This window comes from Arachis stenosperma, chromosome 9 (assembly GCF_014773155.1).
Source record: "Arachis stenosperma cultivar V10309 chromosome 9, arast.V10309.gnm1.PFL2, whole genome shotgun sequence".
NCBI lineage: Eukaryota > Viridiplantae > Streptophyta > Magnoliopsida > Fabales > Fabaceae > Arachis > Arachis stenosperma.
The window spans coordinates 160,113,159-160,255,701 of NC_080385.1; the positions used below are offsets into that span (position 1 = coordinate 160,113,159).

The 142,543-nt window shown below is 33.4% G+C and overlaps 14 protein-coding genes and 1 long non-coding RNA gene across 19 annotated transcripts; 8 read left to right on the forward strand and 7 right to left on the reverse strand.

Moving 5' to 3' along the window:
* Nucleotides 1-10,114: 10,114 nt before the first annotated feature.
* On the reverse strand, nt 10,115-10,607 carry LOC130950327 (uncharacterized). Its single transcript, XM_057878834.1, has 2 exons — nt 10,228-10,607; nt 10,115-10,130 (listed from the first exon to the last, which is right to left on the reverse strand). The coding sequence occupies exons 1-2, from the start codon at nt 10,605-10,607 to the stop codon at nt 10,115-10,117; spliced, it is 396 nt and encodes a 131-aa protein (XP_057734817.1).
* A 3,216-nt stretch (nt 10,608-13,823) lies between these two features.
* On the forward strand, nt 13,824-20,257 carry LOC130950618 (2-isopropylmalate synthase 2, chloroplastic-like). The gene is made up of 12 exons (XM_057879171.1): nt 13,824-14,684; nt 14,965-15,178; nt 15,263-15,343; nt 15,517-15,606; nt 15,707-15,793; nt 16,475-16,575; nt 17,444-17,477; nt 17,564-17,638; nt 17,920-18,003; nt 18,883-19,017; nt 19,402-19,547; nt 19,782-20,257. Exons 1-12 carry the CDS (start codon nt 14,002-14,004, stop codon nt 19,921-19,923), a joined length of 1,872 nt encoding a protein of 623 aa, XP_057735154.1. The 5' UTR covers nt 13,824-14,001; the 3' UTR covers nt 19,924-20,257.
* Nucleotides 20,258-32,024: 11,767 nt separating this feature from the next.
* On the forward strand, nt 32,025-36,435 carry LOC130951293 (uncharacterized). Its single transcript, XM_057879946.1, has 10 exons — nt 32,025-32,468; nt 32,569-32,647; nt 32,790-32,884; nt 33,192-33,296; nt 33,410-33,489; nt 34,515-34,605; nt 34,698-34,805; nt 35,081-35,167; nt 35,698-35,766; nt 35,916-36,435. The coding sequence occupies exons 1-10, from the start codon at nt 32,220-32,222 to the stop codon at nt 36,045-36,047; spliced, it is 1,095 nt and encodes a 364-aa protein (XP_057735929.1). The 5' UTR covers nt 32,025-32,219; the 3' UTR covers nt 36,048-36,435.
* Nucleotides 36,436-38,822: 2,387 nt separating this feature from the next.
* On the forward strand, nt 38,823-42,974 carry LOC130951294 (PTI1-like tyrosine-protein kinase 3). The gene is made up of 9 exons (XM_057879947.1): nt 38,823-39,056; nt 39,310-39,343; nt 40,014-40,197; nt 40,329-40,582; nt 40,684-40,810; nt 40,888-41,161; nt 42,176-42,308; nt 42,418-42,504; nt 42,600-42,974. The coding sequence occupies exons 3-9, from the start codon at nt 40,104-40,106 to the stop codon at nt 42,720-42,722; spliced, it is 1,092 nt and encodes a 363-aa protein (XP_057735930.1). The 5' UTR covers nt 38,823-39,056; nt 39,310-39,343; nt 40,014-40,103; the 3' UTR covers nt 42,723-42,974.
* A 4,570-nt stretch (nt 42,975-47,544) lies between these two features.
* Nucleotides 47,545-51,420, forward strand: LOC130947647 (uncharacterized). The gene is made up of 4 exons (XM_057876353.1): nt 47,545-48,423; nt 49,761-49,986; nt 50,347-50,524; nt 50,687-51,420. Exons 1-4 carry the CDS (start codon nt 47,649-47,651, stop codon nt 51,251-51,253), a joined length of 1,746 nt encoding a protein of 581 aa, XP_057732336.1. The 5' UTR covers nt 47,545-47,648; the 3' UTR covers nt 51,254-51,420.
* A 609-nt stretch (nt 51,421-52,029) lies between these two features.
* Nucleotides 52,030-55,722, forward strand: LOC130947766 (uncharacterized). Its single transcript, XM_057876467.1, has 7 exons — nt 52,030-52,927; nt 53,340-53,395; nt 53,720-53,829; nt 53,945-54,104; nt 54,466-54,558; nt 54,710-54,841; nt 55,264-55,722. Exons 1-7 carry the CDS (start codon nt 52,150-52,152, stop codon nt 55,309-55,311), a joined length of 1,377 nt encoding a protein of 458 aa, XP_057732450.1. The 5' UTR covers nt 52,030-52,149; the 3' UTR covers nt 55,312-55,722.
* Nucleotides 55,723-56,766: 1,044 nt separating this feature from the next.
* Nucleotides 56,767-63,663, forward strand: LOC130950693 (CMP-sialic acid transporter 3-like). Of its 2 annotated transcripts, none has more exons than XM_057879251.1 (16): nt 56,767-57,072; nt 57,343-57,549; nt 57,953-58,069; nt 58,312-58,368; nt 58,721-58,798; nt 60,009-60,053; nt 60,209-60,268; nt 60,424-60,546; nt 61,006-61,083; nt 61,548-61,617; nt 62,002-62,109; nt 62,205-62,338; nt 62,470-62,546; nt 62,728-62,773; nt 62,865-62,927; nt 63,174-63,663. In XM_057879251.1, the coding sequence occupies exons 2-15, from the start codon at nt 57,382-57,384 to the stop codon at nt 62,913-62,915; spliced, it is 1,212 nt and encodes a 403-aa protein (XP_057735234.1). In that variant the 5' UTR covers nt 56,767-57,072; nt 57,343-57,381; the 3' UTR covers nt 62,916-62,927; nt 63,174-63,663. The 2 variants fall into 2 exon arrangements, with proteins under 2 accessions (XP_057735234.1, XP_057735235.1); XM_057879252.1 differs by having other exon boundaries at nt 63,291-63,663.
* A 1,948-nt stretch (nt 63,664-65,611) lies between these two features.
* Nucleotides 65,612-67,025, reverse strand: LOC130950649 (uncharacterized). 4 transcript variants are annotated; one of them, XR_009073677.1, is made up of 4 exons: nt 66,587-67,025; nt 66,193-66,497; nt 65,986-66,046; nt 65,612-65,890 (listed from the first exon to the last, which is right to left on the reverse strand). XR_009073677.1 is itself a non-coding variant. In XM_057879205.1 (2 exons), the coding sequence occupies exons 1-2, from the start codon at nt 66,987-66,989 to the stop codon at nt 66,418-66,420; spliced, it is 483 nt and encodes a 160-aa protein (XP_057735188.1). In that variant the 5' UTR covers nt 66,990-67,025; the 3' UTR covers nt 65,612-66,417. The 4 variants fall into 4 exon arrangements, 1 of the variants encoding a protein (XP_057735188.1); XR_009073676.1 differs by having other exon boundaries at nt 65,612-66,046; XR_009073674.1 differs by having other exon boundaries at nt 65,986-66,497.
* A 22,026-nt stretch (nt 67,026-89,051) lies between these two features.
* Nucleotides 89,052-91,607, reverse strand: LOC130947620 (inositol transporter 1-like). The gene is made up of 4 exons (XM_057876331.1): nt 90,873-91,607; nt 90,686-90,793; nt 90,404-90,592; nt 89,052-89,948 (listed from the first exon to the last, which is right to left on the reverse strand). Exons 1-4 carry the CDS (start codon nt 91,428-91,430, stop codon nt 89,316-89,318), a joined length of 1,488 nt encoding a protein of 495 aa, XP_057732314.1. The 5' UTR covers nt 91,431-91,607; the 3' UTR covers nt 89,052-89,315.
* Nucleotides 91,608-102,371: 10,764 nt separating this feature from the next.
* LOC130947309 (uncharacterized) lies at nt 102,372-103,658 on the reverse strand. Its single transcript, XR_009072625.1, has 3 exons — nt 103,553-103,658; nt 103,139-103,225; nt 102,372-102,544 (listed from the first exon to the last, which is right to left on the reverse strand). It is a non-coding gene; the product is annotated as an uncharacterized LOC130947309 (long non-coding RNA).
* A 1,900-nt stretch (nt 103,659-105,558) lies between these two features.
* On the reverse strand, nt 105,559-107,737 carry LOC130948130 (inositol transporter 1-like). Its single transcript, XM_057876842.1, has 4 exons — nt 107,250-107,737; nt 106,626-107,140; nt 106,368-106,553; nt 105,559-106,278 (listed from the first exon to the last, which is right to left on the reverse strand). Exons 1-4 carry the CDS (start codon nt 107,389-107,391, stop codon nt 105,643-105,645), a joined length of 1,479 nt encoding a protein of 492 aa, XP_057732825.1. The 5' UTR covers nt 107,392-107,737; the 3' UTR covers nt 105,559-105,642.
* Nucleotides 107,738-114,964: 7,227 nt separating this feature from the next.
* On the forward strand, nt 114,965-117,464 carry LOC130950328 (inositol transporter 1-like). The gene is made up of 7 exons (XM_057878835.1): nt 114,965-115,106; nt 115,198-115,268; nt 115,560-115,574; nt 115,622-115,642; nt 115,858-116,193; nt 116,282-116,389; nt 116,631-117,464. Exons 1-7 carry the CDS (start codon nt 114,965-114,967, stop codon nt 117,462-117,464), a joined length of 1,527 nt encoding a protein of 508 aa, XP_057734818.1.
* A 3,921-nt stretch (nt 117,465-121,385) lies between these two features.
* LOC130951927 (inositol transporter 1-like) lies at nt 121,386-123,959 on the forward strand. The gene is made up of 5 exons (XM_057880677.1): nt 121,386-121,521; nt 121,613-121,683; nt 122,272-122,607; nt 122,690-122,797; nt 123,039-123,959. The coding sequence occupies exons 1-5, from the start codon at nt 121,386-121,388 to the stop codon at nt 123,870-123,872; spliced, it is 1,485 nt and encodes a 494-aa protein (XP_057736660.1). The 3' UTR covers nt 123,873-123,959.
* A 463-nt stretch (nt 123,960-124,422) lies between these two features.
* LOC130950898 (RGG repeats nuclear RNA binding protein A-like) lies at nt 124,423-127,575 on the reverse strand. Its single transcript, XM_057879498.1, has 7 exons — nt 127,142-127,575; nt 126,154-126,466; nt 126,008-126,073; nt 125,748-125,880; nt 125,384-125,539; nt 125,219-125,275; nt 124,423-124,921 (listed from the first exon to the last, which is right to left on the reverse strand). Exons 1-7 carry the CDS (start codon nt 127,317-127,319, stop codon nt 124,724-124,726), a joined length of 1,101 nt encoding a protein of 366 aa, XP_057735481.1. The 5' UTR covers nt 127,320-127,575; the 3' UTR covers nt 124,423-124,723.
* Nucleotides 127,576-129,420: 1,845 nt separating this feature from the next.
* LOC130951089 (uncharacterized) lies at nt 129,421-133,297 on the reverse strand. Its single transcript, XM_057879700.1, has 8 exons — nt 132,954-133,297; nt 132,719-132,828; nt 132,179-132,235; nt 131,794-132,093; nt 131,263-131,510; nt 130,431-130,737; nt 130,067-130,340; nt 129,421-129,969 (listed from the first exon to the last, which is right to left on the reverse strand). Exons 1-8 carry the CDS (start codon nt 133,275-133,277, stop codon nt 129,715-129,717), a joined length of 1,875 nt encoding a protein of 624 aa, XP_057735683.1. The 5' UTR covers nt 133,278-133,297; the 3' UTR covers nt 129,421-129,714.
* Between the last annotated feature and the right edge of the window lie 9,246 nt (nt 133,298-142,543).

Consider the following 142,543-nt stretch of genomic DNA (forward strand, 5'->3'; position numbering starts at 1 on the left):
ATATAACCCCCTCCCTTCTCTGTCGCACACACCCATAACCCAGTCACCACCCAGCCCCTCTCTCCCTGTCTCTGATCTCCACACAAAACCCTAGCCGCTCTCTTTCTCCCAGACCGCCAGCAGCAGCAGCCAGCGACCAGCGCTGCCATCACCGGTGAACTCTTCTCCTCAGCCAGCGTCGAGCCCCACCATCGCGATTCACTTCTCCTGGATCACTTTACCTCGTGTCACCAGGTATGCTCGTTGTTGATGTCACCACCTCTGTCTTCTTCGTCTATTGGCTACCTTGAAATCGTGTCTCCGTCAGTCTGTCCTCATCGTTGATCCCTCTCTCTCGCGCGTCAAGCCTATCTTCAATCCCCTTTGTGCCCAAGCTCACTTCCCCTCTTCCATCGCCGTCACTTGGATTCCTCCTTCGCCGCCGATCTTCAATTTACTATTGCTTGTTTTTGTACTTTTATTTGGGTTCTAATTTCTGATTCTGAGTTTGATCATTTCTGCTTAGCTTAAGTTTATGAATTTCTGAGTTTGTAAGCAGATTCCTAACCTGCTTCAGTTTTCATTTTTGGGAGTTAATTGCTGTTTTTTGGATTTGATTATGTTGATTGTTGCTTGTTTGTCTGTGTTAATTGTTGTCTTTTCATTGCTGTCTTCTGCATTTAATTTCTGTTGAGTGCTGCTATCTTCTGCTTTTTAGATTTTTTTTATTTTGTTAATTAAAAGAATTAATTAGGATTTTGTGATTCTGTTTTTGTAAGTTTTAAATTATGTTTTTGTTCTGTTTTTAATTTGTTACTGCAATTTGATTTCATAATCTGTTTGTTTGATTTCATATATTTTTGTAATTATGTTTGTTTGTTCTAAATTATGATTATGTTTGTTCCAAATTTAAATTATGATTATGTTTGCAAATTCAATGGTTAGTGGTTATTACTGTTTTGTTTGTTATTTTTTATTATTAGGTTATAAATTAAAATTTTAAATTTTAAATTTTGTTAGGATAAATTTTATTGAAATTTAAATATTTAAAATTATATATTGAATTTTTAATAATTTTATTTAATATTTAATTAAACCGGTCAAATCCCGGTTGAACCCCGGCCGAACCATTGAACTAGTGAACCAGTCACCTCACTGGTTTATTGACCGGTCCGGTTCTCGCAACCTTGACCCTACAAGCCTTACGCGTAAGTCGTAAAGCAGAGGTGCCGAGGTATTATGACCTCTAAAAATAAAATATGCACATAAATATAGTTGAAAGAATTCAAATCTAGGAGCCTTGGAGAATAAGATAAACAAAAGCAAAAATAGAAAATTATATCACACTCGTATGGATAATTGTAAAATGAATAGGTAAGATCAAAAGAAGGTTTAAAACATAATATATAAATCGGAGTTCCAAAAAACAAATATCAAGCTCTAAACTCGACCTGCGAAGCTAAGGTCAGCCAGAGTATGTAATTACACACACACAGATATATACAACTCAAAATATAACTCAAACTACAGAACAAACACCTGTTTTAGCAAGTTAACTGCTAGGAGGGACAAAATTCAAAATATACATGCAGAGATTCTATATACATATATACATAACCTAAAATAAAATATAATAGCTCAAAAGACAGTTCTTCGCTTGTAAGGATGGTCTCCAGACGCTCAATGAGGTGCCTCTCAACCTGCATCTAAAAAATAGGAGAAATATGTGTGGAATGAGAATTGGGGGTAGTTAACCGTTGCACATGATGTATGCCTGTCCTATGACTGATGAGTTTCATCTATTAGTTATATAGCCAACCCAACATGTCTTGGTAGTTAACCATTGGACAGAAAACCAAACACGGAGCAAGTGGGACAACGCCGCAACTCTTGAAATAATTTTCAGTATAAAATTATTTTAAAATCAAACCAATTCCAATATTAAATCTTTTCTAAAAACTAACCAACTCCAATAAGAAACCGTTTACAAAATTGAATCACACATCACATACCATATACACAATTCATCAATAATTCATTTAGTTCATTCCTATCTTAAGGCATTCTAGCCTAAGTTTTCACGTGACATTAAACATTAACTACGAGAAACAAAAATCATACATTCGTTGATTCCTCCCTAATGTCAAAGCACCTCAATTATCTCTGTTTCTCAAGTGTCTAAAGCCCCGAATCCTCATCGAACAAAAACCCAAACTCCACGGTTCGCTTTCTAGTCACCGATATCACCGAATTTGTCTTCGAAACATATATCTCACTCTAATTCCACATAAATACCACATAAATCAAACTAAGTTTCATAATCATTAATGGTTCACAAGAGTTAATGGCTCCTCATCTTACCAACGGAAATTCAGAAAAAGGCCTGTCAAGTCCACAAGGCTAATTTGATCCTAAAGACAAAAATCACATAATTCTTCAAAATCAACCCTCAAATTTTCGAAATTAAGGGAGAGTGGCTAAGAAAGAAATAGTGAGGAACATACCAAATTGAATAGTGGACTTTGTAGATCTCTATGCAGCGGTCGCGTGGCCGCTGACAGCTCATCAATTGGATCTCCGGATTGAAAGTTACATGGAATTGAAATGTTTAATGAGGGTTTGGGATTTTTTCAGCGTTCACTCCCTCTTCTTCAATGTATGCTCATCAATGAAGGTGAAGAAGGCTCATATAGTGGTTTTATAGGTTGGTCCTTGGATCTTGGTTCGGTTTATTTGGCTCAATTTAGAGCCAAAATCTTTAAAATTAATATCTAAATTCATATTTTAATTATTTCTACTTCATTAAGCTATAAAATTTAATTTTCTTAATTTCTTTAAATAATAATTAATTTGTTGGTTAATTATTTACTAATTACTCGAAATTTATAGTCGTTGTCGGTGCCTCGATGCGAGTTCTGAGCGATGTCCTTGCCCAGCATGGTCGTTGCCGCGGCCTCGAACCAACACCGATCGTCCTCCCTACCACGCGTCTTCAACAGCCAAGCCCGACCTGGTCTGTCACTGCACCGCTATCCTCCTCATCGCGAGTCCCCTTTGATCGCGATTGTATCTGTTTCTTTTTCAAACCATATTGAAGGAAAAAGAAATGAGGAGTTTTCTTTGAATGGTGTTTAATAATGATCAAAGGATGTTTCTTTTAGTTCGATGGATGTTTCTTTGTTTTGAGTAGATGTTTCTTCTGAGTTATATTGATGTTTTTTATTTTGGATGGATGTTTCTTCTACACCGGGGTCACGGTGCAATAGCAGCGTTGTCACGGGAATCGACAGCGATAGCGTCACTCCCTTGGCTTGTTCTTGAACTCGCGACGTGGATGTTGTCATGTCAAGAAGGAAAGGACGTGCACTTTGCATCACAGCTCTCACCGGCGGCAATAGCTATAACGGCGGATATCCAGCGACCTGAGTGGCCGAGGGTTGAGTTGATGACAAGGAATGGAGATGTGAGGGAGTATTTTTTGGTGACTCGATATGAGGGAGTATGTAGTGGAAGTTACGTTGTATGTAATCCTAATAATTCAAAATTAATCCATAATTATTCTTAATTAATGTAAAATCTTAGTTTTATATTTAATTTAATATTAACTTTTTATTCCGTTGTTTACGTTATTCATATGAGCTTCGTCTTGCTGTACTTTATCTTTTTAAATTTTCTGACTACATCAAAAAAATCTACAGAAAATTCATTAATAACATTTAAATTATTAAATATCAAAATTGTATCAATTAATTGATATTGAAAAAAATTGATAAGTATCAGATAATAAAATTTTTGAATTTTACCAACTCTATTAGCTGTTCTTTGGAAATAGAATACTATTAAAAAAATTTTTCTTCATCCCAATTAGAGATTACACCGTCATGGCTTCAATCTTTTTTGAAAAAAACCTAATTTCCAACTTGATTCTTGACTTACCTTTCTCTCATATATTAATATTTTGATCATGATCTTCATCCCATGACTCACCACATCAACTGCTCCTAGACATGCTTGGGGATAATAGGAAATGTTTTTAGTGGATCCAAATAGAAGCTGTAAAAAAGAGATACTAATGACATACATATATATACACTAACAAAAGGAAAGATGACAAAGAGAGAACTTCAGAAGGTGATAATGATGGAAACAAACAAGACGATGATTGAGAGGATGAGGGAGCCTCTATAGATTATAGTACTAATTGCGGTGTCTCCCCAAGCTGTAGGTTGCAGTTTACTAGGATAGTGAACGAGTAATTAGGATACATTTGGTTGTATTTTCACTTTTAGTATTTTTATTTAAAAGAAAATATTAAATACTAATGGTACGTATTGTTTATATTTGTGAGACAAAATTTGGCTTTCGATTGTTATTGTTGTTGTTATTATGGTCCGGTCTAATAAAGGTTAGAGGTTCAAATTACGGACTACTGATCCAACGGCTTCATGACCCATATCCGTAAAGTGACCCGTGCGTCATTTTTCTTCTCAACAAAAATCTGGACGGCTGGTAGAAGTATTCAGACGGACGGACCCAAGGAAAAGGACCCACTCGAGCACGAGATATAAAAAGGGAGGGACTTATCCCTTCCTAGAAGTATATCATTTTTACTCTAGATAGCTACTTCATCGTACGGATACTTACTTCAGCATTGAAATCTCCTTACAGGTAGTCCCACCTGTCGACCCACTGACAATCAGGATAACACCACTCATCGTAGAGCTCGCACCCAACTAATCCCTCACTGTGACGAATAACCGAACAATTTGTTTGTTTTTTTTTTCAATCTCAATAAATTAAATTTATATGCACAATATATTTTTGTCATTGTGTTAATATTTAATAATATAATTATTTATCTCACATAAATGAATTTTCTTTAAGCATGCCAGACAACCACATTTATATATGTATATTTTTTCACATTTGTATCTTCTTATATTCGTTCTTCTTTTCACGTTGGTTTTCTTTATGTTGGTTCCTCTTTTTAGCACTATAAAAATTGTCTTAATTCACTCATTTATGAGACAAACACATTTATATATATTTTCTCTTATCTTTGTGTCTTTTTGATAGCGTTTATTTTGAGGTACTGAGACAAATACTGAGAGATTGAGACTCAATATTATGTTTGTTGGTTTAAAGACTGATACTAAAATTTTTGTCTCTGTTCTCAAAATTTCAATATTTCAGTACTTCCAGAAAAGTAAGGATATGGGAGACTAAAATTTTTAGAGATGAAAATTGAAACTTTAATAATATTTTATACCTAAAATACTTTTATTTCAATTTTACCCTTCTTTGCATAAATTAAATTCGAATTTCATTCTTATTTCAATTTGCGTCTCCCACTTTACACCAAACAGAATATTGAGATTTATTTTAATCTCTATCTTTCAGTCTCAGTCTTTTCGTTTCTATCTCCCCACCAAACGCTATCTTTGTGTTTGTTCCTCTTTTTAAGCCAGTCTCTTCTTGTATTGGTTCTTCTTTCTCACACCATAAAAGTTGTCTTAATTTTCAAGGAGGAAGATTTTAGTCCTTGCAACTATTTGGATGGGATTTGAATCTTTTAAATTTTGAATTTTATTTTAAAAGGTAAAGTGTGATCTCTCACAATTTATTTCATAAGTCGAATAAAAAAATATGAAAAAAAAATATTTTTAAAGATAAAAGATCGCACTTTACTCTTCAAAATAAAAATTTAAAATTTAAAAAATCCAAATTTATTTAGATGTGACACTTAATAATATTTCTTGACACATCATCAGATAATTGTTTGTCATTTGATAACACGAGAGCTAATCTATTTATTTATTTTTTAAATGGTGAAGTCTTAATTGAAGTTTAAAAGTAATTAAGATACGTTCTCTCTTAAAAAAAAATATAGTAGAAACTAGATATAATATTTATTTATTTTTTCTTTTAAATAATTTTGTAAGGCAGTTGTTCTGTAAACTTCTTGTTATAGAGGATAAATTACGCTTGTTGACATGGTAGTGTGCCATTAGATGACTTATAGTTCAATAAGTAACAATATTTTAATTAGAACAATTTACATATCGAAATAAAATAAAATTTAAAATTATTTATTTACAATATTTGCAAAATGATTATATCTCGATTCCAAATGTAATTTATGTAAATTGCTACACATTCTGGAGATTTTAAATTCATATAATTATATGAGAAATGTTATGTAACTAATATTTTTTTGTCTTTATTTTGTATTTGAATTAATATTAACTAATTTTTTTTAGTTAAAAATATTTAATTATATTATTTATATACCAAAAATTAGTCATAAAATTAATCATTTATAAAAAATATATATTAAAATATAAAATATATATTAAAATTTATCCTATTTTATATGATATAAACTCTATTTTAAAAATTTATTTTAAATTGCTAACTTAAATTTAAAAATTTAACTCAACTATAAAAAAAGAAAAAGAAAAAGAATAATAATAAGAACAACCACATGAGAAGAATAAATTATTAAAGAAATTACTAGTTTGATTTTAACTCTAGTTTAAACAAAATAAATTTAATTTAATTTTTCTAAAATAAAAAATTAATAAAATAATAAAGTGAATAATTAATTATGATTGATTTTATAATTTTTATAAAATGTATATCATAATATCTTAATTTAAGAGTAATTAATTTTTTATTTTATTATTTTACTAATTTTTTTGTTTTAGAAGATCTCAATCAAATTAAATTATAATCACATATTGAGTTATATATGAAAAATATTAGAAAATTATTAGAATTTATTATTTTTGGTCATTATTTAATTATTAACTCAATTTTTTTAGTCCTTGAATTTAACAATTTAATAATATACTTTATCTTATATTTTTAAATATTAATAACTAATTAATAATTTAAAATAATAAATTTAGATAGCACGTAACATTCTTCTCAATATATACCAATCACATACTCTCATGTATTCTTGAATTCCGCAACAATTTGCCTATTTGTAATGGAAAAATATAGGTAGAAAATAAAAATATTAAATAATGTGAACAATGAATATATTGGATGTTCAATTTACTAGGTGTATATATAATTATTTTAATATTAAAATTTAGATAAATAATTCAGAAGTATAATATATTTTTATTTTATTGAATTAATTTTAAAATTTACTATTCATATTGTTCACAAAAGTCATTGTCTATTTAGTAAAGTCCATTTGTAATTATGACTCAGATTTTTTTTAAAGAAAAGGGAGCTAAACCTCGAAAAAAATGATAACTCTACAATATTACAGCATAAGGGACGGATTTTTTATTTTTATAAATTAAATAAATGAAATAATTATCAAAATAAATAATTTAAAAAATATTTATTGAAATAAATATTTTTTTATCTCGTTTATACTATAAACGAGATAATTTTATATGTATCTCGTTTATCGTGTAAACAAAATAAGAGCGGTGGACACAATATGTGTGTATTATATCTCGTTTACATTACACATGTATTTTTCAAAAAATAATAAAAAATATTAATAATATCAATAATCTAAATTTTTAGCATGTAATTAGTACATAAAAAGGTTAGTAGAAGATATTAAAATGGATATGTTTGATCAATTAGTAGGGGTGTTATCGGTTTGGTTTGATTCGGTTTTGGACCAAAAACCAACCGAACCGATATGTTCGGTTCCTACAGACACACAACCGTTTAGTTTGCTACTTTTACAACAACTGAACCAAACCGAACCAACAGCGATTTGGTTCGGTCAGTTTTTTCGATTTTTAATTTCTAATGAGCAAAATATGAATCACAATAATTAGAGGTTTAAAATAGTTAATAAACTAAAATAATAAGAGTAAAACATTGAAATGGTTAGGGGTTAGAAATTTTTGTTGTTAGGTTAAAGATTAAAATGGTTAAAATATTGAAATGGATGCATATGTTCGGTTCGGTTTCTATCGAGCCAACCGAAAACCGAACCGAACCGATCGGTTTTGTCAGAAAAAAATAGATTTTTTCGATTTTTAAATCGGTTGTTGTAATTTTCGGTTCGATTTGTAGTAATTTTCGGTCTGGTTCAGTAACTTACACCCCTGTCAATTAGTACTCAGAAAGAGTATATAAAAATTTTTAGATTAAATTATGATCCAATTGGATTGGTTTAAATTTGAAAAATAAAAAAATCTTCGTACGTGTTCAAAGAAAGTTCTATGATGAGAATAAATACGGTAATTGTGTCCAGTTCACGATAAATAAAACACAAAAAAGTCAATTATTAGGAGAGGTTAATAGGGATGGTGGGAGATAACCGTTTCAATTCTCTTCCTACTATTCCTATCTTTCCATTTTAATCACTTCTACCAACATTTTCATGTATTAATTTGCATACTAAAAATTTGGTTTATTGATATTATTAATATTTTTTATTATTTTCAATTTTTTTTAAATACATGTATCTCGTTTAGTAAACGAGATATACACGTGTCGCGTCCAATTATCTTATCTCGTTTACCGTGTAAACGATATACATACAAAATTATCTCGTTTACAGTGTAAACGAATAAGAGAAGTATTTGTTTTAGTAAATATTTTTTAAATTATTTATTTTGATAAATAATTATAATTATTTTATTTATTAAAATAAAAAAAAAAAAAAAACATAAGGGGATCCCTTTGACAATCATCAATCGAAATTTGCCTAGCTCTCTGGTGGGTGTGGCTATAAAATGAAATCCTGGTGGACTTTTGGATTTTTCTTTCGGCCAATATGATTATGGCTTTTGTTTTTAGACTTGGATCATTGGATGATTATGGCTTTTAAGCATTTTATATAGACCCCTAGACACATGCATGCCCGCTAACTAACTATTATGGGTTGGGCTAACATATTGAGGCTTGGTTGTGTTGAGTATATATTTAGTTCTGGTCGAGTGGTGCTTTCGTTCGGTTTGATGGGTTGGTCTAGCCCACTTCATCATCACCCATTATTTCACTACACAAAAGAGCACCACTGAAAATAAAGGGCACCACAAATTACAGAAATATTAAGCCCAAAAGCCCAAACTACTCTTCAAAGACTGACCCTTAGTATACAACCCTTGGTCTAACGAAGCCACTATCATCAATTCATCATCATGTATGCCTTACAACAAATGCACCTAAATTCAAAATTTGGCTAAATTAAATAGCGGATGAAATCTTTAAATATTATATGTGAATATAATATAAATAAATTTATAATGTTTAAAATTAAAAGGTATCCAATTCATTTAACAAAAAAAAACTAATCCTCATAGATTAAATTTAGGTTTAATTACTATGTTGGTTTTATAGTTTTGCAAAATTTTCAATTAGGTTCCTATATTTTTTTTCTTTTAATTAAGTTCTTACACCATTTTTTTTCAATTAAGTCTCTCTTAGCTTAATTTTATAGGGATCCAACTAAAAAAAATCGTTCAAGAATCCAAATAAAAAAAACTGTAGGAATCCAATTAAAAAAAATTGGTGAAAAAATTCAATTAAAAAGAAAAAAAGTACAATAACCTAATTAAAAATTTTATAAAATTATAAGACCAACAAAATAATTAAACCTTAAATTTATGTCCCACCTGACCAAAAACAGAATCCGTCCCAGAAAATAAAAAGCACATCACCTGATTCCACTCACATCCGTCCTAATTAGAAGTAGAATACAATGGTGATCATAAGATAGAGGAAGAAAAGTTGAGTTAGAATTTGACACTAATAAAAAATAGTCTTTTAAATTATATTTTTCCAATTTAAAGTGCATTTGATTTGTATTATTTTTTTATTTTTAATATTTTTTATTTTTTTGAATTTTGTGAAAAAACAGTAAAAACAAAAAATAAAATTTTATTATTTTTGTTATTTTTACTTTATCCTTCACAAAATCTAAAAATAAAAAACACCAAAAATAAAAATACAAAATAAAAACGCAAACCAAACGCATCCTTAAAAAGTAATAACTCTATAAAATACAAACTAACCTAGATTAAGAAAAAATGATGTCTATAATTTTTTCTTGTAAAATTGGACTTGGCAATGCATGGCCATAAACTATTTTTTGATAAACATCGGGAAAAAAGATGTCCAAAAAAAAGAAAATTAAACAGAGATTACTCTAGAGAGAGTAATACCTGTAGAATCAGCATGAAAACTTAAAGAAATACAAGAAGACAAATTAAAAAAAAAATATGACAACTGGACTGAAGGCTATGGCCAAAGTGAACCAACCTATCAACACAAATATTTGCTTCTCGAAACAGATGAGGAATACTCCAGCTAGTAAATCTGCTGCATCTGTTTCTGATAGATAAGACTAAAGATCGAGTAGCATGTAAGTTGATTCCCTCCTGGAGACAAAGCTGCACTGCAACAACAGAATTAGGTTCAATAATCATATGAGAACAACCAATATTCAGAGTTAGATCCAAGCCTAGCAAAATTCTCCAAAGCCCCGTTATCATCGGTGCTCCACAATCCAAATTAGCACTAAAGCAAGCCAGAAATTTTTCATCAGAGTCCTTTAGGATCCCACCACAAGCTGCTCTTCCTCCATCTAACACGGAGTCATTCGAGTCGAGCTTAATAAAAGGTGATCTTGTGGCTTTCATCTGATATGTCTTTCAATAAAATTGCCAACCTTCTTCCAACTCCAAGCTAGTCCAGACTGCGCCAAAAAATAGTCCTTCGCTAAGTGAAAGGTCAAAGACTGAATGCTATTCCCTGCTACGGCCTCACTGTTATCAAAGATCACCTTATTCCGGCGGTGCCAGAGAGAATTTATTGTGCATAAAAAAAGGGGAGGGGGCAGTGAACCCCTTTGAAGAGGAATTGAGATGATAAGTTCTCTAACAACCAAGGAAGGGGTGTTGAAATAATTACCAATTTGCAATCTGACATCAATGCTCATCCATGTTTGTCGTGCAATTCTGTAGTCTCGGATCACATGGAGCATCGATTCGGTTGCCTCACCACAAATTACACAAGACCCATCTTGAGACATATGTCTTTTGACTCTAATCTCATTAATTAATAAGACCTCATTTGCAATAAGCCAGCAAAAAGTACGCAGCTTTTGGGGAGCTCCAAGCTTCTAGATTTTCGAAAAAAACTTAGCCTTAGAGTTATCCGAAGGACTTAGGTAGAGGAAGCAAGCTGACTTGATAGTAAACGCTCCATCTGATGTCAACAGCCAGGCTAATATATCCTCTCCCATCATTGGTTTAGGTGTTTTCATCGAACTAAAAACTAGAATTCAGTCTTCGCCTAGAACCTCTGCAATTTGACTGAGATCCCACCTCTCGTCTGATATATAGTCACACGCCCGTTCCTTCAATATATTAGAAAACACCTCAGACTGAGCAAAATCCATCAGGTGGTGTACCCCTGGCATTCAATAATCTCTTCATAAATTAACACTTTTTCCGGAACCAAGTCTCCAAACTAGACTATCAACAAACTTCTTCCAAACTTGAAAGATACCTTTCCAGGCATTATATGAAGATAGATGTTTTGTGATAAGTGGCAGAGAGTCATCTCCACATCATACTTGTTGCGGACTATCTTTACCTATAGTGCATCCTTATTATGGATTAGTTTTTCAGCCAGCTTCATAAGATTCGTATTGTTCAACACCCTAGCTAGTCTGAAGCCCAAACCACCCTGATTTTTGGGAAGGCAAACTTTTTCCCAGCTCATGAGGTGGGTTTCCTTCCCGAGCTAGCATTTTTCCATAAGAAGTTCCTGCAAATTTTATCAATACTATTGCAAACACTCAAAAGAAGTTTCATGGTTTGCATGACATAGGAAGAAATAGACGCTAGTGTTGATTAGGTGAGAGTAACTCTACCTACAAGAGAAAGATTTATAGCCATTCTATCTAAAATGAACTGAAAGTCCTCCTTCTAGGAATGACCATGAAAGAGAGGGACTCCAAAGTACATTCCCAAATTGTTTGTTAGCCTCATTCCCAAAGTATCACTCGGTTATTTTTTCCTAGTGAAGCACATATTCTCAGAGAAGAAAATACAGGATTTATCATAATTGACTTTCTGATTAGAACACTTACAAAATAAATCTAGAATGTCCCATACCACCTCAACCTGCTCCATAAAAGCCTTTCCAAAGAAATCAATATCATTAGAAAAACATAGATGAGAGAGTTTCGGCCCACCTCTATTCAACACCATCAGCTCCCAAAAATTATGACTAACAGCAACAGAGATAATCTGAGACGGGTGACATGAGATCATCCTATCGAATACCTCTAGAAGGAGTGAAGGAATTGGAGGGAATACCATTCTACAAGACTTTCATCTCAACAGACGAATATCAATGAAAGATTAGGTTAAACAGATTTTCTAGTAGTCTAGCTTCAATTAAAGCATCCCTGATAGATTCTCAATTCAAATGATCATACGCTTTTTCCAAATCTATCTTAATAGGCATTGGTAGCACCTTTTTTAATCCTCATGAAATGGATGGCCTCTTGAACTATAATAATATTGTCTGCACTTTGTCTGTCACGGACAAAATTTAACTAGGAGGGACCAATTAATTTGGACGTTACCTCTTTCAACCGATGAGAAATAATATTCATAATGAGATTATAAAAAACATTACAAAGCCCAATAGGATTAAAGTGGTTAAAGGTTTATGGAGCATCAGTTTTTGGGATAAACGAGATATAAGTGCTATTCGCCACTTTAATTTCTTCATGATTATTGAAAACCCTAAAAACCTAATTTACTACTGAATTCTTTACAAATTCTCAGTTGTTCTGATAAAATATCGGGGACAGACTGTCTAGTCCCAGCACCTTCCAGGTTTCCATAGAGGACATAGAAGATTGAATTTCTTGAACAGCCACCATTCTTCCTATCTGGTTTTGTTCTACATTTGTTAGAGTAGGAAAAAGGTACGAAGCATTTAGTTTCTCACAATTCCCATCATGAAAGTACAAAGTGAGGAAATGTTGTGCTCCAATATTTTGAACTTATTGCACATCATCGACCCATTTACATTCTGCATTTTTAATTATAGTTATTCTATTCATTTTCCTCCTGGCAGATGTTGTGTTATGGAAGTAAACAGTATTTTTATCTTCATAATTAATCCACTTGCACTTAGAACATTGCTTTCAGTAGACTTCTTTTTGAATAAGTAAAGTTTTCAATTTCTTCCACGGTTAGGTTGAATGATTTTTAAGAAAAAGATTCAGCATGAAACTGCGGTGAACAAATATACCATTTAATTTCGTCAGTAACCAATTTTTTTTTAATTAGATCACCAAAAACTTTTCGATTCTAAATTATATCAACCTTTATGAAAATAGAAATATTTACCTTTAGCGATTGATCACCATCTCAACAACCCCGTAAAAAGTTATTAAAATCGTATGAACTAGAATTTGGCGCATTTAAGAATGTTTGAAAAGCATTAAAAATAGTATTTTACAATAAAATAATTATATTTAAATAACAAATCGTTTATAAGTAAAAACAATATTTAAAAAACTTACAATTATTATAAAAAAAATTTTGAAATTGCAATGATTTTACTAATTTAATTTTAAATATTAAATATTAAATATTAAACAATATAACCTCTTACACTATATCCACTCTTAGAATTATATCACTTAAACTTAACTCTTTCTTTTATATATTTCAAATATAATAAATCTAATAATTGATTATTTTAAAAAATAATTAAAATATATATTCAAATAGATCATTAATAACATTTTTGTCCAACATTTTAGTTCTCAAAAAGATTTTATTACATTAAAGTGGATATATACTGAAATAGTTAAGTGTCTAGTCACGGCCAACAAAGCAATCGCCGCCATTTCACTCTGCTAGTCGTCAAGAAGAAGAGCATATCCACAGCGATCCACAGCGAGCCACAGCCACCTTCTCCGCTTCTTCAAACAAAACACACAAACCCTCCCTCACTATACTCTCTACTACTCTATCTTCTACTCTCAGTTAGGGTTTCACTTCCATGGCCACCACTGTCTTCCGCTCCCCTATTGTCTCCCCCTGCACCTCCATTTCCACTTCCCAACCCCACCACCGCATCTTCCTCCATTTCCCTCAACGCTTCCGATTCAGCTTCACCTCACACACACCACAACATTCTCCCACCTTCGCTATTTCTTGCTCCGCCCAATCCGAATTCCCCGCTCCTCGCCGCCGCCCTCCGTACATTCCGAACCACATCCCGGACCCAAACTATGTTCGGATTTTCGACACCACCCTCCGCGACGGCGAGCAGTCCCCCGGTGCCTCCATGACGTCCAAGGAGAAGCTCGACATTGCGCGCCAGCTCGCGAGGCTCGGCGTAGACATCATCGAGGCTGGCTTCCCCGCCGCCTCCAACGAGGACTTCGAGGCCGTCAAGATGATCGCCAAGGAGGTCGGTAACGCCGTCGACGCCGACGGCTACGTTCCTGTCATCTGCGGCCTCTCCAGGTGCAACGAGAAGGACATCCGGACTGCCTGGGAGGCCGTGAAGTACGCCAAGAGGCCCAGGATCCACACGTTCATCGCCACCAGCGCCATTCACATGGAGTTCAAGCTCAGAAAAACCAAAGAGCAAGTCGTTGAGATTGCTCGCAATATGGTCAAGTTCGCTCGCAGCTTAGGATGCGAAGACGTCGAGTTCAGTCCCGAAGATGCTGGAAGGTCATATACTGTTATATTTGAATATAATGAATAGTACATGAACCTTTTGCTTGTTTCATAAGTTAGTTAATTATTCGCATTCTTAGGTTTTTCCGTGCCGTAGTGTTGCCATTAATCTTACTGATAAAGTTAAGGGTAATTACGGTGTCTCGTACTTTTGGAATCGGAGAGTATAGAATAGCTATTTATTTATTTGTTGTCTTTCGGAATTAGCTATATTTTTGCCTCTCTGGGTGTGAGTGGAGAAGTAATGTTTGATGGTTTGTCTATATGCTACCAGGTCGGATAGGGAGTTTCTTTATGAAATTTTAGGTGAAGTTATCAAGGCCGGGGCAACAACCCTAAACATACCTGATACTGTGGGCATAAATATGCCGAGCGAATTCGGAAAGTTGATTGCTGATATAAAAGCTAATACTCCTGGAGTTGAAAACGTTATTATTTCGACCCACTGCCAAAATGATCTTGGACTCTCTACTGCAAACACCATTCAGGTATACTGATGACTTCTTTACTATTTAGAGTGAGCACAGAGTAAAAATAGAATCTAGATTTTAACTGCATTTAGATGCTTTCAGGGTGCACATGCTGGTGCAAGGCAATTGGAAGTAACTATTAACGGGATCGGTGAAAGGGCTGGTAATGCCTCACTTGAAGAGGTGAGGATAATATTCTATTGTGTACTTGATGGATAACCATTATGGGAGCAGAGTCATGCATAGTTCATTTTGATAGCCGCAGTTTTTGTCTTTCTATAGACCTGAATAATAATGTTTGGAATAACTTATATTTTGGAGTATTTGGTAACTTGCTCTTTTTTTTTTCTTTCAAGGTTGTGATGGCCCTGAAATGTGGGGAACATGTCTTTGGTGGTCTTTATACTGGGATCAATGCAAAACACATCTATATGACAAGCAGGATGGTCATATATCTGAAACCAATCTTTTATTATTTCTTTTCCATTTTTAAGGCCATTACCAATTGATGATTTTTTTTAATAATAGTATATATTTTTTTTATAGGTTGAAGAGTACACTGGTTTGCAGTTACAACCACACAAAGCTCTTGTGGGAGCTAATGCCTTTGCTCATGAAAGTGGCATACACCAGGTTGGTTTGTTAATTACATATATGCATGTATATACCTACAGAATTGGACTTGAACTCAAGCATTTACCTTTGTGAAGTTTACAACTTGGCACAAAAATCCATGTTATTGCTGAATTGAATTTCACTAGTAAAAGTTCAGCTATTGCTCTAACATAATAAGTATTCGCAAGTTAATAATATTGCCTGTGTTTGGCTGTTAGCTGAAGCTATGTACCATATGGGCCAAAATTTAGAATTAGTTCCGTCAAGGGGTGAACACTTTAGGAATAGACTTTTATTGATTTCCTTCCCATAAAACAGCCAACATTCTATTCTTTCTTTTTCATTTTTTTTTTCTAGCCCTGGTTGCAGCACACTTCTTTTGCCTGTTTTAGGACGTAATGTATTTTAATTTATTTTATGGAGAATTCCAAAAACGTAACTAATTTTGCCATGAAAGAACAATAATTCCTTAAGAATGGTTGCACAAGCTAAAGTTGATATACAACCTCTTCTATTTATCACTTGGAGTGGTTTTTTCCCCTTTCTTGGTAATTTTTTTTTTTCTACCAGAGCTCCTTATTTGAAATTGTACCTCTATTTATCTGTTTTGCCAGATTAACTAGAACTTTATGCCACCTCTGTGCTGCCCTTTGATTTCAGCCCTTTTCATTTCTATTATTATTTTTAAATTATTTGTAGGATGGAATGTTAAAACATAAAGGAACATATGAAATAATATCTCCTGAGGATATTGGGTTTGAAAGGGCCAATGAAGCTGGTATTGTACTTGGCAAGCTTAGGTATTTTTTTACCTTTTCCATAACACTTATTTCTGCATGGGTTTTCACACCGTAATATCAGCATATGTATTTTGTACATATTTTTTTGAATTTATCTTCTCCCGAGTCAAATATTCCGCCTCAGTAATTACTGTCTGGATGGCAAGATGAAATGAGTTGTGCTGATAGTTTTCTGAGCAGAATAGCAGCATCATGCTTTACTTTAATAAGGATGTTAAGCTAGCTTGATCGAGTTTATCCTCTTAGGCACAGTGATGGTAACTTGAGCATATTTTGTTTACCATTATTCTTTTAAGTTGATCAATTTTTCTGCTTCTTTTATCTGAAGATTCTGAGCATGAGAATCCACTTTTCAGTTTTAGCTTTCTAGACCTTAGCAAGTTCAGTCCTATTGCTTAACATACTGGTTATTGCCTTGAGATGTAGTTTGACTTTGGCAGGGGGATATTGTGGGACCACACTCAATTATGATTCTAGCTTTATTGCTGGGAAGCTTTCTTCATGTCCATTGAGTTGCCTCCATGCATGAGGTTGATTGTAGTAATGTTAAAGTATTATATTTTCCATTTACTGTCTGCCAGTGCCAATGTAAGATTTAATCTATTAAGTAATTTAAGATAGGATTTGATGCTCCATGCATAGGCTAGCTGACATATAAGGTATAAGATGCAACCTGGTAATTGTGTCATTTGTAAGTTGATCTTTTCAATTGTATTCGCTGACATGCCTCTTTGTTCTTTCTTTGATTGTCTCACCAGTTCTGTTTCATGTTCTTATGTTCGTATGTTCTCTTGTTTTGTCAGCAACAAAAAACATGATTTCTTACTTTCTCTTTCTAACAAGCACTTACATACTTCAATTAATGCAGTGGACGCCATGCTTTGAGAAAGCGACTTGAAGAGGTATACCGATATTTGAGTTGAAAGTAAATGGTTATTTGAAGTTTTCTTCTGTTTTATGAATTATTATTATTATTTTTTCACTTCAGCTTGGTTATGAGCTTAAAGACGACCAAGTTGAGAGTTTATTTTGGCGATTCAAAGCAGTGGCCGAGCAAAAGAAGGTAACAAAAGCTAGTGATTTTCTTCCTCATCTTACCCTGCAAGTGCTACTGGTAATGAAATTCACTGGGTCTGCCTAGAATTGGCAGTCTCAACAAGTTGGGTCTAATTGTCTTGTGATGGTTGATTGTTCTGTCAAACAATTAATATGGTCGGTAATAAATGAAGCTTGTGTCTTTTATGTAGTCGATGTTTGATTGTTTTATAGTGAACAACAGCTATTCTATATCTGTTGGATGAGTGCTGGTTAACATCCTTTTGCTTTTTAACCTTTCTGTGTCAGAGAGTTACTGATGCTGACCTCCGAGCATTGGTATCAGATGAAGTTTTTCAGGCAGAGCCTATCTGGAAGCTTGGTGATTTGCAGGTATGCTTTCAAATTTTAATGCAGCTGCTTTATGGAGATGTGTTTACCATGATCACTGATACAACGACCTCCTTTCTCCTCCCATTTCCAGGACGTAACATGTGTGTCCTCTTACTGGATTAATTTATTTTTCTTTGTTGAAATACAATCTAAATTAAAGGGATTGACACATTAAGATGTGATGGGTATACTGGACTGATACAGAGAACAGAGAGTAGAAGTTGTATTTGAAAACCCAACATTTTTGTGTTTTCTTAAATGAGTTCCTTTTCTTTCATCTTTCTGTCTATGATGAAACATCATTACCATTGTTCTGTATACCGACGGGTAGACAGGTAGAGTTTATCCTTCCTGAACCTGAACATAGCCTTTTGTGGGGTTGGCTACATGGGTTCAAAGATGTCATTGCGTTGTGGCCATGCATAGGTATGCGACAAAGTTTTATGTAGGCTGTCGTGAGAGGATCATATGTTTTTAGAATAAAATGATGCTATTTTAATGCTGTGATTGTTTGTTGTTTTTCCAAGTTAGTAAAAAAAAACTTGGAAGTATGCGCTGCAAAGAATGGATAACATTTCCATACCCTTATTTTTTTGGGAGAAAAATAAAATAAAGCTATTTAGATTTTACTATTTTTGTTATTATTTGATGAACTACAAATGTAGGAAATATAGAATAAAGTTTCACCTACTATTTTCTGCTTTATCATCACGACACACACACATTGTATCAGTCTTCCAATATACACTCTTTAAGCACTCACATTTTTGTTTGTTTCTTCCCCAGCTGCCTCAATATATCTGACCATTTTATGTACAAATACAAATTATCTGATAATAACAGGACAAATATAAGCTAACCAATGTCTATCCGGTACAGGTGACTTGTGGCACTCTTGGTCTTTCAACAGCAACTGTGAAACTTATTGGTCTTGATGGTACAACACATGTTGCTTGTTCTGTGGGTACAGGACCTGTTGATTCAGCTTACAAGGCTGTTGATCTGATTGTGAAGGTTCAAAGTTGTATATATTTGTTGATTCTTTCATACTACCATTCTATCAGATCCTTTTAATTTTAGAAGTTTATTCGTCTATTATAAGTAATATATGCATTTTTTCTTGCTTGTGTGATCTAGTTTAAGGTATGTTATGGTAATTTGAAGATCACCTTTCAGGCCAAAGAATGTTTAATAAACTTATGGTCTTTTACGTTGTCCCTGGAAAGTGGTTTTCATATTAAAAGGATAATAAATTTAATTAAAGCTCATTTCTTAATTTCCAAACTGACAACCTGTTTTATTTTTTTACCTTGTCCCTGGGATGTGGTTTTCATATTTGAAAGAAGTACTTTATAATGGAAGGGCTTACATCCTTTTTCTTTTTCTAAAATAATGCAGGAACCAGTAACACTTCTTGAGTACTCAATGAATGCAGTCACAGAAGGCATTGATGCAATTGCCACTACTAGAGTTGTAATTATAGGGGACAAGAGTCGTACATCTACTCATGCTTTAACTGGGGAAACTGTCCATCGAACATTTAGGTATTGTTATTCTTCTTTCTATGTGTAAATCAAACATTTAGACTGTATCTGGACACTGTCTTTGATACAGAAATACAGAGATCATAAATATCTGTCTCTGTCTCTCCATTTCAATCTCAAAGATAAATCCAAGCTCAGCCTTATGCTTTCACTGGTAAATCCTAAAGTTGATTGATTTAATTCATCTAATTCTTTCTACTTATCCATGGACACAATGCTTTATCTCTTTAATAGTGGTAGTGGAGCTGGAATGGATGTTGTTGTGTCCAGTGTGAAAGCCTATATTGCTGCAGTAAACAAGATGCTGGGTTTCAAGGATACAGCTGCACCTGCATCTGCATCTGCATCTGCTGAAAAGGTCTCAATTTCTGCGTAGATATGAGATTTTGGATTACTGCTTCGCCATAATTTCTTGTGATTTCTTGTTAACTTGGCAGAGAACAAGAGAAATCTAGTGCAGCAATCTATAGTTGTCAAGTATTGTAGTTGTACTTAATGACTTTATTTGCAATATCGTTAATCAATACCCAAGTAGCCTTTTAGCAAGCAGTGTAATTATGTCCACAAATATGCACTCCCCTCCCCTGGAAAAAAAAAGGTTAGACTTCGGAATATTTTTCCCCGTTTCATTGTTTAGTTGGAAGATACAAGTGTGCTATACTGATACTTTTATTTAAAAAAAAAATTATTTATAATTTATCATTTATTCTTCAGGGCTTAGTCGTTAACTTGCAATTTCGGCGTCATGTTACTGGATCATTGTAACATATGATAAGTACAAAAAATAACTTAGAAGCAGATCAGCTGATATTATGAAGGTGGCAGTTGTATTTTGCTTATCAGTTTATTAGATACGAAATGGAAAAAGATTTTTGCTCACCATTTGTGCATAAACTGTCGTAATGCAATTTAACTCGAGGCATTTTATTGCAGGACAATTGCCAAGTCTAGCCGAAATACATGGTAAGTTATGATTTAAGCCAGCGTGAATAGCATAACTTCACCGCTAATTAAAAATTTTCTCCTGCGTCATTCTTTATTTTCAATTTTGATGCCCGAGTTGACTGGGTGAGTCACATTTTTAAGGGCCAAGTCAAGGTAATACAGGTAGTAACTGATCTTTTGTCGTAGTGGTGGTAGTAGTAAATTTATTCAATGCCAACGGCCATTCTTTATCAACATATCCCATGTCTTGTGAGAAGAATATCAGTACCTACTACCTAGTACACAATTATACGAGCTAGTGTGGCTTCTACCAGCATAAAATCTGTATTGAAAGGAATTTATTACGATAGTTGTTTTTGATTGGGCATGCTACTCTTTTTTTACATCTAGTAATTTTCTATAGTTGGCCAGCAATTAGGATGATACCAGATTACCAGAGATGTTCAAATTTTGTCAGGGAAACTTACCTTTGTCGTATGACTGTAAACCCAAGATGGGACCACGTGTTCCCAAGATTTGTTGGCTGGATCTCTAAGTTAGTAGGTGGGGCTCTGTTTGCTGGTATTGAAGGTATCTCTCTTTTCTAGCATTTCTTAATGTGAATAAATATGTTGAATCATGTTAAGGATGTCTTTGGTTGATTTTGAATAAGGGGAATTTTCAAGTACATACTACTAAGATCACCAAAAGATTCAATATTCAACAAAATAGATTCAAAATGAAGAAATACTATATTGGCGACGAGCGATTATCAAACAAAGAGAGATATGCTCTAAAAAGATTCTAGAAATTAGATTTTGACAACTTTTTTTTTTCAAATTTAACTTAAAAATGAAGAAGAGAGAGATCTTTTCATTTCTTAGATTTGGTGATTTTATGACTTATGGTAAGTGAATTCTTTTAGCAATTCTCCATATATTTAAAAAAAATGTATAGAAAATCAATATTTAGTTAACCAACGTTAGTCAGATTTAATGTTTAAGTTTATAATTTAGAATTAAAAATTTATAATTTCAAATTTAAAATTTAAGATAAATAAAATAATTTTAAAAAAATTAATTAACGTTGGTTAAAAAAATTACCTAACTGTTACGGTAGGTAACCGGAGATTAGCCCAATGGATGGCGTTCGACGGCCCAAGTATATAATGGAGGAGAACTCCGGGTAGGTCCGCAACTCGGGAGGCTCCGTCCGACTTGTGCTCGCGCGTGAATGGGGGGTGGTACCTGCAAAGACACTCCGATGCCTAAGTTAGCAAGGGTGTAAGCAGGTCTTAGAGAGTATTGGGCTTAGAGATACCTGAGGCGTGTCAGTGTACTTATAGTGGTGAGCCAATAACCACCGTTGGAGTAGTGCCGTATCTTTAGGATAGTAACCGTCCCATTATCTTAGGGAGGTTAAGATATGGCTTTATGAAGTGGTTAGAGAGATTTCAGGGGCGGTTACTCATTTGAATGAGTATTTATCTGCCAGCTAGTCTCGCAACCGACTTCTTCGTACTAAGTCGTGGTTGACACCGACCTCTTGAGTGGAGGTGGGTGCTTTGCTAGGCTTAATCTATTGGATCAGGCCTTTCGATTGGACCTGGGCCCTTAACATTGGGTCAGGGTATGAACAGTGCCCCTACTTGAGCCCAAGATCCTTTCAAGGCTTGGGTTCAAGTATTTAACTTGGGTTCGTAGCCGACTTTCACGGGTTTTGAAACCGACGTGATTTTCGCGACCTTTTGTTTCTGACAGTTACGTCAATTCAAGCGTCGTGTCTGTTGGGGAAGCGTTTAGGGATTGAGGGCTTTGGTAACGGTGCAATCGCATTAATGGCTGCCTCGTTTTTACCATTATGCCCCTTAATGTGTTTATAAATGCTTTCCCTCTCTTTCGTTTTTCTGTTTCTGCAAACTTTCAAACTTCTTCTTCCCTTGTTCGTGCTGCATTCTTGTGTTCGAGAATTTCTGCTCTCTCCAACCTTCGTTTCTTGGATAAAGGTTAGTTCTGCTTTTTCCATGTCATGCCTTATGTTTGCATGTTTTTGTTTTGTAAGTGGGTAGGCTGGCCTGTAGATTCCAGCCTCGTGTCTTTCCTCTTTCGGGGCCGTGTTTTTTATTTTTCTTTTTCTTTTTTCCTTTTTGTAGGTTTCTGCCACTTTTCTTTATATAAAAAATGGCTTCCGTAGACGTTCTTTCTCAGTGGGTAGATGTTACGGTTCTTGGGGAGGAACCGTTGGTTGACGCTGAGTTCATCACTCATCTTCGTACTCATCACAGGCTCTGTACTTCAGAGGAGGACGAGCCAAAATATGAATTAATAATCCCGGGTCCTGAAGACCGGGTCTGTTTTGGAAGAGAAAATGAGGAGGCCCCTCATTTTTTCTTTATGTATGAGTGCATGATCACCCGTTTGGGTGTTTTTCTTCCTTTCTCAGATTTTGAGATATCTGTTTTGCATCATTGTAATGTTGCCCCTACCCAACTTCACCCCAATTCTTGGGGTTTTTTGAAGATTTATCAGTTTATAAGCCATGCTCTGGACTTTCCGACCTCTCTAAAGATTTTCTTCTTTCTCTTCCATGTGACCAAGCCCTTTAGTAGGCTCAACAATAAACAGCAATGGGTATCCTTCCGAGCCATCCAAGGTCGGAGGATTTTCACCCTTTTTGACGAATCTTTCCACGACTTTAAAAACTTCTTTTTCAAAGTTCAAGCCGTAGAGGGTCATCATCCCTTTTTTCTGGATGAGCATTCCTCCCCCCGCTTCCCCCTTTATTGGTCGCCGCCCTCCTCTTGTGAAAAATATGGTCCCGATGACCTGGATGAGGTGGAGGCGGCCATTATAGGGGTTTTCCGAGAAGCGTGGGGGAGGTCCCCATATTTGGATACCAGAAAAATTCTTCAGGGAACACCGACTTTCGTCCAATCTCAACTAGGTAGTGTATGCATTCTTTATTTCCGAGTTGTTTCTGCCGACTTGCATTCTACCGACTTGTAACTTTTGTTAATTGTTTTCTTTTGTAGATATGGCAAAAAGGAACGCTCAGGAGGCCTACCAAAGGGTCCAGGAGGCCAAGGCGAAATCCCGGGCTAGGTCCGGGGGTGCCAGGGCGATCACCTCTCCTCCTCCTCCTCCTCCTCCTCCTAAGAACGCTGGCACTCCTTCTCAGCCCATTGTCCTTTCTTCCTCAAGTTTGCCCCGACCACCCCCTTCTGCCCAAGTTCTCTCCGAGCCCGAGAAGAAGAAGCGCAAGACTTTAGAGTCTGGCTCTTCTTCTTTTGATGGTGGGGTTAAGGCGGATGCTATGGCATTCGTCCGAAAGAACATCTATCCTTTTATCAGCATGGATGATGTTTCTGTTCGAAACCACCTCACCACCATGGCTGAGGAGAGTTTTAGGGCGGCGGGTGTTTGCGGCAAACTTTTGGACATTTTTGAGAAGGCTCCCCTTAGCTCCTTGGGTGCAACCTCGAGGGTTGAGGAGTTGGAGGGGAGACTTCGTATTTTTGAAAAACATGAGAAGGAGCTGAAGGAGGAGAGAGATGAGTTGAGGAAGGAGAGGGATCACCTGAAGGAGGAGGAGGGTAAACTACGGGCCCAGTGTACTTTGGAGGCTAATCTGAGGAAGACGGCGCAAGACAGTTACCACAGCTTATTTCAAGATATTGTGGCCGTGAGGAAGGACTTGCTGAATTCTCGGAACGCATACGCCGAGTTGGAGGACTCTATCGCCGATGGTGCCGAGGAGTCTTGGAGAGTTTTCTTGGAACAAGTCAGAGTTATTGCTCCTGACTTGGACCTTTCTCCTTTACATCCCGACAAGGTAGTTATTGATGGTGCCATCGTGGATCCTCCTGTTCCCGAGGTCATTTCCGAGTCAGACCTGAAGACTCGGGGGCAGAGGATTATTGAGTCTCCTCCTCGTCCTAAAGATGCTTCCGGTTCTTCCTCCGTTCCTCCTATTTGTCCTGGTGGTGCTTCTCCTGGTGGTGGTGATTCCTCTACTCCGATCAAAAAATGACTTCTTTATTTTTATGGCCATATGGGGGCCCGGCCTGTGGGTCCTCCCTTTTTAAACTTTATTTATCTGTTGGTGCTTGTGAACAATTTCTCTTTCTGGCCTTTTAAGGCCGTAAACAAAATATTCCAATCCATACCCTTTTTTGGATAAGGGTTTTAAGAATAAATGCCCTTTTTTGGATAAGGGTTTAAGTTACCTTGTGCGTGCACATGCTTTTCTGTTTTGGATATGTTCGATCTTTTCTGGAAAAACCTTTTGTTAGCTTGTATTGTTTTCTCAAGCCCTTTTCGTTCAAAGGTTTGTATGCAACCTTTGAACTTTTTCCAGGTTTTGATATCTCTTTTGTTATCCTTTATACTCAACTTTTGCTTTAGTGAGTTTTTATGACTTAGGTTATTTTTGCGATGCGTTTTTCCTTTACTCGGAGCTCGGTTTTCTTTTACTCGGAGCTCTTTCGAGTTCGTTTTACTCGGGTTTTCATTTCGACTTAAGAGTCGGATGATTCCTGAGTTCTTACGATCAACTCATATAACCTCTTTACGCCGACTTGTACCTCGTCGTTTTATCCTGACGACCATCTAGGTCGGTTCATGGGATTTTCACGCTTTGTCGAGCTTAAGTCGGCGCGTTTCGTAGAAAGACTTATAAAAATAAAGGAGGATATTTAAGAGAGATATAATAGATGAAAAAGATCTTTATTAATTGGGAAGGTACCTTTTTGCTACTAAGGGTCTTGATAGCCTATTTTCCCTTAGCCTCTACTATGATGCCTCGTTAAAAACCCTTCTCCAGAAAAAATCCTTTTCTTTGGGAAAAAATCGTGAAGTTGGGAAAAGAGTACATCAGGGAGTAGAGTTCGCTTCTAACTGTAGTACCTTTTCATATTACAAGCATGCCACGACCTTGGTAGCTCAGTGCCATTTAGGTCGGTTACTTTATAATAACCTTTTCCTAAGACTTCCTTGACTTTGTATGGTCCCTTCCAATTTGCGGCGAGTTTTCCTTCTCCCGATTTGTTGACTCCGATGTCATTTCTGATTAGGACCAAGTCATCTGTAGCGAATGTTCTTCGAATGACTTTTTTGTTGTACCTCGTAGTCATTCTTTGCTTTAGTGCAGCTTCTCTTATCTGGGCCCCCTCTCGGACTTCGGGGAGCAAGTCGAGCTCCTCTTTGTGCCCCTGTATATTTCCGACCTCGTCGTGGAGAATTACCCTTGGGCTTTGCTCACTGATTTCTATTGGAATCATGGCTTCTACGCCATAGACTAATCTGAAGGGCGTTTCTCCTGTGGCGGATTGGGGAGTTGTCCTATAGGCCCATAATACTTGAGGGAGCTCTTCAGCCCAAGCTCCCTTTGCTTCTTGTAGTCTTTTCTTTAATCCTGCCAGTATGACTTTGTTAGCTGCCTCGGCTTGCCCGTTGGCTTGTGGGTGTTCTACCGAGGTGAACTGGTGCTTGATTTTCAGACTGGCTACTAGATTTCTGAAAGTGGCGTCGGTGAATTGGGTTTCATTGTCTGTGGTGATGGAATAAGGTATTCCATACCTTGTGATAATGTTTTTGTAGAGGAACCTGCGACTTCTTTGAGCGGTGATAGTGGCCAATGGTTCTGCTTCTATCCACTTTGTGAAGTAATCTATTCCCACGATCAAGTATTTGACTTGCCCTGGTGCTTGGGGAAAAGGACCTAACAAATCCATTCACCATTTTGCGAAAGGCCAGGGGGAAGTTATACTGATGAGCTCTTCTGGTGGAGCCACGTGGAAATTTGCATGCATCTGGCATGGCTGGCATTTTTTCACAAAGTCTGTTGCCTCTTTCTGCAAGGTCGGCCAATAGAATCCTGCTCGGATCACTTTCCTGGCCAGCGACCTTGCTCCGAGATGGTTTCCGCAGATCCCACTATGTACCTCTTCCAGCACCTCGGTGGTTCTTGAGGTCGGCACGCACTTCAGCAATGGTGTTGATATCCCTCTTCTGTAAAGGACATTTCTCACCAAAGTATAATGTTGTGCTTCCCTTCGGATTTTTTTAGCTTCTTTCTCCTCTTTGGGGAGGATGTCGAATTTCAAGTATTCGACTAAGGGATTCATCCATCCGAGGTTTAGGCCGGCTACCTCAAGTACCTCTCCTTCCTCTTCTGTTTTTGATACCGAGGGCTCTTGGAGGGTTTCTTGAATCAGGCTTCTGTTGTTCCCTCCGGGTTTGGTACTTGCTAACTTGGACAGGGCGTCAGCTCTGCTATTTAGATCCCGAGTTATGTGCTTAACCTTGGTTTCCGCAAAGCGCCCAAGGTGTTCCAAGGTTTTTTTCAAGTATTTCTTCATATTGGGGTCCTTCGCCTGATATTCTCCACTTATTTGGGAAGTCACCACTTGTGAGTCGCTGTAGATCATCACCTTTGCAGCGCCAACTTCTTCTGCTAACTTTAATCCGGCAATCAAGGCCTCATACTCTGCCTGATTGTTTGAAGCCGAAAATTCAAATTTTAAGGAGACCTCTATCTGGGTTCCTTTTCCATCTACCAATATTATGCCTGCGCCGCTCCCCGTCTTGTTGGAGGATCCGTCTACATAGAGTTCCCATGTAGTCGGTTTTTCCTCTTGTTCACCTGCATATTCTGCAACGAAGTCGGCGAGACATTGGGCTTTAATTGCTGTCCGAGTTTCATATCTCAAATCGAACTCGGAGAGTTCTATCGCCCATTGAACCATCCTCCCTGCAACATCCGTCTTTTGAAGGATTTGCTTCATGGGCTGGTTCGTACGGACTCTTATTGTGTGAGCCTGGAAGTAAGGTCGTAGCCTTCGTGAGGCTATCACTAAGGAGTAAGCAAACTTCTCTAGTTTGTGGTACCTTAGCTCAGGACCTTGTAGAATCTTACTGGTAAAATAGACCGGGTGTTGCCCGACCTCGTCTTCTCTGATCAGGGCTGATGAGACAGCCCTGTTTGCGACGGATAGGTATAGGACGAGGTCTCTCCCCGATATTGGTCGAGTTAGTATAGGAGGTTGGCTTAAGAATTTTTTGAACTCTTGGAATGCCCCCTCACATTCCGGAGTCCATTCAAACTGGCATCCCTTCCTTAATAGGGAAAATAATGGAAGGGATTTTAGTGCCGATCCTGCCAAAAATCTGGAGAGGGCTGCAAGTCGGCCATTAAGCTGTTGAACCTCTCTCAAACAAGTCGGGCTTTTCATTTCTAGGATGGCTCTGCATTTGTCGGGATTGGCCTCAATCCCTCTTTGTGTTAGCATGAAGCCTAGAAATTTCCCCGCTTCTACTGCGAAGGCACATTTTGCGGGATTTAGTCTCATCCCATGCAACCTTATAGTGTTGAAGACTTGTGAGAGACCTTATAGTGTTGAAGACTTGTGAGAGGTCTGTTAAGAGGTCATTTTCTTGCTTGGTTTTTACTAACATGTCGTCGACGTATACCTCCATTAGGCTCCCTAGGTGGGGAGAAAACACTTTGTTCATTAGCCTTTGATACGTGGCTCCTGCATTCTTTAGTCCGAATGGCATGACCACGTAGCAATAGTTGGCTTTTGGTGTGATGAACGATGTTTTCTCCTGGTCGGGTCCATGCATCGGGATTTGGTTATATCCCGAGTAGGCATCCATAAATGATAGGTATTGGTACCCTGAGCTGGAGTCCACCAGGGTATCAATATTCGGTAGAGGATAAGGGTCCTTAGGACATGCCTTATTTAAGTCGGTATAGTCGACGCACATTCTCCATTTACCATTCTGTTTCTTGACTAGCACTACATTGGCTAGCCATGTTGGGTATTTGACCTCTCTAATGAAGCCGGCTTCCAAGAGCGCCTGTACTTGCTCTTCTACTATGGAGGCCCTCTCTGGGCCGAGCTTGCGTCTTCTTTGCTGTACAGGTCGGGACCCTGGGTAGACCGAGAGCCTATGGGACATGAGCTCGGAATCAATCCCGGGCATGTCGGACGCCTTCCAGGCGAAGAGGTCAGAATTAGCTCTTAGGAGTTCACCCAACCTTTGTTTCAGAGTTTCCCCTAGGTTGGCTCCTATGTAAGTGTTTTTTCCTTCTTCCTCTCCGACTTGTATCTCCTCGGTTTTTCCTCCCGGCTGGGGTCGTAGCTCTTCTCTAGTTCTTGCTCCACCCATCTCTATGGTGTGGACTTCTTTGCCCTTTCCTCTCAGATTTAGGCTTTTGTTATAGCACTTCCTTGCCAATTTCTGATCTCCCCTCACCGTTGCTATTCCTCCTGGAGTTGGGAATTTCATGCAGAGGTGAGGGGTTGATACCACTGCTCCAAGGCGATTAAGGGTAGTTCTGCCGATTAAGGCATTGTAGGCTGACCCTTCATCGATGACTATAAAGTCTATGCTCAGAGTCCTTGATTTTTCCCCTTTTCCAAAGGTGGTGTGGAGGGGTAAAAATCCCAGTGGCTTTATTGGCGTATCTCCTAACCCGTATAGGGTGTCGGGGTAAGCTCTCAACTCTTTTTCATCTAACCCTAGCTTGTCGAAGGCGGGCTTGAAAAGGATGTCCGCCGAGCTTCCTTGGTCTACTAGGGTTCTGTGGAGATGGGCATTAGCTAGGATCATAGTTATCACCACGGGATCATCATGCCCGGGTACTATCCCTTGCCCATCTTCTTTTGTAAATGAGATAGTGGGGAAGTCGGGTGTCTCTTCCTCGACTTGGTAGACTCTTTTGAGATGTCTTTTGCGAGAAGATTTGGTGATCCCCTCTCCCGCAAATCCTCCTGAGATCATGTGAATGTGTCTCTCAGGGGTCTGTGGTGGAGGATCTCTTCTGTCCATATCATCTCGCTTTCTCTTTCCATGGGTGTCCGACCTCTCCATGAGATATCTGTCAAGTCGACCTTCTCTAGCCAGCTTTTCAATCACATTTTTGAGGTCGTAACAGTCGTTGGTGGAGTGACCATATATTTTATGGTACTCGCAATACTCGCTGCGACTTCCCCCTTTTTTATTTTTAATAGGTCTAGGGGGTGGCAGCCTTTCAGTGTTGCAAATCTCTCTGTATACGTCCACTATAGAGGTCTTTAGAGGAGTATAAGAGTGGTACTTCCTGGGCCTCTCGAGACCGAGTTCTTCCTTCTTCTTGACTTCCCTTTCTTTCTCCCTAGAGGAGAAAGTGGGTCCAGGTCGCAAACTCAGGTCTCTTAGCTTTGCATTCTCTTCCATGTTGATGTACTTCTCGGCCCTTTCTTGTACATCACTTAGAGAAACGGTGTGTCTTTTAGATATGGACTGTGAGAAGGGGCCTTCTCTAAGTCCGTTGACTAACCCCATTATTACTGCCTCTGTGGGCAGGTCTTGGATCTCTAAACATGCCTTGTTGAACCTTTCCATATAGGCTCGTAAAGACTCTCCGACCTCCTGTTTTATTCCCAGGAGGCTCGGTGCATGTTTTACCTTATCTTTTTGGATTGAGAACCTCATCAAGAATTTCCTTGAGAGGTCTTCAAAACTAGTGATGGATCTTGGGGGAAGGCTATCGAACCACTTCATTGCTGCTTTCGATAAAGTGGTCGGGAAAGCCTTGCATCTCGTAGCGTCGGAGGCGTCAGCTAGATACATCCGACTTTTGAAGTTGCTAAGATGATGCTTTGGATCCGTAGTTCCATCATAGAGGTCCATATCAGGGCTTTTGAAGTTCCTTGGAACTTTTGCCCTCATTATGTCCTCGCTGAAAGGATCTTCTCCGCCTGGGAGTTGATCTTCTCCTTCATCGCGGGAGTTCTTGAGAGAGGATTCTAGCTGCAAGAGTTTTCTTTCTAACTCTTTTCGTCGTTCCATCTCTTCTTTAAGGTACCTTTCGGTTTCCTTTTGCCTCTCCCGCTCTTGTTCCAATTGCTCCAGGCGGCTATGGACCAATCCCATTAGTTCAGCTACGTGAGCTGGTCCGCCTTTTTCTGATTCACGCCCATCTGAGGAATTTACCTTCGGATTCTTTACTCCGGAGGTACCTTCTCTGTGTTGATCATTGTCTTGATGTTGGGCTGTGTCTTCATTGTCATTGCCCATGTCTAGATTCTCTTGCTCAGAATCTGTTTCGACATGGCCTTCTTCATGGGATCTATCTGCCATCGAGGGATGATCTCGCGAGTCCCCGGCAACGGCGCCAATGTTACGGTAGGTAACCGGAGATTAGCCCAATGGATGGCGTTCGACGGCCCAAGTATATAATGGAGGAGAACTCCGGGTAGGTCCGCAACTCGGGAGGCTCCGTCCGACTTGTGCTCGCGCGTGAATGGGGGGTGGTACCTGCAAAGACACTCCGATGCCTAAGTTAGCAAGGGTGTAAGCAGGTCTTAGAGAGTATTGGGCTTAGAGATACCTGAGGCGTGTCAGTGTACTTATAGTGGTGAGCCAATAACCACCGTTGGAGTAGTGCCGTATCTTTAGGATAGTAACCGTCCCATTATCTTAGGGAGATTAAGATATGGCTTTATGAAGTGGTTAGAGAGATTTCAGGGGCGGTTACTCATTTGAATGAGTATTTATCTGCCAGCTAGTCTCGCAACCGACTTCTTCGTACTAAGTCGTGGTTGACACCGACCTCTTGAGTGGAGGTGGGTGCTTTGCTAGGCTTAATCTATTGGATCAGGCCTTTCGATTGGACCTGGGCCCTTAACATTGGGTCAGGGTATGAACACTAACATTACTCATTTAAAAATTAAAAAATAAAAGTTGGTCTAAAGATTGGCTCTTGAATTTTTGTATATATTTTTTAAATAATTATAAAAATAATATTAAATACATTGGTCATTTCTCAACTATAAACATTTTTTATTACAAATTTTGTGCATAGTAACTAATTTCTTTGTTTTAAATAAGTGTTTTTTTTAAAAGTTAATGCATCCTAAATAAATGTCTATATAAATATGAAAAGAAAAACTTGTAGATAATATGAAAACATTTTTTCACTAATAACATGATCAAATGAAGGGGAGATAATAAACAAATGATAATTATCCACTTAGGTTGATCGAGTGACTAGTTAACTGATTTGGTTAAATAAGTGTCGAATTTAAATTTAACTTTTTTTATATAACAACCTATTAATTAATAAAAAATTATTAAATAAAAGTCAGATTCGTACCAATTTAGTTTTTGACCTATTGGGTTGGAGATAATAAACAAATGATAATAATAATAATATTTTTATAAAATTAATTCAAATTAAATTATTTATAATTATTGTTGAAACTGACGTGGAAACTCAGAAAAAGGAATTTTTCCTTATATACATGAACTTTCCAAACATATCCATCGATAGTCAGATGCGCTGTTCTGCACCAACTTAAGTGGGTGTGACTTTTGTGTATCCTTGACAGCTCTAGTTACCGGTAGAAAAACCGAACCGGAAAAGGCAAAAAAAAAAATGACGACGGTAACGAAGTTTTACACTTTTATTCGCCTAAATAAGTAAATAGTAAAAAGCAGTGAGCATAAATAATTAATAACAAAATAATGATAGGATATAAATAAGGAAATATGATATTAGATGAGAGTAAAATTAAGATTAGTACGGGGGCGTTGCTTGTAGTTTGTGGTTTGTTGAGTGAGTCATGAGTGTATGATATCATATCGGTGGTAGTGGGTGGGCCTGGCTCGCAGCTCGCAGCTCGCAGCTCGCAGAGACGCAAACACAACAAACAAAACCAACTGAAGCGAAGCCAAGTGAAAGAAGAGCAGAGAAAGTGTGATGGCAAGAGGAGCCATGGAAAACTCTTCTTCAGCTTCTGCGGACAAGATTGAAGAAGAGGTTGCCGCCGTCGTTGAAGAAGCCAAGGAGATATCCGACGCCGTTTCGTCTCACATCTCACGGAATCTTAGCGACGAGCAGCCCCTTCGCCAGCGCGTCCTCGCCCTCGACTCCAAAATCCATTCCCTTCGTTCCTCTCTCTATTCCCTTCTCTCCCACAAGCATCTCAATCCCAACCTCGCCGACAAGGTTCCTTCGCTTCTCTTCCTTTCTTTCCCCTAATTCTCAATTGCATCTGTATCTGCATGCATGCCCCTTACTTTCTGTGTTCTGTTCTTTCCTCCTGCAGCTCGATGAAGATTTGCAGCGAGCCAGGTGCATCCTCGTTGATGGTGACGCCTCTTCGCTCCTTCCTGGCCATGCTCAAGGTTGCAATCCAATTCCGATCAATTCCCGTACAATTTCGTTGCGATGATTTTTTAGTTTTCTTTAAGTGATTGAAATGGATCTGAATTTGAATTCAATCGCTGTGAGTGTGGTTATGCTAATTTATACCTGTTGGTCAATTAGGACGCTTTTTGAGGATGTTTTTGGGTCCTATCAATGTTCGTGCTTCTAGGAAGGATGTGCAGCTCAAGGTCAAAGAGGAATACAACAGTTACAGAGTATACTGCTTCTGCTCTATCTATTCTTATACAGTGTGTTAATCCCATTTCAATTGTGAAAATTCGGACTTAATCAATAGGTAACCATAAAGGGTTTCAAAATTCGGACTTAATCAGTATGCATGTCCTTGCACAGTATCATGTTGAAACGCCTGTTAGAAAAAGAAGGGGAAAATGTTGCCTTTAAATAAACATAGTTCATAGTTTATAAATATGAAATTGAGAAGCTTGTGAACCTTTACACACAAAAACACAGTAAAGAAAATTTTGTAAAACGGTATTAACATTGAAATCTTTTTTTGTTCAGGATAGAACTGCATTGCTATTCCTGCTTTTTCCTGCAATGCTTCTTGTTTTAAGATCTTGGATCTGGGATGGATGCTTGCCAGCTTTCCCGGTTCAGGTTTATCAGGTATTTGCACTTAAACCCCTTATGTTTGATGTCCTATACTCCTATTGGGAGATGTTTGATTACATGATGAAACATTTGTATACAGTCTATTATGTAGTTTGATCATTTTTCAGGCCTGGCTGCTATTCCTGTACACTGGCTTGGCATTACGAGAAAACATTTTGAGGGTTAATGGAAGTGATATTCGTCCATGGTACATCCTTTGCTAGTTTTGTGACTGGAATTTTATTTTATGTTTTTGTAATGATCCTCGTCAAATAAGAAAAGAGGTTCTTCGTTATGTGCTTTTGTTGTTCTTTAATTGCGTTATTTATTCATTTTTTGCCCTTTTATTCTTGAAGGGAAGGGAGAGAGTTAGGAAGGGGGATACTGCTAGGAAAGATCCTTTAGTGTAGTTTGAATCTGCGTAAGATTCTTAGGTTTATTCCTATGGCAGAGGGAGGATTGCACTTAAGTAATGTCTGTCTAAACATGACGTGAGTGGCAAAGTATTTGGGGCGATCAAAAGCTAGTGTTGCTTTACTTTTATTTCTTCTACTTACTTGAGTTGCATGAGATATGTGCTTTGGATAAAAAGGGCAAACACCAAACAATGGCAAACTGGGTATTGCTGCAACAACTTGGCCATTTTCCTCTTCCCATAACCAGTTGAACCAGTCAATAGGAATTAGAATTTGATCTGAGATCTTGGACATGCCTCACACTCACCAAGGATATATCAAAATATTCCATAAAAGAGTCAGTCATTGAAGAATGAATAAACAGATGCAGACTTGATTCTGAGTTTGTACCATACATTGCACCATTACACATAAGGAGAAACACCCTTCTCTGATAATGTCACCTTCAAAAGGCAACTTTCAATATGTCTTTCTTGACGGGGCTTGTTTCCTAGCCTTTTGTGGGTATCAGGCTTTCTGCTCATGGGTATTAAGTGGTTTCCTTTGTAAGTTTTGCAAAGCGAGTAGTTCACTCCTAGTTTATGTTCTTTCTTTCATGTTTACTGTCCTTATGATGGACATTATCTAGCCGTATCAACATTATTTAATTGACACCTTTGCCATGCATTAGATTGAGAACAAGAAAGGATGGGGCATGTATTTTATTTAGTTGGCCTGGTAACATTTCATCTTTGCATAGCACATTGGGTTTGGGGGTGGGCAGATATTGGTTTGCATGGGACAAATCTTTTGCAAATAAACTTACTTTGCCATACAGGTGGATATATCATCATTATATTGCTATGCTAATGGCTCTCGTGAGTCTCACTTGGGAAATTAAAGGACAACCAGATTGTGCAAAAACACAGGTTTCTCTTCCATTGTTCTGTCTGTAGTTTTTCTTTTCCCTTGTGATATTTACCTGTTTCACTCGTTAAGTCTCGTTAATGCTTGCTTGCAGAGAGGTGTGCAACTTTTCCTACAGTGGGCTATGATGCAGGGAGTTGCAATGCTTCTACAAAACAGATATCAGCGTCAGAGACTTTATACTCGAATTGCATTAGGAAAGGTGCCACTTTTAAATAGTCACACAATCTTTCATCCAGTCTAGTTCCTTTAGTGTTTGGCTCATTATATTTGTATTTGATGCTCAGTGAAGCCATATAAGTCTACAAACTTGTGTGCAATCATCTGATCTATAGCATTAGTTTTTTTGTGGTGTAGTGCAATCATCTGATCTATAGCATTATTTTTATGGTGAAATGACTGATATATCCCAAGGCATGTTGACTGAATAGAAATATACATATACAGTTTTGATACTTGTTTTTCTCTGAATTTTAGGCTAAGAGGATGGATGTTGTTTGGGGAGAAACAGCTGGTGTGGATGGCCAACTGTGGCTGTTGTGTCCTATACTTTTCATATTGCAGGTAAATTTTTCTTATGACTTATTTTTCAAGTTCATAGATGTGATTATGAGCTGGTTTTTTAATTCTTGTGAGATGTATATATTATCTTATTGATGATTTGTCAGTTATTCCATCTAGTGGGATAAAGATTTGCTGTTGATGATAATGATGATGATGATTTTTTATTTAGCATGTTTTGGGTCGGGTGTGATAATGGATTAATTCAGAAGTACATATTGTATTAAACTGGGTAGCAAATATAACTGAAGGCTGTTTTATGCTTAGGCACCCTCTTTTATGGAGGCAAATATAGGTGAAGGATAAGTGATACCCTTTTAAATAGGCTTGCCCTTGAATTTATTTTGCTGGTTTTGTATGCAGTATGCTCCTCCTCCTCCTCCTCTCTCTCTCTCTCTCTCTCTCTCTCTCTCTCTCTCTCTCTCACACACACACACACACACACACTGAAATTATCTGCTGTATTCATGTTTTAGAAATCATTGGCTTGAACATACTTGAGTATGGCTTTTTGATATTCCTTCATTGTTTAGGGATTTGAGGCATATGTTGGACTATTGTTGCTCCAGACTGCATTTGTTGGGGTTATTTCCGAGTGGCAGGTAATACTATGCTTGTGCTTCCAATGTTATTTATTGTTCATTTTGTATATCAATTGATTGAACAGGATAGATAATATAAATAAATAAAAATACTCCAGTTACAATCTGTTGCATGGATTTGGCTGTATAACAATGTACTCTTGGATCAGGTAATATTTTGTGGTATCCTGTTGGTCTTGATGGCCATTGGGAACTTTACAAATACGGTACAGATTCTTATGACAAAATCAAGATTTAAGGCAAAGATGAGAAGAAGCAAGAGCAAGCAGGCATTGAATTAGCGCAGTTGTGAATTTCTTGTGCATTCATACGATCAGGATTTTTTGCAGTCGTTTCAGTTTTGACCACAATTCAAGCTAGTGATAGTTTTTGGCTGTGTTTTAGCATCAATCATCTAGTGTGTCCAAGCATAAAGCATAAATTTGGGTTAAAATCACAATGTCCTGCATACTTGTCACCGCGGATGTGATAACTGAATCTTTTGGTCACAATATAATCTATTTAGAGTTGGGAAAATTCAGTGAAGTAATACCATGTCATAACTCATGTGAGAGTAGTCCAGGATTTTGACAGATGGCAAGTTAGGGTCCTCTTCAGTTTGTTTCCGTATTTCTCTTTTTCTTCTCTGGGGCTTTAGTTTATTTTAATTGAAATGCTTTTGTATGTTTACTGGTAGGGCTACGCAATTGCAAATTATGTGAAAAACTAATATTCATTGTTTTATCTAGTATAATTATACCTATATTAAAAGCAAAAATAGTTCTACATATTATCAAATATATATGGCTTTACTATGATAGAGATTAAAACATAGATAGAAACGGTTAAAAAGTTAAAACACCATGTAAGGAGGAAATAAAAGTGTTATTACAATATTGAATGGATATTCTCATCGATTGTAATGGCTCAATCGGTCTTGCTGTGTCTAAAACTACTTATCTCTCTGAAAATTCAATAGTTAAGTTGTAAATGTTAGAAAAGTACCAAATTTTGTTTACCCAAAAAAAAAAGATACAAATTTTCGAAGTGAAGATCATTTAGAATAAAAGAAGTATAATGTTAAATTAATATGAATATTTTTGAGAAGCGAATAACAAGGATTGTGCTGTACTAAACTCAAATAATGGAAACTATTCCAGTTGAATTTTAGCGTATTGTTTTGCTAGATAAGAAAATTCGACTTCAATTTATTTTTTTACATGAAAATTCACATACAATTATTTTCATGAGAAGGTACCCCTGTTGCAATTTTTGTTTTTGTCCGGACTTGAATTGATTAACGTATCATCAAAGTTTAGAAGAACTTGAAATTGTGAACGTATATATATATATATATGGTTGGATGCCGCAACTTAGCTTCTTACCTGAATTCTTTTACTATATGGGGGAATTGGCTTTAGTACTTCACCCATTTTCCTAGTTCCTACTCATTTATATCCAAAGGAAAGGTCAATTCTACTTCTTTCTACGTTAGCTTAAGGATACAATTCTAGCCGTTTGATTCCCGTTCCATTATATTTATATATAGTCATGGACATGTGTGCTACGAATTCTTTTTCTATTATGCCTTAACGGTTGGCACTATCATCAATAAAATTAGTTTACTTTTAAAAAGTACTAATAACCCACAGGGACCTCATATTTGGTATTATGGCCATAAAATAATATTGGATTAGAAGCAGTTTGCAAAAGAAAATTGGCCAACGCAGAAAGGAAAGGGTCCCAAAGAATGAGTAACACAGTTGGCCTTAAGATACCTTCTCCCATCATAACACCGCCTCCTCCTTCCTTTCCTATCAAGTAAAGAAATCAAAAGTACCTCACAAAATATAATTTCATAGTTTGATTGATTTTATTTTCACTTTATCTTTTATCTTTGTTGCATCTTTATTTAGATAAATTGTAATGCTAAAAGCGTCATACATGATTTTGATTATGATATTTTTTTAAAAACATTATAGTTATTACATTATTCATGTTAATATATAATATTGTGAAAAGAATAAAGTGAGGGTGAGAACTGAGAAGATGATTTGTTTAAAGTTGTAGTATAAAATTATATATAATTTTTTAAGCAATAATGTAATATTTAAATAACATTTACAATTTGATAAATTATATAATTGCAATAAATGTGAGAAACAATAAAAGAATACTCAATAAATAACTAGTCAACATAAAGTCTAGATATGTAATTTTTTGAACTTTTAATATGTGATTTTTTTTTTAATTTTAAATGTGTGAATTTTATGGCTAATTTCTATTGTTCTCTTAGTAAAATAGATATACTCCTTTCCTTTAAAAATATTAATATACGTTCCAAATTTATCATTCTAAATATCCTCTTGATTTTCAAATAAAAAATATTTATTAATCTTTTTTACCTTCTTAAAGTAAAAAAAGTACAAGCATTAGGAAGATTTTTTTACTTAAATTTAAAGGATAATTACATATTCTAGCTAAAAATTAAACTCATGATGTCTTATTTAAAAATAATAAATAATTACAACTATTTTAACTAACATTTTCATTTATTACTATTACACACATGCTTTAAATTCGGAGAAAAATTAATATAATAACTATTTATAAAGATATATTCATATTAAAATAATAAATTAAAATAATATTACACATTTAAATTTTTTTATTAACTAAGTCCAAATAAATTAGTCTAATATCAATAAAAATTAATTATAAATAATATTACTTTAAATCTTATTATTTAATTTAATTAAATTTAATTCATAAAAAAATTTTAATATATAATATTATCCATTAAATTATTCAACCATTTTTAATTATTATTAAATAAAAAATTATATATAATTACTTTTATATAAAATTAATATTTAAAAAATATTAAATAATTTAATATATTTAACTAAATCATTATCTAATAATTATCAACTTCACAAGTGCATGTAAATCTTCCCCTTATCATTATCATTAATGCATTTTCATCCAAAATACTTACCAAAAAAATAAATAGGAATAATTAGTAATTAATTAATATTATGTTAACATGAACGTGAGAAGAGGACATTGGGTATATACGCGTTGCTTGGCTGGGTGGCTCTTCTCTCTCTCTCTCTCTCTCTCTCATCACAACAAAACCATCTGTCTCCATCGCTTTTCATTATTATCCATCCATTCATGATTCATCCCTTCCTTTCGTTCTTTGCAACAATCGAAACCATTACACACTAAACAAGCCAACAAACCCTAGCAACAACATTATCAATCTTACTCTCACAACCATTTGCAACCATCTATTCAGTTTAGTTGAGGTGAGGTTAATTCCTTTTTCTCTTTCTCCTATTTTCGCTTTCTCCTAATTTTGGCTTCCCCAATCTGTTATTCCTTTTTTTTTTTTTTATTTCGTTCCGTATTTGTTTTTCCCACCTTTCACTCTCTTCAATTCTTTGGGCAATTCGGGTGTTCTGCATTTTTTTAGTTCCGATTTGGGTTCTGCTCCAACCTTTCTCTGCATTCCTCTTTAATTAATTTTTAATTTTTTTTTTCTCTTTTGATGGACCGCAGAGATTTTAATCCTCACAGGCGTCCTGGTCATTTGGTAAGGATTCTTATTTTTCTGCATAATTAGTGAAATTTGCATGCGGGTTGGGATTTCATAGTTCGATTTCGTGGTTCTTCAAACATAATTAATACAATCCGATGTCTCTTGTTGGAGTTCTTAGATTGCTTAATTAATTGGGTCAATGAAGGATTTTTGACCGTTGTTAAGTGGTGTGATCCATTATCATTTTAGGGGGAATTCCCTCTTAGAATCACAAATTCTGCAATTTATACAATTGATGCAAATATGTGAATCATGACATTTTCGATTCAGAGATGATCTACCACTTTATGACATTTTCAAAAATTTGATGTTTATGTTGTTGAGGTGTTAGGGAAAGCGCTAGGTATGAATATGACATGATATTTCTTTTTGTCAACATGTCAAGCATCAAGTTCTTGAAGCATTGTTTCCCTCGGAATTCGAAAATACCATGTGCACACCAAATCACCCACATATTTACATGTGTTAATGTGTATTTAGAATTTGAGTTTATTAATTATTATGATCCAATAAATGCCAGCTACTAGATAGGGTTACTTTTGTTACACTGAACGCCACCACCCTTACAGCGGATGGATGTATGTTCAGTTTATCTGTTTGAAATGTTTCTGCATTGGTTTCTTTGAATTTGCTGGAAATTAAAGCGTCCTGTATTATTATATAGGCACATGCTTCTCCTCCTGGTTACTTTGTCCGCTTTGAGAATTCAAATTCCAAGGACGATTCATATTTGAGGAAGAAGACAGGGACAGGGATGCGTCGGTGGCTGTGTTGCACGTGTCAGGTAGAAGAGTCTTACCCATCGCATGAAAGTGAGCACCTGAAAAGCCCAAGGAATTATGGAGATGGTAAGTTTCTTAATTTAATCCATTTTGCTATTTCTTCCAACTACTAATTAGTATTTACTGCTTGAGAAAGATGCTAGTAACAATGAATGGAAAAGGAACACTCTTCATTTATCATTTTTCGTTTGTTTTAGGCAACCAAAAAGGTTCAAAGGCGTCAGCGCCCGTCAAATCAGAACCACATAAGGCACCACCGCCTATTGAGGTTCCGGCATTATCTTTAGAGGAGCTGAAGGAGAAGACTGAGAATTTTGGATCAAAGGCATTGATTGGTGAAGGATCATATGGAAGAGTGTATTATGCAACCTTAAACGATGGGAAAACAGTGGCTGTGAAAAAGCTTGATGTTTCATCTGAACCTGAAACAAATAATGAGTTTTTGACCCAGGCATGTTTCTGCAACCCATAATAAGTTTATATGCTGCAAGCAAGTTGGTCAGTGTATGGTCATTGTCAATTTATTAGCTTCTTCAATATTTTTCTATTCAGGTTTCTATGGTTTCAAGGCTGAAGAACGATAATTTTGTTGAGCTGCAAGGGTATTGTGTTGAAGGAAATCTTCGGTTACTTGCATACGAGTATGCTACTATGGGCTCTCTTCATGACATATTGCACGGTATGCAATCTCATATTCTTGTCTTATATTTCACATCCAAGATCTTCCATTTATGAATTTTGTCTTTCAAAATACAGGTAGAAAGGGAGTTCAAGGGGCACAACCAGGGCCAACTCTTGATTGGATACAGCGAGTTAGAATTGCAGTTGACGCAGCAAGGGGATTAGAATATTTGCATGAGAAAGTTCAACCCGCTATTATACACAGAGATATCAGATCAAGCAATGTGCTCATCTTTGAAGATTTTAAGGCTAAGATAGCTGATTTTAACCTTTCAAATCAGGCCCCTGACATGGCTGCACGCCTTCATTCTACTCGAGTGTTGGGAACTTTTGGTTATCATGCTCCAGAGTAAGCTTCCAGAACATGCCAACTTTTTAATTATATGTCTGCGTTTCTTTTGTAGAAAAAGAAATTTTATTAGAAGAGAAGGAAAGAGTGAAATAGACGTTGAGACATCCTACAAATAAAGAATAAAATAAAGATACATCCTAGAGAGATAAATCAGACAAGAAGACGCGAATCCTTTTTGTAAGTCAGATAACAATAGTTCTCGAAAATTGATGAGTAGTAAGCCAAAAGGAAGTACTATCCCAAATTAAAGTCTATAATATAGTAAAAAAAGCAATTCTATTAAAATTTTAGTATTCCTTTCCAACCAAAGACGAGTATGCTATCTTGTATTTTTGTTGTTTGATCCCCTCTTAGCAAGGAGTATTAACTATTTTTGTTGGTGTGTTACCTCTCCATTTTTATCTTTAGGCGTGCTCTGTGTATGTTGTATAACTATGTTTTCCTTCTCAATTTCTCCTTGATTGAATGCATGTAAAATTGTAAGTTCAGTTCTGAATGTGATCTTTCAGTGTTACTGAATGATAAAGCAGAAAGATCTAGTAAACCCCCATCCCTGGGAGACTGACTTTGAATATACTTGAAGCTAAAGTGATAAGCTGAAAACACTGAACAGTTCCTCTTTTATCTAGCTTTCTCAGTTCAAGAACTTCCTTTAATTCACTCAAAGCATTTTAGTTTGTATGTCTGCGTACAATAATCTAGAGTGGTATGTGTCATTGTGTTGAAATTTAATAAGTGTTCCAGCAACCTAACTCAACATTTGCCTGAACAAGAGGTCAAGAAGTGTTATGTTTCTACTTGTTATTCTTGAATTTGTCTAGGTAATATGCTTTCTGGTCCAGTTACTGAGGTAAGTATATTCACAAACAAAATTAGCACTACATCATTTTTGGCCTGCTTAATAGTTGCCAATGCTCATTTGGATTCTTTATCCCTCGTCTTAAAATTTTTAATTTTTTATGGTGTCTTATTGGTTCTTAGCTTTTCTGTTACCTTGCCAAACATATGCAGGTATGCAATGACTGGCCAGTTGACTCAAAAAAGTGATGTCTACAGTTTTGGTGTTGTTCTTCTAGAACTTCTTACTGGAAGAAAACCTGTTGATCATACCATGCCCCGCGGACAGCAAAGTCTTGTTACATGGGTCAGTGCACAATTTTAAATACTCCACCTTCTTCTGGTTCCATTTATTTATTTATGTTTGTGTAAAGCTGATTTATTTATCTGTGATCTCATTTTTTTGGGGCGAATAGGCTACCCCAAGATTAAGTGAAGATAAAGTTAAACAATGTGTTGACCCAAAACTGAAAGGAGATTATCCCCCTAAAGGAGTTGCCAAGGTATCCCTCTCTCAAAATCAGAGACTAGTAAATTGTAATTGCACAATTTGTGGGTTTTAATTTGAGGATGACAATGTGTATCTTTGTCGATACAGCTTGCAGCCGTTGCGGCCCTGTGCGTGCAATATGAAGCCGAGTTTAGGCCAAATATGAGCATTGTTGTTAAAGCACTCCAACCACTTCTCAAGACTCCTGCTCCTGCTGCGCCTGAAAGTTGAACCAAACGAACACAAGTTTTTTTAACTCTTTGAAGTTTGATTCAATTATCCTCAGATTTCATCGAATGCTGCAAATATATAAATATTATTTATATATATATACACTTTTAATTTTTGTATGAGATTGGATGTGTAGGATTGGATTTGCTTGTTTCCTTTTTATTGTTAAACTCCGTGTATTTCTGGCATCGCACTTGTTGCTGCTGACTGCTATATAGAGCCATAAGCTTGGTTACGATGGGTTTGGGTTTGTGTAGTGTGGCTAAACTTCGTTGCGTAACCATAGACCTCTCATTCTTTCTGAAAATGGCCTATGTAATTAAAATGTGACTGATTTTAATGCCTTATTTATTCGGTTATAGGATTAGTGTGTTGTTACATGCATGCCTATATACTATTGGGTTAGAAACTCTTAATAAAATGCGACGATGGGATTTTGTAAATGTGATTTCACACCATATAAGATTTAAGCGAGACTAAGAAAAATTGTTACAGAAAGTCTTGTATGCTATAAGATATATACTTTACAAGATCAAAAGATTGAAATGGTTTATTTTCGGTCTCTTATTTGGATTTTTTTTTTTTGGGGTCAGGTGAACTAGATAATTCCCAATACACAAAGAGTTAAGCGGGCTAACATGTCGACCCGCTAATCCGCCATAAAATGGAACGGGCTAGCATTTTGAATCTATTTTAGTTAGCGGGGCGGGTCAATCTGTCCCGTTTATGGTACGGGCCTAGGTGAGGCAAGGCGGGTTGGGACATGCCGGTCCGTTTTGCCACCTTTACTCTTCAACACTTACTAGATTTTTCTCCTCGATTGCAATTGTAGGGATTTGAACTCGGTCTCTTGTTTGGAGTTTAGATGTTAAAGAAAGTTTGAAGGGAGAGGTCCGTGCAAGCCCAATAAGCGTTGGATAAAAAAATATACTTTCTCAAAATTCACATAAATACTTAGCATAAATGCATAATAGTAGATTTTTATTATATTTTATATAACCTTAAATTGATAATAAATTCATTTTTAATTTCAGTCAGAAACATTAAATTCTATTAGAAAATGATAAAATATATATTTAGTTTTCTTTCTGTTATAATAATTTTACATAATTTGATATTTAAAGATAGAATAATGTTGTATTTGGTTTTTTGTTATAATAATTTTATATATAATTTTACATAATTCAAGAGCAAAAATGTGAGTTTCTATTATTATCTTTTTAATTTATTCCATCTTTTGCATCCAAACAAATAAAAACAATAAATGATAAAAAAATGTTATATACATACTTAAAAAATAATCATCAAATTAGCTATTAATTATGTATTTGCATATAAATATGTATTATTTAATTTATTTTAATATATATTTTATATTGGTAGTTGAAATTTTATATATAAGTAGCATGATTGAAATGATAATTCTTTCTTCCATTCCTTATTTTTTCGCTCAAATTCAATTCTCTCGTGTTTTGTAGAAATGAGTCTTCTCAATTTTTTGTTTCAACTGAGAGAGTAAAATATGATATCTAAGTTTTAAATATTTTTTTTCATATTTTTTTCCTATTTATAAAAAGTTTGATTACTTTATTGGTCCCTATAGTTTCGTAAAATTTTTAATTAGGTTCCTATATTTTTTTCTTTTTAATTGAGTTCCTACACTAATTTTTTTTTCATTTAAATCCTTCTTAGTAATAATTGGCTTAATTTTATAAGGACCCAACTACAAAAAAAAAATTGGTATAGGGACCTAAATAAAAGGAAAAAAATGTGTAGGGACCCAATTAAAAAAAAAATTGGTGCAAGGACTCAATTAAAAAGAAAAAAGTATAGAAACCTAATTGAAAATTTCGCGAAACTATAGGGACCAACAAGATAATTAAACCTTTATAAAATTAGGAAAAATATAGGTAAACAATACACATCGTAAACAATGTGAAGAACGATTAAAAAAAAGTTAAAAATAGAAGGTATATTAGGATTAATTAAATAATTAATAACAGATTTCAAAATTTTGAAAAATTAGGATTAGCATCTAAACACATCTAAACTACAGACGGTCACTCCTAATTCCACCATAATCACTGTTCTTCCCTCTCACGTAGTCACGTCCACGAACAATGTTATCGTCTTGCCAGACACAGGTAGAGACACGTAGAACACCACCGCCGTTACATAGCTCGGAAGACGCAGAACACCATCGTCGTTGCCTCGCTGTTGCCTTTTACTGCCACGCCAACTTCTCCCCAACGATTAGTTGAACACTACTGCACTACGTTCGATAACAACCGCGCCTGACTGGTGAACCTCTACTAGGACGGCTCCATGCTAACCGTCGAAGGCTAGAAGATCCAGGGCGCCCAGAACATCATCGCCAAGCTCACCTCTGTCCCTTTCAACCAGTGCCTTCATTCCATCACCACCGTTGACTGCCAGCCTTCCTCCGTCGGCAGCGACATGCTTGTCTTCCTCAGCGGCAACCTCTAGCTCGCCAGCCAGCAACACGCCCTCAAGTTTAGCCACCCACTCTCTACCATTCTCATTCCACTTTTTCTCTTTCTGATTGCTTTGATGAGTTCCGTCCTTTCGTTCGTTGCCTCCTGAGTTCAAATTCTTTTATTCAATTATAGTTAGTTTAGGATGATTATTTTAGTAGGCATGCGGATTGCTATTTTAATTTGCGGCGCGCTACACATCAATGTAACCATGTAACCAAGTTGGCCCAAACCCAAATAGAGTCACGCGCATTAATGACAAGTGAAAACACGCGCCCGAAAATCCTTCATTATTTCGTGCTCATTATGAAAAAAACGTTACTTCTTCCTCAATACGAAACCACACCTTCTTTTCGAATCTCTCTCAAAATCACTTAAACTTCAGTCACGTTTTCTTCGAAAACCACAACTGGAGAAGAATCGTGAGAAGATTTGGCAAGAAACAACCAGAAACGAATAAAAACAGCAACAGAGATTCACCTTCCTCCTTCTCCTCGTTCTCCTCCTTCTTTTTCGCGCTCCTTCTTCTTCACGTGTTTTTTCTTTATTTTCATTCTCTTGTTGTTATTACTGCTGTATTTTTTTGTCTTTTCCTCTTTCTCTCCTTGGTGAAGAAGCAATAGAAGGTGAGAAGGAAGAGTTTTGAATTGTGCAGAACCGAAATGGCCAACTCCACTGAATCGAACATCATTCATGTGCTGAATAAAACGTCATAAACATTTAATCATCAAGAAAAATATTTCTACATGAACAAGGACTCAATTGAGCACACTAACAATCAAGTAAATCAAAATGATCAACTCCACTGAAGCGAGCAACATTCATGTGCTGAATAAAACGTCGTAAACATTCAATAATCAAGAATAGCACTTTTCCATGCAAAAGAAGTTAACTGAACACATAACAATCAGGTGAACCAAAATGGTCAATACCATTGAATCGAACACTAATCATATGATGAATAAAACATGATAAGCATTCAATCAGTAAGAAAAATATTTATGCATGCACAAGGACTCAACTGAACACATTAACAATCAAGTGAATCAAAATGAGCAACTCCACTTAACCGAGCAAAATGTTGGTGTTGTTGGTGATGATTATAACGAAAGAAGATGAAGAACCTACGCGCGCGAATTTTAAATAAGAAGGAGGAGGAGGAAGAGGAGGAGAAATATTATTCTTATTGATTGAAAGTTGATCACCATTTACTCGCCACATGAACATTTTTCAGTTCAGTGGCCTCCTTTTACTTTATTCAGTGTTTAAGATTATTGTGATAGCATGCAACAATCATTTCCTAGCTGTCTCAACGTAATAACCTCATTCAACTGATTTGAAGTTGAATCATTCATTGTTTTCCATTCAGAAGTGTAGATTGAAGAAGAAAATGAAGAAGAAGAAAAACGACGGAGCTTATTATATTGAATTCAATGCAGATCAATAATGAAGAATGCGGGCAGAAAAGAAAAACGCGAACAGAGGAGAACGACGAATTTTATTAGGTTGAAGAAGAAGAAGAAGAAGAACGAAAACGCAAGAAGAGAACAAGGTTTACATTGTGAAAGGTTATCACGTAGCAGAAGGTTTACGATATATATGTTATATGAGGTTGGGGAGGCGCGTCTGATTGAAGTTACTTAGATGAAAAAATTACATGGATGTAGAGCTTTTTCTTTTTAATTCTGATGTAGATGATTATTTGATTGGGTTGGGTTTAGTTATATATAATTAAAATATGTTAAATGTTTAATTCATTAGATATGCAGATAATTATTTTTATTCACTAAGGGTGAACAACGCCAGTAATAATATGTGGCAAGTCAAGCAGCGACAGTAGAAAATTTAAGAAAAAAGTTGGTACTTTGATAAATTAAGATATAATAAATAATTAAAATTTTTAAATTATTAAATAAAATTTTTTAATTAGATAATTTGGATGGAGTATTTTTTTAAACTTCATTGAGCCAAATTTCTTTCAAATTTTCTATCGTCTACCTAGTAAAGCCGATAAAATTAATAATGTGAGATTATACTTTATCTTCGTTTCTTTCCACAAGCTAATTTAAGTTTTGCCCTGGGGCCGAAGGGTACAAAAATAGTGTTTTTTATAACAGTGGGCTTTTACTTCCCATCGCCGGGCCTGAACTATTGAAGTGTAATATACGTAAGTGAAATGAAAAAACAATACCAAAAGAAATGAAAAAAAGAAAAATATATATAATTAATCGAATATGAATTAGTAAATAATAAATAACCCCGCCCTAAGCCCCTAACCCTGCTATATAAAATGATGATTGAAGAGCATTAAGTCAAGTGCAGAAGGAATTTGAACCTCAACTCAGCTAAGCTAACTCATAACATACTCAATCACAGTCACCAACACTAACACCTCTCTCTCTCTCTCTCTCTGCACTTGGGTTCAGTTTTCATGGCCGACGCTTCAGATTGTGACGGTTTCAACCCAGCAGCCACACGCAAGAACGGAACTGAAAAGAAAGAGGAAAAGGACATGCCTCTTTCACAGCAACAAGAAGAAGAAGAACGCTCCGTTCTCGATTCGGAGCAGGCTCTTGCTCTACCTGGATCCGAATTGGAAGCGAAGAAGCAACGCCTCTTGGAGGAGCTGGAATCCGCTTTGCTCCCCAAAACCAAGCTTCGAGATTCCATGAACTGCAACAACCTCCAAGACTTACCTCTCTCTTCGTCTTCTTCTTCTTTTGCAGTTCCCGTCGCCACATCCATAGGGTTAGGGTTAGGGATTCAGGTAATCGATGAAACCGCAGTGTTCGAAACCTTTGCCCTTCCTTCTGCTTCCTCAGCTTCTTCAGGAACGGCAAAAGGAAAAGGAACGAAAGCGAAAGCGAAAGCGAATGCGGATGTAGCAGTTAAGAAGGACGGAAACAAGAAATCGAATTCAAGAAGAAAGGCCAAGAAGAATGCTGTAGCATTGAAGCAGCACAACAACATGAATGGGAAGAAGAATGCCACGGGGGCTGCAATCCCAAATGGAACTGGGAAGAAGAGAAGGTACTCAAGGAAGGAGATGGAGGCCCTGAGGTTTGTGAATGAGGACAAACAGCGCTTCTTCTGGAACGAGATATACAGAGGCCTTCAACCTCACGTCGCCAATGAATATGATACCTTGTTTGCTGTGGCTTCTGTGCCATACTTTCCAAACAAGAAACCAACTCCACCGATTCTCAGTGAGTTTCTTCTTTTCCATTCTGCCTATTTACCTATCTTATCTGTTTATGTCATTTTTCATGCATTATTTTCTTTGACTTGTCTTTATGCAATCTTGTGCTAACTGCTAACACATGGAGCAGCTGTAAAACCGTTCTGCTAAATTATCTTTTGCGCGATCACCAACTAACCCTGTTCCTTGTGAACTCCAGAATATCGCACTGACTGGCTTATCTATGAAACTGAACATTGCAGCGGAGAGGACACAAAAATCTTTTGATATTGACATTCACATTTTAATCCCTTGTTTGCTTCCCTTTTGCCCCGGAATCTTGAATATTGTTGCTCAAGCACTACTCTGTCAAATTTTTGCTGTTGTTTTGGGGCATTGAGTTTTGATTATAACCTTCATTACTAAGTAATCTGTTCATCGACCGTAAATAATTTTACTTCTCCATCTGCACTTTTCTTTCTGAAAAGTAGAAAAGAAAAAAAAAAGGATCATCTTGCTGTTCTACTATCCTTGTATAAACTTAAACATGTATTAGTTTGAAAATATTATATCTGAGTTACATAAATAATTCAATCTAGTGGGCAAAGCCTGACTGTTGTTGATTGTGTTAACAGATGTTTCTCTTTTCACAAAAATAATTTATTCCATTCTCATGGAGGTTACTGTCATCATCCAATCTTTTATTCTGGTCGATTAGCACCTTTTGTGTGTTTTGGGTGCGTTTTGGGGGGTGTATAAACTGTTTTCCTCTCTGAGAGAATAATTCTATTTGATGAAACTGAGTTTTATTCCTCTATTTTTTTTGGTTTATCAAAGTGTCTACACTCTACCGGTTGTCAGCACATTTTGTGTCAATTTGATGTTTTCAATTTCTGTGTTGGGCAGGTTTGGGTGCTGCTAATGGAAGGTGGAGATATATGAATGTCTTTGTCCATTGAAGAATGAGCGAAAAGGAACCTGGAAAGATCTAACCCGCAACATTAGTTGACTATGATCTGATTTTGTATACTTAGGCACTGACTACAGTTGATTGCTACTTGTATAAAGTCATTGTACATGAAAAGTTTTGTGCAGTAGGCTTGTTTGTAAATTTGTAAAACTACTTCTCCTCATAAACTAATGGGGATGCTCTGTTGTTACATTCATACTTGACATTTCTATTGAAAGATATATTGTTGATTTTCCATAGTTCTGTTTCTTGTCTACATTGTGTTTGGTTGGAAGGACATGTGCTTCCTGATTGTTGCGGTGTTAACAAAGGCTAAATTATATATTTATTCTAACCCTCTGTAAGTATTAGCAGATTGATTGTTTTGGTGCTGAAATTTTTGAAATTGCTTTCAGGTTCTTGTGAGAACACTGATGCTGAAAATGGGAGTGCTGTTGACTCTTCTTGCAGTCATAGTGTTATCAGTGAAGATGGGTGCTCAAATCTAGAAGAACACAGTGAGGAGGATGATACTGACGATGATTATGCTAGCATACAGAGGCCTGCCTTTTTTGTCGACGGGGAACCTGATTTTGATTCTGGTCCACCAGAAGATGGGTGGGAATATCTTAGGCGTGTCAGGTATTATTTTATTTATCAGCAGTTGATTCTAATCCTGTGATGGGCTTATGCTATGAAATTTTATTTCTTCGTGATAATTTATTTCTGTTCTGCTATAGTTCCAAAATTTATGTACATCAGTGAGCTCTGTGGAATAATCATGGGGCAAGTTTCTTCAAAGGATGAAATTGGAGAATGGAGACTAGTAGATTATTAGGGCAATAGGTTAGGAAACTTAGGAGACTATAGCATATATATGACAATATATGCTTAAGATTTTCTGCTAAGCATGAGAAATTTTAATGTGGCATTATAGCTTACTGCTTACCTGCAAGACACTTGACAGAATAGTAAGTTTCTTAATTTTTATTTCTTGCTTAGGTGGGAGGCAGATCAAATACCAAAAGTGAAGGTAGCCAAACTAGATAGAAGTAAACTCAACAAGGAACAAAGTGCTTACATGCCCAAGATCCCTGATATTGCCAAGTGTCCTGAGCATCTGTTGCCATCCAAACAGTGGGAGGATGTATTTCTTGCTGATTTTTCTGCTCTGAGGGCGGTATGTTCTTCCCTCTCTGTCTCTGAAGTTCTTCAATGTAAATGGACACACACAACAGATTCTGTTATTTATTTATTTTCAATTTAAGATGATAATCAATGTCCTTGCTAACAAAGCATTGGTCTGAGCTTGTGCTTTTTTTTCCCCAATGACTTATTCCAGAGTATCTCAGCTCATGAATGTTCGAATGCCATGAATTCCAGTAATATGCAAACCGTTCAGACATCCCAGCTACTTGAGAACAATTCTGGAGAATCTGCTAGTGTAATGAACAAGGACAAGGATGTCCCACTTCAGAGTAATTTAAGTGATAGTAAGACAATTGATCCACCCCTTGAACTGACCTCTGAGGATAAGGATGCCACAATGCCTCTGGAAAATCCTGGATCAAAAACTTCTGTTGATGGAACTAGGAGTAGCTCTCTCAGTCCTCCTATGCTTTCTTCAGTCTTACGAATGGACCCTGTAGCTAGGGTTTCAATGTTGCTCAAACGGATTAGCTTGCTAGAGTCTGCAAGCACTATCTCAAGAAATGATTGCATATGGCTTTTTGCTCTCTGTGCCTCAGTTGATACTCCACTATATGCTGATACTTCCGCCGGTCTCAGGAGTCTGCTGCGGAAGTGTGCTAGCATACGTGCTGGAAAGGCTGAATTGGATGAGGAGGTTGTAATGTTGAACATCCTGGCTACAATTTCGGGGAAGTATTTTGGACAATCCGAAGGTTGAATTCTTGCTTGTTAACTTATTGGTTTTTGACATCTTTTGCTCTGCCCTTTATGGCCTAATTTGGATGTAAAATGCATGCACGAGAACTGTTGAAAATTGTAATGATGTACTTAAGCTTGAATAATACTTGACGCGTTTGTTATTATTACTGAAAGGAAATTCTCTTATATTGAGAGGTGCTAGTTGACTAAAGAAAGTGATGGCTACATACCTACAGTTTTTCTTGAGCTTCTTACTTTATACTTGCTTTGGAGGCCAGTGTACCTGCTAAAGGACAAATGTCTCACCTCTGCGTCCTGTTTCAACTATACCATTAAGAGAAAACAGTTTTTTTCTTCTTAGACAAACTGACAAAGCAAAAGGGGAAACGAATATGCAGATTGCCACTTCAAAACTTTTCCAAATGGAACAATCAATTAATCATGTAGAGAATGCAAAGCTCTAGCAACAAATCCTTAAAATGTTATTTCTGGAAGAGTAGATCTTTTTTGGTCTATGACGTGGTGCTTCCCAAATCCCAAGTGAAAGGGAAAGTCTTATAGTTGTCCCCCAAAATAGGTAGATGACCAAATAAAAGCATATGATATTATGATTAAACAGCTCATGATTGTCGAAATTCCATTCCATCAAGGTAACAAAATAGATACCATCAAAATTTAATACACCAAAATAATGATAACTTATTTTAGAATATTAATGGAGGACTAATAGTAATATCATTAGCTAATTAGCTAATTCTATGAATAAAAAAGGAAAAAATGAGAAGAATCGGTTTAGGAGAAAGAGGGTAAAGGACTAAAAGTTGCCGCTAGGGTGGGTCATGTGTGCAATCTTTTTGTCTTAAGTGGCTGTGTGTGACTGACAGAGTAAGTGAGTGGCTCACTCCTCTGACTCTGATGTTGTCCTCCGTCAACACTTGCGCGCTTCCTTCTTCCTATTCCCAATTCTCACTCCCCCTTTCCTCACGATGCCTCTTCATCTCCGCCTCTTTCCGCCGCCAAACTCGCACTCGCCCTCGCACCCGCACCCGCAGGCGCCGCAACAAACTCTCCTCCCCTTCGGCCCCCACCTTCACCACCACCACCATCACCACCTCTACCTCCTTCACCTCTTCCGAACCTAAGCTCGAAACCGTTATCGACATCAACAAACTAACCTCCCAAGCCTCCTCCACTTTCCGCTCTCTTTTCCCTTCCACACTCCGCAAGTTCGTTTCCTCCGCCGCTGACGCCTACACCGATTTGCAAACCCTCGTCACACTCGACCATGACCGCAGGCTCGTCGTCTCCTGCCGCCCTTCCACGTTGCATTTCCTCGGCACCTCCGCGCTTTTCAGCTTCGTCGCCTTCTCTATCCTCAGGTTTCTGGTCAACTCGGTTTCTAGGTTTTTGTCTTGGCGCCGTAACGCCTCTGCCTATAGGCCTATGGTGCGGAGGGACCGAAGCCTTGGCGGAAAAGAGGTCGTCGTTGGTTGGGAGGAGAGTGCCGTTTCCAAGGGGCCGGCGAATCCGTTGTCGCCGGCGGACGGTGGTACTTTGAAGCGAGGCGCTAAGAAGAACAAGATTCGGTTAGAAAGGAAACTGCCGAAATGGTGGCCAGCTGTCATCAACGGTGCTGTTTTCGACCTCGACGAGCAGGACGAATTCAAGAGGCAGGCTTACAGAGTGGTTCGAGGTTTGATTTCTCTTTTCTTATTTTGTTTTCTTTGTTTATATGTGTTTTAGATGAGATAGTCATTTGAGTTGGAGATAAAATGAAGATAGATTTGTTAGTAGCTGAGGATTTTCTCTCTTAGTAGGTTATGTTGTTGATGAAAAATAGTAGCTCATATCATTGGGGGAAAGAGAGTGTTGGCCATTTCATAAGTAGCTTGTGTTTCTTGTTAATTGAAACGCATGGTTTTCATATCATTGATGTGGTTTATTAACTATTATGGTTGTTGTCGGTGTTTACTGTTTACAGTGTCTGGTTAAGTTATGGCTCTGTTTGTGCACTCTTTTTGTAGGTAAAACTTACATATTTCATAGTTTCCATACTGTTTTGCGATCCTTTAATTCAAGTTGCAACTCATCCACTTGATTTCCAGCAATTACTGACAGTAGAATGGCGGGAAACGACATCATGGAGGATGATATAATACAAGTCAGTTTTTATTTTTGTTTTTGTTTTTTTTTTTCTTTTTTTTTTCTTTTGTGTTTTTATTCCCTAATTGTGATTTACTTCATTGTCAAATGGAGTATGATAACATTATGTGATATTGAATTAAGTTACTTAACTAAATTTGGTTTTGCGGTTTTGTAACATGTTGAATCTGAGCATCTGTCTAACTGTTAAGCTTTGAACAAGGAGAATAACATAGTAATGGTTTCTATTTATGTTATCGGTGTGTGCATGTTTTATAAGGAAAGTAATTGGTTTTTCTCTTCTCATGACATTTGATTGTGTACTGCCTGTACAAATGAACAGTTGCGTCAACTATGCAGAACTTCTGGCGTGCAAGTATCTTTTGAAACAACAAATATTCGGGATTCCTTGTATCGAGCATCTGTTAATTATGTTTTAAATGTTTGCAGCAGGTTGGTTTTTCTTAGGCCAACATTCTTGTGCTAGTTAGCAACTTCTAGTGATACAGTCTACTGTCTACCCATGTTGTAAGTTCATGTAGTTACTGGTTACTTTGGTATCATTCAGGGAACCAACTTACTCTACTTCGATTGATATTAATGGTGAGGATGCTCGGCAATTCCTTGCTGGATTTGCTGAAAATATAGGCCTTGAAAATGTTCGTGCTGCAACAATTGTCTCTGCTGCTGTTGCTGCACGTACACGCTCTTGTCTTCTACAAGCTTGGGTATTTGTTCTCCCTGACTCTTATAATCTAGTAATAGTTTTGTTTTTAAAATTTATTACATGAGATCATGATTTTGTATTGGTGAAGGCAGTTTTTTGTGCTACTTGTAATAAGGCACAAATTCCAAAATTCCTTCCTGCAAAGATCTATGACACCATAATATTAAATATGGCCATTGGATACAGTTGATGGTTACAGGAATGAAAGATTCATTTGCTGGTTTAAGTCTGACAATTATGTAAAATTGATTATGGGACTTAAGAATGAGAGCTTAACATTTGGTATCAGTTTTCTGGATAGCTTACTGCAATAATTAAATCTCTGTTCAATTGATGCTTATTTTGGCACTCTTGGTTTATAGGCTCTGGAAATGCAAGGCAAGCATGTTGAATCTATGGCAGAACTGTCAAAAATATGCCATCTTCTGCAGATATTTCCTCCCGAGGAATCATCAGTATGTATCATCAATGAAAGTTGCTACTTTTCTCTTTATGTCCACTCAGGGCCTATGTGAGAGAGAAGGATCAATATTTTTGTAACCCCATCTGCTATACCATGTGATTTACTAGCTGCTTTCTAGCACTTATCATGGATATTTACTGCAGCCTGAAATGGAGATGGTTGGTCGAGGCCTAACAAAACACTTGAAGCTGGAGCAAAGAAAACACCTCATGTTTCTCTTTGGCAAAGCTTCCGGTGACAACAACCACAGGATTGCAAGAGAAGCCCTTGGTTTGGTGCGATCCCATTCTAGTATACTAATTCTTTGTGAAATTTAAAAGTTGAATCAAGTTATTGCTTATGCAACTATAAGTCAACGTTCTGAAGTAGTTTTCCTGAATTGGGTGTTAATGTTGAGAATGTTTTCAATCCCAATGATTTTGTTCTTTTCATGCTTAGCCCTTTTTAATCTGTATTATAAATGTAAAATTTATGTTCTGCTTATAGTTAATAAGCCAGTGGGTATAATGCGTAGTTCTAAAAGCAAAAATAATGTTACTCAACTGATTCTATGGGTCTGCATTTTTGTTGTCTTGAAGAGTATTTACCTTTTGATTTGGTATGCCAGTCATGTACATAATATAGAGCAAGGTATATTTCGTCCTTTATTGTTGATTTTACAGTGTTCTCATCTAATCAATTTTTCTCCGCTGTGTAGATGCATTCTCAAAATTTGCAGAGCGATCAAGTTGACAACATGGCGTGATAGATATACTAATGTACCTGCAGACCTGTTCAACATGAATAAATAAACAAATAAGTGCCTGCAGACTGCATCCATTCTTTTTAGTGGTACACATACATAGGTGAATTGTTTAGCTAGCGTCTGCTTATTCAGTGATATTTATTTGAAGCTTTGGATAGTTAAGATAGTGATGTATCAATATAAACGTCGTTTAATACTATTGAAAAAATAAAGAGCGTATCATCGTTTTTCACTTGTCTATATATAAAATGGAACTGGTGTTGACGTGTTGTGTGGTGCACCAATCTTCATCGAGGGGATGACCTTTGACATCAACTGCTTTCGCTGTTATTTTTTCCTTTTTATGTCAAGAATTGCATATTTAATTATTTACTGTTGACAGGGGAAAAATGGTACATTCCTCAAATTAATGGATCTAAGAATTCAAATTACTAAACTAGATAGATCTAAGAACCAGCAATATTTTCTCCAATGATAGCAAACAATCTGAGGTTCTTTAACTAACTACTCTACAGTTTATCTTGTAGTTAAAAAATTGTAATAAAATTTTAAGAGTATATACTCAAATAGGAACTTAAGAAATTTTGCGTTGTACATTTTTGTTTTTAAGAAAATTTTATTACATTCAGATCTCTAAATGTTATAAAAGTAAAACACATTTTTGAGGACTTATTTGTTTAAGTATTTAAGTATATATTCAAATTTTAAATATTAAATAGATAACTTTCAGTGGTAATCAAAATAAGAATAGGTTAGTCACCAAAAAAAAATAAGAATAGGTTGATTATAGAAAGATTCACGAATTAAAATGAGCTACAAATTTCAAAAGTACTATAAAACCACGAAGTTCTTAGTTACAAAAATTTTAGAGAAGCACATTTGCATAATGATCACTGCCAACTATTAGTGTGTATTAAATAGTAATTATGGATTTAATAATGACCAACAATTTATGATTAATATGGTACACGCAGACAAGAAAACACGCAGCGCAAGAGAACACTGCAAATTGAAGCGAAAGAAACATCCAACCCGAAAAATATAGGTACATTTATTTTATTTTATTTTTTCCATTTATAAATTTTGGTGTGTTTAATAATAAACTAATAATACAATAGATTAATAGAATATGGAGAGGGAACAGGGAAGTGATGATTCCACCCAACTTAACCGGTGAGAGTGACTCACCAAACTTACAAATCCCGCTTTGACTCCACTCATTTTCGCCATAACGCTCAAACCTGATTGGTCCGTCACGCTGCGCCCTGTGACTCACCACACGAACATCGTGTGTCTCTGTTTTTCATTTTCTTTTCTTTTCTTCCTCTCTTTGTGTGAATTGAAAGCAAAAACAGTTAATCTCTTTCATAATAATAATAATAATAATAATAATAATAATAATAATAATAATAATAATAATAATAACCATAAAACGCCTATTCCATTTCCATTAACATTCACATCATAATTACTACTACATCTCAAATATTACACAATACGCTTTTCTCTCTCTCTCTCTGATCTCTCTCACTCAACATATTCGTAGCATATCTTTAAACTCAGAATTCAATTTCAGTTTCCATTAGGACAGGAATAAAACGAAGCAGAAGAATAAACAGAAACAGAGTGAATTCGAAATCAGTTTATATTTTTCGAAAACTCTTAGCTCGTATCCGAATCGAGTCACTTCAAATTCGGTGCCCGCCAGCTGCCTAGATCAAACTCCTTCTCTCGTAAATGCTCGGTTTGGACTCGATCTAGGTTTGTCTTTGCTTCCTTCATTCCCAATTTTCCATGCTTCGTGTTTCTATTTGTCGGTGGTGCTATTGTTCATGTTCTATTTTCATGCTTTCGCGAGATCTCAGCTCCGCATATTCCTATTTCGTGATCCTTGCTGATCTGTGTTGTGTTTCGAAATTCGCATTTGTATGTTGCGTTTAGCTGGTTCTGGAGGTGCAAGATCTGGAGAATTTTTATTCCTTTTGTATTTTCGATTAGCCTTTTCGTTTGATCATGATTGATGGATTGCAGATCGAGTTCTTCATACACTGATATTGTGGGAGGATTTACATGAAGAACGGGATGATAGAATGCCATGTTTGCCATTCCAAATTGGTCTCCCCTTCTACCAAGACTATATCAAGGGCTTATGATCGCCACAAAAGTAGGCTATCACACAAGCAGCGCGCTCTCAATGTGTTTTTGGTTGTTGGTGACTGCATTCTAGTTGGATTACAGGTGAGTGATCATCTTTTAATCCAAAATTTTACAGTTAGATGCTTATGGAAAAAGGCTAGTTCTAAATGATAACAAATCTTGCTAATTTTGATCCCTGGAAATCTCTTGGATTGATGCTATAATTGGGGCACAATTATGGTTCTACAATACTAGAAGAGTTTCTTCATTGCGATATTATGAGTTCATAACACAGCATATTTGTATTTCTAGAAAACTAGAAGAGTTTCGTCATTGCAATGTTCCATTTATTGACTTGCAGCTGCTCTAAAGGCTTACTCTGTGAGATTAGCTGTTCTGTGCTTTACTGTAGATTAGAGAGTTCATTTTTGTTGACTTAGTTTTTCATGCTAGACCTTTATGCTTATTGTAGTTACTGACACATACTATTCTATTCATTTGGCAGCCTATTCTTGTTTATATGTCCAAGGTGGATGGGAAATTCAATTTTAGCCCAATTAGTGTTAATTTTTTGACAGAGGTCGCAAAGGTTTTCTTTGCTGTTGTTATGCTTTTATTCCAGGTAAGATTCTCTTTTTGCTGTCTTTTCAGTTACTTATAATCAAAGCATGAAACAAGGGAGAAGCTTTTTTTTTTTTTTTTTTCTAAAAAAAGAAATGATTATCAAGAGAAGGATATTGCAAAAGCATGGAGTGCTACAACTAACTCCTATATCAAGCTTAGTGTATTGAGATGATTTGATTCTTTATCCGACTTTATAATTCTTTTAGTATCCATCTCACTAAGGTTTGGTTTGTTTTGCAGGCTAAGCATCAGAAGGTTGGGGAGAAGCCTCTTCTATCAATTTCTACATTTATGCAGGTACTATGGTGTTTCTTATCAATTTTACTTGAAATGAAAGATACCCTCTTTTCCTTCCAATATCACTTGATTTGATATGAGATTTCCTGGGTGTTTGTCTTTTGCAAAGTACCCTGCTTCTTGGGATTGAACTTGGTTACTTAGTTCAAGTCACATTATCATGTTTTATTTATGATAAGAGAAACAATAACTGCATTATCACTTTGGTGGATATATAGACATAGTATTTATTACTACTTCCATCTTTGATGCCTGATTTTGCTTAGTGACCTCATCAGTTGTGAATTGTGACAAATTTCTCTGATAACCTTTTTATATTCATCCTATATGTGGTTATTTTATATTTTTGTAGGCGGCTCGTAACAATGTCCTTCTTGCTGTTCCTGCTCTTCTGTATGCTATAAACAACTATCTGAAGTTTATCATGCAGGTATGTAGAAATAGCACTTAAAAAATACATGTAAAAAGGATTCAGGCCAGAATGCTAATAATTGGACTTCTTTAATATACGTTTGTGATTTCAAGAATTAATTTTCTTTAGTTATTAGTACTATTAGTATTATGAGTTTTGTCCTAAGGAGTCAGATGTTGGTAATACATATGCAGCCACTGTGCTGTATAAATTTCATTGTCATATCAGGATATTGAATCTATCATAAAAGTGTAATCAGTTGTTCACTATGATACGTGTTTAGGAGAGCAATTTCATCATTTTAGAGGCAAGGTGTAGAATGGTAATCTTGCCGTGTTCAAGGATCTAAATATTACATTATGCTGTTTTGGACGTCAAGGACCAGCATAATATAATATTCAAATCCTTGAACATGGCAAGATTACCATTCTGCACCTTGTCTCTAAAATGACGAAATTGCCCTCCTGAACACGTATCACACTGCTTGTTACCATGTTCTAGCAGTCTTGCTATGTTGATAGTTTTATTGTGCTAGGATTGTACTAGTAGTACCATACAAACACATGACCTTGACTATCTTTAATAGTAAGAAGTTAGAACAAATAGGTTTTAGTTCTTTGAATTATGGCACACTGCACACATGGTATTTCTGACAAAAGAATTTTATTAAGATGAAGAGAATAAGTGTACAAGTATAGGAGCAAGAGATCCTATTTATAAGAACAAGATCAAACAAGGGGAAGAAACTATCAATGAAGCATAACTTTCCAATCTCACATATTTGAGAGAGAATTCCTCTAAAGTAGTAATTCTTTAATGCCAAATAGAGGTCAAATACCTAATTTTATCCCACAAAATTTGCTCACACCTTTAATGAATATCAATAATCAGATTAAATATAATACGTTAATACTCACTTTTTCTCCTTCTAATCCCTATAATTGCAACTGTTCCTGATGTATTCTGTTCTTGCATCACGTATATCTTATCTATTTTCAGGCTGTGTCAAATGGTTGTTGCATAAGTTGGTTTCTTATGTTTGCCAATTATTCCAGAGTTATGCGTAGAATCATTTTTCATTTCTTTAAAGTGGAAAAGTAAAAAGAATTGCATCAAGAACTCATCATGTAATGTACCTATGATTATCTGGTCATATTCTCACATTTTATGCATTTAAAGAAATTATTGCATCTAAGAAACTCACAGATTGATATCACATTTCATGCAGCTTTATTTCAACCCTGCTACTGTAAAGATGCTAAGCAATTTGAAGGTAGTTATCACTGCTGTTTTCTTGACCGAGTTTTCACTTTATTTCTAAAAATTCTCTCTCTCTCTTTCCCCCCTTTTTTGCTTCATCTGACATTTATTCTTGAGAAACTGGAGCTTTTCTTCTCTTGATTGTTCGCTTATTGAATATGTGTTCAGGTTTTAGTAATAGCAGTTTTGTTAAAGGTGATTATGAAGCGCCGGTTTTCCATTATTCAGGTTCGTGCATTACCCTGCCTTGCCTACTGGCTAGGAAAGCCATTATGACCATTATTTGGCTCTTTGATTTTGAACCTAGCAAGTCGTGCTCCTTTTGCAGATCCCAATCGGGTCTAGTCATTTAGCTGGGTGTTTAATGTATTCTTTTGATGCAGTGGGAAGCTCTTGCTCTATTGCTAATTGGTATCAGCGTTAATCAATTACGATCTTTACCCGAAGGAACCACAGCCATGGGTCTTCCTGTCACCATGGGTGCATATCTTTATACATTGATCTTTGTAAGTTTTGTTTGTTACTTATGCAGCCAGTTAAGTTCAAAGTTCAATGTTCTGTGTTATTATTTATTCTGATAAGATCAGGAACTAGCAGAAGCTCTATGAATTTATTGATGAACATGGGATTGCAAATCACAATTCCTTAGGGTTCTTACATGGTTGGAACTACTAACTCAGAAAGAATTTCTCTCCAAACCTAACAGAACTGACAGAAGAATGCATAATGCCAAAAACTAACTACAATACAGCTATTATAGGTAGTTAGAAGCAGAGCTGACTAACCAACTGCCATCTAATCCAAGCTAAAATTGCTAACGATCAGCTAGTAAAACAGTTGAATAGAGCTATTTACCTTTTCTCTCGTAAAATAAACCAAACCTGTTACTAGGTGCCATTCTATCATATTCTGAATTTCTGATTCCTTTTAATTGTTGAACTTTTAACCTGGGAATTATTTTTCAGGTCACTGTTCCATCATTGGCCTCTGTTTATAATGAGTATGCTTTGAAGAGCCAATATGATACAAGCATTTATCTTCAGGTGATGTAGGGAAAATTGGAACTTCTTAATAATTGGACTTCCTTTTATTAGCCCCTGAAATGTTTCAATGAGCTTGAATTGAATTTCTGCAAGGACTGTGAATTACATTTGTATCTGCATATGCGGGTTATCTTGTATATATAGCATGTTTCATCTGAAATTACATGTGTGACCACCTGTATTTAAAGTATAACTTGGCGGTTCCAGTTTTTGTGATTGGGCCAGGGTTGAATATAGTTGAGATCTTGGAAAAGAAATTAATGTGACATAAATATAATATAACATAGAGAAACTAACAGAAATAATCAATTTCCAAACTGACTCAGTTTTATCTCAACTTTGGGGAATATAACAGGCAGGTGAAAAGATTTAATAGGTAGTTTGAAGAATGATGTTTAGTGGTGCTGCAGTACTTTCAGTTCTTTTCATCATGCAGCTACTGATTATCTACTTTTGATTTACAGAACTTATTTTTGTATGGATACGGAGCTATATTCAATTTTCTTGGGATAATTGGTACTGCTATAATCAAAGGTAAGAAATAATTTATTTTTCTGTTACCGGTGAACATTAAAGGATGGTCATATGCAATTGAAACATACTCAAAGAAAAGTATTTTATGGCATTTTTTTATTGCTTGTAATATAAATAATTAAATATAAGTTGAGGGTTTTTTATTTTTATTTTTTTGCCTAAACTCATTAAATTTGAGCTAGTTCATAGCCCTAGTGTTCAAATCACGTATGAAAATGTTTGTTTTTTTTAATGGATGGATATATTGTGGTTCAGTTCTTTTATAGAAAAGGGAAAAATAATTCATTAATTCATTAAAGCGTTTTACCAGTGGCTTATACTGTTAGTATTATCTGATTCTCAAACTATCGATTGTTTTTGTTTTGTTTTTTGTAAATATTCCAGGTCCTAGCAGCTTTGATATCCTACAAGGTCATTCAAAAGCCACTATGCTGTTGGTAGCAAACAATGCTGCCCAAGGGATTCTATCCTCTTTCTTCTTCAAATATGCAGGTTAATGTTTCTAAAATTACATTAAGTTGGCCTTATGTTGTGTAGATGGACACAAAACTTGTCCCTTATCTCAATAGCATTTTAATTTACCACAGATACAATTTTGAAGAAGTACTCATCAACAGTTGCAACAATCTTTACGGGCATAGCCTCTGCTGCACTCTTTGGACATACTTTAACAATGAACTTCATTATAGGCATTTCTATTGTATTCATCTCAATGCACCAGGTAAATTTATTTGGGGTGGTTCATTAAGACTATGGAAGCAGACAACACTTTTTCTTTTATAAAGAATTTTAAAAATGAATTATCCAATAACATTTTCGTTTTGTATCATTTTGTGCTCATATCCTCTTCAGTTCTTTTCACCACTTTCAAAAGTCAGAGATGAACAGAATGGTGTGCTGGAGCTGCATGACGTTCATGACAAACAAAGGTTCTTGCTAATAACTTTGCCAATCTAAGTTTTTTGGTGTGTTGGGGGGGATAAGACAGAACAAAAGTAATGTTCATTCTGTATTACTACTTCTAGAAAGTTCAAATGTAGTCATTTTAAGAACTTTTTGAAAGACAATACATCCTTCTTCTTCAATAACAAATGTCTGTGTTCTTTACAGGTCAAAGGAATCCTTCATAAATATGGCAGCCGGAGCAAATGAAGAGGTGCTCATATGTCATCACCTTTTCTTTTTATATGTGAAAGTTTTACTAAACCAGTTTTATTTATTTATTTGTTTATTTTGAATATTTCCAGGCTAGTCATCGTGTAGGGCATGATGAGAGAAAGCCTCTTCTTCCAACCTAGATTGACCTACCTGTAAGTTTTTTATTTCCATTGTTATTGTGGTTAACTATTGAATGATTTTTGCTTTCTTCTAGTCAGCTTGTATATTTCATAGTATTTCTAACCTAAGCAATGTCTGTGTGTTGAGATAGCATGCCTTTAAATTTTATCTATTCAGATCTCTCTCTCTCTCTCTCTCTGTCTCAAGGTTTATAATGCTTTATACAATTTTATCTATTTGGTAATCATTCTTTTGCATATGGTTGTGCGAATTTTCAGATGTGGTGCACTCTTTATAAAGTCCTAAGCATAAGAATTAATTTTGACTTTTGCGATAGCTTTGCATGGAAGGGATTTTTCTACTTGGTTCATAAGGCCATGAATTCTTTACTACAGGAGTCTGCATGTTAGCAAGCTACAACTTTCAGCCGCTGAAAGCTGAAGATTTTGATAGAGAATAGAAAAAGGGCTCTTCGCATCTGGCATTTCAATGTGGATTTACTTGTAATACATTTTTCTTTTTCTTTTTTCTTTTTTCTCATCTTGGATATTGTTTTCCCTTATTATTTTTGTTTCTTGCTATATTTACTTCAGCCCGTTTCATCTCTATTATGTTATTCTTTACATTTATTACATGTCTTAGGTATTTCACCTTTACGAGATAATGGGTGAATAATAGAAAATGAAATACATCCTCTTTCCTTGTAGAAAAATGATATTTATATGTATGCTTGCAGGGCCTGTTAATCCATTTTATATTATTTCTACATGGAGAAAATGATTGAACTATAGATCGACAAATCGAGCAGGCTTTGGTCTTTTTCATGTTAGGCCGGTGATCAATAATTAAGTTATTAAAAGTTTTTGGGAAAAAAAATTAAGCCTCTAATGTCATTTGAAAATTTAAAACTTACTTTTTTTTTCTATATAAAAAAAAGTCATGTTACATAATTAACATAAGAAAATTAATTTATCAATTATATTTTCTTTCTTTCTTTCTTACGAAGAAGAGAGTGTGAAAATGAGTCTTTTACTTGAACATTTTTAATTACTTAAAACTCTAATAAAGAACTTCTTTTGTGTATTATTAACAATTAACAGAATGGTTAAAAAAATTGACATTCTCAAAATCATTATATTAGTGCAGCGAACTTAAACTTGTTGGGAAGAAATTTTCCGTTCACGGTGGATATTAATTGGGTATTAGTGCACCATCATAGCTGGGTCATTCATCTTGAAGGTACTTCCGGGTGCTGCTTTGGTAGTTGAATCACCTAATCTTATTAAAGTTGTTTGACTAATCTGGTTGTAGATCTCGTAATGGAGATCTTCGAGTTTGAAACTATTAATCTTTACTCTTTTTTGTTTCAAAATATTTGTCGTTTTCTATCGAGGTATATTGAGTTTTTAATATTTCAAAATTCTAAAGCGAAATATTTTGGAACAGGTTGAATATTTCAAAATGAGGGTGTGTGCGCCACAGTTGGCAGTTGGCAGTGGCAGGGTGGCAGCCATGAAGAAGTCATCCGAGTGTTCACACCTGAGCCGGCCTCAGCTGCTCTCCAAACGATACAAAGGCCTCTATTGAAACCTATGCCCCTCACCGCCTTCTGCCACCTCCATAAACCTTGAACTTACATCATTAAAAGGTTCCCTGTAACATTCGGAAACCCAAATCGAGATCCACTGTTCCATCACTCGGCCTTGTCCACTTTCATAATGCTCATAAGCATCCCGCTAGGACCCTCAAGCGTACCGGTCTCAATAGTGTTCCCTCGGCAATTCGGCATATAAAATGGCTCCAAAATTCATGTCGTAGCCACACAATATGTTATCACATTCCAACTCAGACAAAGAACGTAACTCACGCTAAACAGAACTCATGTTGTTAACAAGAGAAATGGTACTAGTTGAGCTGGGCATCATTCAATTGATGTGTTTCTAAAAATCAAAGAGCATTATTCCGTGACGTAAATGTATTCTCTGGTCTTGGGGATTTGCTGTTCGGTGCTCATTTAATATTATGTTATCATTCTAATCATAAATCATTTATTGCATCTATGTAAATTTCGGTATACAGCACATAGTCCTAATGATGTATGGTAGTGTTAAATTAGCATCAAACTTCTTTAAAGAGACGGCTACCCTTGATGAAATCAGTTCACGAGACGAGAATTAAACGTGCAAACTTGGTATGCCCCATAATATCGAGGCTGGAATGTTTCCTAGGCCTTTAGCTTTTGTAAATTGTTGTTCACATGCGTCGCAGTTTTTGTCGTATAGCAATGGATTGTGCTTATAATGGCCAAGCATATGCGGCTGCACCTACCTGTATCCCACTAATTTTCTTCTCCAATATGTGCTCGTGATTGGTTGATCAGAAGGGGACAATACTTTGCCTATACCAGTTTTTTCTGATTCGCTCAGAAAGGAGATTTTGTTAAAGTCGATTCAATATTAACAATGCTTGCTCCTAGAATAATCATTGCATTGCTACCCTAAAGATTTCGATCATTTCGATGGTATCCATTAGTTTCCATCTTTTCCCGCACGGTTTTGCTTGTTAGCTCCAATTTTTTCAGTTTTAGAGAGTGATACGCAATCAGCATCAGCAACTAATGCAACTACCGCAAGTCATGTTCCTTGTAAACCTAAAGTCAAATAACCTAGAATACAGGGTAATAGACCAACTATGCAAAAAAAACTGGAACCAAACATTAAACATAAATCTTTCCAAGCTCTATTAGTCAGAGGATTCAATGTTCTCCGGGGTAACAATCCCAAACGGGCCCTCTAATGACATAGACAAATTTGAGGAAATGCATTCGTATTGATTGGATAATTCATTCAAGGATGAATCACAGTTCATGACCCTATAATGACAACAGCATAGTAATAAGAACAAAAAAATGAGTTAGGCAAACATTTCTTGGGGTAGCATCTTCACATTCTTGCCCTTGACCCACTCCCTCCAAGTTTGAGCAGAATGGAATCATCTATGTCAGCACACACAAGTTAGCACAATTATCCAGAGCTGAAGGGTTATGTTTGGAAGAGAGGTCAAAAATGTGTGTGCAGTTAGATTAGTTACCTCTAGCAGATTTGCAGAGGTGATGAAAGTAGTAACATTCGGTGAAGCTCTCACCTCAGAGCTGCAGGTAGGGTCGGAAACAAAAAGGGTTTTATTCTAATGATAAAGTTGCTTATTAGAATGATGCAAATACAATAACAATATTAGGATCCATAAGATTAAACTGAAGTCAGGTTCAGGAATCAGATGTGGAGGGTATTCTCAAACCTGAAACCACCCTCTGCTTCTGCTTATTCCCTCTTCCCTTTTCCGTGCAGTTAGGTCCACCTATCATTGATAGAGTAGCTTGACACGTTGAATTCCCCATCTCCAGGTTTAAATAATAATATTAATTAATACTAACAACAATAACTTCCAAAATTCATCTCCAGGTTCTCCATCATTCTGCTGCCACGTCATCACTCAAATCACGTTGAGATTCGTCGGTGCGGCTTAGCTGCAGAGTTTAACCGTACATGCAACAGCTTGCGCCCAAAACTTGAGCCTCGCTTTCACGTCTTCGGGATGGTCACCTGCGTGAAATCGAGAGCATTAGAAACCCTAAATCGAGTTGAAAATGAAGGATTGGGAAAAATCAAAGAGGGAATGAGGGAGTGCTAACCGGGACTGGAGATCCTCCAATTGGCGATGGAAGAGGACAAGGAATCCGGTGAGGAATCGGCGTCGGAGGAGGAGTGATCGGTGAACTTCTGCGACATGGAATAGCAGAGTTCGAGTGCAGGCAAGGTGTTGCAGAGCTCAGGAATCTCGTCGTAGCTGAAACCGAATCCGAGATCCAAACAGCCCTTAAGCTCATCGAGATCGTCGTCCGTCAAGCTCTTGGTTCTTGGAAGATCGTCGACGTAGCCTTCCAACAACACCTGACTCTTCTTCTTCTTGTTCTTGCTCTTACTCCTTCCGCCGAAGCTCTTGCTCCTTCTCACCGTCCAAGTTTCACTTTCACTTTCCCTCTCCTCTTCTTCTTCGGTTGCTGACGTGGCAGTACTCCATGATTCAGGTCTCATTCTCAAATTTGTTTCTGTTTGGAAGTATGAACAACGAAGGAGAAGGAGTATTTATTTATGTTGGGGGTCCTGCTCTCTGCTCTCTGCTCTCGTGACTCATCTCATCAATCATCATCATACGCATGCATGTATGTATGTATGTATTATATGATATGATGATGCCATCTACCCCATTCATTCCTCCATCCATCCCTTATCTTTTACCAACTTAACTGACAACTGTGTGGATCTCATCATTTTCATTTCCTCTTATTATTTTCCCAACTTACAAAAAAAATACTTATTTTATTATTTTTTAAAAAAACTTATAATTGAAGAATAATTATTTTGGAGTAAAAATTCCAGGTCATATATTATAATCAAAATTAATACTTCTAAGTTAAAAAATAATTAATAAGTGAAAGTAATATTTTGAAATTTATAGTTATAAGTAAATATTATTATTAAATTGTAAATAATTTTAACAACTTGATTTCTAGTATTAAATAATAAATAATATAATAATTATTTTATGCTTAATTTTATAATTATATCACTTAAAAATAATTTCTTTAAATATTTTAAATGTAATAAATTATTTTAAAATTATTTTTCAACTAAAATATCTGAACACAAATTAATTATTAGATAATTGATGCAATAAATGATTTATGATTAAAATGATAACATAATATAAAGGAGAGCCAGAGGCCCTTAGATAAGATAAGATAAGATAACTATCATAAGCTATATAAAGGAGAGCTAGAGGCCCTTAGGTACAAACTCATTCTTCATACTTTATACCTTTCAGACTGTGGAGTATCTTTGCAGATTCCACCACTCCGACCACTCCAAGAAGACGATCCGACAACCGTTGCAAGTCTCTGATCCTACAACCACTAACAACAATGGTTCTCGAGACCAGCATTGAACCCAGCATGATCACCGAAGTCGAGACTTACGACCTCACTTCCCGCCATTATCCTTACACCGTTTATGCCAACGACCAACGCATCCTCTGCATCAACACCACCTCTTCCCAAACGCTCTGCATCAACACCCCGGTCATCGTGGGCGTAACCGCCGAGCACCAATTTACCAAGTACACCAAGCGCGGCGTCAAGGACCACGGCTACGACTACATCCCCCTCTGCGTTGGCTCTCACTGCCTCCTCTACCCTCTTCTCCAACAAGCCGACTCTTACAAAGCGAAGCAAAACCCTAGGCCTCTCTGCGACTTCTTCGCCAACCCTAGGGTTATCGCGGTGGGAATGGAGATCGAAAATGTGAAGGCAAAACTGGAAAAACACCACGGGATGGAGCTGAAGAAGGTGTTGGATCTTAGGGCGATGGCAGTGGAAGGGATGAAGGAGGTAGGGGAAAAGGTGGATCTATGGCGGTACAATCTTGACAAGTTGGCAAAGACAGTGCTGAGGAAGCACTTTGACGTGGTGAGGCCGGAAGAGAAGTTGGACTGGTACGATGAAGAAAGCTCGTGCTGTTATTACAATGTGTATACGGATGAGAAGACAATGTTCATCACCATTGATACTTATCTTTGCAACCTCATTGGTTTCGAGCTGCATGGTATGATCCATGGACATGAAGCGGGTAAGAGCCAAGATTCTAGTAAGTCCAAGAAGAAGGTTAACAAGAAGAAGAACTCATGAGGTGCCTTTGATTTCTAAGATTAGTAATGAGGTGATGCATGCATAGTTTGATTAGACTTTAGAGTAGTATATGACCGTGATTATATCCTTGTTAATGATAGTAACTTTTACCCTTTCAATTCTTATTTGGATCTGGATATAGATTTTTGTCATGGAGGCCACTCAAATAAAGACGCCTAAATCGTCTTTTTTTAAAGATGTTTTCATATTGTGTTTTAATTTATTTCTGTATAATTTAATTGGTATTCTTCATCACATATTATTAAATTCCTCAAAAGATTTTCTTTTCAAAAAGAATAAAAAATATTTAATTTAGAATAAAACAAAAAAAAGTAATAGATTAACATCAAATATATATATATATATATATATATATATATATATATATATATATATATATATATATATATATAACAAGCTCAAACCTCTTAAAATTTAGTCACAAAAAAAACCTCTTAAAATTTTTATAAATAAAAAAATAATTAATTTATATTCGTACAATATATAAAATAATTACTATATTATTATTATATTATATATTAAGATTCACTAATTTAAATTTTCTTTTTATTTTTAATATAAGCATTAGAAATAAATAAATTTTTTATAACTAAATGTAGTGTAACAAAATATATATAATATTAATTAGTTCTTAAAAAATTCTAAAAAAATAGTTTCTTTCATTTTAGTAAAACAACTATTTATTAAAGTATACAAATTAATTATTTTTTTCTCATATACAATTTTTTTAAGACATAAAAGTAATTAATTAGGACATTGGTTAAGATAATTAAAGTCACTATTTCATTAAATTTTTAATTTAAAGAAAAATCTTAGTTAATTTTTGTATAGAAATTTCGAATTTGAAAACATTGATAAAAATTATGTTGAATTTTGATTTATTTGATTCTCATTTAAATTAATCACTACATAAGTTAAAGTTCTATTTTAAAGTTATATTCGAGCTTTAATCTGATTTTTAAAGTTTCAATTTACTTAGTTTGATTTTTTAACTTAGGTATTCGTGACTCATATTAGGGTTTTAAGTGTTTAGTTAAAAAAAAAGGTAAAAAAAATTTAATTGTCACATTAAATAGTCGCTAGAATGTATAATGTAGCAGTCGTTAGTCCATCTCAGCATGTTGTTAACGATTTTGTGAGACAGTGACAAAAATAAGATTAGGAACCAATGTGAGTCATAACTATTAAGTTGGGAGACTAAATTGAGTAAATCAAAATTTTTGAAATTAGATTGAAACATAGTTGTTAGAATCGAATCAGTGATCGAACCGGTCAAGTTACTGGTTCACTGGTTTATTGGTTCAACCGATAAATCACTGGTTGGAACGATAAAATCGGTCTCACGTAAATATAAAATATAAAATAGTTAAAAACTTAAAATTAAAATTTGAAATACATATCTTCACTAACATTTTATGAAGAATCAAGTCTCAACTTCTAAAAATAACTAATATAAAAAAACCATAAAATTTTAATACTACAATAGTATCTTATTTTGACACAATAAAAAATAATTAATTCACAAAGCCTATCATCTAACTATAATATCAGTAGATTTTAATACTAACATCAAAACAAATAACCTTAATCACAATACTAGCAATAAAATAGATCAAGTAAATTAATAAATTGTTAGTGAAATTTATATTTATATTAATAATGGTATATAATTAAAATATAATTAATTTTAAAAATAGAAAAAATAAAAATTAAATTAAATTAGATATTTATGTATACTATATAATTAGTACTTGTCAAATATAATACTTAGAAGTGCAATGGCTAAGTGGCAAATAAAGGTTGCTTTTGCTCCAAGGTTCTTGGTTGGAGACATTTTAAAAAAATTTTCAAGTAGACCAGTTCGGTTAGACCGGTTTGCACCAGTTCTTACCGGTTCACACCGATTTTATTCCTTAAACGGTCTAAGGAGTAAACCGAACCGGACCAGGATCCGGTTCTAGTCCGGTTCACTAGGTTTTCGGTCGAACCAGTTGATCCAGTTTGATTTTTACAACTATGGATTAAAATATGAACATAATTTCAGAGACCAACAAGTATTATCTCTTTGTTGATAATTAAGTTGTTTTAATGGTAATTAAGATCTAATAATAGTTTATAATAAAAGAAGAATTCTTTTGCAATACTGAACCTATAGTAGTAGTTAGGGGTGTTCATAGATTAGATCATATCCATATAAATTCACAGTATTTATCCGTATCTGATTTGTAATTTGAGGATGTGATCTGATCTGTAATTGGATTGGATCGAATCGGATCCACACTCTAATCAGATAGAAGTAAATATGTTTAAAAAAGTAAGCAAAAAAAATTATTGACTTTTTTTATAAAAATAAAATTTTTTAATATTTTTTATTTTATGGATATATTTGATATCTGATCCAAACATAAAAAGTGCGAATATCGAATTTGATCTAATGAGTTTAGTGCGGATTGGATCGAAATTTCAGCCATATCCCATCTGTAAACACCCCTACCAATAATAACTAAAAAATTATAATGATTATATTTTTAACTAAGAGGAAGTGCCAAAAAAAGTACTAAATACAAGAACATTTAATCAAATATTAAAAGACAATTTTATTTTAAAACAATTAGATTTTTTTTGCTCATATATATATATAATGTAATAATAATAATAATAATAATAATAATATGATAATTGTTTTATATATCACACAAATATAAATGTTTTTTTTCTACAATCTTACGAAAGGTTTTGTAAGTCCCTAACTTTGTTATCGATTTTTGTAGTGTTAGCCCTCATATTATCAATTTGATTTATATATAATTTGGATGATAAATTATTTGGTGACGTGCTTCCTTTTTTACTGTGATATACTTGTTTATTATTATTATTATTATTATTATTATTATTATTATTAAAAAATAGCAGGCCAAATTATTGCCATAACATAATAGAAGTATGAAAGTTTATCATTCTTTTCTAATGGAGGAAACAAAATTCTTTTCAATAGTTTATTTAACGTTTAGTAGAATAAAAATAAATTTTATTAGAATAAATTTTAGTACGAGTTTAATATTTTTATTCATCGTAAAATATTTATAGGATTACTTGTAGATAAATTTTGAAAAAAATAAAAAAAAACTATGATTTTTAATTTTATTTTTTAATAATATTAATTTTTTACCGTATATAATTATTCAATTATTTTTTAATCATATATAAATAAATTACTCTTAATAAGACTTTTTTGTGTTATTTAATTATCTTTTTTAAAAAATAATTAATTATTAAAATAATTAAACTTTTCACAACAAAAATAATAAAAAAATTATGAACGAAAACCATCTTGATAATTTTTTGTATTTTTATTCATATTTTAATATAAACATAAATATAATTTAATTATATTATTTATGAAATGTGACTATAGATGTAGATAAAATTTAGTTATATTAATTATATATAGTTTCATTGTATTGTATTGCTTATAAAGTTAGATTATAATTATGACAATAGAATTGTTCTTGTATTTTTATATGTGTGATTAATTGGTGGTGTTAAAACATTACTCTTAATTATAAATAAGGTTTATAATTTAAAAAATCAAAGACTCAATTAAAAAATACGAAAAAATGATGTTAAAATATTCTAACTCTTTAAAATAAAAATATTTGAAATTCAATTAAAAATTATTTAAAATTTAAACTCAATAAAAATTTATATTCAATGTGTTTTGTATTAAATATATTTAATAACCTATTATATCATATTGGTTGAAATTAGTTTTTATAATGTTAATTTTTTAATAACACTTTATTAGAAAAACCATATTTTCAGAATTTTTTAAAAACTAATTAATATTATATATATTTTGTTACATTACATCTTGTTATAAAAAAAATTATTTATTTCTAATGCTTATATTAAAAATAAAAATAAAATTTAAATTAGTAAATTTTAATCTATAATATAATAATAATATAGTAATTATTTTAATCTATAATATAATAATAATATAGTATTGATGTTGAAATGACCTACGTTAAAATTACTAATGGCAAAACTTATAATGAACAATGTAAAATGAATAAATAAATGAATAAAATTTTAAATAGATGAATATAAACTTGATTTACAAAGAAAATAAAATAACAACGAAATATAAATGAAAGAAAATTGTATTATATATAAAACAAAAAAAAAATAAATCAGTTGACTTCTAACACTCATATGCAATTACATTTCATTTTTTTTTCGTCACTGAGACTGAGAAGTTTTGTGAATTTGAGTGATGATCTAGTGTTGATGATTGAAGTCTCCAAATCCTTCTGAGTTCTTCCTATTTATAGATCATAAGGATAGACTTACTCTTAAATAATCTTGACCATGACTTGGTTTCTCCCTTTTTCATAAGTCACGACCTTGCTTTGACCCTGAAACATTTTCATCGTGATACCTCCACGTTCTATCTTGCCTTGTTTTTCAAGTTTCACGTTTTTGCATTACGCCCGTATTTACCACGTGATGCATTTCTGGTTTTGACCCGGTTTCTCGACCTTTCTTAAGTCGCTAAGCATTTGACCTTGATCACCCTTTTATTCTTGTTATAGTCAAAAGAAATTTTCTGCGCCATGTTTCGACTTTCTATACACTATAATTGAATCTCTTCATGAGTCAAAATTTGTGCTAACAAATTGTCCCTTAAAACTTATTGTTTCAAAGTATGAAATGATAGGTCTTATCTAATCCCTTGCTTTTTACGTGTACTTTTAAATTTTCAAATTTCAAAAAATGGTTACAATAAATATGAAAATGGTTTGCACATTTCTGGGAATGTGTAACGTTTCCAGTGGTCTTTAATGGACCTTTATTAATTCAAAACCCTTTTGTATTCTCCAAATTTCATTATTGTTCTATTTTCAGAGAATCCTTTTCCAGAAAATCCTTCATATTCTTTGCAAAACTCTTCTCACTTCCTTCGTATTCTCCCACGACCTCCATGAACTCTCAATATGGTCTTCATTCAAGCAGCACACCAGCTATTACTACTGCATCATCATCATCCACTACCATTGCTGCAACCACCACTAATTCTACCCCTGTCGCTACTGCTGGAGCCGCCATTTCGTCTTCTTTACCCGCCTCTGTCTCCGCCACTATAGCTGCTCCTTCTGCTTCGGATGTAGCTTCTGTTGCTCCTGCTTCTCATTCTTAGGAGGAAGATGATGACGTTCATGTCGTGGCTCCTCTACCACCGGTGACCAACATGTCACAGTTTTATAATGATGATGGGACCTTAAGAGCCCCCAATTCTTATGTAGAAACCACTGCTTTATGGCGTAACCAGGTACCACTTTTATTTAAAGTTTCCAATCTCCTATATTCATTACTAGGGCCGATTTCTGCCTTAGAACAAGTTGAGTTGATCTCTTCATTTTTTCCCCTCCTGAACATCTTCCTTTGATTTTTTGTAGCCATGTCAAAGCTACTTATTTTGCTAGTCGAGTCTATAGGACAGCACCCCCAAAAGAATCTAACTCTTGATTTTTGACCTGGATGACAGGTTATCTCCAACCTAGAAGTCGGTGTGGAGATCCTTAGGTATTGTTTCGGCTCTTCAACTAACCATTCATGACCTGTCTTATACTACCCCCTTCTTAGGGCTAGCATGTACCTTTAGTGTTCGGCCACCAATAACTTTCATTTCCCATATAGAATGACGGGTCTGACCTTAATGGAGATCCCAGCTTTGACTGGGCTTTCTCCTGATGGGAAGATGTTTATTGTTGGACGACCACATGTCCTTATGATGTTTTCGGCATCAACTTTGATTCGATCGATTTCTGTATCGGATTTTATTCACAATAACATGTGTTCTGAAAGTGACTCTGTTAATAATAGTAAGCTTGTAGCTTTCCTTCTCTTATGGCTCAATGCCTTTGTTTTCTGTCCAAAGTCGATCCAAATCCAAAAAAGCAAGTACCTCCCATTAGCTATCATGCTTCATCAAAAGAATTACATCAATCTTCCTTCACTTATCTTAGGTCAATTATATGAGATTCTTTCTTTGGTAGTTAGTGAAATTCGACGGGAATAACCGTCGATAAACCCTTTTGGTCCACTTTGGATTGTTAACCTATGGTTGAAGTCTGTGTTCGAACATCAATTTACTATCCCTTATAAATTTTCAAAAACTCCTCTTCAATGTATTCGACTATCTTCCCTTTCTTGGTCGAAACCAAAAAGAATGTCATCTATCGATACTTTTTGTCATTTTCAAACTTTTTTCTTACCATAAAAAATAATGATGATTCTGCTTACTACCCAAATCCTTTGGCATGTCAAAAAAGTAATGTGGGATACCTGCATTCCCTAACAAGCCTCAAACTTGAAAATTAAGAGGCTTTTGATGAACTGTGGTTGAAACCTTACCTCCCTAGATCCTTCTTGTAGGGCTTTCTCATGAGTCGACCATGGCTCTAAAAAAAAAAACTCGTCTCCTATTCTCCATAATATGTGTCGAGGCAATTTAGCCTGGCACAGGCGTTATCTTCACCTCTTTCATTTGAAGCTGGCCCCAAATGATCCATTACAAAGCGTTGAATTTGAAGAAATTTGACCAAATCGTTAATTTGAACCATCAACGAGTGACTTCCTAATACCATATATATGATATCAAATTTTGTTTTCTTTCGACACCTTCATTTCACAAATGGTGGTCGACTTACTACCAATCTCATTGCCATTCGACTAAGCAAGCACTATCTTGCGTTGAAGAAAACCAAATGTGAGCACATCAATGGAATTATTGCTTTGTGAAAAATATTATAAGGTAAAATGGCACTTCAAGAATGTAAGGTACGTCTTCATGATGTCTTAGAGGTGTGGAAAAAGAAAAAAAAAACAAATTTTCATAGATATCCTGATCGTTATTTTAAAACTTTATCTCAAGACCATTTTGTTAAAAAAAAAAACATATTACGAAAACGTTTTAAGTATTTTGTTTAATGCCCCTTTTGGTCTTGCTGATCGACTACTTGACCCTCTTAAAGGAGTATTTGTTGTAGATTATTGACTCTGCAAGAAGGATCCTTGTACTTTAGGCATAAACACGATTGGTGTCATCTATTACCCAGGCGGCAAGGATAAAATTCATGGTCGGACGAGGATTGCTGGATATCCTCCAGGTACCATGTTTTCCTAGATGCTCAAAATTCTTTTAAGCGTAGGATACCCTTCTTTCAAAGAAGCACAGAGCTGTCAACATCCTCATGGAGGATAAACTCAAGAAGGTACAAAAATCTGATCTAGTCCCTCCTGTCTAGGTATCTTTCAGACACTTCTCCTCTAATAGTCGACTTATACTTTATACATATTTTATGATCTGTTTTTCTTTTAGTCAAAACCTGCCAAGTGTAGATCTAAATCTCAAACTACAATGTAAAACTACCTCGAGTAAAGCGTCGACCCATCGAGTGTCCAGGCTGAGGTTACCCAACCTCCTCCGAAGGTTACTGTTTTCCTTCCATTTCTATGTTTAATTCAGCCTACACCATCGATTGCAGCTTTCCAAGCTTCCACTGACTCCCCAATGGTAATCGTACTCGCCTTTTCCTTTCCTTTCTTTTATTACATTCACATTTTTCTTTATGAAACATATATATTATTTTTCAAGCAAGTTATATGCCTCGAGTCTTGAGTGATTTGAAATCTTCAATAATTGAATCAGAACTAAACTTTTCAGCAATTTCTTTCTCAATATAAATAACCAAACTATCTGCTAGAAAATCATCCTCCATCTTGTTTCTTAACCTTGTCTTCATTATTTTCATTGCTGAAAATGATCGCTCCGTAGTAGCTATAAAAACTGAAAGAGTTAATATAAGACGAATCAATCTATCAATCAAGTAATATACTTTTGACCTTTTCGTTTCTACTAAACATCTACACAATTCATGAATAATTGATAGATTCTTCATTTCTGAATGTTGACAAGCATCAAGAATAAAATGTTAAAGTTGAAAAGGTAAATTAATCTTCTCTTGTTCGGTAAAGTCTTCGGGATAACAATTATCAACAAGAGTAAAAATCTTAGCAATGTCAAAATTTTTGTAAGCATCTTTAGACATAAGAGTAGAGCTCAGATTTAGTAGATCTATTGCTTGATCATTGAATCTGCTATTCAACTCATGTAATTGCTTATCAATTGTGACTAAAAATATCTCCACTCTAAAATAATGCTCAATTGTAATAATGCTCAATTATAATATGATCTTTTGGTGACGTTATCTAGTTGCACAACATTAACTATGTCTTGAGATTGCTTTTGTAAAGCTTGACAAAGAACAACAGTTATTCCCATACTATCTTTCATCAAATGAAAGATCAATACAAACTCAAATGAGGTCAGGGTGTTGTAAGCACTATCTGCATCATTACGCTGAGAATAAATTGATCCATCAACAATAATCTTTTGTAAAGTAGTCAACGTTGCACCATACATATTTATCAAAATGCAAATAGAAGAGAAATGAGAACTCTATCGAGTATCACCTACTCATTTTAAAGTGCCAATTTGATTTGTCTCTTTACCAATTTTTTGTTCATAAATCTCTAATAAATGGATAATTTCATATGTCTTATCATTATGTAACTCATCATGTCACTTACTAGAAGAATAAATAATGTTGACGGTAAAAATCAATTAAAAAAAATTAATGCACAAAAATGATTTCTCTAGATATTATAACTAATGCAAGTAATCAATGAACAAAATAGTAAGTATAATAAGTATTAGGACAATCTTTTAAAAATAATACTTATAGGTAAAACTTGAATCGGAATACTTCATATTAAAAATAAGATGTTAAGCCAATTAAACTATAATTTTTCTTTGATAAAAATACTACTAATTTTTTTTATAAAAAATTTAGAGAGATATGACCAATTATCTACTATAAACTTCGCCTCTGATTGTATAATTTAATTTCTTGTGTCAATATGCTTAATCGGATTAATGTATTTTATGATTTTATATTATAAATGTACCAAACTTTTTTTAAAAATAACCAAAATTTGTATTCTTAATCATCGACCGAGACTCAACTGAAAAAAGAAAAGTCGTTTTCTTATGTGTTCTGTTTTTGTAATTCCCAAAATATATGGAAAAGAAAAAAAAAGGTTCTATTTTGAGAAAATGGACACGTGGTGGTGGACATGGTCACGAAAGACAAGAGGAGATGAAGGTGGGTCCTACAAAATTTGTTTGTTGTGCATGCTGGCTGCTGGATGCTGGATTTGATGGTTGCATGATTCAAGGTTGGAGAATGCGTATGTCATGTCACATGTATGTGTTTATTTGCGTCCAAGAAACCCTAAATTATTGTGATAGATCCATCCATATAAAACTTACTTTAATAAAATTATATAATCTATCTTAATCTTATTCTTAGTTTGCTCTTCCTTCGGATCTTGGTCACATATGAACAAGATTACGCCTCTTCGATTTTATTTATTTTTTATACCATAAATATTATTTAATGGATGCCCATCAGTAGATCTATATATAGCTCAAAAGTTAATTAAAAAGAAAAGGATAACAAATTAACAATAAATTTCAATTGACCTTTTTCCAATATAGTAGTAAATAGTAGTTTAAATTTTTGCGACAAATATAGTTGAGACTTGATAGGAGAGGGTATATGCTTTTAATTTATATTTAATATAAGGGGATGCTTCCATAAAGACACAAAAAATGTCTTTTTTTAAAAATATTTTTTAATAATTAAAATTTAATACATATAATTATTTAAATTATGTTATTTTTGTCAAAATTAGGTCTGACAAATTAATTTGACCGAAAAATAGTGATCAAATTTTAAATTTATCTAAATTAATATTATTTTTTATAAAAAATGACTATAATACCCCTATTATATAAAATTATTAAAATATTCTTATTATATATATTAATTTTGAAAATTCTAAATTTTAATCCTTTTCTTCTCTATAGTTATAGGGTTAAAATTTAAATTTTTTAAAATTAATATATATATATATATAATATATAATAGAAATATTTTAGTTGTGTTTTATAATAGGAATATTGTAGTAATTTTTATAAAAAATATTAATTTATACCGATTTAAAATTTAATTTATTAATTTTTTGTTAAACTGATTTATCCAGTCTAATTTTAATAAAAATAATATAATTTAATTGATTATATGTATTAAATTTTAATTTTTAAAAAGCATCTTTAAGAAAAGACGTTTTTCACATCTTTATCTAAGTGACTCCCTTAATATAATTTATGAATCACTTTTAGTGAAAATAATTTGAAATTAAACTACCAATTCTCTTCTCTAATCCAATGCACCTGTCCTCTTTTCTCTCTACCTATTTAATCTATTATATATTATATATTAAAAATATAATCATTTATATTTATCTTTTTCTATCAGATTAAATTTTTAGAATAAATAATTTTATAATATTAAAATTTTATGTTCAAAAATTTTAAAATTCGATCTCATAAACTCCAAAAAAATATAACATAAAATAAATTTAAAAAAATTATATAAAAATCAAACAAACTTAAAAAAATTTTTATTTAAAAAAATAAATATAATTATTTATATTATCTCTTCTTATTGACTTAAATTTTTGAAACGAATAGTTTAATGACATTACACAATATTCAACTCAAGCACCCATCAAATGGGAACAAAAAAACCAAGAAATAAATTAAACCACCTAACAATAATAATGTCTTTTTCTTCTTTTCATAACCAGAGGTAATAACCCATGGCACCACAGGAATCTACATACATATATATAGTTCTTAGAAAGAGAGCACATAATATATTATATTGAATAATTATTGTAACAGAAAACGGGTGGTGTGCATAAAAATTAAATAATATAGAGTGATGGGTGGCTATGGCTATAGTAATATGTAACAGATTGTGTGTACACATTCACGACCAAACCTTGAAGAATAGGCAACAGCATATATCGTATATTTATTGGAAAGCAACAAAAGCTTTTGCAATTTGCATTGTGTTTCATATTCCTGATGAGAGGGAGAAAGAATCAAATATAATCACCCTTTCTATGTCTTATTGGCATGTGGGGTCTTCTAATGTTTCAAATTCATAATAATAATGATAACACCAACAAGACAATTTGTGAAAGAATCAAAATCAAACTTAAATGAAGTGAAGATTATTTGTTCTTTTTTTGGTTCCATGAGGCACCACTTCCACTTTTCACAAACATGCATGCATTACGATGATAAATGAGATTGAGATATGGCTAAGATCTTCATCCACCAAATTCAATAGCCACGGATAAGGCTCCCCTAATCTGAATCGGATACCGTAAAATGCGCACATCAAATTATTCATCATACATCTTTCTATTATTTAGCATGTGATGGCTAATGAAAATGGTGGAAACTCAGGTGCAGTCGAATTCACATGAAGTTGATAGCTGAAAGCTGTTAAATGCTTTGACTGATTTGACTAAATTTTTATCTAACGGCTCTCAGCTATCAACTTCACGTGAAATCAATTGCACATGAGTTAATTAAAATAGTTTCTGAAAAATAAGTGTAAGTCCGGATCATATGTTTTAAATTGATATTTTTTGAAAGATATAATTATAAGTTACATTAATTTTTTCGTCGATTAGATGATAATATAATGTAACATAATTATTTTATAAAATATCATCATTTAATTAATAAAAAATTAATTTAAAGTATTTGATCTTTTAATTCAAAAGCTAAAATAATGAACATACAATTTTTTTATTTTAATTATTAATCCATATAAATATATAATAGATCCTGTAGTTAAGTTTTCCTTCATTTGTTTATTCTTGTCAAAATTAATTTATTTATTACTACTGAAATAATTAGATAATATTAAATGTAATAAATATTATATAAATAAAATTATAAAAATTAAACTAAATAAAAATAATTTTAAAATATTATGTACCTAACATTACCCAAATTAATAATAGCTGGCCTCGCACTGTCTTGTATATTTGTTTAGATAGATTTAGAAGGTAAACTAGTCACCAACAAAGCGCATGTATATTTATAGTCAATGTAAAGTATATCTCTTAAAACGAGCATAGGGAGAAACATTGAATTAAATATTGACAATATTAGATTTGATGTAACTAATAAAAATGCAATGATTGGCGTTAAGTAGAAAACTGAGCTGGCTGGCAATAACAACTGATTAGCGTGAGCAACGAGCAGTGCGCTGGCTACTTTACATTATTTTAGTTAATTATATTCGCATCTAACTTTAATTACGTGTCTATAATTACTTATTTTATTTCCTTAGGTTAGGTTGGTGAGAAAGCTAATAAGGACTTTTAATTTGGAGATCATAAAGCAAGTTATCTTTAACTTTCAATAATAATAATAATAATAATAATAATAATAATAATAATATATACAAAAATTTAGAACTCATAATAATGTTTTAAAATAACCATATTGCATGGTGACTAAAAATATATTTTCTATTAATAAAATTAATTTTATATTGTTACCAATAGTATATATATTACTATATATGTGTTTTCAAATAATGATCAAATTGATGATGATAAAAGTTAAATAATTTTAATTTACAATCATTATTAATATATTATATTTTATGCATTTGTATGTATCATTTAAACTTACTCGTAAATAAAAAAATTATCCTAAAAAAATATCAAATATGGAATTAAATAATTGGATATTATATTATTTGTATTCAATAGTTCAATTTGAACAATAAATCAATCAATAGAATTAATAGTTGGTAGTAACATAAATTATATTCTCAATTTCTGATAAATAATCTAGATTTATTTCAAATTATTTAATAAAAAATATTATATAATCAATGAAATTTATCTTTATAGTTTATAAATTGAATTTCAAATTTTAAAATTTTAAATTTTAAATTCTAATAATACAAAAATAAATTATTGACCTAAAATATTGATAAATATTATTAAAAAATATTGATCTCCAAATATTTCTCTTATCTAATATGTATAATAGACATTGAGATCGATTTGATATACAAATTCTTACTGTTAAAATATTTTATACCATTCATATTTCCCGAACAAAAAGTTGTATTATTTTATTTATGTTTCTAAAATCTTAAACTTCCAATTAAAATATAAAAATATTTACTATCTTGACTAATTTTATATTCAATATTATTATACATATTTAATATAATTATTCTCTACATACAAACTATTTTATTATACAAGTCATTTTTTTCTAAGTCACTCTTACGCACGCGTTGTCTTATGCACGCACATTTTATGCGTCTCTTAATTTAACAGATTTCAATCAACGCACGCATGTTTTTCTGTTTCGTTATCGTCGTCATCAATACCTCCTCCTCCTCCTCTTCTTCTTCCTTCTTTTTTTATTGGAATTTATTCTCCTCCTTCCTTTTCCTCATTCTCCTCCTTATCTCATTATTGAACATAATAAATAATTCAAGTTCAGATTGCTAATTGGATCAGAACGAAATTGATTATTGTTTTGAATTCAATCAAGTGGCTAAGGTGTGGTTTGATTCTAGCTAATTTTTTCGTTAGTAGTTTATGATTCTGTAGGTGAATAATGTTTCATCATTAATGATTTGAATTGAATGTAATGTAAAAGTTCTGCATTAAAGAAAATATGTTTCTGTATTTGCAGCAAATTTGGGTGCAACACGAAAATATTTGAGTGTATTGTTTAAGAATTTTTGGTGTATGTGTGCTGATAAGTTCTGCATAATTCAAAACTCTTCGTCTCCCTCATCCTCTTTCTGCTGCTTCCTCTTCTTCTTTTTCAGCATTATTATCATTATCTTCTTTTTTTTCTTCTTATTTTATCTTTTCAAGTTTCTTTTTGTTTTACTCTTTTAACAAGAATAAAAACAAAAAAAATTAAACAAAGAAGAAGAAGAAACACATAATGGTACAAAAATTACTTGAAAGATGATGAACTTACATTCATTCAATTAAAAGAAAGAATGAAATAAGGAAAAAGAAGAAGGAAAAAAAGGCATAATTAGAGAAAATACTTTTATGTATTTGCAGCAAATTTGGGTGTAACACAAAGATATTTTTATGTATTATTTAAGAAATTTCGGTGTATGTGTGCTGATAAATTCTGCATAATTCAAACTCTTCTTCTCCCTCATCCTCATCTTCTGCTGTTTCTTCTTCTTCTTTTTCATCGTCATCATCATCATTTTTTTTCTTATTTATCTTTTTTTGTTTTATCTTCTCAAGTTTTTTCTTGTTTTACTCTTTTACAAGAATAAAAATAAAAAATCAAACAAATAAGAAGAAGAAACATATAATGGTACAAAATTACTTGGAAGAGAATGAACTTACATTCGTTCAACTAAAAAAAGAAAGAAAAAAGAAAAAAAGAAGAACAAAAAAAATACAGTTTAGAGGAAATATTTTTCTGTATTTGCAAAAAATTTAGGTGTAACACGAAGATATTTAGGTGTATTGTTTAAGAATTTTCGGTATATGTGTGCTGATAAGTTCTGCATAATTCAAAACTCTTTCACTTCCTCCTCCTCATATTCTGCTGCTTCGTCTTCTTCATCTTTTTATTTCATATTCTTATAATTCTTCTTGGGAGGAAAAAATCAAACAAAGAAGAAAAAAATATATCATGATGCAAAACCAATAGAAAGAGAAGGAGGAAAAAATGCAGCAACAACAACAGTAATACAAAAAAGATGATGAAGATGAAACACGCGAAAAAAAAGAAAAAAATGCAAAAAAGAAGGAGAAGAAGGAGGAGGAGAAAGAGGAAGAAGAACACAAAGAAAAAACGACGGTTGTAGTTTTGATCGAGGAAAAAAAAGAAGCATCTTTTATAATGGTTGGTGAGTGAGTGTTTTATGGAAACTGTTGAGTAGCACATGTGTTAACACGCTCGTTTGAGTGAACGTCTTTTTTGTTGAGTTTGACCCAATTTATATGACTTGTAAGACAAAAAGACTTATATATATAATAAGTATGTATTTAATAATTAAATAAAAAATGACACATAAATAAATTACTTATTAAAACACTAGGATAAATTACCCAAATAAAATCATTTCAACTCAAAATTATATAAATGTCTTAAATTATAATTGATTATACATTATATCCTGAACACTTTTATATAAATTAAATCAAATTTATTCGATTTATGTTATTTACATATGTTGTATAAGTAATAAATCGAATCATTGCAGCACAATTTTTTTATTCAATTTACATGTGAATAATATTTTATTCGATTTATATAAAAGTGTTTAGAATATAGTATGTAACTAATTATGATTTAAAGTATCTGAATAATTTTGAGCTGAAATCATTTTATTTATGTGATTTATCCTAAAACACTATTAATAATAATAATGAGGGTAAAAATAAAGGCAAGTTACTCAAATAAAACAATTAGAACTTAAATTTACCATATTATAATTTTCTAAAAATTACAAATATTTTTGTAACTTCTTTATTCTATGTAGGTATAGTGGTTTTTAAGTTAAACATAATCTGCTATAAAATAGTACATATTATATAAAAAAGTGCAAATAAAAAATTGTTAGAGTGTAGCAATTTTTAAATAAAAGAGACAATGTATAAATTGCTGTAGGCTCTAGCTGTTTATAAAAAATTAACGGCCATCCTAATTCACCTTCTAGCAGATTAAGGTGGCAGTTGATTCTTCATAAATCACTAAAACTTACAATTATTTATGTGTTATCTCATTCTTTTAAAAATTACTACAACACTTTTTAGCGATTTTTTATTTGCACTTTTTTTAATAATTTATACTATTTTATAGTAGATTAAGTTCAATTTAAAAATCACTACACCTTATAATGATTTACATAAAATAAAAAAATTATAAAAATGTCTACAATTTTAAAAAGTTACAACCTAATAAATTTAAATTTTAATTATTTTGTTTGAGTAACTTGTCTTATAAATAATTAGAATAATATCATGAGACTAGCATGTGATGGATGGCATGGGGATCATGCATGGATGCATGCAATGGTAATTAGCAAGTGGATGTGGAATTGTATTATTGGTGGCAATCAATAGGACAAGAATTGGCCAACAACCCACGTGGCCAGTCCTTATCACTCAATAACACCATGGAAAAAGCGAGTACTCCTTTTTATTATTTTATTAATATATTATATCTTAATGATTGGTAATCAATACTTTTCTAGTTTTCTTTTTCTACTTTTCTTTCTCATATTCTCAAACTATACTATTTTAGGGATGATGTAGTAACAATTAAAAAGTTTAAAACGGATACAATTAACAAATCCTAAAATATATACCAGATGTGTAAAATTTGAACTTTAACAAAAAGCTTCTAAAATCACTTTATATAAAGATGTAACTTTTTTTTTGGACAAGAAATATGTGATAATTTATTTTATATATTTTTATTTGGTTACAGATGAATGGGCCCGGGCCTGTGTGGAGTTATCATGATAACTGCGCTGCCCTATCGTTTGTCCCATATTCTGTAGTCTTTGTGGTTGTACCCTCTATTCTTCAATTTTATTTGACGATAAATAATTTAGAGTTGTTCATGATTCTAGAACACTCGATTGAATATACATTATTGACTACTTATAAAATAATATTTCATAGTTTATTTAGTCATCTTAACACTTGATAAAACCAACATAATATTTCATAGTTTATTTTCTGGATTCTTCTTTTGATTGATTGGGCAGGCATGCCTTCCTCAGACATCTAATTTTAATTACTAAAGTGAACTTTTAATTTTATTCTTGCATCATTTTAGCTGTTTTCAATCTAATAATTTAACTAAACTAATTCTAAAATTATATTATGATAATTCTTATAATTAACTCATGTGGCTGGTCTACATACAGCAAGTCTAACAGTGTTTTACGCTGCTTAATTAGTTGATTAGCACATTAAAATTTATTATAAATATAAATAAAAAAATTAAATCATTGTATTGAGTCTAAAAGAATTATTGAAGTGGTGGATTTTTTAAAATTTTTAAAGTTTGATAATTATTCTCGAATAAAGTTACAATATTGATGCTTTAATTGAGAGTCTTTTATGATGGAAAAAACTCAAGTCATTGGAGATATTCTCCCTATGTTCGATGGAATCAACAGTTATAAATGGTCCATTTTAGCCGGACGATTTTGGGACGCTAGAGATACTTTGGAGGCGCAAAGATTGTTAGAGATTTCCAGTGCTTTCTCTAGTTGTTCTTTGACATGGTTTCGACTATGAAGTCACCAGAATCTATATGCAGATTGGAATACATTAGATTTGACTTTTTTCCATCAATTCCAATTAATTTTGTCAAAAAGTTACTAAAATGAAGTAGAAGACTGGGAGATTAAGTGGGAAGAGATTAATTAAGGCTAGACTACTACTACTACAACAGCTATAAATCGATCAAGAAGCAACCAAATCTCACCCATCGGCTGAAATTCAATAAAAAAAGGCAGAAATTGATGCAAATTCAGATTTAATAAGCAATTTAGCAACAAATTCAACAATAGATCACAAATTCAAATTTATAAGATCTGTTCACAAATCAACAAATTCAGAATATGAAATTGATGAAGAAAAAGAATCAGATTTTAATTTTAAATTTCAACCACAACAACAACAAGAAAAATCAACAGAAATAGTAGATAGCAGGATTTTAAAGTTCAAATCCAGAAATTCAATAAAAAATAACTTTAAATCCAAAAGATTACATATGCTCAGAAAGAATTGCAAAAAAAAGTAGCAGATAACAATAATAATAGAGAAATCAGAGTAACTTTCAAAAGTTCAGATAGAATCGCTCTTATCATGGGGTCTTTAGTAGCGGCATTACACATTTCAAAAATAAATATACATTTCGATTATAGTAAATTAAATCTAAATCTAAAAAAAAGAAAGAAATAATCTTTATGTTAAACTATATACTAAAAATAGATACACATTTCGATAACAATAAATCTTAAAACATAGAAACAAAAATAGTCCGATGAATCTCTTTAGTTTTTCTATCTACATAAAAAGTGTTACAATAATATGAGATATTCTTTTTTATTCTTCGACTAAATCTAAAACTTTTTCCAAAAGAAATTCCATGAAAAAAACACACTATAAATATCACGTTAAGTTCTCATTCTTTTTAAATTAACTATAAGATATATAGCTATTTGAAAATGATTTATTACATGAAATAATCTTTCTCTTTGAGAAGTATAGAGACTAGCTGATCATTGAAGTTTGAATTAATGTAACCATCAAAGTTTTGCTATTATTTATCATATATAGGAAAAACTCAAATATATATTTACTACTTAGGTGTAATAATTTATGAGAACTAATATAATTAAACTGTCATTTCATCAGTGGACGTAGTTAAGAAGACTGCATGTGTTATTTACATATTTTGATGGCTATGATGTCATACTGAAATTTATTCTTATACATGCATGGCACAAGATGGGTACGACTTCTTTAAGTTGTGCAAGTATAACAATTTTATTGATCGATAAATAATCAACGATCAAGATTGCTTACAGCAGAAATATACATGCATATATGATACAATAAGGAAGTTTATTATGTATCTCCAGCCAATTAATCTACATCAGATTATAAATGATTTTATTTCATCATACGATAGATAAACATAAAACTTTAGTGAATCCATCATATAAGGCCAGAAGTAAATCAAGATAACTCTCGAGTCAGCTCAAATTCGAGTTGTTAATAGTTTGATAAACTAAATTTATGAGCTTTGTGAACCAAACTAGATATAAAATTATACTGGATATTTTATTTATTTTAATTATTTATAATAATATATCATTTTAAATAAACATATATAACATAATTTTATACACATATAAATTTTAAATATAAATATAATTATGATAAAAAAATATTATAAATAAATTTGATTGTTATTGAATCACATAATGATCCAATTCAATTTTTGTGAATCAAACTTTAACTTAGTGCTTATTTGGACGCTATTATTTTGATAAAAAAAATATTTTTTAATGTAGATTTTTTTTTATTTTTTTGCATGTTTAACAAATTTCTAGTAGTAAAAGTAAAAATACTAGAAAAATAAAAAAAATTATCTTTTTTGAGAAGTTATAATTTATATATTTTTTTAAAGATCTTTTTCTCTTAAAAAAAAAGATATTTTTTATGTAATAAATAAACAAAAAAGTACTTTTATATTATTATACTCAAACATAATTGATAAATAAAAAGATCTTTTTGTATGAAATATCTAAATATAAAATTACTTTTACTTTTTTCATAAAATCTTTTTAAAAAAAATAACTTAAAAAAAGATATTTTGTTATAAGTTCACTTAAACAGACTCTTACTCATCTCAACTCAAACTCACAGCAAGCTCTAAATATGAATCTTAATACAACCTTTTTAGTGAATTTTATAAGGATTCGAGTGACAAAAAATTGAGGTTCCTAGCTGTTATTGAAAAGGATAGAAAAGAAAAGTGTTTTGAGAGCAAATTAAAGGCACCAACGGCATGGTAGAGACAAGTCACAATAGAGTGGGCAACGTGTTTTATTCCCTACCAATACACAGAGCAGGAGAGCACCACGTGGCACGTGCTTTAATTTCAGTCTTTCAATTGCAAAATAATTCACTTCATTACATCATGGATGATGCACAAATGAAAGAGTAACCCAAACATTAATCAACTTTGGACTATGGACCAATACAGAAAGGCAATGGCGCAATGCAATCCTCTATCTTGGAAAATCAGATAAATGCACACCTATATTATTAGCTGATGTTATGAGATGTAGTTAAATAGTACATTTTATTAACACTTTTTTGTGCATATGTACCATAACTCATATTAATATTATTATTCTACCAAAAAATTTATTTATTAAAGGTATGAACTATAATAGTTTTTCAATTTTTAATATTTTATTGGCAAAAGGTTTAGGGTGTCTTTTATAATGATCCAATGACATTTCTCTAAAATTAACTTGATCAAGATATATATTAAAGAAATTTAAATCTTCTAACGAAAAAAAATTAGTAAAATAATAAGATGAGAGATTAATCACTATTGAATATATAATTTTTTATTTTTTATTATATATGAGTTTTAGTATCTTAATTTAGAGAGTGATTAACTACTTATTTTATTATTTTACTAATTTTTTCATTTTAAAAACTTTTGATAGATATTAAAGTGGGTTGAATTAATTTAACCGAACTTAGTCTAAATTCATGACTAATCCTTTGTTCACACTAATTCCATAGTAATGAATAGATGAGGTTAATATAAACGGATCTATAATTGAAAAATGTGTTATCTTCTATACAAATATTTCATCAGAAGTTGAGATTGAGCTTTTCCCTTCATATATAACAACTCATGAACTGAATTGAATGCTTCAATACTACTACTGATATTGAATGTTGACTTGAACATTATTCAAAACGAATGGAATAAGGAACATGAATATATTACAACATATAACAAATTGACTGCTAATGCATTGTGCAAAAAAGGTTGCATGCATTCTAATCATAGTAGAACTAGGATCCATTTGCATGCTCAAGATTCAAGAAGGCTCTGAGTGCGAGGATTCTTGCCCCAAGCTCTATCCTTCCACAAAATCTCCACTTCATCAAACGTCAACCCTTTGGTTTCAGGAACAAAAACAAGCACAAAGAGAAACGCAAGCACAGCTATGCCTGCAATGATCAAGAAAGTAGGACCAGTTCCTGCACCTTGAGCAACTGATAGAAATGACTCTGCTACAATCAAATTGGAAACCCAATTGACAGTTGCTGACATGCCGCCGCAAATTCCTCTGTATTGTTCGGGATATATCTCTGAGTTTACTGTCCAAGGCACAGTTCCCATCCCCGGTGAGAAGAATGCAATATACAGGGCCAATCCTAGAACCGCAAGCCATCCATACAAAGCATTTTCAGATGATTGCTTGAAAAATGAAATGGACAGGATGATCAGTGATACTACTACTCCTGCTAAGCTATAGAGGGACAGTTTTCTTCGCCCTGCGTGGTCGATAAGGTAAATGCCAAGAATGGTGCCGCAAGCATTCAAGCCGGCAACTATGAGGGATAGAAGAAGAGCTAACTCATTAGAGCGGAAGCCAGCCATTTGCACAATCGTTGGGCTGTAGTACATTACTGTGTTAATGCCTGTAAACTGCTGAAAAGCCTGCACAATCAACCATCCTATGCTTGGTTAAGAATAACTAGTTTATTTGAGAAACACTCACATACATATTTAAATAGTACATAGAATAAAGAAGAGGGATATATCTGTTAATTTTTCTTTATATATCTATGCTCACTTGCAATATGTGTGAGAACAAGCATCTTTAGCATTTTGTTCTCAAATAATACACATTGTTTGCTTAATTAGACTTCTATTCACTGCAAATATGAAGTGTTTAAGTTTTATTAAAACCATTACTCCTAAAAACTTAAAGGTTGATAGGAGAAGGTATGAATGAATATATCTCTAAAATGTCATCAGAATTGTCATGGTTTCATATCTACAAGCCTAACTCAAGCATATTTCACAGCGATCATAGTTTCCTATAAGCTCAACATCAGCCTTGTATTTGAAGAAAAATGAATAGGTTTATTAACTTGCTCAGCTCTTATTACCTGAAGTCCACCTCCAGCAAGGAATGCTAATCGGATCTCTTTAGACTTAAAAACATCCCAGAATCTGATATCCTTCCTTTTGTGAAGGTCCTCCTCCTCCGATTGAACAGAAAGCGAAGCAATTTCGTCCTCCAACCGAGCAACATCGTAGATATTTGCAAGCACATCAATGGCTTCCTTTTCCCTGTTCTGCACACACACATGAGAACCAACTCAAAAAGCTTAAAAACGTTAAACAAGAGCTTATTATGAAGTCAAAATGTAAGAAAATTATTCCGAGACCTTGATAAATAGCCATCTTGGGGATTCAGGCAGGAAGAGCATGAGGCAAAACTGAATCACAGCTGGCACACCTGAAACTCCGAGCATCCAGCGCCACGTGCCAGGAACCTTTTCTATATTTTGATCAGTGAAAACAATACAGCAAAGAAAGAAATGAAAGGATAAAGAATGAAATTAAAGTAGCTACCTGTGTGAAAGCAAGGTTTATGAGGTAAGAGAGGAACTGTCCACCAGTTATCATAAGCACATTTGTGCTTACAAGACTTCCTCTTATTTCCGAAGGCGACAATTCTGCGATGTAAACGGGAGCGGTTACAGAGGCGACGCCGACCCCGAGACCGACGAGAAGGCGTCCGATTATGAGAATGTAAGGATCTGGTGCGAAGGCCATGACAACTGCTCCAACTGTAAAGATAACATCTGCTGTCAGAGTTGCTCTCTTTCGTCCGTACGCATCGTTGATCCAACCGCCAGCTGCTGCGCCAAGAATCGCACCTGCAACTGCCATGCTGACGATTGTTTCTTGTAGGAAGTTACTTTGTTTGACCTGTTCAAAATCGTCTTTGATGTACAGAAGGGCGCCGGAAATGACGCCGGTGTCGTAGCCGAAGAGGAGGCCGCCAATGCTTGCGACGGCGGTGAGGCCGAGAATGTATGGATTCTTGAAGGCGGAGACCTTCCTTTCAGGGTACATATCTAGATAACCGGAGCTTCCCGGTCCGGGAGTGGAGATGGATATGGTCATGGTGTTTGGTTAGAAAGGAAAACAGAAATGAATGTTTAGCGCATACCAGAAGGCGACAGTAGTGTATGTGTACGATGGGAACAACTAAAATGCTGACTCAGCGCCATCCTTCCTTCCTTTCGTTCTAATCTCAATTATATTATCATAACTGTCAACTTGATTTTGTCACTAAACATTTCACGGCTTACAATAAAAAAGTGGTGGGACTGGGACTGAGTCTATGACTGGAGCCTTCAAACTGGATAAGAGTGAAAGAATTTCTCCTTCTAAGAATAAGAATGATCGAAACACTACATTTCAGTCTCTTAAGTTTTCTTTATTTTCTTGTAACAATTAACCAACTGGTCAAACTCAAGAAAATTAATTGAATTGAATGTCCTCGTTTCGAATCAAAATTATTCTATTATGACTATATTAGTTGTATATTAAAATTAATTATTAATATAAAATATATATTAAAATATAATAAAAAGTGAATTCTGTTATAATTTGGGATAAGATGGTTAAAAATGATTAAACTTTGACTGGTAATAGTGTGTAGACTGCAGACACTTGGCAATAGGGAAATTTGAGCAAGGAGTGGATCAATGTCACTGAAAGCATTGTAATTAACTTTGACTTGTTTATTGTAAGGACAATTTGGAAATTTTGCCTATCAAAAATAAGGCTTGATGTCCAAAAAAAAAACAAGGAAGAAAAAATGAAAAATGAATGTATCTGATTTTTTTTTTTTTTTATCATAATGTATCTGATTTTTGAATGGAAGAAAATAAATGAGATATTTTTTTTGTGAAAGGCTAAGTCCATTAACTCTACCCGGATCCCACAACTCCACCCACCCATTCCCAAATCCTCATCTCTTCTCCTAGTTCCTGGTTCATCATGCAAGAGAGAGTTCTCTATGGTCATTATCGCAGAACACTTCCCGACGCAATCTCCCATGTTTTTTGAATCTGGAACGAATGAGGATGCTGCTGCGCCCTCCGATCGGATTTCTCCACTGGCTGCGTCCTCAAAGAAGCCTGCCGCAAAGAGTTGTTAGGAATGGGCTCTCCACGCAACTTTTTCAACAACCTTACCTAAAAAAAATGGAATTTTAATCATTTTGAAAATTATTTAGTTGTATGTTTTCAATCTGGAAAATGATGACTCTGACATCGAATTACGACATCAAAGTGGCACAAGCAGAAGCTACCAGGGACGAAGAAGAGTGACGCAGCTGTCTTCCGATTTTTGAGTATGAATGAAAGGAAGAGATTGTGCTTAGTGGTGACAGAGTCGATCCCCATTTAGCGGCACAAGAAGAAGCTACCAGGAGGCCACGCCGTCCACGGCTCCACCACCTCCATTTTTACTCTCAATTTCAACTTCTCTCACGAATAGGGCTGTCGGCTTATACAGGAACAATCCACCAGAAACTTTGATAGCCTTCGTGGTCGGACATTATTATGTTAGGAAATTATTTAATTTCCTAACTTATTTGTGGGCAATACATATATCAATTATAATCACAAATGATGCTATTTTAAATTAAATGACTTATATAATGATGATCTCATTTATTGTTATAAATGCTAATTGAATAAGTCATTATTACTTTTGATTTGGAATTAAATGAGAATAAAATCGGATATTATCTTTTGTTCCTTAGATAATTATCTTTTTGGATTTTAGATATATTATCTTTTGGGTTTTAGATACTATTTTATTTGGGCTTAAGGGTTTAATGGGTGCCATGCTCAAATATAAATAGACCTTCAGGGTATCGGTCCCCGAGATACTAAAGCCGTCTTTGTTGCTCTTTTCCCATCAAAAGAGTTGCAGTTTAGCCGCCTAGGAATACAGAAGGCTTTGGTTGAGGAAGATCGAAAGAACCACAAGATCCAAACTCTTCCAATCATAATTTATGTTTATGAATTCAGGTACGCTTTCGCATTATGTTATATTTTTTTTGGTGATTCAATATGGATGATCTGAGTTATTGAAATTAATTTATTCCAACAAGTAGTATCAGAGCCATCCATAATTTAGTCATCAAAAATATTTAATTTTATTTCATTCGGTCAATATATATATATACATACGCACAGTTTACATCACATACAAAATCGCTGCGCGTTTCGTGAAATTGTTTTCAGCGTCGTGCGTCACGTATATATATGAATTTAGTATTGTTCCGATCCACAAGGCATATCATTGTGGCCATTTGGATTGCTTTTAGAGTTTCGGCCATTTATAACTTTATACATATATATATGCATTATTCGATTTTTATTTTTCTATTATCGATTCAATATATATATATGTATGTTGTTTACGATATAAATTGTTGCACGCATATATATAAAGTTGTTTGAGTTTGTATGTGTGCGTCACTGTGTATATATGGATATGCCCTCCTGTGTTCTTTACATTATGACAATGCATATAAAGGAATATATATTTATGTTCCTTAATCAATATATGTGTGTATTATGTATATACGATTGTGCCTATATATATATGATTTTGGCATTGTTTCAGATTACATGTTATTACTGCCATTTGGATTGCTTTATATATATATATACTTTCGGCTGCTTAGATATATATATTTTACCGTATCGAACTTTTTTTTTTTATATAGTAATTGATTTATTCTGAAACATTAGCACAAAAAAATTTTTTTTTTTAATTGTTACACGAGGAAACTAGTAACAATTTGGATTATTATACCCATCTATTATAAAGATTTGATTTTGGAATAAATTGATTGAACATTATGCTGCCAAAATAGCCTCTTTTGTGAAAATTGATTTATTCAAAACATTAGGAATATGGTGATATGTAATTCATGCGAATATTGGTCGGCCCAAAGGAAGGCCTATATTTGGCCGAATTACATACACATATTAATGGTAAATAAATATTTGGGTAACTGATTAAGAATAAAGTAATACTTATTATTTATGCGAACAATAATCGGCCCAAAGGAAGTTTATTGTTTGGCCAAATAATAAGCATTGCACACTTTTGTTTATTTTCTATTAATTATGCGGTCAATAATCGGCCCAAAGGAAGGTTATTGTTTGGCCAATTAATAGAAAATATATGCGGTAATAAATAGGTTGCGAAGTTTAAGTTTCCATGTGCGCATTAAGTCGGTCCAAAGAAAGGCTTAATGTGTGACAGGAATTTTGACAATATTTGATTACTGCAATGAGAGTATCACTTACAGTTAATTTTTCTATCCAAAGATTGAAAATTAATGTTGTGCTAGATATCTCAATATGGATTTTTTACCCATTAATTAACTAATGTTTACTGCATGTTTATTTGTTCTAATCCAGAAACTTACTGCATGTTTATTTGTTCTAATCCAGAAACTATGGCTTCAGCTACCAATGTTTCTGCACAAATTAGCAGTATTCCTATGCTGAATGGTTCAAACTTTAAAGTTTGGAAGGATACCGTGGAGATTGTCCTCGGTTGTATGGATCTAGACACAGCTCTTCGAGAGGAGAAACCCACTTCCACTCCGGAAAATCTCAATGAGGTTAAAATAGAGAAGTGGGAGAGATCCAATCGAATGAGCATTATGATCATGAAACGGTCAATTCCTGAGGCGTTTCGGGGCTCAATTACTGAGGATAAAGATGCCAAAAAGTTCCTAAAAGATGTTGAAAAATTCTTTACTAAGAATGAAAAAACGGAGGCAAGTAGTCTTTTGAGCAAACTTGTCTCCATGAGGTATAAAGGTACAGGGAACATAAGGGAGTACATTATGGAAATGTCTCATCTTGCTTCAAAGTTGAAAGCACTAAAGTTAGAGTTGTCTGAAGACTTACTCGTGCATTTCATTTTGATTTCCCTTCCTACACACTTTGGGCAATTCAAAGTGAGTTATAACACTCTGAAGGACACCTGGTCCTTAAATGAGCTTATATCTCACTGTGTGCAAGAAGAAGAGAGGCTACAGCAAGATAAGACTGAAAGTGCTCACATGGCTTCATCTTCTCAGTATAAAAGAAAGCGTGATACTACTGCGGATATACCTTCTCAGCAGAAAAAGGCTAAGAAACAGGATCAAGTTTCAACCTGTTTCTTCTGTAAGAAGGCGGGACACATGAAGAAGGATTGTACCAAATATGCCACTTGGCGTGTAAAGAAGGGGTTGCCTGTGGAGCCGACTGCCAAGTGATGCTGAAAGATACATCTATGTGGCAGACGGCAATATAGTTGCAAGTCGAAGCTATAGGAACCTTTAGATTATGTTCCACGAGTGGATTTTATTTAGATTTATTAGAGACATTTTATGTACCGTCATTTAGACGAAATTTGGTTTCTGTTTCTCGTTTGGACAAATCAGGTTATTTTTGTTCGTTCGGAGACAATAAAGTTAGTCTCTTTTATAATTCGAATAATATTTATTCTGGTCATTTGGTGGATAATCTATATAGGCTTGACTTAAAATAATAAATACTGCAAACGGGTACAAAACAAAAACTAAATGAGAATTCGGCATCATTATGGCACAAACGCTTAGGTCACATCTCTAAACAGAGAATTTAGAGGTTTGTGTCGGATGAAATTCTTGGACCCCTAAAATTGGCGGACTTTGAAGTCTGCATTGAGTGCATAAAGGGGAAAAGGACAAACGAAAGGAAATTAGGTGCCGAGAGAGCTAAAGATGTCTTAGAACTAATACATACCGATATATGTGGCCCATTCTCTACTGTCTCTTGGAATGGACAACGGTACTTTATTACGTTCATAGATGATTACTCTCGTTATGGGTATCTATATTTAATTCATGAAAAGTCCCAAGCCTTGGATGTTTTCAAGTCTTTCAAAGCTGAAGTTGAACTTCAACTTGGAAAGAAAATTAAAGCTGTCAAATCTGATCGTGGTGGTGAATACTACAGAAGATATGACGGTTCAGGTGAGCAACGTCCCGGGCCTTTTGCTCTTTTCCTAGAGGAGTGTGGTATTGTTCCGCAATACACCATGCCAGGCAAACCTAGCATGAATGGTGTTGCAGAGCGAAGGAACCGAACTCTTAAGGACATGGTGAGAAGTATGATTAGTCATTCTTCCTTACCTGAATCACTCTGGAGAGAAGCATTAAAGACCGCAGTGTACATCCTTAATAGGGTGCCAAGCAAAGCAATTAACAAAACCCCATATGAAATTTGGACTGGAAAAAGGCCCAGTATAAAGCATCTACATATTTGGGGATGTCCAGCTGAGGCGCGACCTTATAGGCCGCATGAAAGAAAATTGGACTCAAGGGCAATTAGTTGCTACTTTGTTGGTTACGCGAGCGCTCACGGGGGTACAAGTTTTACAATCATGCATCAAGGTCTATTTTGAAACAGGAAATACGAGATTTCTTGAGGATGTTGAGTTTGGGGGGAAGGAGATATTAGAAATGTTGCTTTTGATGAGGATTCTGTAACTGACAATGATCAGGTCTTTGTACCTATTATTGTTCAAGACACAATTATAGTACAAAAGCACAATGAGAATCCTACTGTAGATCCAGTTACAGTACAAGAGAACAATGAGAATATCGTTGTTGCTCAAGATACTGCTACAGCACAGAAAAATAATGAGAATCCTCCTCAATCCCAATCCATACAGCAAGCTCAACAACCTCAAGAAGTGTCATTAAGGAGATCCAATAGAGAAAAGAGAAAATCCATCTATGATCTCAAACAAGCTTCCTGTTAAATGGTATCACAAGTTTAATCAAGTCATTACCTCATATGATTTTGAGGTAAATATTATAGATGAATGTGTATACCGCAAGTTCAGTGGGAGTAAATATATCCTTTTGGTCTTAGATGTTGATGACATTCTACTTACTAGTAACGATATAGGCTTGTTGCATGAAACTAAGAAATTTCTATCGAACAAATTTGAAATGAAAGATCTTGGTGATGCCTCTTTTGTATTAGGAATCGAGATACTAAGAGATCGTTCTCAAGGTATTCTTGGATTATCACAAAAGAACTATATCGAAAAGATTTTAAGTAGATATGGCATGGAAAGTTGTAGACCAATGGACACAGTCGTAACTAAAGGAGACAAGTTTAGTCTCAAACAATGCCCTGAAAATGATCTTGAGAGGACAGCAATGCATGATAAACCTTATGCATTAGCACTAGGGAATTCAATGTATGCTCAAGTCTACATACATCCTGATATATCATTTATAGTGGGAGTGTTAGGTAGATACTTGAGCAATCCGGATATGGATCATTGGATAGTTGTTAAACGCATAATGCGTTATCTAAAGAGAACAAAGGATTACATGCTTATTTATCGGAGATCAGAAAATTTGGAGATCATTAGGTACTCTGATTCCGATTTCATGGCATATGGTTGCGAAACTTTGTCACTAAGCTTCATATAGTAGATGACATTGAAAGGGCCATTAAAGATATTTTGTGACAATAAGTCAGTAAGTACTATACTCCAATAACAATAAGAGCTTGACAAAATCAAAGCATATAGACATCAAGTTTCTTAGTTGTCAAGGAGAAAGTTTAAGAAAAACAGATTTCCATAGAACATATGGAAACAGAGTATATGCTAGCAGACCCATTACCAAAGGATTGAACCCTAAAGTTTTTCATGAGCACACTGCTCGGATGGGTGTCAATATTTATGATGCCTTGGTTTAGTGGGAGTTTATTTCATGCTATATGTCCTATGACAGATATTGAGTTATTTTCTGCAGAATTAAGTTGATGGTTTATTTCATGTTATATGAAATGTTCATTTTGCAATATTTGTATTGTGTTTGATCTCAATAAAGTTGGACCAGCTGGAAATAGACATGCATGAGATCACTTGGCATGTAATTTCCATATTACTCATCCGAATTTGATCTATGTCGTTAAGTATATTAGGATGGTGATTGGCGTGGTTTAGTCACGGCATTTAATGTGATAAAAGCTGCGGTAGTTCCATATCTAATGTATGAGACGGACCAGATTGTTAAAGTAATGAAAGAAATAGCATTCAGATGCGCGCATAAAGTTTATAAAATGTGATTATGTCAAGAAAGAATATATGTATAGCCCAAGTGGGAGATTGTTAGGAAATTATTTAATTTCCTAACTTATTTGTGGGCAATACATATATCAATTATAATCACAAATGATGCTATTTCAAATTAAATGACTTATATAATGATGATCTCATTTATTGTTATAAATGCTAATTGAATAAGTCATTATTACTTTTGATTTGGAATTAAATGAGAATAAAACCGGATATTATCTTTTGTTCCTTAGATAATTATCTTTTTGGATTTTAGATATATTATCTTTTGGGCTTTAGATACTATTTTATTTGGGCTTAAGGGTTTAATGGGTGCCATGCTCAAATATAAATAGACCTTCAGGGTTTCGGTCCCCGAGATACTAAAGCCGCCTTTGTTGCTCTTTTCCCATCAAAAGAGTTGCAGTTTAGCCGCCTAGGAATACAGAAGGCTTTGGTTGAGGAAGATCGAAAGAACCACAAGATCCAAACTCTTCCAATCATAATTTATGTTTATGAATTCAGGTACGCTTCCGCATTATGTTATATTTTTTTTGGTGATTCAATATGGATGATCTGAGTTATTGAAATTAATTTATTCCAACATATTACTCCATCGTTTTTACCCAAAATTCGTGTGCATTGCACTTTCAATGTTGGTGGATATTCATAAAGATTTTATCATTATCTTTATATAAAGATGTATTTTTTTCTTTTTTATTAAATGATGAATTATAAGGTTTAATTTGATAATTATAAAAGTGTTATTTTTTTCAAAACTTAGCAAAACAAATAAAACATATTTTTAATATAATACTCTTTATAAAAAGATGTTTTTAACATCTTCTATCCCAATATTTACTGATTTGTTCCGTTTGTTAATTAATTTGATTAAGTGATGGAGAACATTTACCACACTTTCATTATGGAATTTACTGTGATTACTAGAGTTAACTGCTTTTGGTTTTCTATCTTACACATTTCAGGTGTCTTTCTTGGATTAGCTATTCTGTCTTGCGCACCTTAGCCACAGCTTCCATACTTTCGTTATTGATAGGCACCGATATAAAATATATACTACAAATAAGTTAAGAGAAAAGAATAAATACGTGTTTGACCTTTTAGGATTTGAAAATATATTTAAATTATTGACGTTTTTAAAATTTGAACATATCGATCTTTTATGGGTCTAAAAAATCAAACGTAATTCTCATTGTATTGACCTAGTAGATACGAATGCACACGTAAAAGGATTTTTGAAATTGGACAAATTAGACTCAAGGATTTATATGTCCAAATTTTAAAAAAATCAAGAACTTAAATGTATTTTTAAATCTTGAGGGATTTAAATGTCCGTAAACCAAAAAATCAGGAATCGATTTGACATTTTTTCATAAATTAAATTATATATGTATTTATGGCCATGGATTCCTTACTCCTACATTTTTGTAGGTTTATCATTAACCATCATAAAAATAATTATAAATTGTACCCCTTTTTTTTTGGAAAATTGACTAATTAGATTTTGACCCCTCAAATTATTAGTTTTTAACTTTTCTTTCTTTCTCTTTCATTTTCAGATTCAAAGACATTTAGAGAAAAGAGGTCTGCTAGGTTTCCTCTCTTTATCAATTTCTGCTAGAATTTTCAATCTCTGTCTCTCTCTCTTCCTCTTCCCCTACCGGAAATCTCAATATCTTCCTCTTTCCCTTGCTGCCGCAACCTGTGCCCGCCGCCGCGCAAGACGCCGCCGCCGCCGCGCAAGACGAAAAACTGAGAAAGATTACAGTTCTTGGAGAGCATCAACGAGACTGATTAAATCTCCTTCCGAAATAGAGTTCTGAGTGTTCTCCCTAAACCTCTCTACCAGGTTTGTTTCCTTTAGATTCATTCATTTCCTTCTTTGTCATCCTTCTTATGCAAAGTTTCATTAGATTGAACTTGTTCGAATTGGATTAGTCATTAGATTGAAGATCATGCCAAACCCCTTTAAGCTAGCCAAGCAAAGTTTCTTAATTGAATATCTTATTCTTGTTTAAATGAACTATGAACTATGCATATATAATCAATGAGGAAAATGCTATTTCAGATAGAATTTTTAGTTATTAGCAGAGCTAATCTTAACAAATTATTTTGTTATTTGTAAATTATCAGTCTATAATTAGGAGTTTTAATTTATCTTTTTATTAAATATCAAGAAAAAAATGATCTTTATAGTGATTTTTAATTCAAACAAGTACAAATATCAAATTTCCCATTGCCTTGTATATAAGAAAAAATCTTTATTCAAATATATGGGTTTAACATTGTCTTTTGATATGAATTAGCAATCTGGTATATCCAAGAAAAAATATGGCCAACAGATTATTATTTTTACCAAAACAAACGAAGGAATCAAGATCTGAAATATCTCTTGGAATCATAAAATCAACGAGGCATTCTGTTATTTGCTTGTTCTTAGTACTGTAATGATGTCTTGATCTCATTATCCAATTATATTTATTTGATTATTGTCTTAGTGATAAGTTGGAATTTCTGATGAGAAACAAACAATTTGCAAACCCAGCAGCTTAGTCAGATCATGGCTTCTCCTTCTCAAACTCACCACAATGTTTCAATGCGGGTCCTTCTCAAACATCCAAAGGTCGATTGTCATTTTGTTTGACAAAAAGTTCAAGTGGGTGTGATGAAATTACTTTCAGTAAACGTAGTATGCCGACCTTTTGAGACTTCTGAGAGAGCTGCAAAGGACTTGGCCCATGATGCATTAACTCGTATGTTGTCTGATTGGATTGAAGTTGATATTCTTCCTTACTATGGTTTATCTGCATTAGTATTATATGTTATGATCTACACACACCGTAAAAGGGATAAAAGATATGAATGCTTCTAAAGTAATGTTTCTAAGTGGTTTTAGATTCTGTCAGTAATATTTACAAAGCTTGTTATGTTTTAAATTCCAAACAGAATACAAACGGTGGGAAGAAGACATTGAGAAATGGCAAAATCCTATTCTTCAGGATGAGTCACTACCAGAATGGTAATTCTCTGTTTAAGCATGAAGACATTTTAATTTTTAAGCATCAACTTGTGTATTTGTTTGTTATGGATAATTGCCAGGTATATATTAGCTTAGAGCCTCTGCAGTATGTGCAAAAAACATAAAACAGAACTTTTCTTTTTTTTTTCTTTGCTAGTTCATGACTAGCTCTTCTGTCTGTAAATTTTTGTTATTTATTTTAACTAAGAAAGGTTTCTCTCAATCTTTCATAGATCATCCTCTCCCCATATTTATCAGAATGTTCTCCATTTGATCAACTCTTACTTTTGAAGCTTCTGTTGGTTTAGATAATATAACTAAATTTTCATTTACAGGTACAAGTTCACATTGTTTAATTGTTGCTGGAGGAACAATTTGGATTGGTATGTATTCATTTAAGTATATTGTTTTGTGATCGAGTAACCTGCATAAAATCTAGCTTTTTGGTGGATCTTGTTATTGTCAGATTAGTCTAATAAATGAAGACTCTTTGATCTGTCTTCCAGACTCGCATTTGCCATCTTCAAATATGAGGAAAAAAGCCGGGATCAGGTAAAAGAATTGGAAAATACAGAAGTCAAAGTGACTGAAGCCAAAGTGAGTCGTAGACAAGGTGCAGGTGCTGGGCGTACAACAGATAGCACCTATGATGTTGAGTATACAACAGATAGTGCCAGTGACGTTGATTGCATGGTAGATGGCGTGGATGAAAAACATCGTGGTGATCTCTCCCAAGAAAGTGATGCTAGTGTTACTCTGACAATGATGGACCAGCAATATGACAGAGATGATGTTGGAAGGTTTCTGTACTTGGAAGGTGTTGAATATATCATATGGTGCACATATGATGTGCACTTCTATGCTTCGTTTGTCCTTCTTGAGCTCTTTCCAAAGATTGAATTAAATATACAGCTATGCATGTGCATAAAGATAATATATTATCTTAACCGAAACAGAATCCTGAAGCTTCTTGTAGAAATATGTATTAAAAAAATTATACTTGGATAACGATCTATTTGCCAAAGATGCTTGCTGCTTCAAATATCTAGCAAAGTGAAAATGTCATAAGTAGAGATATTAAAAGCTAACATCATACTGTAGTGTGGTTCAAGTTTTCAGCTAGAGTCATCCAAAAGGTCAAAGACAGCACATTGGTTTATGAATCAAAGCCATAGTAATGACAGGTAGAAAAATCCAGTAGGAAAAACTAGTGGAGCAATATCAAATTTTTTGGTGTTATATTTGGCTAAGCATAGCCACACACACACACAAAAGGTCAAAAAACAGCACATTAGTTTAGGAATCAAAGCATAAGTAATGACAGGCAGACAACTCTGGTAGGAAAAACTAGTGGAGCAATATTAAATTTCTGGATATTATATTTGGCTACACACACAGACAGACAACTGAACTTAAAGACTAAATAGTTTCAGTAGTAAAAAGAACTATAATTTATCCTATCAAATATGCAACGATTTTGCTCTATCCATATACATCCCCACAAAATCACATCTTATGAATATAGGTTAACAAGAGAAAGAAAACACAAACTACATATTTCACTTCAAAATAACAAAGAAAAAAAATTAATACTAATAACCTATTTGGAAAAATGGAGGGAAAGTACAAATAAACTTACCGCATATAAAAATCCAGATAAAGTATGATTGGCCCTGATTCATCACCTTTATCCGGGATACAAATAATGATCAAGCTCTAATGAAGACTGAATACATGAAACATTAGAAGAAAAAAATCCAGAAATGAGAGGATGGACAAGAGAGATTGAAATATAACAATAAAAAGCTAAAACGAGGATAATTTAAAAAAGCTCTCTGCAGGTTAAGAGTTGAATCATTACAAGGCAAGAAAAAGCTACCTGATGATGGGGAAATCAATTTCCAAATATTGAAACTAAAACAGCTTCACAAAACATAACATTAGAGTTAAACCTACAAGAGAAGCACATCTAATATCTACATAAAACACACATGAAAACAATGACATGCAACCAAATAGGGTAATATAGTAACAAAAGCAATTTAAAATTTACCAATTGCCCCAATTTTGTGCTCCCTAGCAGACCTCTCTAGGAAGATTTATTAGCATCAAACGATTGAGTGGAGGAAGATTTGATAAGGATGTCGGTCAATTGTCGAGAAGAAGGAACTGAAAGTAATTTCATCACACCCGCTTGAACTTTTTGTCAAACAAAATGACAATCGACCTTTAGATGTTTGAGAAGGACCCGCATTGCAACATTGAGGTGAGTTTGAGAAGGAGAAGCCATGATCTGAATAAGCTGCTGGGTTTGCAAATTGTTTATTTCTCATCAGAAATTTCAACTTATCACTAAGACAATAATCAAATAAATATAATTGGATAATGAGATCAAGGCATCATTACAGTACTAAGAACAAGCAAATAATAGAATGCCTCGTTGATTTTATGATTCCAAGAGATATTCTAGATCTTGATTCCTTCGTTTGTTTTGGTAAAAATAATAATCTGTTGGCCATATTTTTTCTTGGATATACCAGATTGCTAATTCATATCAAAAGACAATGTTAAACCCATATATTTGAATAAAGATTTTTTCTTATATACAAGTCAATTGGAAATTTGATATTTGTACTTGTTTGAATTAAAAATCACTATAAAGATCATTTTTTTCTTGATATTTAATAAAAAGATAAATTAAAACTCCTAATTATAGACTGGTAATTTACAAATAACAAAATAATTTGTTAAGATTAGCTCTGCTAATAACTAAAAATTCTATCTGAAATAGCATTTTCCTCATTGATTATATATGCATATAGTTTCTGTGAGCAGTTGAGCACCTAAATTTGGTTCCATTGAAACAATTTAAATCATAGTTCATTTAAACAAGAATAAGATATTCAATTAAGAAACTTTTCTTGGCTAGCTTAAAGGGGTTTGGCATGATCTTCAATCTAATGACTAATCCAATTCGAACAAGTTCAATCTAATGAAACTTTGCATAAGAAGGATGACAAAGAAGGAAATGAATGAATCTAAAGGAAAGAAACCTGGTAGAGAGGTTTAGGGAGAAAACTCAGAACTCTATTTCGGAAGGAGATTTAATCAGTCTCGTTGATGCTCTCCAAGAACTGTAATCTCTCTCAGTTTTTCGTCTTGCGCGGTGACGGCGGCGGCGTCTTGCGCGGCGGCGGGCGCAGGTTGCGGCAGCAAGGGGAAGAGGAAGATATTGAGATTTCCGGTAGGGGAAGAGGAAGAGAGAGAGAGACAGAGATTGAAAATTCTAGCAGAAATTGATAAAGAGAGGAAACCCTAACAGACCTCTTTTCTCTAAATGTCTTTGAATCTGAAAATGAAAGAGAAAGGAAGAAAAGTTAAAAACTAATAATTTGAGGGGTTAAAATCTAATTAGTCAATTTTCCAAAAAAAAAGGGGTACATTTTATAATTATTTTTATGATGGTTAATGATAAACCTACAGAAATGTAGGAGCAAGGAATCCATAGCCTGTATTTATATATAATAATTAATTTAGTTTGTAAATAATATTCTTGATAAAATAAGGTAACAAAGATATGTTTAGTGGTTTTTAATGGGTTTACTTACTCATTCTCATAATAGCGTGATCTGTTTGTTTTCAATAAAATATTTTATATCAAGTTATTGTTATATGAAACTGAAAATGCCATAAACATGTTTATTGTTTATAATTTTTCATGTGTAATTTGAATGTTACAACATGTTTACTACTAGAAAGTGAGTTTTGTCATTTCCAGATTAATAATATTCTTAAACTGGATATATTACTCTTAATACAAATCACATGATGATAAAATTATATCAAATTGGAGTGACATTATCCTTTATCCTTTTCCTCTTTTGCTACACTTTGTCTATCATAATAGATTTAGTGGATTCACAAAATGAGTAGTTATTAATCCCCGAGTTAAATTGTGTCTTGCATGCAATAATTTGGACTGGAAATTCAGTAATCATACATAATCAGGTGTGCATGTAATGGAAATCTATAGCACCATATACCAATAGAACCCAATGATATATAAAAAAAAACGCATATATATGTAAATGTAAATACAGTAATAGTGAAAATATATAATAAGATACATGATGAAATTAAGTACTAAGCACTACTAAGAAGGTTTCTTGTATCTTGATTCTTGCCCCAAGCTCTCTCCTTCCATATGACTTCCACTTCGTCAAAAGTCAACCCCTTAGTCTCGGGAACACACGTAGCCACAAAGACAAAGGCAAGCACGCATATACCTGCAAGGATCAAGAAGGTGGCACCAGTTCCCAAGACTTCAGCGATGGAGAGAAAGCTCTGAGAAACTATCAAGTTTGAAACCCAGCAGACGGTGGCGGACATTCCCCCACAAATGCCTCTGTATTCTTCCGGGTATATCTCTGAGTTCACGGTCCACGGGACGGGCCCCATCCCGGGCGAAAAGAACGCGATGTAGAGGGTTAAGCCCAACACTGCGATCCATCCGTACAACTGGTTGTCGGATGATTGGTTCGTGAAGGCGAAGGCCAGGATGATGAGGGAGGTGAAGACTCCTCCTAAGCTGGACAGTGCCAGTATCTTCCTTCCGGCGTGGTCAATCAGATATATGCCCAGAATGGTGCCTGCCGCATTCATTCCCGCAACAAGCAGTGAGATCGTTAGAGCCAACTCATTCGACTCGAATCCTGCCATTTGTACGATCGTTGGGCTGTAGTACATCACTGTGTTGATACCCGTAAATTGCTGAAAAGCCTGCACCCCAATTCAAAACTCCATAAATATGTATTTCTTTTGTATACCAAAATCAATAAATTAACTTTGCACGTTGAAAATGTATTTACCTGGAGTCCAGCTCCGACAAGGAAGGCGAGTTTGATTTCCTTTGATTTGAAGACATCAGTGAATCTAATATCCTTCCTCCTCTGGCGCTCTTGCTCTGACTGAGCAGTAAGGAAGTCAACTTCATCTTCTAGGCGAGCAAAGTCGTAGATCTTGGAAAGAACATCAACAGCTTCGTTTTTCCTATTCTGGAAGCAAGATCAAGGGAGTATTGAGTTAGTTGAATGAATGAATGAATGAATGAAGATATAGATAGATACCTTGGTGAAGAGCCATCTAGGGGATTCAGGTAGAAAGAGCATGAGGGTGAACTGAACAATTGCAGGGACAGCAGAAACGCCAAGCATCCAGCGCCACGTGCCGGGAACCCTGGTAAAAGCAAGGTTGACGATGTAGGAAAGAAACTGGCCACCGGTAATCATGAGGACGTTGGTGCTGACCAAAGAGCCCCTGATTTCGGAGGGGGATGCCTCCGCGATGTAGACGGGGGCCGTCACAGAGGCCACGCCCACTCCCAAGCCAACAAGAAACCGCCCCAATATCAGAACGTAGTGATTGGGGGCGGCTGCCATCCCGATGGCACCCGACCCGAATATGACGTCAGCAATGAGCGTCGCCTTCTTCCTCCCGTATGCGTCGTTGATCCAACCTCCCGCCGCCGCTCCAAGAATGGCTCCGGCAATGGCCATGCTCACTATTGTCTCCTGCAGAAAATTGCTATTCCTAACTTCCTCAAAATCATCTTTTATGTATAGAAGTGCTCCTGATATCACTCCTGCATTTAATTATTTGTTTAATTTCAGTATTTAATTATAGATAGAGAAATGCAACAATAAAATTTGTAGGTAGAGAATCAAGACGCAAGTTAGAACTGAAATTGGTACCTGTATCGTAGCCAAAGAGCATGCCACCAATGCCAGCAACGGCGGTGAGTCCGAGAATATAAGGATTCTTGAAAAATGACATCTTCCTATCAGGATACAAATCCAGGTACCCTGAGCTTCCTGGGGTTGATTGCATAGTCATCTTAGAAAATGCAACCTAACCACCAATCCAAATCTAATATATGAAATCACTTAATGAATTTAGGCAATCGACAATATGATGGTTCTGATGGGATTAAGGATCATTTGCTTAAACCATGCATGGAGCCATGGATTATAAATAGTACAATATATAATAGAGACAACTAAATTGATTTGCTGGGATAATAACCTAATTACCAGAATTGGGAAATTTTAAATTTCAAAAAGGCTAGCTTAGGAGCGAGGCCAGATCGGATTTTGTTACTTCCTTGTTGTATTTTCGTTTGGCTAAGAAAGGGAGATGCAAATTGGGTACAATAATTTGGACAGTATATCATAACCATTAATTTAAAGGGAGGTTGTATATATGTATGTATGTTGCATGCAATTTTATTTTCTTTTCCTTTTTTTTCTTTTTTTTTCATTTTGTTTTTTCAGTTGCAATTTCTTATTTTCCCTCCTAATTACCAGCCATCCATCCCAATAAAACAGATCCTCCGTCCTAATAATTGCATAGTTCACGTATAATTATAATTATATACCTTAAAAATGAGCTCACTAATTGTCTTTGTTAAAGACATTTGAATTACTTTAGGAAGAATAAGATTCATAAACACCCAATATGGTGTTCGCCAGCCATATGTTAATTAACTAAAATAAAATTAGTTCACAAGAATTGAAAAATTAGTTATGTTCAACTAAGTGTTGAACTGTATTTTGTGTATTAAAAAAATAAATATAGTACTGTTATCAGATAAGAAAAGTGAAAAAAGATTATTTATATTCAGTCCTATTTTATGATACCTATTTTGTTTTATAATATTTATCATTTTTTATATTTTAGATAAATTTATAATGTAATTCAAATAATATAATCTTTCCACCTTCATTTAGAACTCTTCCAGTCTCGCTCTTAATTTCAGAAAAAAAAAAATATCACATTATGAATACAGGAACCCTATTGTATGGATTCATTCATTGTGAATGAAAGAAATTAGAATGAATTTAGATTCTTTCAAACAGGAACCGCAAACTCGAAGATTTGACTGTACTTTATGGAACACCTTGTCCGCATCCAGAGGAGGCAATGATAAGGAATACTACATAATTATTTGGTGGTCGTTTTCTCCAAATAAATAAATAAATAAATAAAAGGTTGTTTGGGTTTTGCTCCGATCCTTTCACATTTTATTTTAAATTTTTTTGCCATTATTGTAAAATTAAATGAGTAATTTACAATATGATCGTTAATTTAAAAATCATTGTTCTCTGAATTTATTAAATAAAAAAATATTTAACACCAAAAAAAATATATCCAGTTGTACACATCAAATATTAATTAGAATAAATTAGTATGCGTGGAAATTTTAAGGAATAAAAGAGAAAAATAATAATAATCAATAATTACTTTTTGTACATTTAATGTGTTTATACTATTTGTCAATAATTACTTTTTGTACACATTATAAATTATTAAAAATAATACAGTATATCATTTAAGCATGAAAATGAGAACACACACATCTTATATATGATAGGGTTACATCATATTTTGATTTTTATTTTTGGCTGAGCTGCAATACAACTAGCACTGGCACCAATTCAAGTGTGACACTTCAAGTGAGAGAAAAAAACAGTCAAAAACTGATGAAACGAAAGCTCATGCATTCCTATTATTTATTTAAATACTTTCTTTTTTAGAATATAATAACTAAAATACAAATGTAAAACAATCTAAATTAAGGTAAGGGAATGAAAAAACAAGGCAAGAGGTTCACATTATTTGTGTTTGAAATTTTGAATAACTACACCTGTGTTGAGTTGTAGAGAAAGGAGGGAAAGGGGTTGGTCAGAGGTGAACCAAAAATAAAAACGGCAAATAATTCAGGTGTAATTTTGAGGCAACACGAAAACAAATTTTCTCATAAAAGCCGAAAATGTTTGTTAAGTTATTACAAATACAACAAACAAGAAGTGTCCAAAATCACTAAATTTAACAACTATCGATTCTCTATATAAATTATAAAGTGCTAATCGATACACATTGCTTTCTCGTTTCTTATTTTAAATTGCACAAATAAAATACCTGCAATTAATTGATTAAGCAAGTAATGCAACAATGGTGGCTGCTGATATGGGCATGTCCATGAATGCAGGAATTTCTGACTATTTGAAAAAGTATTCAGAACGTAGAATATCATTTTTTCAAAGCTCTTATATTGGTTTTTTTTGCTGTTGGTATTGATAGTCTTCTCTTTAGTTATGAAACTGGTATATAATATCCATATGTGTATATATTATAAATGTATACATTTAATTAATAACATTTCATACTAAATATCTAAATTGATTTAATTTGCAGGTCTTGTGTATAAATGAGAAATTTGAATATGTCAAAAAGAGTTATTTACTTCAGATCAGAATATCTTTAATTTAATTACTATCAATTTTATTATGTGTATACTCAAATCAATTACCAAACTATTATATAGAGAGTACTTAATATTTTTTTAAAAAATATTATCCTATTCTAAAAAAAATTTAATGTTTGGTAATTAATTTTATGTTAGATTATTCTATTAGTTCATATAATTTTATTGAATTTGTAATCAAATTTTTATATTTAAAAAAGTTTAATTAAGTCCTTATACTAATTTTAAATTTGTAATTACATTTTTATTATTCTAAAAATGTTTAATTTAATAGAATATGAGTATATTCATTACTAGTAAGATAGATGAAAGTATTTTTTTAACATTTACGGTTAATTATGATCTGATTAGAAGATTAAAATTGATGCAAAACCTAATTAAAAACTTTAAAATATGGGAGGAACTTAATTACAAATTTAAATTGATTATAAAGACTAGTAGTGTAATTTAAAATATGACTATTTAGTTAAAAAAATCAATAAATGAGGCTTACTTTTTGTGTCTATGCAGCATTTTTGAATTATTATAATATATGATTATCATATTGTATTATTTTGTATATTCTATCTCACTGGAGATAATTGTTAGCATAGTTTTGGCTGGAGTAATTTTTGGCGTTGCCATAGGTGGTTACATTAACGATGTATTCGGACGTAAAATTGGCTACAATTATAGTAGATATTAGTTTTATTATTGGATCAGTATTCCTTTAAATATTGCGGAAGTATCACTATTTGAAATAAGAGGAGAATTGGTTAATACCAATTGTCTTATAATTACTGGTGGCCAATTTCTTTTCTATTTCATCAATTATAGCTTGATAAGAGTAAGCTTCACTGACTTGCTGATTAACTAATAATATATATATCTTCAATTATAATTTATAAACATCGGCTTATGTATGCATATGCAGGTTCCAGGGATTTGGCGTTGGATGCTTGGACTTGCAACTACATCGGCTCTTATTCAATTGGTTCTCATGATGTTTTTTGTTGAGTCTCATGATGATACTGAGAGACTGGAACTCAGTATTATGTTTGTTGGTTTAGAGACTAATACTAAAATTTTAGTTTCTGTCTCTAAAATTTTAATATTTTAGTATCTCTAAAAAATGAAGGCATAGGAGATTGAAATTTTTGGAGATAGAGACTGAAACTTTAATAACATTTTATACCTAAAATACTCTCATTTTAATTAATTAATTTCAACTTTATCCTTTGTGCAAATTAGATTAGAGTTTCACCCTTATCTTAGTCTTTGTCCCATATTTTACACCAAACACAATACTGAGACTTATTTCTGTCTCTGTCTCTCAATCTATGTCTCTCTTCCAAATGCTACCTGAAGGTTGCAAGGGGACTGTGTTGGGTAATGAGAAGGCCCAGTTTAGGAAGCTTTGGGAGTATTTAATGAAATTGCATCGGAGTAATCCAAGGAGCATTGCTAACATGGATGTGAATCCACAACCACAAGGACCACCTTTATTTGAAAGACTCTATGTTTGTTTAGATGCATGCAGAAAGGGTTTTAGAGCTAGTTGTAGGTCCTTGATTGGCATGGATGGATGTCATCTTAAGGGGTACTATGGGGGCCATCTTCTTTGTGTTGTTGCACAAGATGCCAATAACCATTCATTTGTCATTGCCTATGTTGTAGCAAGAGCTGAGAATATTGATAACTGGAGATGGTTCTTGTCACGACTTGTATGCATGCTGTTGCTGCCATATCAAGATTAAGAGTGAGAGATGCTGAGGACTTTGTGAGTCCCTTTCTAACAATGGATGCAGTAAGGAGGACTTATGATGAACGTGTCAATCCAGTCAATAGTGAAGAATATTGGAAACCCATTGATGCTCCAAAGCCTGACCCTCCAAGAATTATGAGACCAACTGGACGTCCTAAGAAATGCAGAAATGAAGCAGTTCAACCACCCTCGTTAGTTAGTGCTGATAAGATGAGAAGAACTTTTCAAATCACTTATAGCAAATGTGGAGAGAAGGGACACTACTATAAAACGTGTGAGGGAGCACCAAGTAGACCAAATTGGTAGCCTAAGAAGAAAAAGGCCAAGTCCGTCACCAATGAGTTGGTAATGCACAATGGTTTTGAGGCTCCCCTATTAGCTTTTGCAGACCAGATTGCTCAAGAACAGGTATATGTGTGTATCTGTTAACAAATATTTGGATTATGAGTCCTATTATAAAAGTTGTTGACGTCGATTTGGACTGATTATAACTTGGTTAGGGATTTATGTGTGCTAAATATTAATTGTAAGAGGAGGTTGATTTCGACTAAAATAGAAATAGTTAGGCATTATAGTGTCAAACACTCCCAAATGTTTGTTGACCGTTGTAATCCTGTAGTAGACTATAGCCAGTGTTAAGCCCAATAACCAGCGTGTGGAAGGGATTCAATATTTTGTGGAAGACACAGTGGTAAAGCTCCTTGAATTACTTGCCTGAAATTTGTTAGGATTGAGCAGTGAGTTAACCTAAGTCATCAATTACAAAACAAGGCAAGAAAGAAGAAGAAAATGATGCCAAAGAGACCCAATGTTGAGCCTGATGAGGTTAATGTCTCACAATCAGCTCCAAAGACATAGGTGACACTATATATCTTTGTGTGCCGCAAAAAAAGGCTTATTTCATACCAAATTCATATATTCTGATTTATATAGTGCATGCATTTCATTCTGATTGTTGTTTTCTTGTTCTGTTTGGCCTAAAGCCCATGAATGCACAGGCTGGTGAGACTGATCTGAAAGCTTCTTCATTAGCAATAGCTTCAAACACCCCAAATCCAGTTGCAAGATCAAACATTACAATACCATCAGCACTAACTCTTGCTCAAATAAGGCCTGCACATCCCAAGTTTAGGCCCAAACAAAAGATTTTTAAGCCCCTTGCTCAAATCCCAAGGGATGTTGCTAATAACGCTCCCGAAACAACCTCACAACATGGTGAAGGAGCACTTAACCCACATCGGCCACCAACAAACAATCCTAAAGCAATTTCAAGTGAGACTATAATAGCAGCTAGTAGTGAAACTTCCTCAAAGATGTTTAAGTTCATTCCAACTCTAGGCACCTTTAAGGGAAAGAAGAATTAAGGATGTTGTTGTGCTCAACATCTTATTTGTCTTTGGGTTAATATGTTACATTTTGAAAGTTTTTTGTCTTTTATACATTATGTAATATTTTGGTTTATGCTCTATGGTTATTATTAGCATACAACCACAATGGTTTGGTTTACCATTGTCAAGTACTTTATGATTGGCTACAGACCAGATTGCCTTTTTTTGTGAAACTAAAACACACTTACTGTGTTATTTTGATATTTCTATTTAAAATGATGTCTTTAGTGTCAAATGCAATTTCTTGTGATTATTGCTTTCTCATATATGTATTATAATGGGAAAAGTATAGGTAACCAACAATATTTTTGAACAATGTGTAAACAATGTGAATTAATAGGGTTAAAAGAGTAAATTTAATTAGTAGCATTAAATTAGGGTGTAGTGTATTTTTATTTGATTGGTGGTTGTTCATGTTGTTCAAAATAGTCATTGTTTACCTAGCACTCCCCATTATAATGTAGTTAGTCAACAATGGATAATTACATTGTCAAAACTTTCAAGCTAAACACATGTCTTTCATTCATCAAAACTAAACTTAATCATTTAAATTACAAAAGCCATTACTCATAAGTTTACTAATGCTGTAGTAATTTCAATTTAAATTACAACACAATATCTCAACCATACAAAGCACTAAAGAGGAAAGAACATGAAAATGTCACTATAATTCCAAGCAACAATGTTGAAATGACCTTGCATTTACTATTGTTTGAAGTTGTGCGTATGTCCTCCTTTGTCCCATCGACATCTTTAACAGTATCAGTCTCTCTTCCATCCTCTTCATCTGTTGTATCAGTTCATTGGAACTTGAGACATCTATAACATCTTTGCCATCAAAAGATGCCACATATTCGTCCATCCACGCGAAGAAATTGCAATGAGGAGCTTTCTTCTGGAAAATAAATACCCTTGAAAATGTGAAAAGAAAATAACTCACTTATTTTAGCAACATTGACAACTAATTACCTTAAAATAGGAACACCCAAAAAAAGCCTGCTTGGGTTGTTCTTGGTGGAAGACTCAAACAAGATGGCATATGTTCAACAATTACAAGTAGGTGCTGTGAATTTCTTCTTCTTCTTAGTGGTCACTCTCCTAAAGCTCCCAGTAGAACCCAGCATCGGACTTAGACTCTCGTTGCGCCTTTAGTCTTCCATTTGAACCTGTGTCTTCACCAGCCATGAAATGGAGAACTCAATATGCCCAAATGACTACAAAGAACAAAAACTCTAACATCTTAAACGTTGAAAATTTTCACCCTGAACCACACGATGTTGTTATGGCTACTGTGCAGGGGTCGATTAGTCCCGAATATGGACGCACAATATACATGTGGACTAGCCACTGACACGTCAACATCCCACCGTTTCTCTTCCAGTTGTAGGAGTCGCGATGGGTATTTCCAACAGAGGTTGAAGACCTGTTTGTTAATTTCAAATCCTGCGAGAACAATTTGTCCATAACCCAAATGGTTAGGGACTGAAACGAGTATTTACTCTTCAAGTGAGAGAAAAAAAAAAGTAAAAAACAGATGGAATGAAAGCTCGTGCATTCTTATTATTTTATATAAATACCTTCTTTTTTTAGTTTATAATAACTAAAATACAAATGTAAAATAATCTAAATAAAGGTAAGAGAATGAAAAAACAAGGTAAGGGGTTCACATATGTGTTCGAAATTTTGAATACACATGTCTTGAGCTGTAGAGGAACGAGGGAAAGGGGATGGTCAGAGGAAGGAAATATAGAAAAGATAAATAATTCAGGTGTAATTTTGTGGCAACATGAAAACAAATTTTCTCATAAAAGCCGAAAATGTTTGTTAAGTTGTTACAAATACAACAAACAAGAAGATTCTACAATCACTAAATTTAATAACTATCAATTCTCATATAAACTATAAAGTTCTAATAGATACTCATTGCTTTTTCGTTTATTATTTCAAACTGCACAAATAGAACACTTGCAATTACATGAATAAGCAAGTAGTGCAACAATGGTGGCTGATATGGGCATGTCCATGAATGCAGGAACTTCTGACTATTTGAAGAAGTATCCAGAACGTAGAATATCATTTTTTCAAAGCTTTTACATTGTTGGAGTTTCTTTTGCTGCTGGCATTGGTGGTCTTCTCTTTGGTTATGATACTGGTATATACATACGCATATGTGTTATATTATAAAGGCATACATTTAATTAATAACATTTCATACTAAATGTCCAAATTGATTTAATTTATAGGTGTGATATCTGGTGCTCTCTTGTATATAAATGAGGAGTTTGAATATGTCAAGAAGAGCTATTTACTTCAGGTAACATATAGAAACAGAATATCTTCAATTTAATTACTATCAATTTTACTATGTGTATACTCAAATCAATTACCAAGCTATTATATAGAAAGTACTTAGTATTTTTAAAAAAAAAATATTATCCTATTCTAAAAAAAATTAATATTTGATAATTAATTTGATGTTAAATTATTTTATTAGTCCATATAATTTGATTGAATTTGTAATTAAATTTCTATATTTAAAAGAATCTAACTAGGTCCTTATACTAATTTTAAATTTGTAATTACATTCTTACCAGAATATGATCAGGTATATTCACTACGAGTAAGATGGATGAAAATATTTTTTTAACATTTACGATTAATAATGAGCTTATTACAAGTTTAAAATTGGTACGGGACCCAATTGAAAACTTTTAAAATATAGGAGGAACTTAATTATAAATTTAAAAAAAAATTATAAAGACTAGTAGTGTAATTTAAAATTTGACTATTTAGTTGAAAAAAAATCAATAAATGGGGGCTTGCTTTGTGTGTCTATGCAGCATTTTTGAATTACTATAATACATGGTTGTTATATTGTATATTTTGTTTATTCTGTTTCACAGGAGATAATTGTTAGCATGGCCTTGGTTGGAGCAATTTTTGGCGCCGCCATAGGTGGTTACATTAACGATGTCTTCGGACGTAGGATTGCTACAATCATAGCAGATGTTAGTTTTATTATTGGATCAGTGATAATGGCTCTGGCACCAAATCCTATGCTTATCATAGTTGGCCGTTTTTTAGTTGGCTTGGGTGTTGGTTTTGCCTCCATTACTGCTCCTTTATATATTGCGGAAGTATCACCTTCTGAAATAAGAGGAGGATTAGTTAGTGCCAATTGTCTTATGATTACTGGTGGCCAATTTCTTTCCTATGTCATCAATTATGGCTTGACAAGAGTAAGCTTCACTAACTTTTCTAATTAACTAAATATATATATATATATATATGTAATTTATAAACATCGACTTATGTATGCATATGCAGGTTCCAGGGACTTGGCGTTGGATGCTTGGACTTGCAGCTACTCCAGCTCTTATTCAATTGGTTCTCATGATGTTTCTCCCTGAGTCTTCTAGATGGCTCTACCACAAGGTCTAGTATATAGCTGTTATTGGTTTCTTTTAATTCAATATATTGTTAGTGTCAAATAATTTTATACAAAAATATCACGCCAGCAAAAATAATTATTCTTTATATTGACAACATAAATGTTTATCCAAAAAAACATATTTGATTAGAAGATTATATAAAATATTTTACACTACCAATATATAAAAATTAATCTCATATGTATATGTGTGTATATAACACTTTGATTCCTTTGAACTTGCAGAATAGGAAAGAGGAAGCTACCACTGTGCTTTCCAAAATTTACCCATCACCTCGGTTGGAGGACGAAATAGCAATTCTTGAAGATCACTTGGAACAAGAAAGCAAGAACAAGGTCAAAGTTAAATTTAGCGATGTGTTCAAATTGAAAGAAATCAGATTAGCATTCATCTGTGGAGCTGGACTTCAAGCATTCCAACAATTTGTTGGAATTAGCGTTATAATGTACTATAGTCCAATAATAATCCAAATGGCGGGCTTCAAGTCCAATGAATCAGCATTGTTCTTGTCACTTGTTGTTTCAGCCTTAAATGCTGCTGGCACAATTTTGGGCATTTACCTAATTGACATTGCTGGGAGGAAAAAGCTTGTTATTGGAAGCTTGTCGGGTGTGGTTGGAGCCTTGATCCTCCTCTCTGTGTCTTGTATTATTATAGGAAATGGGAACAAAAGACAAGTTTTTGGATGGCTTGCTATTGCAGGTTTGGGTGTGTATATTTTATTCTTTGCACCTGGAATGGGACCTGTTCCTTGGACTTTGAACTCAGAGATATACCCTGAAGAGTATAGAGGGTTATGTGCTGGCATGTCAGCCACAGTAAACTGGATTAGCAGTGTGATAATGTCAACTAGCTTCCTTTCAATGGCGGAAGGAATTGGACTTGGCCAAAGTTTCTTGATTCTTTTGGGAGTAGCTATTCTTGCAATAGTATTCGTAATCACTTATATGCCAGAAACAAAAGGATTAACTTTTGAAGAAGTGGCAGACATTTGGAACCAAAGATCCTACGGAAAGGATAAAAATATAGAAAGCATCATTGAGAAAGCAAGTGCATGATTTTTTAAAATGCACAAATCATTAGGTAAAGATTATTTGCGGGATCTTCTAACTTCGAAGAGGTCAATGTTGTAATGCATGCTCCAAGTCTCCAAAATTTTTCTTGAGCCTTGGAATTTTTTTCAAAAGTTGTTTATATGGGGAATAGATCCTCTTAATTGTTTTTCTCAATGGTTTTGACAAATGTGATATTTACCATCCAACATGTGAGTTATATATTAAAAATGGTCAACATGATCAAAGTATAATGGATGCATTAAATTTGAGTTTTGATACCTTTTTCAATTGCAATTTTAAGTGTGTGACTCGCAAAATAAAAATTTTCTCCATTCTAAACAAAATTTTATATATGAAAAGGAAGAAGGTAGAATTCATTAGAAAATACACACTAATTATTAAAAACTAAGGTTGAGATTCTAAAAGTTGGATTAAAAAAATTGTCATCTCAGTTTGCAAAAAATCTAAACATATAATTTATGGATGGATTCGAAAAGTGAAGGTGACTTGGAAAGAACAACAAAACGGAAGATGACGCTGTGAGGAATCATAGCTTTAAATTTTTAAGTTACGATAAACAAGTGTGAATCAAAAATCTTAGTATACCTCGTGGTATTCCCTTGAAAATGCATCTAGAAGTAAAAGCATTTAGAGTTAAGCTATAGAAGGGACAAGGAATCAATATAAAGGGACATTCTAAATTTACATCTTAAAAGCATAAACATTAAATATGCCTACTGTTATAGGAAATCTAATTATTAGTTCTTTTCCCTGCTTCAAAGCAGAAAACCAAAATTACGGGGTAAAAAGATACATATAAAAATGTCAAACGCTAGTAGAGTCTCACTTGGCACTCAAAATAGGAAACTGGCCAGGATCTCTAATGGTTGGAGAGCTCTTTCATAGCCAACAGCATAACCACCTCTTGCACCACGGCCACGCCGACCTTGGTTATAGTAAGTCTCACCTTGGTTGTTGTTGTTGTTGTTGTTGTTGTTGTTGTTGTTGTTGTTGTTGTTGTTAGGGTTAAATATGTTTTTTGTCCTTAACGTTTTCAAAATTTTTCAAACTGACCGTTAACGTTTAATTTGATTCTATTTTATCCCTAACGTTTGAAATTGTTTCAATTTTTTCCCTACCGTTAATTTATGAACATGTGTTTGATTGCCTAAATGTTTGAGAATGCTGGAAAATTCTATATTTAGCTAGTTGTGATAGAGAATTGCCAGAGTTATGGCTATGAGTACGTTATGTTACGATTTGGTTAAATGATGTGCGAATTGAGAATATTATATTGGTCTGAGTTACGCGGAATGGATGAAAAGTTTACTTGACTGATTTAATACTTGATTTGGTTAATTTTGTGTTGAGCGCTGGTTTGAATCGAGATAAATTGAGAAATCATGAATGAGAGGGAGCCCGTAAGGGTGGTGAGGTCTAATTTATAGCGGGAGTTGTGTCTGAATTTCAGCAAAAATATACGAAAAGTAATATTATTTTAGAAATCAGATATATATATATATATATATTAAGAAACAAACTTTGTACTAGAAATCTGATTTACAGGCTTATTTTGAGAAGTGATTCTATGTTGGAAAAAGATTTGGTTTACATATTTACACATATCGTGAAAAGGGTTTAATATTGGAAAGTTTGATTTATACTTCTAAAGTAAGGAATAACTTGGGTTTAAAACCGTTGGAAAGAGTTTGAGAAAACGTTGGTTTAATTTATTGGTAATGAATAGAGAGTTGAAAATAATTTTGATATTAAACCTGGTTAGCTTTCAGATTTATAAATGTTTTGATAATGGATATGGTTTGTTGGATTTATCAGTGATTTTTGAGAACTGAGAATGGTTTGGTAGGGACCCTGGAAGGGTCGCATAATCCAAATTTTAGAGAAAACGCTGCCGAAATTTTTATAAAACTCCAAGGCCTTGTTTAAAGCGTTATTTAAAAGCAAATCTTATTTAAGAATATTATTGAATTTTGATTTATTACGGAAAGAGTCTTGTTTTCAATCCGATTTATTAAGAAAAGTATAATATTTTAAATTCAATATTTTGAGAAGAGATTTTTGTCTTAAGTTATGATATGAGTTCAATTTGTTAAGAAAAAGAAAGAAAGAGAAAAGAGAACATGGCACGTGTGATTATGAAATGATTAAAAGGTCACGAGAGGGTGATGAAAAGTAAATAGTTATGGTGCCGATGAGAAAATATTAAGCCGTGAGCTTTATATGTGAATGACTATGCAGGGATGCCTGTAAATGTGGAATGGCTTCCAGGAACATGGGTCACATGCTTCAGCCGGAGAATCAACGCCTGCAAGTACTTGCAGAGGTCATGTTCGACATACTTCAGCTGGAGAATCAGCGCCTGCAAGAAGTGGAAACTTGCAGAGGTTATGTCGCTGGAATGCTTTATCCGACTTGTGAGTTGGATTGCGTTGGGTGCGGGTCGAAACCGAAAAATGAGCTCATTACCTGCGATAGGACTAGACATGCATTATATTGTTTGCGCATTTGCATTTAGTTATGTTTACTCATTTTATTTCTCTATGATTATGCTGTTTGATTTTTGTGTGAATTGCTTGTGTGTTTGTATTGTGAGTCTTCTTTTGTTTGTTGATTCCTGTATATGTCAAGGATTAAGATAACTCAAAACTGAGTGGCGTGACTTTGATTTACTTAAAGTAGTTTTATTTAAAGAAAACTAATTAAAGTCTTTATAGTGAGTTTAAAGAATCCTAAAGGTAATTATTTTAAGTTTATACAGTAAATATTTGTATTTTATTTCTTTACTCTCACGGCATTCACTTTTCCTACTGAGAACATGCGAGGACGACGTTCTCACCCCCCTACAGATCTTTTGTTTTCAGCGACAGGTTCAGGAATCCTTGATGAGGAGCCGCGACTGGTCCACAGCATTTTATATATATGTATTCGTATTTTCTGTATTTGGTTTAATCTTAGATTTTATTTTTCCCTCGCCGTTCTTTGTTTCGGGAATTTCAGGGGTAGGACTTGTGTTTGAGGATATTCGAATAGGTCTATGTATACAATGTTATGTGAACATATATATCTTAGTGACTAAGTGATTAAAAGTAAAAAACTTTTCGTTTTCTTAATTAAAGTTTCAGTTCGTATTCGCGAAGGCTCGATATTAAACAAATATAATATAAAATTAAAGGAATAGAGGTAAGTAGCGCTCGGGCTTTTAGTACGATCATAAGGTGCTAAAAGTTAGGGTGTTACAGTATTTACTCTAAAATATATCATTAATGATAAAAATGACAACACCCACATCTTATATGTTAAGGTGACATCATACTTTGGTTCTCTTTTTTTGGCTAAGCTGCAATTCATCTAGCACTAAGTAGTAATATGTGTGTGAATGTGTAACACTTCAAGTGAGAGAGAAAAAAAAGTCAAAAATAGATGGAATGAAAGCTCATGCATTCTTATTATTTTATATAAATACTTTCGTTTTTAGTTTATAATAACTAAAATGCAAATACAAAATAATCTAAATTAAGGCAAGGGAATGAAAAAACAAGGTAAAGGGTTCACATATGTGTTCGAAATTTTGAATACACATGTCTTGAGCTGTAGAGGAACGAGGGAAAGGGGATGGTCAGAGGTAGGCCAAATATAGAAAAGATAAATAATTCAGGTGTAATTTTGTGGCAACATGAAAACAAATTTTCTCATAAAAGCCGAAAATGTTTGTTAAGTTGTTACAAATACAACAAACAAGAAGATTCTACAATCACTAAATTTAATAACTATCGATTCTCATATAAACTATAAAGTGCTAATCGATACTCATTGCTTTTTCGTTTATTATTTCAAACTGCACAAATAGAACACTTACAATTACATGATTAAGCAAGTAGTGCAACAATGGTGGCTGATATAGGCATGTCCATGAATGCAGGAACTTCTGACTATTTGAAGAAGTATCCAGAACGTAGAATATCATTTTTTCAAAGCTCTTACATTGTTGGAGTTTCTTTTGCTGCTAGCATTGGTGGTCTTCTCTTTGGTTATGATACTGGTATATACATACGCATATGTGTTATATTATAAAGGCATACATTTAATTAATAACATTTCATACTAAATATCCAAATTGATTTAATTTATAGGTGTGATATCTGGTGCTCTCTTGTATATAAATGAGGAGTTTGAATATGTCAAGAAGAGCTATTTACTTCAGGTAACATATAGAAACAGAATATCTTCAATTTAATTACTATCAATTTTACTATGTGTATACTCAAATCAATTACCAAGCTATTATATAGAAAGTACTTAGTATTTTTAAAAAAAAAAATATTATCCTATTCTAAAAAAAATTAAATTTGATAATTAATTTGATGTTAAATTATTCTATTAGTCCACATAATTTGATTGAATTTGTAATTAAATTTCTATATTTAAAAGAATCTAACTAGGTCCTTATACTAATTTTAAATTTGTAATTACATTCTTACCAGAATATGATCAGGTATATTCACTACGAGTAAGATGGATGAAAATATTTTTTTAACATTTACGATTAATAATGAGCTTATTACAAGTTTAAAATTGGTACGGGACCCAATTGGAAACTTTTAAAATATAGGAGGAACTTAATTATAAATTTAAAAAAAATTATAAAGACTAGTAGTGTAATTTAAAATTTGACTATTTAGTTGAAAAAAAATCAATAAATGGGGGCTTGCTTTTTGTGTCTATGCAGCATTTTTGAATTACTATAATACATGGTTATTATATTGTATATTTTGTTTATTCTGTTTCACAGGAGATAATTGTTAGCATGGCCTTGGTTGGAGCAATTTTTGGCGCTGCCATAGGTGGTTACATTAACGATGTCTTCGGACGTAGGATTGCTACAATCATAGCAGATGTTAGTTTTATTATTGGATCAGTGATAATGGCTCTGGCACCAAATCCTATGCTTATCATAGTTGGCCGTTTTTTAGTTGGCTTGGGTGTTGGTTTTGCCTCCATTACTGCTCCTTTATATATTGCGGAAGTATCACCTTCTGAAATAAGAGGAGGATTAGTTAGTGCCAATTGTCTTATGATTACTGGTGGCCAATTTCTTTCCTATGTCATCAATTATGGCTTGACAAGAGTAAGCTTCACTAACTTTTCTAATTAACTAAATATATATATATATGTAATATATAAACATCGACTTATGTATGCATATGCAGGTTCCAGGGACTTGGCGTTGGATGCTTGGACTTGCAGCTACTCCAGCTCTTATTCAATTGGTTCTCATGATGTTTCTCCCTGAGTCTCCTAGATGGCTCTACCACAAGGTCTAGTATATAGTTGTTATTGGTTTCTTTTAATTCAATATATTGTTAGTGTCAAATAATTTTATACAAAAATATCACGCCAGCAAAAATAATTTTTCTTTATATTGACAACATAAATGTTTATCCAAAAAAACATATTTGATTAGAAGATTACATAAAATATTTTACACTATCAATATATAAAAATTAATCTCATATATATATGTGTGTATATAACACTTTGATTCCTTTGAACTTGCAGAATAGGAAGGAGGAAGCTACCACTGTGCTTTCCAAAATTTACCCATCACCTCGGTTGGAAGACGAAATAGCAATTCTTGAATATCACTTGGAACAAGAAAGCAAGAACAAGGTCAAAGTTAAATTTAGCGATGTGTTCAAATTGAAAGAAATCAGATTAGCATTCATCTGTGGAGCTGGACTTCAAGCATTCCAACAATTTGTTGGAATTAGCGTTATAATGTACTATAGTCCAATAATAATCCAAATGGCGGGCTTCAAGTCCAATGAATCAGCATTGTTCTTGTCACTTGTTGTTTCAGCCTTAAATGCTGCTGGCACAATTTTGGGCATTTACCTAATTGACATTGCTGGGAGGAAAAAGCTTGTTATTGGAAGCTTGTCGGGTGTGGTTGGAGCCTTGATCCTCCTCTCTGTGTCTTGTATTATTATAGGAAATGGGAACAAAAGACAAGTTTTTGGATGGCTTGCTATTGCAGGTTTGGGTGTGTATATTTTATTCTTTGCACCTGGAATGGGACCTGTTCCTTGGACTTTAAACTCAGAGATATACCCTGAAGAGTATAGAGGGTTATGTGCTGGCATGTCAGCCACAGTAAACTGGATTAGCAGTGTGATAATGTCTACTAGCTTCCTTTCAATGGCGGAAGGAATTGGACTTGGCCAAAGTTTCTTGATTCTTTTGGGAGTAGCTGCTCTTGCAATAGTATTCGTAATCATTTATATGCCAGAAACAAAAGGATTAACTTTTGAAGAAGTGGCAGACATTTGGAACCAAAGAGCCTATGGAAAAGATAAAAATATAGAAAGCATCATTGAGAAAGCAAGTGCATGATTTTTTAAAATGCACAAATCATTAGGTAAAGATTATTTGCGGGATCTTCTAACTTCTAAGAGGTCAATGTTGTAATGCATGCTCCAAGTCTCCAAAATTTTTCTTGAGCCTTGGAATTTTTTTCATTGTTTATATGGGGAATATATCCTCTTAATTGTTTTTCTCAATTGTTTTGACAAATGTGATATTTACCATCCAACATGTGAGTTATATATTAAAAACGGTCAACATGATCAAAGTATAATGGATGCATTAAATTTTGAGTTTTGACAACTTTTTCAATTGCAATTTTAAGTGTGTTACTCGCAAAACAAAAATTTTCTTAATTCTAAACAAAATTTTATATATAAAAAGGAAGAAGGTAGAATTCATTAGAAAATACACACTAATTATTAAAAACTAAGGTTGAGATTTCTAAAAGTTGGATTAAAAAAAATTGTCATCACAGTTTGCACAAAATCTTAACATATAATTTTATGGATGGATTCGAAAAGTGAACGTGACTTGGAAAGAACAACAAAACGGAAGATGACGCTGCGATGAACAAGTGTGAACCAAAAATCTTGAGTTACGATAAACAAGCGTGAACCAAAAATCTCAGTATCTCCCTTGGTATTCCCCCGAAAATGCATCTAGAAGTAAAAGCATTTGGAGTTGAGCTATAGACTATAGAGGGAACAAGGAATCAATTTAACGGGACAACCTAACTTTACATTTTTAAAGCATAAAAATTAATACGCCTGCCGTTACAGGAAATCCAATTACTATAGTTCTTTTTCCTGCTTCAAAGCAGAAAACCAAAATTGAGGGGAAAGGGGTACATATAAAGATGTCAGACGCTAGTTGAGTTTTTACTTGGCACTCAAAGTAGGAAACTGGCCATGATCTCCAATGGCTGGAGCTCTTTCATTTTCATAGACAGCAGCATAGCCACCACCAAAACCACCTGTTGCACCCCGGCCACGGCCTCGGCCTCGGCCTCGGCTACGGCCTTGGTTATGGTAAGTCTCACCTTCTGCTGGCTTCAAAAACTCATTAATGCTGACGGACTAAGAACATGAAACCAAATCAGACAAAAGGCACAAGTCAGAACAGACGGCATGTACGAAAAATTTGAAATGAACAGGTGGAAGTGGAACCCATAATCAATATCACAATAATATAAGGGCAACTTCTACATGAAATTCCCCTTCAGTGAAATAAAACAGTGAACCAAGTAAGAACGGCAATGAGTATGAAGGCTACAGGGGGTAATTTTCACTAAATGAAAACCGGAAGATGCCAAAAGTTATCGAAATTGATTTTAAATGTTATAGCAAACATGAGAAAAAGCAACAAAACCATACCTTCTTGGATTTCTCTTCCTTCTCAAGAGCCTCCTTGCGCTTATCCTTATCTGATCCCTGGACAGAAGGAAGACCCAATCGATGTTATGATATCCAGAATGTACTGTAAATCTAATATAATAAGATATAAAATAGAAGAGAAATGTGCAGCCAAATATTTTTTACCAGTTTTATAAAGATGTCATCATTGTCTTTCTTGCTTGACAGTTGCTGCATGGATTCAAAAACTTTTGTATCTACCTTCCTCTCTTCAGTCTTGAGTGCTTGCAAGGCCTTCCTTTTCTCTTCTAGTACTTTTTCATATTCTTCCAGAGTCATTTCCTATCAAACAGATCAATATCAGTCAGACAATGGGATAAAATAATTAATGAGCACAATTTATGGAATTCTGCAGATCACTTCTAATGTTTAATTTTGAACTTTTACGTTAAAAACCTTCCCTTTTGCCCCCCCTTTCCCAAAATCCATATTCCCATTCGCAAACTAGTGTGTGGGTGCAGGTGCAGGTGTGAGAGAGCAGAACAATCACCTTATCTTCAGCTTCTTTTTCTGCTGCTTCATTAGAAGGTTTCTCCTTATTTCCATCTGCTGCAACATCTTCTTCACCAGAAGGCTTATCATCAATCAAATTCTTTCCAGTTTCATTCGCTTCCTCAGCCGCCCTAAGTAAATTTAAAAAGATAAGAAATGTGCAGCAGCACATTCAAGAAAATAGAATAAAGTAGAAAACATGTGTCAAGGATTGTCATCAGAACTATTTAGTGCATGGTTGTGACATGGAATGCTTACGGAGCATGTTCTTCAGTTTGATTTCCCCAATTTCCTCTCCCAGAACCTTCGCGTTTGAATTCACTTCTGTATAATAGAAGAAGAAACATAAATAGAGGAATGGAAAGTCAGAATAATGAGTACTCAGTTCTTAGTGTAACAATCACCCGCGGCCAGTCCCACTGTGTCGTTCAAATGCTCTTCCTGGATGCCCATCTTCACCACCTTCTCCATTGCTGAAGCCTCCACCACGCCGCCGACCCCCTCGATAAGGACCTCGGGATCCACCATAACCAAGCCTTTCTGACGGCTTCCAGGTGTCTCCTTCAGGAGGACCATGACCAGCAGGGGCAGCAAATGAGTTCTCATCACCGAAATAGTCACGGTTGAAACCACCAGCCCCACGGCCACGACCATATCCACGCCCACGTCCTCCCCCGCCGCGCCCGCCGCGGGATGTTTCATTTCTTGCCTCCCTCACTATCACAATAAAAATCAGAATGTTTAGCATAAAGTAAAAGGAGATCAACCATGATATGACCCTCATCAACAAAAAAAAAAACTAAGGAATCAGAATTTCAGATTACATAAAACAAATACATGCTTATAATCTAAATATTGAAGAATCGGTTTTAAACAGAAAAATACATGATTTTTTAATACAAGCTAATTTAATATTGAATAGCTAGTTTGAACCGAATCATCTTAAGGGACTTCAAGCACCATTGGAAAAATTCGACCCATTCTACAGCAAATATATTTCGAAACAGTAACATGTAAGTTTCTGTTTTCAACTGTTATCAATGTGCGATTACAGAGTCACCTTCACCTTAAACCAAGCATATCATTATACATGGTAAATCATGTTAGAAAGAATAGAAACACATGTAAGAATAGAAAAGTACGAAGCAAGTTTCAAAACAATTTGATGTAAAAAGAAGAACAAAAGCAATGGAGCAAAAGGGAAGAGCATGCTACGTGTCAGAATTCTATATTGCAAAACAAAACATATGGTTATATGCCGGAGCAGTGAATGTTCGTATAAGGAAACAAGAGAGCATAAATCTTAGAACGCCATAAATAAAAGAGAGTCCAGAAAGAAAGCAAAACGATGAATAAGAATTCGCAATGAAAAAAAGAGAAAGAAAACGGAACCAGCTTGAGAAGGAGGGGTAGGCTTGGTGGGAAGTTGAGCTTGCTTGTTGAGCTGCGGTTTCTTGGCGGCGGCGGCGGCGGCGGGAGGAGCAGCGGACTTCTGCTGCTCGGCTTCGATTCGGTAGGAAGGGTCCTGTGTATCGTCGGACAAGAGATCGAAAGGGTTCATTGTCGCCATTGGTGTGAATACCCGGAGAAGACGAAATCGGTGGCCGACGCGGTGGCTGCTGCTCCTCCCTGACGGGGTTAGTGTATGTTATCCCACCGAAACACAGATCCTATCTCATCAACAACTCCATCTATCAGCGGACCCAGAGAGAGAGAGAGGGAAAACGAAAAACCCTAGCCGCAAAAGATAGAGAGTGAGAGAGAGAGAGAGCGAGTGAAAGAAACGCACAGCAGCCTCATCTACAATTGCGGGATTTATTTGGGAATTTCATGCCCCTTACTGCATTAGGTTACTTTTTCTAGAAGTAAATGTACTATTATCATATCATATCATATCATATCATTTTATAGAGAAAAATATTTATCTCGCTAAAAACTATAGTACTAATTGTATTAATTAGGAAATTTTATTTAATTATTATAACAATATATTTTTATTTTCGGAACAGATATTCGCTCATCATTATTTTTACAACTTAACAAAAAGGGATTTTTTTTTAAATAAATATTTTATTTATCAAAATATGTAATTGATAAAAATTTACGAAAATGCACCTTAAACAAAATACAAATAATTTTATTTCATTTATAATATGTATTTTCGTAAAATTATTACAAATATATTTTAATAAATAAAATATTTATTTAGAAAAATTCAACAAAAAGTTAGTCACTATATTTATCGACGGTCTAAATTTGGAGTAAATTTTTTAATCTTTTAAATGAAAACCATAATACGAAAAGAAACTAAAATATAAATATTAAAAAAGTACATCAAAATACCTCAATCTGATTTTTGTATGACTATAACTATTGATTCACTTATTATTGTAAGAAAATCTTCAAGGTGTAGGGATATATTAAATGTTGGGTATATACTAAAATTTAGTTATTTATATAAATTATATATTAAAAATAAAATATAAATTAAAAAGATTTGAAATAATACATGTGATTATTAAAAATACTATATAGATAAAAAATTTATGTTTGTATATAAATATATATTTTATTTTATATATATTTGTACGAGACTTTGCGAGTATGGATTGAGAGAAGGATCAAAGACTTACTGATTTTGATGGTGATAAGATCGAACCTCTAGAGCGATGGTATCTACAAAGACACTTTGATGCTTAAGTCAAAATAGATCTAAGAAATATATGTGAGGGTTAGAAATGTATATATACCTAAAGAAGCTATAGACTCCCTTTATATAGTTTGCGGTCGTTATCTTATTCTTGTTAGCTAAGATAAAAAAATATTTGAATTTGAATATTGATTAGGGATTTATGGTCACTTGACCAATTTGAACCGCAGTGATGGCCCGAATCTAGGTAATGAGGTTGATAAAAAAATATTTAAATTTAAATATTAATTAAGAATTTATGATCACTTGACCAGTTTGGGCCGCAGTAGTGGCCCAAACCCTGATAATGAGGTCGTTGCTGCTCTGATAAGGGACCTGGAGTCGGGGTCAGGTAAGGACAATATTCAATATGTATTTTGTATTTCATATATTTTGTGCAAAAAATATTATGTGCAACAAAAAATAATTACTAAATTAATCACTATATTTTTGTGTATAAAATATAAATCTATGTGTAATTCAATTTTATATGTATTTTATATTCTAATAATTCTATATAATTAATTAATTTGATAACTGATTTTTTGTGTACATATTTATAATTAATTCTATATTAATAATTAATTTAGTAAGTTTTAATGTATATATATTATTTTTTAATAAAATAATAAAATGTTAATATCTACTCTATTTACGATTTTGAATGTGACCAAAAGTATTCATTCAAGATTTAGTTAGATTTGACAGGATTAAGTGGGATTTGTTCGTTTTTTAGTTCTTTGTTGGTAGGCTTAGGGTTTATGTACACTTTCTTCTTTATTATAATTTTGAAGGGCCATATTTTCTTATTCTTATTAATTTGGTCATTTGACCTACTTTTATCAACAGTGAAGGCAATGCAATAGATATATCAAAGTAAAATTTCAAAGTTTTAGTATAGTAAATTACTGTTGAGTGCATTTTGGCAATTTCACATGTCAAATAGTAATGGTAGAGAAAGTTGACTAAATGGCATAGATAATTAAATATACAAAATATACGTAAATAAATAAAACAAAGAACATTAAACTGCAAAGCAGCTACAAATAACTCAATACATGCAACGATTACATTTTCTATGGTCCAAGAACACAGCAGAATGACTACCGTATACAATACAAACACACACTATACTCTCATTTTCTTATTTTCTTTTCATTTTTTTCCTTCCTTAATTCCTATTTTCTGTGTTTCAATTGTTCTTTTTCAATCAATTCTCCTATTTATATGGTATCTGGAACAGATGCTATTCTACCTGTGAAGAGGAGCAAGCAACTCAGGAAGAGCAGGAAAGCATACACACACCGGGTCGATATGCCCATGCTGGCGGCAACCGGGCATATTTTTCCATTCCTGGCTGCTCATCAAAGGGATGCTCAACTAACTTGAGCAACCGGCGAACTTCGCTAAAATCACCTATTTCTGCAGCGTCGATTGCAGTCTGGCATAGATAGTTTCTGAGAATAAATTTAGGGTTCACGGAATTCATCGAGGCCTTCCTCTGATCATCGGAAATGTCACTGGTCGAGAGCTGGATAACCCCAAGAAAAGCAATCATATTAAACAACAATGGCATTATTGCCTGTTGGTTGATTGCATCAAATGAATAAAGTTACTGTAGTACGTACCTCATGTATGTAAGCCTTCAACCAACTGGTCCATGCTTCTTTCCGCTCGTTGCCAATATCTAATAGTACAGACTTCAGTGGGATCAACAACTCATCATCTGGAATGCTGGTATCTGCTTTAATATTTGAAAGTGTCCGAAAGAAGTTTGTGTAATCAACCTTATCTACAGCCATATTACTAAGAAGTTTACTGATCAGCTGCTTATTATATTTAGGGAGGCCAAGCTTCTTGGTCATTATAGCTTGATAATCATCCATAAATTTCGTTCCATACCTGAAACAAACCAACCATAAGGAGACAAATTTAAAAGCAGTTCAAACCTATTCCACTACAAGGCAAAATACATGCAAGTATTACTGCTACCTTTCCATCGCATAATTCGCCTCCTTCTCATTTATTAGCTGAGCAGCTGATAGAGTTGTTGTGAATTGTGCAAGATTCCACAAACCAATGTCAGGCTGGTTTGCAAAACAGTATCTTCTACCTGGAAGATCTGTGGTATTTGGGGTAAAGCTAGGATCAAAAGCATCCAAAAAGCCAAATGGACCATAATCGATAGTAAGACCCAAAATGCTCATGTTATCAGTGTTCAGCACACCATGAGTGAAACCAACCCCCTGCCATTTCGCAATCAAGGAAGCAGTACGTTCGGCAACCTCCACCACCCAGGCTGACATAGGATGACACCATATGAAAAAACAGACAGAACTAATAAGAACTCAAAGCTTTACTTAAAATAATCCCACAAATAACTGAATCATTATCCATATATTTGAAAAAACACAATCATTGTGTTAGTAAGGAAGTTAGAAAGAATACAATGAAAGTTTCTATGTTCAGAGTTTTTATGGAGCTAAATGACCTTGTGAACACATAGAACAACAGCCTATAAGGTATAATGTACCAAAACCTTACAAGTGTTAGCCCCAACAACAACAACAACAACAACAATAACAACAACAACAACAATAATAATAATAATAGAACCAATTCTTGTCTTTTATCTTTCATTGTCATAAACATTGAAGTAATCTGAGCAACAGAAGATACCAACTAACAACAGCAGATAATAAAAGCCACATGACTTCTACACCAAAATTTCAACAAAGCACTTTGATAACAAAAATGCTAAAGTCAGCAGTATAATCCAGATTCACCAATTTGGATATTGCAGCATCAGATCTTGTTCCCTTACCTGCATACTTGTTTGAAGTAAGATCCACAACAGAATGATCTTCATCACCAGTGCTAAAAGATAAGCCTTCACTCTTACTCATGTTCTCAATATGAGGAAAATGGTGTCTAATAGCATAGTCTGCCAAATCACGGACAATACCTAGATCCTCTTCACCTCTGGAGGCATGTATTTGGTATGACCCGAAACGGAGAAAAGATTGGGCAACTCTGCATACAATTGCACCAGGTTCTTCCTTCGGGTTGCCACTGCATGTGTGATATTAAGTTATTGAAACATATTCATCAAATCAACCTTCAACATGTGCATATAACAATATTCTTAAAGAAGATGTCAGTCTCCAAGTCCAGTTTTTTCATCATATAGAATTAAAAGAAAGCCTAAAGTTTGTATACTAAGAACTTGGGTCATTCTTCAGACGCTGGAATTTTACATGAACAATTACCAGCTAGAGACTAGAGTCATTATCATTATCATTAAACCAAGAAACATGAAAATAATCTGGCATTGTTGAGGTTAAAGTGAGCATACTCATAAAACATGTCTCGAGTGACCAGCTTCCCAGTGGTCACAAGACAAAGGGCGCGGGTTGTTGGAATCCCCAGGTGGTGCATTGCTTCACTACAAAGGAACTCCCGTACACTACTACGTAGCACCGCAAGGCCGTCAGCAAACCGACTGTAAGGAGTCTTCCCAGCACCTTTGAGTTGTAGCTCCCACCTTTCAGACTTTGAGTTCAGTATTTCCCCCAGTGTAATTGCCCTACCATCCCCCAACTGCCCAGCCCACATACCAAATTGATGTCCACCATAGCACTGAGCATAAGGCAACCTGTATACAGTAGAAACTCAATCAAGCCTAACTGTATCATTATTATCCATCCAAAAAAATCTGCTGACATCTATAAAACACTTACGCTCCAACCAATGGTGTTGCACCAGAGAAAATATTGGGAAAATCAGGCCTTTCAAATCTGAAACTCAAAACACAAAAAGGGTCAATAACTAATACTAAGCTTCACCAAAACACGTCTGACTACATTATTTGGTGTAGAGCATCCAGAGTTAAACCCTTCAATACAAGTACAAAATGCATGCAAAACATTAGTTGTAGTATTGATAAATGATAATGGCACAATGCACATGACAATAGGGGAAAAAAAAACCAGCCATGCTATATGTATATAAAAAATTAGCCACCAAATTAGTCCATCATATAGAAGACATATTGAAATACAAAATACAAAATACACATTGAAATGAGTTAAATTTATACACAAATTCATAATGGCTAATTTCGGTGTGCATATATAGTATTTTTGTAAAAAGAAAATAGTGGATAAGCCCCAAACAAATATGCAGTTTCCAAATTCTAATATATGAAACCGAACAATGGGAATCAAAGATCTATGCTTTAAGATGAAGACAAATTGAAGACAAAAGTAAAGACAACTAACTCTTTATGGTCCAAATCAAGGAGGTCAGCAACGGGTTCGGACCACGCTACAAGTTGGGGATCATCTACCTCAGCTGAGGGTGAAACCTTGGTATAACAAGCATGCAGCACCTGAAACCAAAACAATAATAATAATAATAATCAGAAAGAGGAAAAACGAAAACCTAAATTGGCGTGCCATTGAATCAGTATGGAATACGATATTGAAAAGGAAGTGAGAGGTGAGGATAAGGCACCTCTCTAGGGAAGGAATCGGTTCTGGGATCAGAGGGAAGTTCTTTGACGAAGGAATGGTCCCAATCGAGAAGGTGGAGCTTCTTCTTGGAGTGGGATTGGAGAGTGTGAGTGGAGAGGCGGTGGGTGAGGGAGTCAAGGGAGGAGGGGGATTCCTCCATGGAAGATGCTCTGCATGCAAATGAGATTCGAGTGCGAGTGGAGCGGCGAGGGTACAATGGTAAATTGACCCTGGCGCGTCGCAGAAAGAGTGATGTTTTGAGAGAGAAAGAGAAATGAAAATGGGCGAAGGTACTCGTGAGGCTCGGAGACAGCGGCATTACCATGTTGTACTTTGCGTTTTGCACTCTCTTTCTCTCCCTTTCTTTATTCTTCCCCTCTCCTACCAAAATATTCTAATGTATTTTTAAGATAACTACCATATACATGTAATAGATATTATAAATAATTTAATGCTATTTAATTATCATTTTTATATAAAAACTAGTGTATGAACCCGTGCTCAGCACGAAAAAATTTATAAAAGTAAAAAAAAAATTATATGTTTAGATATTTTAAAAAAAATATAAAATAATTATTATGTTAAGAAATTTATAAAATTATTCTCAAAATTAAAGTTTAATTTAAAAATAGTGAGTAATAATTATTTTACACTTTTTTTAAGTAAAATAATTATACATTGGTACAGAATTTAAAATAAAATTAAAATATTTATATTAAAATCTTATTTTTTCAAAGACTTCTCCATAAACAACATTGATAGTTGAATTTATAGACATTCCTACGTGATTCATAAGTAAAACTTTTAAATATCTCTTACTCTTAACTCTTGAAAGTGGCACATATAGTTGGCCATGTGTAAAAACTAGTTTGGGCAAGTACAATCTAACATGAGATAAAGTTTGTCTCTGAGACTTATTAATTATCATGGCAAACGATACTATTATGAAAAACTGTCTTCGTTGGAATCTAACTGGAACGGTTTCATTTGTTGGTATCATATTCATTTTTGGAGTCAAAGCAATATGACCAACATTGTTATCCGTTAAGACTTCACATTCTATGATATGATTTCCAAGCTTCCTAACTTGTAGCCATGTACCATTACAAATACCACTGGATTGGTCAATATTCCTCAGTAACATCACCGGATCACCAACCTTGAGTATTAATTTATATGGAGGCAAACCAGAGCAATTTATGCTATTCAGTAATTCAAGATCTAAATTTTGTGCAGACATCCGATTTTTATCCCTAGTGTATGTTCCCGTGTCCTACACGGGATAATACATAAAATTATATAAAATTTTTTATTAAAATTTAAATAAAAAATATACATAGTAATTATTATTATAAATATTTTACAACTTAAAAATATTAAAAATAATTAATATTTATTTTAATCAATTTAAATTTATTGAATGGTCATTTCATTTGCCCGCTTAAGCAAGTATTTGAAGTTCGAATCTCGCCTTGTGTATCACAATCTATTAGTTAGCGACAGACCCTTAATAAATAGAACATCAATATGTGGTGGATTAATTCTCGACTTGCCAAGTTAAAAAATCTGTAGAAAAAATTGTATTTGTCTTTAAAATAGATTAATTTTTCATTAATAGAAATACTTATGAATTTTTGTCTTTGTTGAAATTTTCTTGGGACAATTTTATTTATTACTATCGTATTCATTCTTGAAATCAAAACAATATGATCAACATTGTTACTTGTTAAAACTTCACATTTTATGAAATAATTTTTAAATTTTCAAATTCATAAACTTATGTCATTACAAAAGTTATTAGATCGATTAATATTTTTTGGAAATATGGTGTATCGAAACACCATCGTTGAGTATTAGTTAGTGTGAAAAGAAACCGATAACAACTTTTGTTATTCAATATATAATTTATTCTATTGAAAAATAAATTAATATTTTCTAAATTTGTAAATACATTTTCTTCTAATTTCTTACACCATTTTATTTGCCAATATTTACTATTAAAAAATAACAAATGACCATACTATCTTACAATATATATGATGTACAAAGTAATTTCTTATCTTAAAATTAATTTTGGTTAGTGAGATAAAATGTAAAATATTTTTTTATTTTCTTACTCAAATTTAAATTTAAATTTAGAATTGATTAACAACTCATCATTTTTTTAATTTCAATAAAAATAAATTGGTTAGATGCAAAATATTCATCATTTAATAATTTCAATCATTTAAATTTTAATTACCAAAAATTAGATTAAAAATTAATTATAAACTTAATAATCGATTATATATATATATATATATATATATATATATATATATATATATATATATATATATATTAGTACGTAAATAATAATATCCAATGTATTAATTATTTATTTTTTTTTGACAGAATTATTATATAATCTATTGAGGATTGATTTATTATCCAATTTTTTTTATAAATTTTGTAATATGTGAAAATAGTAATCTTATTTTTTATTATTATTTAATAAATTCTTCTTAATTTTTTAATTATGTAATTAACTTAATTAATAATCTTTATTATTGCTTTTATACTAAAAAAATATCAATTTATACTATTTATATATTTTTTACTACTAATAAATAAATAAATATTTGCACTATTATACTTATTGTGCTAGATGATAACTTAAGTTATTTATTTTGTATGTTAAATTTATTAAATATTAAGATGAAAAATTAAAATTGTTCAATAAATTATATAAATAGTCATTACAGAAAAGAAAAAAAATTATATATCATATATAATAATCCTTAATATATATAGTGTCATGTATATATTAAAATTCTCTATTTTAATTATGTGAGTGATTATTGTTATTTTCACTTTTTTGTTACAATAGAAAATAATATTTAAAACTAAAAAAGAGATAATTAATTTTTTTAATTTGAATTAAAAAATGTCTTGTAAATATATCTAACTTTTATATATACTAAGTGTTATAATATTAAATAGTATGGTATTTGTTATAACAATGACTCAAAATATTAATTTAAGATATATTTGAACCTGGTAAGACCTCAATGCAAGCAAGATCAACTAAAATCTATTGTTAGGGTCCCAAATCTGACTTGAGTTCGTTACCTTAAAGACCCAATGCAGATGAAGTCCATGCGTTTCCTCTTAAATCGGCTCAAATTGGATCTCCGTTGCTAGTTAGATATGGTAATGAGAACTCAGGGGAGCGTGAGAAACCCACTTTTCATCCTTCATTCCTATTTAAAAAAATGTCTCTGTTCTTTCTCCGTCATTGTAAGTTCCTATTTAATTACTCCTAAGAGAACGTAGATCTCTTCGGGTATCTATTAATATTCTTTGAAAATTTTTTAAAAAATTAACACAAAAAGACATAATATAATAAATCATAAAATAATCAATTCAATATAATTCAACACAATTTATAACATATTCGTTATGAAAAATAACATTTCAAAAGGAGAAAACATAAAAAAATCCAACATAATAACATAACATAATTTTTTAGGACGATACTGAGCGACATAGTGACGGACTTGATGAGAGGTAGAGAAAGTGAGTTAGAGAGAGAGAGGATCAAGGCTGAGAATGAGTTTGGAAGAAAAAGGAAAAATTCAAATTGGAGGCAGAAATTAAGGTTACTAAATTCAAGAAATAGATTTACATATATATAAAATAGGATAAATTAATAATTTTATATTCGCGTATATTTAATAAGTTTCATGGGGCGGGTACTTATGTCAGTGCCCCTATTAGGAGTGGCAAATGGAAAAGTCCGCCCTGTCTTGCCAAAAGCCCGCCCCGCCTAGTAAAACGGTTCTGAATTTTTCCCCTGCCTACCTAATGGTAGGCTAGCGGGATCTCCTTTTTTTTTATAAACCATTAAATATTAAACAATATATATAATTTCACAACAATTTCAATAAATTTATAATTTCTAAAAACATAAAAAAATTATAATTTTTAAATTCACGCACATTAACGTCTTTATAATTATAAATATGTAATAAATATACTTATAAATCAATTTTTTTGAAACAAAATAATAAAATCAGCATTGTCCAAAGCAAAAAATTTTTATCCAAAATATATAATTAAACATCTTCAAGTTTATAATCAATCAAACATAAACATAATCCAAAATATAACTTAAAACTCCTTCAATTATCATCTTCATCCTCTTGTAGATCAATAACATTATAAAAATTTGTAAAAAAATGTCTCTACCAAAATAAAAGCTTGGCCCAGCGGGAAAGCCTGCCCCGTCCCGTCGAAGTCCGCCAAATCCCGTGGATTAGGCGGTGCAGGGTAGGCGGGATTTTTAAGTTTGGTGGTCATAAATTTTCAGCCCAACTCGCATTTTTTGGCGGGTTATGCGACCAGCTCGACAGGTTTCGACCCGTTTGCCACTCCTAGTCCCCATCCATTTTCGCATGGCAGGTCGTGAGGATTTCGGGAGTCCCCATCTAGCTCCAAAACGTGAGTAATTCCTGCAAATACCCGTTTCGGCTGTTTTTGTGATCATCCTTATTGCTAGCATTCATTGGTTCATGACGTGGAGCTATTCTAGCTACTCAATAAATTCTCAGATAATCAAAGTCTAGGTTATATCATTTTTATAAAGTTACATGTATCATTATTATAACAATATTAATAAAAGATAAATGGATAAACACTAAACTATTGTTTGGATATAAGATAAAAAAATAAGAGGAAAGAAAATGAAAAGAAAAGTATATTTTTTGTGTGTGTTGTTTAGATGAAAAAAATGAATGAAAAAAAAAATAGAGGAAAAAATTTCTTTTGCTTGAATGGAAGGAAAAGTAAGAAGAGAAAAAATCATAATAGAGAAAAATTATATTAATGTTTTTATATATTATATATGAATTATAATTCAAATGGTAACTCTGTATTTTTATCCATGTTTGCACTTTTGAATCAGTTTTTTTCGCAACTTTGAAGAAAAAAAATTTACGTGAGCTCCATATACACTTTTATGTTTTTCATTCAATTTCTTTGTTGAACCAAATAATGAAAAATTAATTTTTTCATCTATTTTCTTCTCCAGCATGTTATTCCTCTACAAATTCTTCTAATCTAAACAATGCATAAATATGTCATCTATTCTATTATATATAACAATAACTAATATCACATATTAGGCTAATTTATGTTGATAAACCAAAGTCACCCTAAAATTACCTGAATTCCCTAAACCCAATAACGTTATCTAATTGTCTCCATTTACATTTCCATATAAATCGAATATAATGAATTCGAATTAGGATAATAAGTAGTAAATCTAATTTATATTTAATAATTTACTCTAACTTATGGTAAAAATGTAAAATTTGATGCCAAAAAAAAAATAAAATGACATACATTTTTTACTAACGAACAAAAAATATATTTTTTTATTTTTTATACACGTATCTATCTTTTTAAGTTATACATTTTGATTTATATAAATTAATGATAATTAAATGTACAAAAAAATACTAATTAATAAAAAAATAAAATTTAAGATAAACATGTCCTGAACAAATTGAAATAAAATAAAGACTTTTAATTATGATCATTAATTATAATTACATATATTTACTTCAAGATTTATACTTCAAAAACACACTTATTAATATTTTGTATTTTTATTTTTTAATTTTATACTATCACAAACATTAGTTACTCTCCAATAATGACAATACTTTTAAAAAAATAAACATAACTAAATGATTTTAAAATTATATAATAATTTTTAATATAACAAAAAAATATACAATTACCTAAAATATAATATTTGTGTAGTAACTGAAATTTAATTGTCAATATAAAGTAATATATAATATCATTTCGTAATTAAATAAGTGTTTAATCAAATAATTTAATATTTATATAATAATATGACAAAATAAGTTAAAGTTTGAGTTTAATCATAGCAAGCGTTCAAGTTTAAATTTTTATAAATTAATTTATTTGTGTTAAAGTGAATTGCGTAATAAAAAATTCATAAAAATTTCATATATTGAAGTAGACAACAATTTATTTATAAATACAAAAAGTGTATTGAATAAGTAAGAAATTATTTTATTTTAATTTGGTCCATAATTCACATGATTCGAATTTAGTTCAATATATATAATTTGATTTGATTTGATTTAATAATTAGTTGAAAATATCTCAGTTGCCTATTTTATTCATAGATTTATTATTTTAATGACTAATAAATTAATCAAATTAATTAATTAGTACACACAATAAATTTGGATTAATAAATTAAAAGAAATAAATTAAAAATACTAACAAAATATTAAAATAAATAAATTAAAAAATACTACCAAATCAAATTGATATAAATTATAATAAATTATATAATATTTAAATATTTAATCAAATTAATTAGTTGATATAGTTAATTTATTGTAATAACTTATAGTTAATGGGTTAAAAGAAATAAATCGAAAAACATTCTTAGAAACATGCTATGTCAGCTTCATCATTAAGTACAAAAATCCAATTTTTATATAATAGAATAGATAAATTTAAATGTATAATATTATTCTTATTAAAATTATCTAATTATATTTATACAACTTAAACTTTTAGAGAAAATTATGAATGACATCTTATTGGTCAAAAAACTTATTAATGACTCTAGAGTCTAAATAATTTGATGTGAATTTCTTTTTATTTTTTACATTAACTTTAGATTAAAAAAATTAATTCTGACATATAATTGAAAACTTAAAATGCAATTAATAAAATTTTTTTATCTATAATTATTAATGAGATGTAATCTAGATATAATGAGAAATAAATCATATAAATAGAGATTTTGCATAATAGATAGAGTTAAATTCAAGGATAACGATGTTTTTTAATTAATTTTTTTAATTTATTCAATTACAATAATAATAATAATAATAATAATAATAATAATAATAATAATATATTTGTCTAACTTAATTTAACTTTTTCGTACACAATTTTTAATCTATTTTATATTCATTTACATTAAAAAAAAAAGAAATAAAGGATATACAATCTTTAACACGGTACTCTTTTAGGTATTTAGAAATCTAGAACAAAAAAAAAAGCCTTGAAAAACTAAATAACCACCTAACTTTTCTTGCCCTCAATTCTGTGACCTTACTCCCAAAAACCCAGAAGAATAGAATATTGCTTGACTTGCTTTCGAATGCAGTAGAGAAGAACATGCAACTTCCATCTCGTCGCCGTTATTCCACCTGCCCAGTCACTACCATTGTTGTGTCTATTCCGCCACCGTATGCGTTGCTATGCGTCATCCAATTTAATGAATTTAATTAGAATAAATAATAAATTATTTATTTTATTTTAGACTTCATAAATGAAAAAATCAATTCACTGATACAATGAATTACAATTAACGTAGTCTAATTAATTAAGTAATATAAATTATAATAAATTATATTAATATTTAAATATCCAATCAAATCAATTAGTTGATATAATTAAGTCATTGTAATAAATTGTATTGAATGAGTTAAAATAATTAAATCGAAAAACACTATGTGGAGCATGCTATGTCAACTCCATCATTAAGTGTAGAAACTCAATTTTTATATAATAGAATAGATAAATAAAATAAATAAGTAAGTAAGTATTTGCACTATTATACTTCTTGTTCTACATAATGACTTAAGATATTTGTTTTGTATGTTAAATAATATAAATAATATTTTGTATCTTATATTCATTAAATATTGATATTAAGAGGAGAAAATTATGTAATGAATTTTATAAATAGTAATTATAAAAATAAATAATTATTTATTATAAAGATGTCAAAAAGAATCTAATATATAAAGATGTGAATTGTAAAAATAGAGGGATACATATATAAAGAAGAATAGCATGCATGCATAAACGTTTTTTAACTATATCATAATTTGTTGTAGCTATACAATGAATTCAACGGCAGTGCTCCAAAAGTTTGCATCGGTGCACCTCGAGCACATGACTTGATTTCTTAAGCCGCAAGTATGCCGAGCACATTGTCACAGCAACGATAAGGCTTAAATTGAGATATTTTTGAGTTATAAACAAACAATCAACGAAATATTATTCATCTATACCTTTTCATTTATCCATAAAAGAAATTTTACATAAAAAAAAAAGAAGAAAAGAAGAGTTGAAATAGCAAGAGCGATAAAAATGATGATTCTTATCATTTTGTTTGGTTGTCTATATATAGAAGACCAGAAAATCATAATTATCTAATAAAATTAATTTGTATTTATTGCATTTAATTTGAATAAGCAAGAAATGATCATATTTTAGTTTAGTATTTAATTCACATGATTTGAATTTGACTCAATACATATAATTTAATTTGATTTAATTATTAGTTAAAAATATCTCATTTGCTTATTTTATTTATAGATTTATTATTTTAATTATTAATAATTTAATCAAATCAATTAATTAATATACATAATTTATACCTAATTTGATTTAATAAATTAAAAAATACTACCAGAATATTAAAAGAAAAAAAAATTAGGAAATACTATTAAAATAAATTGATATAAATTATAATAATTATGTAATATTTAAATATCTAATCAAATCAATTAGTTGATATAATTAATCTCATAATAGATTATATTTAATGAGTTAAAAGAAATAAATCGAAAAACACTATCCGAAGCATGTTACGTCAACTCCACCATTAAGTGTAGAAATTCGATTTTTATATAATAGAATAGACGTTAATTCATATATAGTATATAAACAAATTTAATTAGAATAAATAACAATTTATTTATTTTATTTTAGACTTTATAAATGAAAAGATTAATTCACTAATATAACGAATTATAATTAATGTAGTATAATTAATTAAGTAATATAAATTATAATAAATTATATTAAGAAAAGAAATATTTAAATATCTAATCAAATCAATTAGTTGATATAATTAAGTTAGTGTAATAAATTGTATTGAATGAGTTAAAACAATTAAATCGGAAAACACTCTCCGAAACATGCCACGTCAGCTTCATCATTAAATGCAGACATCCGATTTTTATATAATAGAATAGATAGTGAAAATTTACGTACTCATTATAGAGAGTTAATATTTGAGAGAAAATAATTGGAGGTGAATTTTTATCAAATATTTTTATATAAATAATTTTTAAATTATTCCCAATCTTTTTTGCATTTTCTTTTTCAAATAAAATCATAAATCTACATCTTTTCTAATTTTTAATATAAACTCTAAAGTAAATTTCAAGAAAAATAGAATTATTTTGGTGAATCATTTTATGGTTAATTTATTTCTTGAAATTTTATTAATTCTTATTTATATTTGGGATATTGTGAATAACGATTATATTAATCAAGAATAAATCTCTGTATCCAAGTCATAACTTTAACCAAGTTTAATCACGTATTTTAAATTTACGCGCGCACGTTTATTGTCGTCGCTATTACTGTTTTTTCTTTTTTCAAATTCGCGCACACAGGTTCTTTCCTGATGCAGCATTTTCTTCTTCTTCTTTTCCTTTTTCGTTATCTTCTTCTTTCGTTATCGTTGTCACCAAC

Excerpts from the sequence above, each read along its gene's own strand:
- LOC130950693 (XM_057879251.1), top strand. The coding sequence starts at position 57,382 with ATGAAGAACGGGATGATAGAATGCCATGTTTGCCATTCCAAATTGGTC. Across the intron at positions 58,070-58,311 it reads TTGTTATGCTTTTATTCCAG|GCTAAGCATCAGAAGGTTGG; the intron begins GTAAGATTCTCT and ends TTTGTTTTGCAG. Across the intron at positions 61,618-62,001 it reads TGGTACTGCTATAATCAAAG|GTCCTAGCAGCTTTGATATC; the intron begins GTAAGAAATAAT and ends TAAATATTCCAG.
- LOC130950328 (XM_057878835.1), top strand. The coding sequence starts at position 114,965 with ATGGGCATGTCCATGAATGCAGGAACTTCTGACTATTTGAAGAAGTAT. Across the intron at positions 116,194-116,281 it reads TCAATTATGGCTTGACAAGA|GTTCCAGGGACTTGGCGTTG; the intron begins GTAAGCTTCACT and ends ATGCATATGCAG. Across the intron at positions 116,390-116,630 it reads CTAGATGGCTCTACCACAAG|AATAGGAAAGAGGAAGCTAC; the intron begins GTCTAGTATATA and ends TTGAACTTGCAG.
- LOC130951927 (XM_057880677.1), top strand. The coding sequence starts at position 121,386 with ATGTCCATGAATGCAGGAACTTCTGACTATTTGAAGAAGTATCCAGAA. Across the intron at positions 121,522-121,612 it reads TCTCTTTGGTTATGATACTG|GTGTGATATCTGGTGCTCTC; the intron begins GTATATACATAC and ends TTTAATTTATAG. Across the intron at positions 122,608-122,689 it reads TCAATTATGGCTTGACAAGA|GTTCCAGGGACTTGGCGTTG; the intron begins GTAAGCTTCACT and ends ATGCATATGCAG.
- LOC130948130 (XM_057876842.1), bottom strand. The coding sequence starts at position 107,391 with ATGACTATGCAATCAACCCCAGGAAGCTCAGGGTACCTGGATTTGTAT. Across the intron at positions 107,141-107,249 it reads GCTCTTTGGCTACGATACAG|GAGTGATATCAGGAGCACTT; the intron begins GTACCAATTTCA and ends AATTAAATGCAG. Across the intron at positions 106,279-106,367 it reads TTGTCGGAGCTGGACTCCAG|GCTTTTCAGCAATTTACGGG; the intron begins GTAAATACATTT and ends ATTGGGGTGCAG.
- LOC130951293 (XM_057879946.1), top strand. The coding sequence starts at position 32,220 with ATGGCAAGAGGAGCCATGGAAAACTCTTCTTCAGCTTCTGCGGACAAG. Across the intron at positions 32,469-32,568 it reads ATCCCAACCTCGCCGACAAG|CTCGATGAAGATTTGCAGCG; the intron begins GTTCCTTCGCTT and ends TTCCTCCTGCAG. Across the intron at positions 35,168-35,697 it reads CTATACTTTTCATATTGCAG|GGATTTGAGGCATATGTTGG; the intron begins GTAAATTTTTCT and ends TTCATTGTTTAG.
- LOC130947647 (XM_057876353.1), top strand. The coding sequence starts at position 47,649 with ATGGCCGACGCTTCAGATTGTGACGGTTTCAACCCAGCAGCCACACGC. Across the intron at positions 49,987-50,346 it reads GAATATCTTAGGCGTGTCAG|GTGGGAGGCAGATCAAATAC; the intron begins GTATTATTTTAT and ends TTTCTTGCTTAG. Across the intron at positions 50,525-50,686 it reads ATTTTTCTGCTCTGAGGGCG|AGTATCTCAGCTCATGAATG; the intron begins GTATGTTCTTCC and ends GACTTATTCCAG.
- LOC130947620 (XM_057876331.1), bottom strand. The coding sequence starts at position 91,430 with ATGACCATATCCATCTCCACTCCCGGACCGGGAAGCTCCGGTTATCTA. Across the intron at positions 90,794-90,872 it reads TAAACCTTGCTTTCACACAG|GTTCCTGGCACGTGGCGCTG; the intron begins GTAGCTACTTTA and ends AATATAGAAAAG. Across the intron at positions 89,949-90,403 it reads TTGCTGGAGGTGGACTTCAG|GCTTTTCAGCAGTTTACAGG; the intron begins GTAATAAGAGCT and ends TTGATTGTGCAG.
- LOC130950898 (XM_057879498.1), bottom strand. The coding sequence starts at position 127,319 with ATGGCGACAATGAACCCTTTCGATCTCTTGTCCGACGATACACAGGAC. Across the intron at positions 125,540-125,747 it reads AAAAAGAAGCTGAAGATAAG|GAAATGACTCTGGAAGAATA; the intron begins GTGATTGTTCTG and ends TCTGTTTGATAG. Across the intron at positions 124,922-125,218 it reads AGGAAGAGAAATCCAAGAAG|TCCGTCAGCATTAATGAGTT; the intron begins GTATGGTTTTGT and ends TCATGTTCTTAG.
- LOC130951294 (XM_057879947.1), top strand. The coding sequence starts at position 40,104 with ATGCGTCGGTGGCTGTGTTGCACGTGTCAGGTAGAAGAGTCTTACCCA. Across the intron at positions 42,309-42,417 it reads AGCAAAGTCTTGTTACATGG|GCTACCCCAAGATTAAGTGA; the intron begins GTCAGTGCACAA and ends TGGGGCGAATAG. Across the intron at positions 42,505-42,599 it reads CCCCTAAAGGAGTTGCCAAG|CTTGCAGCCGTTGCGGCCCT; the intron begins GTATCCCTCTCT and ends TTGTCGATACAG.
- LOC130950327 (XM_057878834.1), bottom strand. The coding sequence starts at position 10,607 with ATGAAAGCCACAAGATCACCTTTTATTAAGCTCGACTCGAATGACTCC.
- LOC130951089 (XM_057879700.1), bottom strand. The coding sequence starts at position 133,277 with ATGGTAATGCCGCTGTCTCCGAGCCTCACGAGTACCTTCGCCCATTTT. Across the intron at positions 132,829-132,953 it reads CCGATTCCTTCCCTAGAGAG|GTGCTGCATGCTTGTTATAC; the intron begins GTGCCTTATCCT and ends TTTTGGTTTCAG. Across the intron at positions 130,341-130,430 it reads GCGAATTATGCGATGGAAAG|GTATGGAACGAAATTTATGG; the intron begins GTAGCAGTAATA and ends GGTTTGTTTCAG.
- LOC130950618 (XM_057879171.1), top strand. The coding sequence starts at position 14,002 with ATGGCCACCACTGTCTTCCGCTCCCCTATTGTCTCCCCCTGCACCTCC. Across the intron at positions 14,685-14,964 it reads AGTCCCGAAGATGCTGGAAG|GTCGGATAGGGAGTTTCTTT; the intron begins GTCATATACTGT and ends ATATGCTACCAG. Across the intron at positions 19,548-19,781 it reads ACTGTCCATCGAACATTTAG|TGGTAGTGGAGCTGGAATGG; the intron begins GTATTGTTATTC and ends TCTCTTTAATAG.
- LOC130947766 (XM_057876467.1), top strand. The coding sequence starts at position 52,150 with ATGTTGTCCTCCGTCAACACTTGCGCGCTTCCTTCTTCCTATTCCCAA. Across the intron at positions 53,830-53,944 it reads GTTTTAAATGTTTGCAGCAG|GGAACCAACTTACTCTACTT; the intron begins GTTGGTTTTTCT and ends GGTATCATTCAG. Across the intron at positions 54,559-54,709 it reads TTCCTCCCGAGGAATCATCA|CCTGAAATGGAGATGGTTGG; the intron begins GTATGTATCATC and ends TATTTACTGCAG.
- LOC130950649 (XM_057879205.1), bottom strand. The coding sequence starts at position 66,989 with ATGAGACCTGAATCATGGAGTACTGCCACGTCAGCAACCGAAGAAGAA. Across the intron at positions 66,498-66,586 it reads TTGGAGGATCTCCAGTCCCG|GTGACCATCCCGAAGACGTG; the intron begins GTTAGCACTCCC and ends GATTTCACGCAG.